This window comes from Amblyomma maculatum, chromosome 6 (assembly GCF_055883805.1).
Source record: "Amblyomma maculatum isolate TAMU_Amacu chromosome 6, ASM5588380v1, whole genome shotgun sequence".
NCBI classification, from domain to species: domain Eukaryota; kingdom Metazoa; phylum Arthropoda; class Arachnida; order Ixodida; family Ixodidae; genus Amblyomma; species Amblyomma maculatum.
The window spans coordinates 141,302,591-141,446,769 of NC_139349.1; the positions used below are offsets into that span (position 1 = coordinate 141,302,591).

General features: G+C 45.2%; 2 protein-coding genes and 1 long non-coding RNA gene across 4 annotated transcripts; 2 read left to right on the forward strand and 1 right to left on the reverse strand.

Annotated features, from left to right (window-relative positions):
* The first annotated feature begins 9,565 nt into the window (after positions 1 to 9,565).
* LOC146186905 (glutamate-gated chloride channel-like) lies at positions 9,566 to 111,632 on the forward strand. Its single transcript, XM_084607493.1, has 5 exons — positions 9,566 to 10,708; positions 84,523 to 84,605; positions 87,133 to 87,267; positions 90,582 to 91,003; positions 105,898 to 111,632. Exons 1-5 carry the CDS (start codon positions 10,620 to 10,622, stop codon positions 106,126 to 106,128), a joined length of 960 nt encoding a protein of 319 aa, XP_084463619.1. The 5' UTR covers positions 9,566 to 10,619; the 3' UTR covers positions 106,129 to 111,632.
* Positions 57,173 to 72,741, reverse strand: LOC146186906 (uncharacterized). 2 transcript variants are annotated; one of them, XR_014708179.1, is made up of 4 exons: positions 72,445 to 72,741; positions 63,592 to 63,736; positions 57,621 to 57,675; positions 57,173 to 57,357 (listed from the first exon to the last, which is right to left on the reverse strand). It is a non-coding gene; the product is annotated as an uncharacterized LOC146186906 (long non-coding RNA). The 2 variants fall into 2 exon arrangements; XR_014708178.1 differs by lacking the exon at positions 57,621 to 57,675.
* Positions 98,677 to 105,054, forward strand: LOC146186907 (uncharacterized). The gene is made up of 8 exons (XM_084607492.1): positions 98,677 to 98,885; positions 99,496 to 99,904; positions 99,970 to 100,054; positions 101,167 to 101,313; positions 102,909 to 103,130; positions 104,344 to 104,518; positions 104,617 to 104,690; positions 104,767 to 105,054. Exons 2-8 carry the CDS (start codon positions 99,660 to 99,662, stop codon positions 105,025 to 105,027), a joined length of 1,209 nt encoding a protein of 402 aa, XP_084463618.1. The 5' UTR covers positions 98,677 to 98,885; positions 99,496 to 99,659; the 3' UTR covers positions 105,028 to 105,054.
* Positions 111,633 to 144,179: the final 32,547 nt, after the last annotated feature.

Consider the following 144,179-nt stretch of genomic DNA (forward strand, 5'->3'; position numbering starts at 1 on the left):
GCTTAAACTGAGCATTAAAAAGGTAAAGATCATGGCGTCTTGCAAGTCCTGGAGTATCAAGGGACAAGAAGTGGAAGCTGTGACAGATTTTCTCTTCTTGGGCTCCACGATTACCCCGGAAGGTGGCTGCAGCCATGAAATTAGGAGACGCCTGCTCCTGGGAAAGAGAGTCACGGCTAGCCTTGACCGCCTAGTAAAGAGCAGAGACTGCCAACCAAGATCCGCATAACTCGTGCTATGGTCTTTCCAGTTGTGACGTATGGATGCGAGAGTTGTACTGTGAAGAAGGCTTACCGCCGAAGAATTGACGCGTTTGAATTGTGGTGCTGGCGGAGATCCTTGAGAGTTCCTTGGACTGCCAGATCAAATCAGTCGATATTGTCGACCATAAACCCTGACTGCTCATCGGAGGGTCAAATTCTAAAGTTAAAGCTCAGCTACTAAAGGTCGTCTGATGAGAAGAGAGGACAAAAATTTGATCTTGGGAAAGGTTGAGGGTCACCGGAGAAAGGGTAGGCAGCGAACGTGATGGTTAGATGGCATCCTCGAGGCGCTGCAGATGAAGTTATGTGATGTTAAGAAGATATTGAGAGACCGGAAAGCGTGGCGGGATATGGTCCATAGGGTCACGAAGAGTCGGACACGACTGAACGACTGAACTGAACTGATAACTGCTGTACTAAGAACTAAAATTTCAGTTGTTAGTCAGCGCCTGTGTCCGTCCATTCTGTGTTTCCGTGTTGTTCATTGCACTGTCATATAAGAATACCTAGGTTTGGTCAAGTTTTGGGACATGCCCTTCAAGACATCAACACGAACCATTGTCAAAATTATACGAGTTATCTGGCGTTGAGAGCTTGTGTTGTTGATTACTGTGTCATATCCTTTGTCCTACAGTAAGCCCGCTTAAAAATTATGCACACCGATTTGTATTTTAGGCCAGCGGACGAAGCTTAATTTCAGGTCTCATAATGAACCTTTTCCCAGTAGCGTCCTGTGATTGCACAAAGCCTCCTCAGCCGCCATTTTTGACCGCCATGCTTGCGAAAATTGTGTTTCCTGCGTGTGATTTTCGACGAAAGTCCCCTCGATCATCCAGGCAGTGGCCTGCTGCACAATAATGGACCTTTTCCCAGTGGCGCATTCCTCTTGTGACCTCCAGGCGAATTATGCTCGACGGGACGGATTACCGAGGTTCCCTCGCATATTTCCTGCAGACATTTGTTCACAATAGTTAGGTGGGCGTATTTTCGGAGAAGTAATTTAATGCAGGCATGGTATCGCCTAGGTTGTATAGAGACACGTGAGCTAACTGTGGACATACTGCCCTAGCTCATGTAACCCATGACAATAGAACAGTTGCAAAACCCTCAGGTCATTCCTGCATAACCTTACTGAACAAACTGTAAGGGGCAATAACCTCACATTTTCTCACACAATCTTGCACAATTCACATAAGAAATCACGTACAAGTCGCATATAATTGCACAAGTTCTCATAGTTTCTTGTACATTTTCATATATTATGTACAATATTTTATGATAATGATGAGCACCGTATGAGGCTCTATGCGATAAATGAGATTTTATGAGGTTATTGCCCCGTAGAATTTTTGATATTTCAGTAGGAAATGGCAGCATAGACATACTTTGGGGTAATTGTTGGGTGCAGTGCTGGTACATCGGGTAATTCCCGCACCCAACCCCCATTCGTCGCAGCATTCCGCGCACTGCACACAATGACTGTGCGGCCATTCGCCGCGTCAATAAAGCTAGGGACGTTCTTTCGTGGAAAAGCACGTACAGCGAACTCCTCAACCGAAATGACGGCCAAGGTGCTTCACAAATGCGCAATAGCGATACTTGAAAAAAGGTACATTTCATGCAGTGCTAGCATTATGTAGGCCATTTAAGATGCACACACTAATCGCTGCCTGCCCTTTCATCAAACGAGAAGGCGCAACTGAAGAGTACTTTTGCCATGGATAAACAAAATCAACTGCAGAGGGAAGGTATATCAGGGTGTGTCCGCAGATGGCTCAAGCGTCACTGCACATGCTAGTGGAAGTAACCCTGCACATAACTACACCGCTTGGAATATAAGCCCTCTAAAATACTGTCAGAGAACTTCTTCAGAAAATTCAGGAGCATCCTAGGTAACCTGCCTCGTCATACGTTATTCGCTTGGCGGCCAGAAGAGGAGTGGGGCGCTGGAAAAACGTTTCCCATGCAAGAGAAAGCGCTTGCTACTTCTGAAGCCGCGACACGTTTTCATTGCGCTCCCAATTTTCTACCGCGTCGTCGCAGTTTAGTCGCTTAGGTCTTTCCATTGCTTGCGTGTGAAATACCTTTAAATGTATGTACTCCGCCTCACGTCTCATGATCTTGTTTTTCTCTCACACAGGTTCGCTCGGAGCATGGATCCAACCACGACGATGACAGAAGACTGTTCAGTTATCCTGCCTTTTTCAAAATAAATAAAAAGTAAAGCTATCTTTCGACATTATGTACTAATATCAGTGTGCAAACTTCGCACTGAACGGCTACACGGCACGTCACAAATCTGCCTCTAGCACGAAGAAACCAAAATTACGGCAGCGAGGACATCTGTGACTGGCTCAACGTATAGTCGTAATACGTCTTTTCACCAAGCGGTTTTCTTATGTATGGGCGTATATATGTTAAGGCTGTCTACTGTTGCAGGTGGTGGTGGTGGAAAGCATTTATTACAACAGGAGAGGTTGCTTGGAGAGCCATCCTAGTGGCCCGCGGAAGCAGCATTACCACGCATATGCAAAACGAAGTTGCTTGCGTGCAGGATGTCTCCTATTGCAGTGAAAACGGCGTCGCTTTGTGACTAACTGCACAATCAGTCGAAGGTTGGTTTTCAAAGTTCTAGCGTACTATTGTGCGTCTAGAGTATATTCAGAAATGAAGGGTGCAAACATACCTCTTCGAAGAAATAAAATGTAACCTTAAAAGGGTGTAAAAATACGTTTATATGTAGATTTGTGATACTCTTCCGGGTGGTAACATCATCCCAAACGGAGCGTACAAAGATACGAATGTACAAAGATGCACTTACAGAGTGCTGTAATAAGCTCATTACGCTGGCTTAAATGCTGACCCAGTGAGGTTAAGTTTATGCCTTGGGATTTGGCATAAGCTTATTTCAACTGGGAGCATCCGTGCACCAGATGTTAGAGCATATTTTTACATCATTAATCTTTCTGAGAAAGGGTAAGGCTAGACCCTGTGAGGATAAGTTTATACCTTGAGATTAAGCATAAGCTTATTCCAACTGGGGGCATACATGCAGCACATTATACAGCATATTTTTGCACTTTATCTGCCTAATCATTAGTCTCTCTGAGAAAGGGTAACGGTAGACCCTGTGAGGATAAATTTATGCCTTAGGATTAAGCATAAGGTTATTCCAACTGGGGGCATACATGCACCAGAGTATAGAGCATATTTTTCCACTTTCATGGCCTAATCATTAGTCTCTCTAAGAAAGGGCAACGTTACTCACCAGAAGCATATACTTGCACTTCACCATATGGCATAACGTTAGCCTGATTGAGCCTAAACTTTACACCCCACGCACTTAAGCCCCCATTGATGGCGTAACTTTTCACACAAAAGGGCTCCCCAGTGCGTCAGTGGACTCACCCCCCTGAAGGGTTAAGATCACTCCTTGTGCATTCCTTGCAACTGGCTTGTAATGAAAAAATTGATGTGTTGCCTACACATATAAATTATATTGTCCGGGAGACCAATCAGTTTGCGCATTCGCCAAAAACACAACAGGTGTACAAAACTACCTACGCATCTATGAACGTTGGCCAGTTACCCAACAAACAAAACCTCGTCGGTGTTTGTTCTATGCGTTGCCTAAGCATAGCACCAGCAGTGAGGTCAGTCCTCAAACAATGGGGTTTTTTGAAAGCCCAAAGCTTTGACTCAGCTAAAACGGCAAAACGATGCTATAACGCAAAAGTATAAAGCGAAATGTTCAGTGGAATGTTCAGCGACGAGCAGAATTTGCTGCATATTAAATTTTTGAGCCTCAAGTATTGTTGACGATTTCAACCGAGTAAACAATCTCTTTCAATCAGAATATCCAGACCCTGTAAAACTTTATGCAGATGGAAGCTTGTTCGTTAAAGCACTTATGGCACGCATAGTTTTGCCGTCTTACTCAATACCGGAAAACCGTGTGGGACCGTCATGTAATGCATGTGAGAACTATTAGAGCGGTGTCGAACATTCCTTTCGGCATGTATCAAGAGCGTGCTAGAACGATTACCGGATAACATGAAGCTGTTTGAGGACATCCGGCTTACGTTTTCCGCCACACATTCGCCGAATTTATATTGCCAGCAAATGTACCTGCACTAGAATCTGAATGCCTGTTCCTGCAGCGTAACGTTGACAACATGTCTACAGAAGGAAGTGTCACGCAGTTTTGGACAAGCGTGTGGCACTTAAAAGAATTCTGCCGGAAATGCCGTGTTTCCATTGATTTCACAGATTTCTATCTCCCTGCTCGCACCGCCAGTATCTAATGCAGCCGTTGAACGTGTCCTCAGTCAAATGTCTGGCAAAAACAGAGCTCAGGAATAGAATGATAAACGAGACACTAGTTAGTGTCTTGCATGTCAAGTTTGGGCTGGCCAGGACATGCGGATGTTGCAAAGATTTCAAAACGACCAGAAGAGTTCCTCGCCCGTTTCAATTCTTATATTTTGTATGGCACAACGGTTGATGCATCGGCAAGCCCTTCATTGCGGGCCTCATGAAGTAGGATATAGAACTGCCATTCGGGCTCCGAAAGGTCGGGAACGTAAAACTGAAATAGTTTTCGTAATTATTATACACACTATCGTAATGTATAGGTTTAGTTTTCAGTGTATATCTGGTATTTCTGTATGTGCTCCTCGTTTTCTATTATGTTCATTCTTGTACAAGTATTCTTCCCCGTATTCAATGTTTGCATTGTATAAATGTTATGCGCATGGTGGAATATGTTATATATGTATAGTACACATGTATATAAGGCAAGCTAAAGTGGTCGTTCTATACATGTAACTCGACATTTTTCATACTTTTGATCTGTTTATTATTTTAGAACGTATATACAGTTGTGCGTGCATGTATACATAGTACAAAACAACCACATGCACCTCGTTTCGCCTCTATCATATTCTTGTCCATATGTTGCTTCTGAGTATATATGTTGCTACGCTTTCCAAGGAAAGGAAAGCGTAGCAGAGGGCGGCAGAAAGTTGGGTGGGTGGATGAGGTGAAGTAGTTAGCAGGGGTCAAGTGGATGCAGCTACCACAGTACCGGGTTAACTGGAGAAATACGGGAGAGGCCTTCGCCCTGCAGTGGGTATAGTCAGGCTGATGATGATGATGATGATATATGTTGTGTAAATAAGTATGTACATGTGTGTGTGTTTAGAAGTGTCCGTGCTGTTTACATGCGGAATGGTGCTAGTAAAACATTTATTGTGGGAATCAGGGTATATTACAAGGATTGAGGTTGTTCCTGACCTCCGCTGGTGTCTGTCAGGCTGTGCCTGGCAGCGACCGCTTCAGCCCAGTCAACCAGCCTCTTTTGCGGTGCTGGGTCCGAGCTGGACACCGCGATTTCTCAACCTTCTTGGTCCGTGAGGACCCAATGGGGCGGTGGCTTGATATCTTCGCATAAAAGCGTGATGTGATTGAAGGTGGCTCCAGGTGCGTCAGGGTACGGACACACTGGCGGGAGAACGCGCGCGGCGTGCCGCCAGCGGCAGGACGCCCGCGCGGCAGAGAGGCCACATCGGTTTCGCGCGGCGGTCGCCGCGGAGGTCACGTGACAGCGCTGATCTCGCCTTGTGTCCGACTGCGTGAGCTGATCTACGATTCTTTTTTTCGGCCAGCAGACCTCATTCCAGCTTCTTCTTGTCCCTCGTCATCTACCGCGACGATCGTTGTTTGCTCCGCAGCACACCGCTCGAGCATTCTAAACAAGTTTACTGTCCTGTTCACATTTTACCCTACGTGAATGTTCAGCGGGCACTCAACTCGCCTGCGAGATCGAACGCTTTGCCGGTGATCGCTCATCGGTTTATGTTCAAGTAAAAGGGGAATAACCGAGCAGTCTCAAGAAAGTGTTCCATTATTCTCTCACTCAGGCTACGTTTTCAACACGGAGGCACAAAAGGAGAATGCTCGCTTCGTCGTTGATGGCACGGAGCGCTTGATCGTGGTCTCGCAGCCTCAGCCGCGGGAAGTTAACTTCGGTAGTAGGCACGAGATGGCGACACTGACGCGCACGTCGCTGAGCCGGACGTCTCTGATTGGCTCTTCTGATTCGCGGCACGCGGCAAGCCGCCGAAAATGGCTTCTCGACCCATTTGGCGCGCGGCAGGTCTACCCGCCGCCGCGGCAGGTTTTGCGGCAAGCTGCTTGCCGCCGGCGGCATGCCGCGCGCGTCTTCCCGCTAGTGTGTCCCTACCCTCACACAGCATGCGGAGTCGTACCGGCCCGGGTGTGTCAAGGCCAACCAAGCTGGGGAGGGAAAGATTTTGGCTTGTAGCTGTCACCAGTTTATTTGATGGGGTTTTGAGAGAGAATTGTGAGGTGGGGGATATAAGAGTCGTTGTTCTCGGTAGTGAAATGTTATGTCATGATAGGTTAGAAGTCTGTCCCGGGTGCTTCCTCAGCCTTCGGTAGGCCACGCTCTGTTGACGTGTGCCCGAACAGTTGAGTGGGCGACATCGTTACCATGGTTGCCTGCATGGCCTAGTAGCCAGACGATGTGAATAGGTCGGGAAGCTGTGGAGCCAGAGGTTAAGATTTGACGGGCGACTGGGTGCATTTTGCCTCTTGCTCAATTTGGAATGGCCGGTTTAGAATCGCTGAAAATGAGTGTGGCAGTGGAAGAGGAGATGGTTAGCGCTATGGCTACCTGTTCGGCTTCTGTCGACATCTTTGCTTTAACCGGGGCAGAAACTGTGTGATTGAAGTTATAAGAAATCACACTGGTGACATATGCCGTGGGGTGACTGTATTCTGCCGCATCTACGTAGGCCGCTTTGGGGTCAGTCGCGTGGTGCGGAATAAAACCGTTTCATTTAACACCACTAAAAATATTCGTCTACTATGATTATCGAGCCAGCGCTCTTAACTTATTGCCGGGCCACCAGCGTCGCTCACATGTTACAAAAAAGAAAAAAAAAATACATAAGTAGCAGACAGCTCCACGGGCGGGAGAATCCGAGGAAGAGGGAGAGAATGGCGGAACGAATCAATTGAGATGAGAGCGATGTTGTTAGTAATAATATTTGCGCGTATTTTTAAACAATTATATTGGGCTATTTCTGGGTTACGAGATTTTTACATTTGGCTACAGTTGGGCTACGTTTAGAACACCTTTGGCGGTGAGTGCTCGCCCCCATCTGTTAACCCTGCTATTTTTCCGTCCATAAAGATGTATCCAGAGAACAGGCCACGCCACGGACCTGCGTCTGTGAACTGAGCACGCACGTTTGCGCCCGAGTAAAGCGTATCATCGAGCCCACATCAAAAGTGCACGTCGAGCATGTTTTGAAGAGACACAAGTAGAATAGGCAGTGGGTATAGTGACTTCCGATGGCGTTTTTGTAAGGCTCTTGAGCATCGCCCTACGGTGCGTGCCGCACTGCTGTCTCGTCGCGTTACGCACGATTATTTTCAGCGTCGTGTTCAGTGAAATATGTACAAGATCGTCATTATTTAAAGATATACTTGAGGCTTTTTCGGAAAGAGTAAAAAATTTTAAACAGTAGTCGGCCTTGTAACCAGTACTAACCTTGAATATCAAGTTCTGAAAGGGATTTGCAGAAAAGGAGAAGATGGTAGAGATAGAAGAAGAGCAGACCATGTTCTTCAAAGAGGAACCAAAGACCAGCGGGGTATACATAGACGAATATTGTCAGTGTATTCCTGGCAGAACTTTTTGTCATCTCTTTTGGTTACAGCATATTTGCTATGTGACTATTGCCTTACTGTCGTACCTATTCTGGCAATGCAGGTAGTTCCACTTTCTTAAGGCAGTGCTCGCTAAGCACCATGCAGTGCAATCCATCAGTGCCAGTATTTAACAGTGTGGACTGCTTGGGTTCCCAAGACACCAGCGTTGCACAAGAAGCGGAGTTTGCGTCTATTATTGTTCAGGCTAGCTATTCCTGCACCAGTGCTTTTTAAATTTTCAGTGCAGACCTCCTTCTTGCCAAATGCCTTAGGCAATAAAATGTGCTCATAAAAGTAACTGAAGTGTTTTCTTACGCTTAGTTACACTCGGGCAATATTTCCACTGATAGTATAGGTCAGATCACCAACTTGCAATGCATTTGTTACAGCCATCATTTACTTTGAATCTCTACATCACTTGCGACTGAAGCTTTTCTGCCGTCTTTGTCACAAACCCTTGGGAGAGCACTATTTTTGAATAGCATATTGAAATATTCTTATGCAAAATTATTTTAATAAGAATTTGTAAAAGGTGCCAGTATTGTGCAGCCATCCAGCTAACTAGTTAGAGCGAAGGCCGTGTTTTCTGTGCTCGTGTGCATCACAAAGGCGCTAACCTGCGAAAAGATCAAATTTAAGCTGATGCTCACCTAGCCCTTACCTAATCTTGACCTTTCCAAATGTTTGATCCACCCTAAGGCATAAGAGCACAGAAAATGTGGCCGTTGTGCACCCTAGTTAAATATTTGGACGGCTTTACATGTGTCCAACTTTTATCGTATCGCTGAATGGCCAGTATAGCCCGGATGAAACCTTGCTTGGCTGCAGGGGGCACCAAATAGTGCATGATTGCTTATTGTAATGAGCAGGGGATGGTTTAGCCAAAAAGCGATGAAAGTTTAGAGTATGTCTTGAAATGTTCTTGCAAAATGTTTTTAGGTGACTTTTAGCGTAACGTTAGCACAGCTGCAGGAAGGCTTCAGGCCTGCTACAGCTATATAAAAGCTATGACTAGACTTCTACAAGACTTTGCCTTGGTCTAGCCGAGATGTTTATTAGACGTCACCTAGTTCTTTTTGCGTTTCATGGGATTGACCAACTCTTTCAGCAGTGTGACTGCACCATATGGCGGAGTCACATTGCAAACAGAACAGACGACGCGCCTGCTACTTAACGTCACGAGTTTTTGGCCCACGTGACATTTCAATATTATCGCCGTGAAGAGAGCTTGTAACCTCACCTGACCTCAGCCTGCGGGGCCCTCATGACCGGCTCCCCGGCCTGCGTGCCGGGGGCGGGAGATGAAGGGCTCCATTTCGGTGGAAATAAAGCATTCATTCATTCTTCTGTTTCTTACGCCAAGTAAAAACCTGGCAACTACGAACCGAAAGTGAAACTGCTGCATAATATTAATAGGATTATAAATAATTTAATGCGATTTTGGGCTTCTAACACCGTGCTCTATGATTAAAGAATCACAACGCACTATTTACAACGAAAAAGAACAGCGCAAAAATGTGGTGTCCCTGCCCTTTTTAAGCGCGGAGGTGGCTCAAGGTCAAGCAACATGACAGGCCATGGGCTACGGTGAAGAATGGTTCTACCTAGCGTAGTATTGCTTTAGCAATAAAAATCTCAGCGGCATTTCACGCTTTAATACAACCAGTTAGGAAGACGCCGTACCTAGCAAACAAAGCTGTTCTTTACCGGAACGAATTTCTTTCGGCCAGTGTTGTGAAGCACAGTGCTTGAAGATTGCAAACAAAACACAGCGAGGTATATTCGCCTGCCGATCCTAAGAGAAATTTTGCATGAAAAAAAAAGTAAAACGCCGGATCCCGCGGGCAAGGGCAGAGAGACGCGCAGCAAAGCGCAAAACAGGCGATTGGATTGGAAAACGATTTCATCGCTCAAGCAGATCTAAGGTAGATGTACTAGATGGCCGCTAGTGTATGGCTGGCGGCTACCTCGTTAGCCCGCTCGAATGCCCGTAGCTGGATCTTCGGGTCTGAGCTGACCAGCACGGCTTCCCACCCCTCAAGACGAACCACCCTCGCTGCGAGGAGGTAGCGCAGTGGCGGCGAAGTTCCTGTCCAATGATGAAGGTGTTTTTATCAGTAGCCAATTAGCCACTTCGCTGTGTCCCTTGGCCACCGAGCGCGAGGAGCGGCTATCAGCTCCGTTCGCAACACGCTTTGCAACTTCGCCGCTTGTAGGAGTGCGCGCGCATCGAGGCACCCTAGCTTGTAGCGCCTGCGCGCGCTCGAGTGAGAGGAGCAAAATAAAAGACTAGCAGACGTAAAAAGATTGGGCTCCGTTTCGGGGTTGATGGGCGTCGACACTGCAGTGGCTGCAGCGTCTGTCGGTTAGTGTTAATACGAGCCCGACGTCTGGAACGTTTTTAAGAAGCTGACTAGGCTCATGGACGAAGAGGCCGAGTTGGGTAGTGCTGCCTTGCCGCTGCTGCTATCGTAACCAGCTGTGTTGTTTGTACTACCGTGATGCTTATTTCGTCCATAGGAGGGCTGTCGTTTGCGAGGAAGAACGCGGTGGGTGCTTTGAAGCAGAGTCGGCTATGCCTCGGCGAACGAACGCTACTGGAAAATTTGTGCTAACATGCTACGCCTAACTCCGGTGACTGACATTGCGGCCAGAGTTTGCATGTACTCGGTATTCAGGAGTATCTCAACACTCGCTGCAGAAAGGTGAGTGTTTGCCGCACCTTGCGAGTTCATTTTGCTCGGAGAGTTACTCTTCACACTGTAGTGTTGTGTGTGCTGTTATGGGGACTGGCTGGGAGGTAGTACGTTCCCTCATGCTGACTTTCGTGGTTCAGTGACGCGCCACATGGCGCGTTGGCAGGTTTCGGCGATATTATGTTCACGTTGTGTGAAATTGTACTAGAAGGGGGTAGTGGTCTTACTCTCAAGCAGAGCCCCTGCTAGCGGTGGCGCCGCAAATGACAACGAATTTTGTTTCTCCGAGTGGCCGCGTCGCGGCACTTAGTCAAGTTCACTGTAGCGCTTGGCCATGCCGACCGCGTTAAAACCTGTGCGCGCGTGCTGTCCTCGCGTTTTGTCTATGAAATTTTGCTTTTCATTAAAATGAAGACCCGCCGGGGTGGCGCAGTGGTTACGGCGCTCGACTACTGTTCCCAAGGACGCGGGATCGAATCCCGGCCTCGGCGGCCGCTTTTCGGTGGAGGCGAAAAGCAAAGCGCCCGTGTGCTGTGCGATGTCAGTGCACGTTAAAGAACCCCAGGTGGTCGAAATTTCCGGAGTCCTCCACTACGGCGTCTCTCATAGCCTGAGTTGCTTTGGGACGTTAAACCCCACAAACCAACCATTAAAATGAAGAAAAGGCGTTCGCAGCCAATAAGACGAAGACTTCACGCAAATTTGTTTAGCATGACTCAGTGTAGAAAAAACCAGTGTTACGTTCACGTCGAAGGTGTCCCAAATATATTTTTTGCAGTCCCGAGAAACGGAGAGTTACGGAAAGAATGGGATAATATACACCGCTTTCCTGGTTGCTAGAAATCTGCTCAGATAATAATATAGAAGTCGACGTTACCCTGACTCTCTCATCCTCCATGCAACCAGCTTGGCAGCAGAGACATCTTTGCCTGCACAAGCAGTTGTGTCTGACCACAGCATGTCGCTAGCAGTTAATGCTTGGTAATAGTTCATACTTCAGGTTATTTTGGGCGTCATGAGCGATGAAAATATGAAGCTCAGTTTGTAGGCACTCTTCACAATGCCATCACCAGGGGATATGACTTCCAACTCGCTTGGTTAACACATTTTCTTTAAAAAGGAAGGGGGAGACTGATTTACCCGTCGAGTCTGCTGTCGGCTTTGCCAGCAATCTTTAAAATGTGTTCAATAAATGCTTGAGTAACCATTAACTGCTTACTGCAACATCCAGTATGTGCTGACAGTTGTGAAAGCAAGATTAGGGCAAGAGGTTGGCTCGCTTGCGCGCGCGTACCAGTTTTTATGCCATGATGATCAGCTTTATATAATCTTTCCTCCTTGACGGTTTCGTGTAATCAAATAGCTCACGCTCACGCTTTACCGAGTTTTGTCTCTGCCATGACGACCGCATGCTTGCGGGGGGCGATTTGTAAGGTGTCCTTGAGCTATGCATTGTCACTGCATTTTAAAGAGCCAAAAGTGTCGAATATTTATTTCAACCCTTCCCATTATTACAACTACCTGAACATTGTCTGCGTCACTTTGTTAGTGACGCCATGCATTTGAATAGCTGCCTTTACCTGATAGCCACAGCTCGATAGAATCAACTGCGTCTCACTACATATCACTGCTTCTCGACAATGATTAGGACGCCGAATAGATGCCCTATTGCTTCGTTATAATTTTTGTGTGCTTGTATCGTGTACAGGAGCCTTCTGCGCGGCGTCTTTCGAAACGTCTGCTAGCGGCCGCAACCAGGCCACAAAATCTAAATGCCCTCGGTCACTGTTTGAGAAATGAGCTGAACCGGACACAAAGGGACATAAACCGATCAGTCAGCTTCCTCATATTAGCAAAATCTGAACTGAGGACTACCATGGCATGGAGGACCGATCACGAATTTCAAAGCAGACCAGCCTGCTTAATAAACCTTAAGACAGGTCATGAAGGATGTGCAGAGCCGTATGGGTTGATGGTAAAGGCTCGTCTCTTCTTGCTCGCATCTGCGCTTCGTTTGGTCTCCCTTTCGAATTCCTCGCTCCGAGCCGTCTTCGTGTTCTTCGGGAAGGCGTCAACTCCGAGGGAAATACATGATAAGGGCGGGGCTCTTGGAGTCACTGCGGATGAATAAACAGAGCATGACCTCCGCGCGCTTCCCCGCGTGATGTATACTCTCTGCAGGAATAGTTTGCGGATTTTCATTGTGTGGCAGTGACAAGAAAAATATTGGCAGGGGCTTAACTCAGCTAAGCCAGGATATACAAAGCAGTAGTAGTCGTGGATAAGACCGAATCATTTCTTTCTTGTTCTTGTAGCACCTTCTCCACCGCTTAGCAAGTCTCGCTATTCGGGAGTCGTTCGTTTAGCTCTCTCAGCTTCATCGTGCCGCTTCTTAGCGTCGTCGTCAACAGGTTGAGTAGATTCGGCTTGTAGGCAAGCATAGGCACTGAGGTATTGCCTCATCCATGGCAGTAGTTCGTAAATTTAAACAAAGGTGAAATACCACCGGAGATTGAAGATTACCTGGCTGCTCATGGCGTGCACCCGACGTCATCGCAAAGGCGCTCGCACTCGTCACCGACGAAGCCTATCTATCCTCTATCCTTCTCCTTTGGGCAATCCAGAGGCATTTCCCCTCGCCGGAAAAACTAAACACGGCTAGCTCTGGGAGTGAGGCCGCCGCTACAGCTCAGATTCAACAGCTTCCACTCGAAGATTTAACGCGACGGCCCGAGCAGCGATGATCCGACGAACTTACCGGCGTGCTCCGAACGCATGATTTCCGCTGAAATGTTTCTAACCGCCGGCAGCTGTGACGTCACCGCAGTTGTGGATACCGGCGCCAAATTTTCTGTCACCACCAGACCGCTAGCCATGCACTCCGTAAGATTCTGACGCCTTGGTCTTGCCGCATAGAGTTCCGCTGTTTTGCTTGCACTGCCACCTTTGCCGTATACCAACAGTGCTCGAAAGATTTTATTTTCGGCATGGATTTTCTTTCATAGTATGGGGCGGTTATACACAGTCGGAAGCTCATATATTGTCATTTTGAACACAGCAACCCGTTGATAGCAACACGAACTCCCGGAAAACAGTTTTGTGCATGTGTGACGACCCCATAACTATCCCTCCGCGCGCGAGCAAGTTCGTCACAGTCGAGTGTGATCACAGCACCGGCATGCGGGGTATTGCTGCAGCGAATATATCACTGCTTCTGACTCGCGAGCCGAAGTCCTATTTAGAAACGTCACATCTGAACCCCAAGATTTGAATACGAACCGACAGTCGCTTATTTTGAGGAACTTCGAGAGTGTACAGGCCAATGCGCTTTATCCAACACGTCGGACCTCGACTATGCGACATGTACAGCCATTGAGATCGATGCGAACCCGCACCTCTTATCCTGTCAGAAACGCTGCGTAGAGAATCTTATCAATTCCGTCCGTTATATTTTTGCATAAACCTCCAAGATCTGACAGACACCACCAAGGAAGCACCGAATTATAGTTGCCGATGACCAACGGCCACTAGATGTCAGCGTCCTTACCGAGTTTCTTAAAATTTCGAAAGAACGCGAAGCCATTTGCCGCCAAGTAACAAAAAATGCTCCACGACGACGTTTTTTAACTGTAGACAAGCCCTTGGGCTCTGGTGTCCTCGTTGCGAAGAACGATGGAACCTTAAAGTTCTGCGTGGAGAACAGACGCCTCAACGACGTTAAGAAAAAAGATGTGTACCCCTTGTCGCACATTGACGGCTCCCTCGACCGCCTTCGCAATGCCACTTTTTGTCACTTGACCTCCGCATTGGGTACTTAAATTGACGAGCGAGACCGCAAGAAGACCACCTTTATTACGCGAGACGGGTTTCATGAGTTTAAGGTGCTCCCGTTTAGTCTGTGCTCGGCCCCTGCCGCATTCCAACAGATGGTGGACACCGTGCTCTCTGGCCTGAAGTGTCAGTCATGTCTCGTCTATCTCGACTACACTGATTTTCTCGGACAGGTTCGGGGACCACATGAAACGTTCGCCCGCTGTTTTCAGCCGATCTGCCGGTTTCTCACTCACGCCCTAAAAATGCCACTTTGCGTTTATTGCGCTTACGTTTCTCGGCCACATTGTCAGCACTCGAGGCGTTAGTCCAGACCCGGAAAGACGACCGCTGTAGCTGCATTGCCCAAGCCAACGTATAAACGGAGCATGCGTCGATTTCACGGCCTCTGCGAGTACTATCGTAGGTTTGTTCATGATTTCTCCGAGATAGCTGAGCCTCTGACTTGCTTGACAAAAGACGCCGAGCCGTTCTTTGGGGCCACAACCAGAACTCAAGTCCCTTCTTGGTCACTTCGATGAAGCGGTGGATACGGAACTGCACACGGATGCCAGTAACGTTGGCCTTGTTGCGGTCCTTGTTCAGTGGCAGGGTAGTGCAGAACGCATCTTCGCTTACGCCAGTCGCACTTTGTTCCGTTCCGAAGTTTATTATTCAACCACGGAAAAGGAGTAGCCTCGCAGTTGTGTGGGTAGTCGTGAAATCGTGAGCGCCCATCCCTCACTGTGTTGGTAGGCAAACCTGAAAGATCTATCGGGGCGGCTTTCTCGATGGGGCCTTCGGATGCAGGATTTTAACATTACTATCGTGCAAAATTCGACCAGAAGAGAGAAAGCGGTGTAGTAATATTATCTTAAATACTAATTAGTTATTTGCAAAATAAAAATGTCTTAGGTGCGCGAGATTGCTGCATGCAAGTGTACTGTCTGGTCTACCCCAAATGTTTTATCTTTAACCCTATGCTAAAGTTAGCTTGGACACCCTTCAGAAGCAAGCGGCAGCAACTTGAGCAGCGCGCATGCGCAGTGAGGCACATAGCTGAGTGATGACGTCACGCACGGCGTTCCGCGGAAACCGGCGATATATACCGGTAAGAACGAAGTTTCGGAAGAAGCAGGTGTCCGAAGCAGAAGATGCAAAGAAGCATCAGAAAATGAATGGAGTGCGCGCCCGCTCCTTGCATCACACGTGAGAATAAGCGGGCGATGCACGCGGGTGAAGGTCAGACTGCGGTGAAACGCACTTCACAGAAAGAGACAAACATTTACTCGGAGCAGGCGGGAAATATTCAGCCATAGGTGGGCAGTCTCCTCAGCCCAGGAAATCGTGGACACGAGCCATCTCTCGAGTCCGGTTGACCAGACTACGCTGATCATCCAGGATGGGGTTCGACAGCCGAGTCTCCCACTGCTCTTCGGTTAAGTTAATGGTGGTTATAGTACCATTTGGTCTCTTGCATTCCCACGCCTTATGTTGTAAGGTGCTTGGTACGTTACAAAACGCACATTTATATTTGTAGGCGGTAGGCGAGATTCCGTGTAGTAAGGTGCCGTGGACGTGGTTGTTGGTTTCGATTTTTTGGAAGGTGACTGCTTCTTCTGTGGTAAGTTTCGTGTGGGGTGGGGAATATTTTCTTCGATCAAGTCTGTAATGCAGGATGTCAGTAAATTTCTTGGGTAAATCCTGCGTTCTCAGACATCCCTCTGGAAGTGGTGCCCGGGGTTAGCATATCCTCGGGCTGAGGCGTTGGCGGCCTCGTTTCCTTCCAAGTGGATGTGGCCCGGAATACATATAATGTAGGTGTCTGGCAGCTGGTGAGCTGTGGTGCACAGGAGGATTTGATGTGCCATGCCAGAAATGCTTTACTTGTGGTAGTTTCTGCATGCTGACTGTGAATCAGTGAGAATCATGACATGTTCTTTGCTCGCCGAGATTGCTGAGGCATTTGCGGCCTCTTCGGCTGCGTCAGTGTCATTTATTGGAATAGTTGCAGAGGTCTTTTTTGTAAATATGGAATCCATGACACTAATGGAGAGGGTTTGTCTTCCTGAGTATTTTACTGCATCAGTGTATCTCGTTTCTGAATTTGTTCCATGTGCTCTACCCAGGCCCGAATTCTTGCCTGGCGCCGGTCTTGTTGTATGTAAGATGCATATTTCGCGGGATGGGGGCTACGGTAAAGTATGAGCAGATTTCGACCGCGATGTGCTGCTTTGTGTTTTTTGGTTCCAAGTCTTCTCTGTATCCCACTTTGTTGATAGTTGCACGCCCAGTTTCTGTTAGTTTGAAGTGTTTCAATTGGTTTACTTTGTGGGCCTCGGCAATCTCCTCCCACGTGTTGTGAAGGCCGAGGTGGAGGAGGCGTTGCATAGAGGCACGTTCGGATATACCGATGGCGATTTTGATGGGTTTACGGATGAGTGTGAGTTTTTCCACTTCGGCGTTCTTTAGGTTTTATTATGGCGTTCTGTATGTTATGCGGCTTAAGATGAGAGCCTGGATGATGCGGACAGTATCTTGTTCTTTCATACCATGTCTTCTGCTGGCCACGCGGCGGACCAGGTGCTCCGGACCAAGTTTCCGGAGTGTTGCGGACCTTGCCCATCTTTCAGGCTGTTCAGGCCACGAATGCAGATAGAGTCGGCTTGAGGGATAGGGTTTTGTCAAAGATTTCCGGATCAGGAATGTCATCTTTTGGTGGTCTTCCTCGAGGTCTGGCTTTATTTAGGAAGCAGGAGTGGAGATTTCACTGGTGCGCAGATGAGTCTGCAAAGTATTTAGGTATTTGTTGGTGCAGTCGATGGGTTCCTGAAGGGCGTCTTGCTGCTGTGCTGGGCAGACGCTTGGAATCTAGGTTCTTATATCATCGGCATATAGAGCATGTCATATGCTGTTGATTTCATCTAGATCCTTCGGGTGTTTCATCATAGCAATATTAAACAAGGGCGATATAACAGAACCTTGCGGGGTACCTTTGTCTGCAACCAGGAATTTGTCCGTCTTGAGGTTCCCCTGGTTTATGGCGGCCGTACGATTCGTCAAGAATGTGTGAAAATAGTTATATAGGCTCGCTCTCCGCAACTGGTGTCCTGTGTGTTGCGAAGAATTACGGTGTATGAGATGTTGTCAACCGGTTCCTTTATATCCATTTCAAGAATGACGCTCTTACTGTATTTGTCAAGATGATCAATAACATGCTCTTTGAGCTGGAGTAGGATATCTTGTGCGGATAGGCGTCGTCAGAATCCATAGTGATTATTGGGGATGTACTCTTGATCTTCCAAAAGGTTTGTGAGGCGGTTCAGGACCATGTGCTCGTAGAGCTTCCCTGCGGATGAAGCCAGGTGTATAGGCTTGGAAATCATGAACATCTCAGTGTATTTCCGCGCTTCTGGTATGTCCCCCGTCCGGCAACTGTTGTTTATTTGCTCAAGAAGGTAGGTCGTTGCTTCTTGGTTAAGGTTGCGTTGGATTTTGTTGGTTATTCGGTCCTTGACTGGGGTGATATTCCTGGTGAGCTTCGCCAGGGAAGCCAGTAGTTCCGTCATCATAAAAGGCTGACCTAGAGCCTCATTTCGGCTCCCTTGGTACGTCAGGTGTATGATGTGGTGGGGACGTAACTTAAATTACTTTTTAATCTCATTCAGGATTTCTTGCTCCGTTCCATCGTGGGAATGTAATATTCTAGCCACGTTTTTGCGAGATTTAGACTTAGACTCTGTGGTGCCGATGAGAGATTTCAGAATGCTCGAAATTACGCGTACTCAGTTCCTCATAGTCGATCTCAAAAATGGATCCAATTTTGTCTGAGGTGTTCGTCATACTCTTCGGCCTGTTCGGTGATTTTGGCAATCCGCTTTCTTAGTGTTCTGTTTCCTTTCCGCTTTCTCTATCTTCTAAGGAGTCCTCGCCGGGCTTCCCAAAGATGTAGTAGATGAGAATCCACAGGCGGTGTCTCGGTCGTGAGCTGGATATCTTTCGCGACACGTTCGACCTTTTCAATTAAGGATTTGGTCCAGGCTTTGAGGTCGGCCGTGGATAAGGGTGCAGTGTCTCTTCTGAAAGCATCCCAAGTTGGTAAGGCGAGCTTTGCCTATGAGAAGCGGTCTCTTCTTATGGGTAATTTCAATCTGTATTATGTGGTGATCATTGCCGAGAGTCTCTTCGAGCCTGGTCCATGTAACTTGTGAGATGCCCCTGGTGAACGTCCAATCATAATGTGTCTCTGCAAACACTGTTGCAAATTCTAGTGGGCGTGTGGGGGTCATTCCACAGAGTTAGTTGGTGATGCTGCATCGTATACAGCGCACCCCGACACCCTTTTTGTTGGTTTTGATGTATCCCGAAGCAGTGTGGTGCATGGGAGCTGAAATCTCCTACCAAAATAAGCTTGTGCCTTTGTGTGAACCGGCCCACTTCCCGCATAAGGGCATCTAAGCCTGCCAGGGGATCTCTGGGATGACTGTACGGATTAAGGACGAACAGGCTTTGCTGCAGTCTTCCTGTTGGGGATTACTTCAACGAAGGTGTGCTCGATGAGGCTGCTCACGTGGTGCTGTTGTGCATTGAGTGGAATTCTGTACCAAAATAGCTGTACACCTTGTGCTATCAGGAGTATGTTTCATATTCTCTGGTACCGGGTGACTTGGGGTGGGTTTCCTGTAGAGATATTATGTCCAGTTTATCTTGCGCAGCGAGTTGAAGAAGGTTTTGTTTTCTTGGTCGGAAAGATCTGCCGTTACTGCCATAGTTTCAATTTTGATGCCGGTGTTCTCCCCCCACTGTTGTTGGGAGATATCTTGTTTACAATCGAAGGTGGCAGCCATCTGGTTTGCGCCAGATTTAGCCTTCGTGCGGGCCTTCTCCTGTTTACTGAGAATCTGTTCGTGGTGAGCCTGGGTAATGTGAGCATTTCATGACATAACAATTTGGTCATGCACTGCATGACCTGCTGCACCACCCGCAGCGTAATTTGCTGCGCAAGAGATGTGAGGGTTTCTTTATCCCTTCGTTGATAAGTTCCTGGAAAAATATTTGAGCATGTTAGTTCGTCACACAGAAAGCAAAAAAAAAAGACAAAGGACGAGGCGAGGACAGAACAAGCACTACTACCAAGCACTGCTTACTGCTGTTGCGAAGCATATATGTACACTTCAGTATAACAAGAGAAAGAATGGAAGAGAAACTGCTACATATTCACATGCCACCTATGCTAAGAAGTCCAGCTCGGTATCTGATACAGCCACAGATGGTTTGCTAACCCATGCATCCACTGATCGTGCTATTAGCGAAGTTTCCATAATCTCCACTGTCAGTTCGTCGCACTCCAAGCTGATCAAAATAGCTCTTTGGGCCAGTTGGTTCATACTAGCTCATAAAAAATATCACAAAAAACGGGACAAAGGTACACAAAACGACAGGACAGGCGCTGACTATCAACTGTTTATTCTCGAGGAAACCAAGCACAATATAAGCCAAAACGCAGACAATGTGACCATAGGGAGGAGGGGCGAAAGGAAACAAAGCACATTTAAATCATATAATGAGTTTACAGCGTGAACTTTATTTTTAAACCGCATCAGGATACCCTCCGCATCAATCTCTTTAGCCCGCGCGCCAGATACCAAATACAGAGATGGATAGCGTGGCATCCTTGCATGACACATGAAGGATGATCAAGATGGAACGGCTAATAACGGCGCGGCCTTAAGGGGGTTGTCAGAAACAGTAAAACGAAAAAGCGACTAATGAGAAGGTGAATGCCACAAAAAAAAAACACCGAAGCAAAAGCAGTCATGACCTAAAAAAAGATAACCATTATATAATTTTTGGTGAAGCCAACGATAATCAAGGCGAAATAGGGCGTCAAAAGTACTAAAAAAAACCTGTCTACGGTTCGGTAAATAAGAGGGTCAACAGGCAGAAATTTACAATGCGCACATTCAAAGAAACTTACAATTAAAAAAGGGGGTTTAGGTATAATCCAGGTAACTTATTTCTTTTCCGTGTAATGTAATCGATGGAGTGCTGACACAAGAGTCGCCCGCCTTAGCAATGAAATAAGTCTCGATCACCTCCCTTTCAGTTTTGTGTTTGCCGTCCCAAAGAGCCTTGTGCTCGCAAATATCGGCTCTCATTTGTGGCCAGACTGGTTGCAGTGATCTGAAATATTTCGCCCGCATCCGTTTTTTACATTGAAGAAGTGCTTTCTGGCCCTAATATTAAATCACCGTACCGCCTGCCCTATGTACAGTCTACCGCATGTGAGGGGTATTACCTCTGTACGGCAGTTGGTCTATCGTTCAGCATGCCTAGTAGCGCATGGCGCCTATCTAGGTCTGTTATTTATTGCACGTATCTTCGACAGCTTGCATGGGGCGGAAAGGACGACCCGCATATCTTACCTTCCAGCAATCGTTTTAACGTTGTGCCACACCTTGTGAAGGTAGGCGATTGCTGCCACGCCGTTCTCCTTTGTCCTTCGTTTTCTTACCCCCCTCTTTTAACCTTTGCAGCATGGTCTCGCAAAGATTAGAAACCAGAGAAGGCGAGTAACCAGCGTGATAAAGGTGTAGAAGAATTATAGTCAATTACGCAAGTTGATATTGGTTCATACTGGAAAGGTACAGCGCAAACAGACACACGACGAAAGGAAGAATACGGACAGACGTGCGCTGACTCGCAACAAAATTTTTATTGCAAAGAAACACGTCCTAAAACAATTCTTTCAAGTGATAACAAGAAGCCTATTGCAGTTGCGCGAAGCACATTGCAAGGGGTTCAAACATACAAGTCACAACCGCTGAATGATAAGTTTCTAAAAATAGCTATCGATCAATAGTTAGTCGGGCAGCGACGTGTTTTGAGCTATGCTCGACCAAACTTGCTATGTCCCTTTCGAAACGAGAATTTATTCCCAGCACTTTCGCATATCAGACTCACACCAGCAAGGTATGAATGTGCGACATAAGGTCTGAAGAAGTGCAGCGATTGCTGGTTCTTTATTACCGCATACGCTCGCAGGAGCACTTGCAATGCAAAATGAAAAATAATGCATAATGCAAAATAAACTTTCAATAATGTTCGCTTCATTCAAAGTTGAAAACGCTTTCTTGCTTTTAAATCTTAATCTTATTTAGTTGGGACACCGCATGTAATATCAAACTTTGCCTTTGTAACCTTGCATTAACATATGCTTATGTAGGGGCACATCCAACTCCTATATCATGGTACACAGGACCTCCTTACAATTCCGATAACTCCTAATATATATCCCACATGCGATATACAGAACTTAAGGGAGTCTCTAAAGCAGAAACAGGACATATATTCTTATGCTGTGCGTCCTCTTACTACTCTTGCATGATTCTTTGCGGGTCCTTTATGTCCCTAATTGGCTCCTACATACTCCCATATTATTTCATACAGGAGCTATCAATTAAAATCGCATAGCGGTTTTTTTCAATAGGCACTCTGAGGAGCTGTAAGGTATATTGTCACATAGTGGCGACAAGGTCGTAAGCATCAAAAAAGGAGACAGTCGTAATAGCACTGGAATTAAATTTTTATTGGGCAGACTTGCGCCCACAAAAGAACTAAGCAACTCGGCGGCGGCGATAAGAGGAAATGTGTTCGTCGGTCGTCGAACAAGCAATACCTGTCGCACCAGCCAACGCTCAATTTAAAGGCGGCTATGAAGCACCGAGATAAAGCCCCAAACGGTGACTAGCACAACGTGGAACATTGCAGAAACAAGCGAGTGGTCGAAATCTTCGAGAGGCATCTGGGCGCATCTTTCGCGACAAAGAAACTGATAAAGCTGCGTCTCACGACAACAAATATGAACAAACAAAAATACAGAATTGATACGTTTGCCAGAATCAGAATAAGATCACTTGCCAGCGATTGCTAAAAACAATAGAGCTTTGAATGTCTAGCGGCAATATTAATGGGGCTACGACAGGGTCGGTCGATGTATTGACGTTTCGTACTTTTGTGAATAATATGCAGGTCTGTGATTATGCGCGTAAAGATTTAGAGCCTAGCGTAGCACATATTTAAAAAAAAACGAGATAGAAAGCGGTATCGAGAAGCTCCTTTCACCGAGAGTGATCGCCATTTTGATGTGATGTTATAACTATTTTTCCACCAGATAAAGAGGCCCCCAATCCCCGCCCTCGGCACGCAGGCTTAAGGGACGGGAGCCGACACCTCCGCGATCAGAAGCAGGCAAATAGGTCTAGGCTCTTCGCGGCTTCTTACGCCAGGCGAATGGCTTGTTGCTGTGCAACAGGGACCTCACTCTGCAGCAGGGCTTCCCAGGCTTCTCTACAATTTCTATTTGTTTCAGCCCCTTGGAAGCTAGCACATTCCCAGATGATAAGGTCGAGGGTCCCTTTCTCCCCACAGTGCTTGCATTAAACGTTTCCTCTATCGTATATCTGTAAATAACATGCCCAGACCGGGTTTACAAAGTTCCCAGCTCGCAGGCGCCGCCATGCAACTGCTTCCCTACTGTTTAGACTTTTATCCGGTGGTGGCACCAGTCTCCTGCTTAACCCGTAATTTGGAAGAATCTCCATATAATTTTGTAGACGCACGTCCATGTTCCAGCAGTCGGGTGGCTCCACAGTTACCCGGAAGTAGAGAGCTCGGGCTAACTCGTGGGACGCTTCGTTGCCAGGAACGGACGTGTGTGCAGGGGTCCAAATCGGACGACTTTTTCCTATTTAGTCGTGTACTGGCCGGAATCCTTGCCTCCTCCGGCGAGACCCTACGCTTTCTAAATTTCCAAATAGCCGTTTTGCTATCGCTGATCATAAAATTAGCTTGCGTTCCTTGGCAAGCGAGCGCTATTCCAACTTTTTCAACCGTTTCCATGTTGCGGCTCCTAATGGTGGCGGCTAATACCGGAGCACCTCAGCCGTCGACCACCGAGGCGACCGCTGCCATCATTTTGACACTTGCCGCATGCACGTACGCAACCGACTTGCTGACCATCGAATCGAAGCGTCTGATTAGTGCTTCTGCTCTCTTCTCCCTTCTCTGTGTTGAATATGGGATGCATGTTACGAGGGAGGAGGGGGGGGGGGGGGAATGATTAGATTTTCTCGGTAGTCCTGTGGGATACTTGATTTTTCTCGTAGTCCCCTATCTGTCTCCTGGCCTACCGTTTCGGGTATGGTTCTGCCCGTGGTCGTTCGACTTAATCTTTCCGGCTGCGAAACTCTGACAGCCTCCGCTGTTTCGTCCAGGCTATTGTGCACTCCCATAGAAAGGAGCGTCTGTAGATGTGGTAATTGGTAAGCCCAGGGCCCTCTTTAGGCCCCGTAGAATGAGAGTTTAATCTCTTCTTCTCCTCCGACCTTATATTTAAGAATGGCGTGGCATACCTCACGTGACTTATTACGTAAGCTTGGGTTAGTTTAAGCAAGCTTCTTTCCTTCAGGCCTCGTCCTTTTAACGCGATCCTTCTAAATATATCAATGGCTTGCGTGGCGAATCCCTCTAGCTTTTTTATTATTCCATCATTATATCCATTCTCCTGATTGAATAGTCCAAATATTCTTATTTAATCTACTTTTGGAACTGGTTGCCCTTCTACTTTAATGTTAAATTCCCAGCAGCGCTTGTATCGGAGTGATTTTGGGTTATAGATGAATAATTCCGATTTTTGCGGCGAGCATCATAGACCCCTACTGGCAGCGTAGTCTACGACAGTGTCCGCCGCCTCCTGCAGGTGCTCCTGAATGCTCGCATGACTACCATGGAATATCCAGAGATTAATGTCATCCACATAAATACTGAAATGTAGCCCCTTTATGCTCCTCAGAGCTTCTGGGAGGCCCCTCATCGCCACATTGAAAACGAACGGGGAAAGAACCGAGCCCTGCAGCGTCCCTCTGCTTCCTACCTTCACTGTGGGGGACAGAAGGTGTTGAAACTCCATGCAGGCAGTTCTGTTTGACAAAAAGTGCTTGGTGTACTCTTATGTTCGGGCAGTTCAGTTCAGTTCAGTTCAGTTCAGTCGTTCAGTCGTGTCCGACTCTTCGTGACCCTATTGACCATGTCACGCCACGCTTTCCGGTCTCTCACTATCTTCCTAACATCACATAACTTCATCTGCAGTGCCTCGAGGATGCCATCTAACCATCGCGTTCGCTGCCTACCCCTTCTCCGGCAACCCTCAACCCTTCCCAACATCAAATCTTTCTCCAGCGACTCCTCTCTTCTCATCAGATGACCACAGTAGCTGAGCTTTAACTTTAGAATTTGACCCTCCAATGAGCAGTCAGGGTTTATGGTCGACAATATTGACTGATTTGATCTTCTGGCAGTCCAAGGAACTCTCAAGAGTCTTCGCCAGCACCACAATTCAACGCGTCAATTCTTCGGCGGTCAGCCTTTTTCACAGTCCAACTCTCGCATCCATACATCACAACTGGAAAGACCATAGCACGAGTTATACGGATCTTGGTTGGCAGACTAATGTCTCTGGTCTTTACTAGGCGGTCAAGGCTAACCATTGCTCTCTTTCCCAGAAGCAGGCGTCTCCTAATTTCATGGCTGCAGTCTCCTTCCGAGGTAATCTTGGAGCCCAAGAAGAGAAAATCTGTCACTGCTTCCACTTCTTGTCCCTTTATGCTCCAGGACTTGATAGGGCAAGACGCCATGATCTTTGTCTTTTTAATGTTCAGTTTAAGCCCAAACTTCTCACTCTCTTCTTGTACGCGCATCAGAAGTCTCTTGAGTTCCGCTTCACTTTCTGCAATTAAAGTGGTATCATCCGCATATCTAAGGTTGTTGATACGTTTTCCAGCAATCTTCACTCCAGCTGAAGACTCGTCCAGACCGGCCTTCCTCATGATGCACTCTGCATATAGGTTAAATAGGCAGGGCGACAGTATGCAGCCTTGCCTCACTCCTTTCTCAATCGGAAACCAATCAGTAAGACCATGCCCAGTTCTGACTGTGGCCTCTTGCCCTTCATACAGGTTCCTGAGGAGACAGATGAGGTGAATTGGAACTCCCAACTCTTGGAGAGCTTCCCACAATCTGCTGTGATCTACGCAGTCAAACGCTTTCGCATAATCAATAAAGCAGAAGTAGATGGGTTTCTGGAACTCTCTTGCTTTTTCCATGATCCAGCGAAGGTTGGCAACTTGGTCTCTAGTTCCTCTGCCCTTGCGAAACCCAATTTGCACGTCCGGAAGCTCCCGATCCACATACTGCTGCAGCCTACCTTGGAGGATTTTCAACATCACCTTGCTAGCATGCGAAATAAGTGCGATCGTGCGGTAGTTGGAACAATCCTTGGCACTGCCTTTCTTTGGAATGGGGATGTAAAGTGACCTCCTCCAATCCTGTGGCCACTGCAGGGTTGTCCAAATCTTCTGACATAATGTATGCAGAATGTTAACAGCGTCATGGTTGAGGTTTTGAAGCAACTCAGCTGGAATGCTATAAATTCCGCTAGCTTTGTTCTTAGCAAGGCTGGCTAAGGCCCATTCAACTTCACTCTTCAGGATGCCCGGCTCAAGATCAGTTATCACAACCGTCTTATGTTTGGTTTGTACATTCGAGTCCTTCTTGTACAGTTCTTCTGTGTATTCCTGCCACCTCTTCTTTATCTCTGCGGCTTCAGTGAGGTCCTTGCCTCGTTTGTCCTTTATCACGCCCATCTTAGCACAGAAGCTTCCTTTGATATCTTTGATTGTCTTATACAGAGCTCTTGTGTTCCTTAATTGGCTGTTGTCCTCAACTGCTTGGCACTGTATGTTCAAGAAGGCATTCTTATCTCTCCTTGCTATTTTCTGAAAATCCGCATTGAGAACCTTGTATCTTTCTTTTTCCCCCATAACTTTTGCCATCCTCCTTTCCTCAGCTATTTGCAAAGCCTCTTCAGATAACCAGTTTGCTTTCTTGCATTTCTTTTGCTTTGGAACTACCTTAGTAGCAACTTCTTGTATTATATCACGAACATCAGACACATCTCTTCGGGCTCTTTGCCTTCTAGATCTAATTCTTGAAATCGATTCCTCACTTCCACAGCATATTCTAATGAAACTTGATCCAGATTATACCTGAAAGGCCTTCTAGTTTTCTGCGTTTTCCTCAATCGAAGCTTAATCTTGGTAACAAGAAGCTGATGATCGGTGCCACAATCGGCCCCAGGCCTTGTTTTTACTGCTTGTATAGCGCTTCTCCATCTCTGCCGGCAAATAATATAATCGATCTGATTCCTGTACAGACCGTCCGGTGAAGTCCATGTGTACAGGCGCCTCTTGTGCTGTTGAAAATGAGTATTCGCTATGGTCAGGTTGTTTTCTTGACAAAACTCTACTAGCCTCTGCCCAGCTTCATTTGGCTCGCCAAGACCGAACTTGCCTGTAATTCCGGATATTTCTTCACTCCCTACCTTGGCATTCCAATCTCCTATGAGAAAAACGACGTCTGATGATGGGGTGCGGTCTAAAAGGCATTGTAGGTCCGCATAAAATCTCTCAACGTCAGCTTCTTCAGCAGTAGTGGTCGGTGCATAGACTTGGATAACTGTTATGTTGAAAGGATGACCTTGGATCCGAAGTGAAATCATTCGGTCGTTTTTGGGGTTGTACCCTAGCACTGCTTTGCCCATTCTTCTGTTTACTATGAGAGCGACCCCATTCCTTCTCTTGGATTCGTGCCCACAATAAAAGACATAATGGTCGCCGGAGTTAAATTCTCCCATTCCGGTCCACTTGAGCTCGCTGATACCCAAGATATCAATGTTCAATCTGTCCATTTCTCGCTTGGCGATATCCAGTTTACCTTGCGTTCTTCCACGGTCTCCAAGAAATCGGAGTATGTTCGGGCACCTACTCCGATTTCTTGGAGACCGTGGAAGAACGCTTTGTGTTTAACTTTATCAAAAGCCTTTGTCAAGTCGAGGCCGAGAATCACTTTGGCGTCTCCAGAACGTGAGTCGATTATGTCGTATGAGTCTGAGCATCACGTCCTGCGCGCTCAATCCTGGTCGCAAGCCGACCAAATCGTGCGGCCACCGGTCATTTTTTTCCATAAAGCGCGACAGTCGTGTCAGGAATACATGCTCTATCAATTTCCGCATGCATAAGGTTAGCAAAAAAGGTCTTAGATTTTCTAGTTTCGGGGGTTTGCCGACTTTTTTCGGGGGTTTGCCGACTTCCACTGCCGATGCAGGTGGCCTTAAGTCCACATTTCTTGCATATACTCAATAAGAACGCTGATGGAGTCATCATCCAGGTTTCTTACAATTTTATTATTTATCCCGTCAGGGCCCGGGGCCGATTTCGTTTTTAGTCCCAATATTTCTTTCCTGACCTCCGCCTCAGTGGTGGGTGCGTCCAGATCCTCCTTGTGAGCTCCGTCAACTGTGGGAGTGGGGCACTATGTGTATCGCCAATATATATGTTGATTAGTGCATCCATAAATTCTGAGTCTGTACCCTTAAACTCGTGCTTGGCTTTTGATAATCTAATTCCTGTACATGTAAAAGTTTTTGTCATAGAGATGTCGTTGGGTTTTAAAAAACAGAGTACTTGCCAGGTTTGTTTTTAAAATAAAAGTGAAATATATTCGCGGCAACGTGGGAAGTTGGGATTGCTTGGGGAGCCTCCCTGCATAACAAGGAAGGAAACGTATTCCTTCCGACGCTTCCATATTGGTGTCTATACTCTTTTAAAACTGTCGCACACTATTCCATCCATTACTTTTATTAGGGGCGACCCCGCAGCGCCATTCATTCGTGTTATACATTAATTACACAGTCGAAGTTCTAGGGCGCCTGTAAATATTTCAGTACTAGTAACCAAGATAAGTTGCTCATAAGGGCACCTTGACGCCGGCAAGAGGCCGCCGTAGCCAAGCACGGTAGAAATAAACTTCTCGCCCTCTAGCTTGTGTCAAACCCTGTTTAACTCTCATTCAAATTTTATATTTTTAATCCCCGTCACAACCCCACAACAATGCCATTACTATTATATTCATGAATAGTCTTCTACATTGTATTTTAAACGTCGTTTCTCGACGAGAGAGTTGTCATAATTCCATCCCCTTTCACCTAACACCAAAGACGACAAACATCACTTTGTCTCTCGTTGACCTTAGTCGCCCTCGCGCCATTAAACTTCCAATAAATAATATTGTTACGAGAAATATTCACAGTAACGTGCATAATAGGGCTTCAGGCGGGACACATGCACTATTTCAGAGGATGGCGCTCTGGACGAGGATTTCGGAGGCACAGATTCAACTTCATATGTGACGTCTGTCACGGGGCGCAGAACTCGGTAAGGGCCTGTGTAACGGGGCAAAAGTTTTTCACATAAGCCCACGCGACGGCACGGGAGCCACAGCAAGACGAGTGACCCAGGAGTGTAGTGGACATCACGGTGGCGACTGTCGTACCGAAACTTTTGAGTCTTGGGATGCAGAGAGCCTGGCGTGAGCTATCCGGCGGGCATCATGAGCGCGGGCTACGGCATCACTGGCGTAAGTACTGGTGGCGTCTGCCGCGGGTAGTGAGGTGTCGAAGGGCAGTAACGGATGTCGGCCAAATAACAGATAAAATGGGGAGTATCCAGCGGTAGAATGTGTAGATGAATTGTAGGCGAATGTCACAAAGGGTAGATGAACGTCCCAATCCCGGTGGTCGTCAGACACATACATGGACAGCATGTCTGTGAGGGTACGGTTTAAGCGTTCTGTGAGGCCGTTGGTCTGGGGGTGATAGGCTGTGGTGAATTTGTGGCGGACGGAGCACGAACGGAGAATTTCGTCAACCACTCGCGACAGAAAGCAACGGCCACGGTCAATTAGTAGTTCACGAGGTACACCATGATGTAGAATCACGTTTTCTAGGAGGAAGTCAGCGACGTCTGTGGCGCAGCTGGTCGGGATGGCTCTGGTAATAGCATACCGCGTGGCATAATCGGTGGCGACGGCGATTCATTTGTTCCCTGAGGCGGAAACTAGAAAGGGCCCAAGAAGATCAACACCTACACGGGAAAACGGGTCAGTGGGTATGGGGATCGGCTGCAAATGGCCCGAAGGCAAAATTGCGGGCTTCTTTCGACGCTGACACAATTCACATGCGGCAATGTATTGCTGGACGGAGCGGTAGAGCCCTGGCCAGTAGAAGCGTCGGCGCAGGCTGTCGTATGTGCGAGAGACACCCAGGTGGCCAGCCGTTGGAGCATCATGAAACTGGTCAAGGATGGTGGAACGCAGATGTTGAGGAACGACGAGCAAAAGGTCTGCGCCGTCTGGTCGCATATTGAGTCTGTATAGGGTGTTCTCGTGAAGTACATATAAGGCAAGAGATGGGTCAGGTCGGTCGCAGGACAGACGGAGGATAATGTAATGGAGCGAAGGATCTAAGTGTTGTTCGTCGGCAATGTTAGAAAAGGCCGACACGGACAAGACACATGCGTCATCGTCAGAGTCGGTAGGACTTGGGGAGTCGACGGGATGTCGAGACAAGCAGTCTGCATCTTGGTGAAGCCTGCCGGACTTGTACACGACGGAAAATGTATACTCTTGTAATCGAAGCGCCCAGCGCCCCAAACGGCCTGTAGGATCTTTGAGGGAGGAAAGCCAACACAAGGCATGATGGTCTGTTATAACAGTAAAATGCCGGCCAAACAAATAAGGGCGGAATTTTGTAATAGACCAAACAAGTGCCAGGCACTCTCGCTCTGTGATAGAGTAATTTTGTTCGGACGTAGATAAGAGGCGGCTGGCATACGCAATCACCCTTGTGCGGCCGTGTTGTCGCTGGGCAAGTATAGCTCCAATGCCATGGCCACTTGCGTCGGTGCGGAGTTCAGTATTGGCAGATGGGTTGAAATGGGCCAAGACGGGTGGAGTTGTTAGAGCAGCAATAAGTTCCGAGAAAGCTGCAACTTGTTCAGGTCCCCAGGAGAATGAAACGTCTTTCTTTAGGAGATTGGTGAGAGGACGAGCTAGCGCGGCGAAATTCGGGACGAATCGTCGGAAATACGAACATAGGCCAATAAAACTTCGAACATCGCTGGATGAACGTGGAGTGGGAAAATTTTTGACGGCACGAATCTTGTCGGGGTCAGGCTGAACGCCGGCAGCATTAACCAAGTGACCAAGGACTTTGATTTGTCGGTGACCAAAGCTGCACTTTTTGGAGTTTAGTTGCAGTCCCGCGCGGCGAAAAAGCGCTAGGATTGTAGAAAGGCGACGGAGATGGCTTTCAAATGTAGACAAAAAAACTATTACATCGTCAAGATAACACAAACAAGTGGTCCACTTGAAGCCTCGGAGCAAAGAGTCCATCATGCGTTCGAAGGTTGCTGGGGCATTGCAAAGGCCAAAAGGCATGACTTTGAATTGATAAAGGCCGTCAGGGATGATGAACGCTGTTTTTTCGCGGTCTCTCTCGTCGACAGAGATCTGCCAGTAGCCGGAACGAAGGTCGATGGACGAAAAGTAGCTGGCTCCGTGCAAAGTATCAAGAGCGTCGTCAACACGCGGAAGCGGATACACATCTTTTCTGGTTATCTTATTTAAATGACGATAGTCAACGCAGAATCTCCAACTGTTATCTTTCTTTTTGACCAACACAACCGGGGATGCCCAGGGGCTACTGGAAGGCTCAATTATGTCGTTCGCCAACATTTTGTCGACCTCTGTTTGAATGACGCGTCGCTCGGCAAGCGAAACACGATAGGGCCGCCTGTGAATAGGACTGGCGTCACCGGTGTCAATGCGGTGACTGACAACTGTGGTTTGACCCAATGAGCGGGTACCGAAGTCAAAAAGGTCACTGTAGGTGAGCAAAAGCTGTTTCAACTCTGCGGCGAATTCAGGCTGGAGATCAGCTGCAATCATGCTTTTAACAGGATCAGGGCGCGATGTAGTGGACGAGGACGAGGGAGGGGTTGTAGGGACGGCATTTGGATTATCTGTAGTCAGAGCTGAAACGGCACAATCGGTCATAGGCGACAGCTCTGCTAGTGAAATTCCCTCGGGCAGAACTTGAGTTGATAAGCTGAAGTTAAGGACCGGGAGAGTGGCACGGTTCTGGGAGATATGCACAATCAGATGAGGAAGGGTGACGTGCCGCTGCAAGATGACATCAGTAATGGGACACGCTAGATAGTCGCCATCTGGGACGGGTGGGAATGATGACATAGGGATGTAGACGGCAGCTTTAGGAGGAAGGCGGCAGAACTGTGCTGATCGAAGGCGGGGTGAGCAGGAGGGGTCTTCAGAGCAGAGCGGAAGGTCCAAGCGAAGTAGGCCAGTAGAGCAGTCAATGAGGGCAGAGTGGGCTGTTAAAAAGTCAATGCCAAGGATAACGTCGTGGGGGCATTCTTGGAGGACGGTGAACAACACTGGAGCATGACGACCACCAATGGTAACTCGCGCTGTGCACATGCCAACCACGGCAGCAGGGCTGTCATTGGCGACGCGAACTGTGGGCGAGGCGGCTGGAGTAAGAACTTTTTTGAGGAGACGGCGAAATGAGGACAGTTGGGCGCCGGTATCAATGAGAGCAGAAACGGGAACACCATCCACAAGGACGTCGATGCGATTATTTTGTAGGGCAGGGGTCAGCAGAGCTGCATTGGCTAGTTTTCCGGTGTGTGGCTGGAATAGGACGGGGACAAACGGCGGCGAGGAAGAGGAGAACGCGAGCGTCGGGTCTGCGGGGATGGTGAACGGTTGGCAGCACGAGCAGGGACACCGGGGTCAACAGTGGTCTGGTTGGGGCGAGGTGAGTTGTAGCGAGGGGCATAGTCTCCGCGGCTGTCGACGTAGGTGAATTGACGAGATGGCGTCTACCAACGGCTACGGCAGTGACGGGAAATGTGGCCAACGCGGGAGCAAGTAAAGCAGATGGGACGATTGTCATGGGTACGCCATTCATTCGGATTGCGGTACCGATATCGGGGTGAGAAACCGGCTGTGGGTGAGGCAGCTGCAATCACTGGAGGGGCAGGTCCTGGATCCACGGTGTCGGTGCGGCAGGTAGAAGGGAGACCCATATTGGCCACCTCTTGGCGAACAACAGCCTGAATGAGTGATATTGTAGCCAAGGAGTTGTCGGGGGTATGCGAGAGTGAAGCTGCAGGAGTCATTGCCTCGAGCTCTTGGCGGCTGATGCGGGTCAAAGTAGTGTCATTAGTTGACGGTCGAGGAGGCGGAAGATCGACGCAGGAAGAGCTGGCAGCCGTGTTCGGTAGCCGGTTGAAACGATGAGATATGCGCCTCTGTTTAGCTTGTTCGAAACGTCGGCACACTTGTAGTACAGTCCACGGTGGAACAATCCCTACATAGAAGGAGGTTGAAAGCATCATCGGCAATGCCTTTTACTATGTGGCCGACTTTATCCTCCTCAGGCATGGCGTGGTCGGCTTTGCGGCACAGGGATAGGACGTCCTGTATATAAGTGATGTAAGACTCTGTAGACGTTTGCGCGCGAGAAGCGAGCGCCTTTTTGGCGGCAAGGTGGCGTCCAATGGGCTTTCCGAAGAGGTCGTGGAGTTTCTGCTTACAGATATCACACGATGTGAGGTCCTCTTCATGTGTCTCAAACCACACCCGCGCTGTCCCAGTCAGGTAAAAGATGATATTAGCGAGCACAAGTGTGGGATCCCACCTGTTGTGCTTGCTGACTCGTTCGTACAGGGCCAGCCAGTCGTCGACATCAACGTCGTCGGTCCCACAGAAGGTTCCGAGGTCACGGGGATGGGCCATGACGACAGCAGGTGCGGCGGCAGCAGATGTAGCGGCGTCAGTAGTCATAGTGGTGGTAACGATGCGTCGGCCGCTGCGGAGATCCAGCTTGTGATGGGGATCGAAAGATTCACCTCCACCAAGAGATGTTACGAGAAATATTCACAGTACTGCAGCTGTCAACACCACTGAGGATGATCCGAGCACAGCACTCGCACAGCACAGCCCTCGTCTGCGTCTTCTTCTTCTGGGAGTCTGTCGCACTTCTTTTTCGTCAGCGCGGCCAGCGAATACCGCTCAGTAACAATATTAATAGCTGTCACTGTTTTGCAGGTCAAGTGCTTATCTCCCAACACGAGGTCATCATAAGTCAAATAGTGTCAATAAACGTGAATTCTTTGCCAAGAATAATACTGTTACGGACGACAAGGAAGAAGAAGCGGGCAGTGGCGCGGGCAGGAGCGCTCGCGCTAGGCCCGCCGCGAACATTCATTAAACGTCATCTCACTGTCATCGACCATCTCTCTGTCCTCTGTTCTCCTGTCTTCATCGGCTTGCCGCTTCGTAACAATACAATGCTACTACAAACGCATTATTGTGCAGCTTTTTTATCTGGTAGGCGTCAGCTAGCTGTCTACTCAAATTGCCTTGACGCCTGGATGGCGTCACCACCATGCTGTCAAGGAAAGGTGTACACCCTTCACAAGAACTGCATGCAATCCAAGGCTGACTTGATAGAGATCGGAAATGCCCCCATAAACGTTTATTGAGACACTTTCGCGCTCTGTCTAATGCAAACTCTCCACATGATAGTAGAATACTGCCCATTACGACTATGGCACATGCCACATATCCAGACTCATGTCGAATATTGCAGCCCGTATTAACATCTGCCTCCCCCTGTCATCGGCCCATGCATGTGCAGACTTGACCACCTTCCTGGGAACACAGAACACTGGCAAACCGTACCACGAGGCTACATTTTGTCAAACGATGAGTAATTGCACAGATGCAGTGTCACTGCAAACTTTTGCTTTTCTTTTGGTTCCGGAGCACATGCCTGACCTTTCATGGGACAGCGCGCTCTCGCTTTCCAACGTTAAGACGGAGAGTGGAAAGCTGGCGCTTGTCAACCTTGCTACCTTATCTTTAAAGCTATGCTCCGCGGTGGGGTATACTTGATTTTGAAAAGAGCGGCCTTTAAACACGCAGCCGCAATATCTCGTATTGGGCCACTGTGCTGATATGAATCTTTACCAGCTAACCCGGTTAGTCGTTCTAGCACACTTGTTGCTAAGAGAATCGTGTCAAAGCTTTGCTAGTGTACTAGATGCCCTTTTCAACCTCACCTCAACACCATGAGGCAAAACTTGGCGGCAGAGCCAAGGATAAGCTCAAATTGAGTTCCCCCCCTGCGGCACATGTAGGTAATGTGACCTTTCCTTGTGCGACTATGTTTAACAAGCATTGGTCCACTAAAATCACACCTGTGACTTCCTGAGGTCGAGTGTGGTACAGCTTTCATATGGAAGCGGTGCTGTAGGAACAGCAGCCGTTTTCAGCCGAACATGCGCACACGTCACACACTTCGACAGGACGCATTTAAGACACTGATGCGCTCGCTTCAATCGGAATCTTCTTCACAGCTGGGTTAGTGCGTCGCCCATCCCGCCATGGAGAACATTGCGATGTACGTGCAGCATGACAAGGTGCTTTGACGTGTGGTAAACAGGAAGCAACCCAGGCACTTCGCTGGCCGCCACTGCAGCATCATTAAGCCGGGTTTTGTCCTGCGCACACCGTCGCTTTCGCTGGAAGGGTGACGGTCGTACATCCTCGATGATGCTTAACCTTTTTTTCATTGGTGAGCTCTAATAGCTCCGCAGCAAAAACGTCGTTCCGAACTTCCTGGAACTAGACGAAGAGTTCGTCTAGTTCCAGGAAGTCCCTATATCCCTCATTAGATACTACACAAGCAGTACAGTCGAAACGGTTCCAAACTTGCAATTCTCGAACCTGGTCCTGGTAAACCGTACACAACGTTTGGTATCCGACTCGTCTGTGAGCTGCAGATTGAGAGAGTTGCTCGGCCGCATATTTGAGAATGCCCGGTACACAAGACAGTGAAGCTTTTGAATCCCGTGTGGTTTTACAGTGGCCGGTCTGGAGCGGTACTGGCGGTGCGAAAACGTGTGCCATTTTCATATGCGGGAGCATTTGATTGAAAAATAGCGATTATATCCGCAAACTTTTAAGAATAATACTTAAATATGCTTTCAAATATGGGTTTAAGGTATCGACATTATCCCATCAATTTCGGCTTTATCGGCAATCGCATAACGGAAACGCTGAACAAGCCCAATTTTTCAGCGACCCGTAAACTCACATACTATGTTCAGGGCTTCTGAGATAAAAAATGAATATGCAAATTAGCTTCATTTCGCGAAACCAACACTTTACGATTGGCCACCGCCTACGGTGTCTATAGAAAGACTGGAAACGCCTCAATGTAGCACTGTTCGGAAAGCAGACGACATGGGATTAATGTGCCCATGTGCCTCAATGGTCCACAGCTGCCAGAGGAGCAAGCTGGAAATTTAATTTTCAAAATTTATTTCCCACAGAAGGAGTTCCAATTTTAAGGTATTATAATAATACGCAATTGAATATAAACGAAATAATAAGGTTATATTCAAATATCAGCTGTCATGACATTTTAATTTTAGAAGACAATTTTCTCCAACAGCAGTAGGTCTAAACTTATTCAGCGCGAGGATGTCCTATAAGATATTAATCTGCTTCGTGACGACATGCACAACACTGACGGAGCTTCGAGAGTGACGCTGTGTTAGTTGTAGGGATGACCATATGATAATGATCATGCAAACATTTATTTCGGTTGCTTCCTAGGGGCCTCATGCTAGGGCGTCTGCAGCAGTGGCCGCAAGTCTGGCCTGTCTCCAAACTTGCGCCGATCATTCACGACCCGCCTGGTTGGCACGGCTCAAGAATGGGTACCGATTAGTGGGCCCCGCGCCTGGCAGGCGTTAGATGCACAGGTGCCACATCGGCGTTTTCTCCTGGTGCACAAACGCTCTGATAAACTGCACAAACGCTCACCTAAAACTCTCTATTGGAGAGTTTTAGGTGAGCGTTGAGCCCGGCTAAAACTCTCTATTAGACAGTTTTAGCCGGGCGGATCGCACATATTCTCGAGCGGAGTAGAGTCGCTTGCTCTGCTGCTCCACCTCTCGGTCACAATTCGAGTTAGGATGAAAAGAATACCAATTAGGCCAGCTAATAATGCACTGAAACGGATTAGTAAAGCATTTGTGCTGTTTCTATGCCTTGAAGCCTGTCTTGGGATTCCTTCAGCACGAGCCCAAATTGTTGACTTTCTTGGAGACGTCACGAAACACATCCGAGTTTTCTTCTAATTTGGATACTCGCAGTTTGATTTCTGGGATACCCAGCTGCATGTCTTTGATTTTGCCAAGAACTTCTTTTTTGGAACTTTTCACTGGACAATGTCATTTCTTTCTTATAACGTCTCACTTGAAGCTTATGCTTTTTCTCCTCCAAGTCCAACCTGCGCTACTCTAGAGCGAGACTCCGTGCTTCATTTTCAACGTTTTATTTTTCAATTTCTTGCGTTTTTCTGCTTAACCCATAGTCGTTTCTTTCTCGCATGGTGATCAGCTGAAGCCCGATGCGCTGTAACGCTCGGGTGCCTGCAAAAAAAGACAGGCAGCTTTATATCAACCTTAAATTCAATTGAGCTTCTCCACTGGAGCAAAATAGTCACAAATAGATGTTTGTACCAGACGCAGTCAGATGACATGTGACATTCGCTGGTTCAGCTATTAAGCATGCTAAGTTTCCTTCAGAGGAAACCACGGAACTAAATAATTTATTGGGCTTAAGCCGTAACCTGAAGCCCGGCCCGGGCGCATAATGACAGTAAAGTATCAGACAAATCAATCATATGACCAAACAGACCTCTATTATGTCAATCAAGAACTCTCGTCAAAGATCCCCAGTCGCACTAACGCATAGAGATGTTTAACTTAATATAAAGTGATGAGGCGTGTTCACTGGGTCACATTTTTGAGCAGCGATCTAGCCGACGCTCATAGATAACCTGAAATCGGCAATATTTCCTTGAAGCCATTGGAATAGCTTTTCCTAATGAACACAATTCAACTGATAGAGTGCGCAGCTGAACTCAGAGCCTTTCAATAGAGTGTAAAAAAAATGGAATCAACCTCACCTGCATCAACAAGGCGCCTTCAAACCATCTGTGGGTATAAGAGCCGCGTACATAGTTCTTGCGGTGAAGGCGCTTAAGTGTGTTGAAAAACGATTTTGGAAAATGCACGGCGGCCCGACGAGCGCGCAATTAAAGGTCAGTGGTTGCTGTGAGGTTTCAAATTTCTCTCCCGAGCGGTAACCGAAACCCGAACAGATGCGCAGCGCCTTATGTTTGGCGGTGGGTTTGCCGATGAAACAGCTCAGACCACAGTGCTTTGTTCTAAAGTAAGCGAAGCCAATTTCCACACCACAATATACGGCAGCCTGCATTCGCGTGCCACGCTTTAAAACACGTTCCGGCTTTTCTTTCCTGCTGCTGTATCATCGAGAAATGTATTTTTTTTTATCATTCATCGAGACCGGCCGCGCAGCACTGACGGTGATCGACTAGGTTTAAAAAGACTGCATAATCCTTCTCTCATTTCACGTCAACTGTATTTCTAAACACTGAGATTACACGTTGTAGTTGTGCAAAAATAAAACTCACATTTTAAGGTTCTTTACGTCCTGTCGCCAGCATCCGTTTAGTAAATTCGCACGGTCTTTTGCTCCGCGCAGCTTAAGTTAGCGGCCCATCACATGGTTCACGATGCGCACAACTTCGATCCTAACTCCAAACGGCCTCGTCGATTCCACCTCACGCAAAAGACACCTGAAACATCTCCGGGCCTTCTTAACTTTTAAACGCGCCTGAGCTGGGGTCGCCGTCGACAACGGAGCAGCACCGGTGGTTGTGTTGACGGCTGCCATCTTGATTACCCATACACGCTCGCGCGCTGCCGATTGCTCCGGTGGAGAGGGCTCCCCAGGGGGCGTAAGCTTCGCGTCGTAAAGACGTAGGGCGGCCCAGCGACGTGCGCATGCGCAGTGGCATCTGCGCTCGTCCGCTCTCCGCTGGCCGTCAAAACGCTCAACTAAAACTCTCTAAACTCTCTAATGGCGGTTAGTTAGGAGTTCGCTCAATTTCCTTCGCCATTCTGGCGCCAGGTGCACGCAAGAGGCGACCCAGCAATTTGCGAACACTGAGAGAACGCTTATTATAGACTGATCTATACATTTCCTACGGTTCGCTGCCAAGGTGAGCAGAGTTCAAACAACTATTTACCTGGAACCAGCAAGAGCAAATGCTGCATTTGTCGGTGTTCCTGCGCGACAGCCACTCGTCGTGGCACTCCTTGTGGATGAGCCCGACGGTGCATCGGCAGCTGCAGGGTGATATCAGGTCGCCATATTGGGAGCTGCTGAAGCAAATGCGGCACTCCTCAGACTCATCCTCGTTGTCAGAGTAATCTCTCGTGTTATCGGTGACATCTTCTGCAGCCTCAGAATGCGATGAACCCTCTTTGATCGGCCCTTCCGACCACGCCATGGCCGCATCGGTGCTTAGCACAGAGGCGCCTACCATCTGCTGGTCCAGTTCTCGTGCAGTCATCGCCGCTCTCCAGGCTCACAGTGGTCTTCCGGGAGCAAATGTGCCGAATACGGAGCTTACGGCAGCGAGGACTACAGCGAGCGGCGAAACTGAGGTATCCTGATGTAGACACTAACGGCACACTCTTCCACGCCCCAGTTTCTAGATTCTCCTCGCCCGCTTAGTGCGCGTGTTGCACACTAAGTTTCAGGCTTGTGCGCCGGCCATACACTTTGGCTGGCATTAATAAGCACGCCGGAGTTGCCGTGCAGTTATTGCAAGCAAGCGACTGGATGGTTTTAGTCATGCCATAATGAATGTATAAATAACGCCTTTATTTGATTGAAAGATGGCTTTCGACCGCTCTTTGGGTAATTAGGGGGTTAGGAGGGATGGGAGCATAGCTTCTTGCTTATTCACGGTTGTTCAAGCAGTTTCTCGTTCTTTGTCATACTATCGATCTGCACGCTGTAAGTCGACGTCTCGCATACTGCTCAACGCAGGCCGCTTTCGCTGCCATTGGTGACAATGGATTGTTCTTCTGCTCTGGTTGATAGCGTCTGATATGCTAGGGTGGACATGTCGTCGTGTCGAATGTGCTTAACTGAGTTTCTTCCTCGTGCAAAAGATGCGCATTGCTTTAGGTCTGATGTACACTGTTTCTGACAATGGGTGCATATGTTGTGTTTGAGTGTTTCGTTTCTGCTGGGAAACGACTTGTCAAGTATATGTAGTGCGTAGGTTGCGTTTGTTATTACTTTGTTGAGAAATGTCTCTTCTGGTCGAGTAAGCCCTTTCGTATTGTCAAACACCGGCGTTGGTATTGCTTCATATAATCTAAGCCTGCTATCATGATTTATTTTGGTGCCTACACAGTGCATCATAACTCTGGAAGGAGAGCCTTTAGTGAGCATTTTTTAGTAGGGATTCAATTCTACCAGTTGGGAACGGAGTTGGAGTGTGGGGCGTTGTACCTGTAAGCAAACCCACCCGCTGACGCGGCGGCCGCGCGCGGCTGTTTCCCACGTCCGTGCCAGTGTATCCCGATGTCCATATAATTTGAATTTCGTTCCCAACTTCCTGCATTCCCTTCAGCCTCTTTCTCATGTCGTTGGACACTGCATCTTCTGTAGTTGGTGCCATCACCTCAGCAATCACTGCGTATGAGTCTGTTAACATCCGATGTCCATTGAAATTATCTCGTGCGGCTGCAGCTGTCGTAATGGTATTTATGGCTCTCCATATGGCAAGCTGTAAAGAACGGGGGAAGCCCCGTTCTTTACAGCTTGCCATAAAGAAGAAATTGGGCCTAGGCAAAAACCAGATGTATGCGATAAGGGACAATGCGGGCAACGTCATCACTAATATGGAAAAGATAGTCAAAGTAGCCGAGGAGTTCTATACAGATCTCTACAGTAGCCAAAGTAGTCAGGACCTTAATGAGATTGGCGGTAAGGAAAAACAGTCAGACGTTCCACCAGTGACGAAGGACGAGGTCAAGAAAGCACTAGAAACTATGAAAAGGGGGAAATCAGCTGGAGAGGATCAGATAACTACAGATTTGCTGAAGGACGGGGGGGATATCGTGCTAGAAAACCTGGCCACCCTATATACGCAGTGCCTGGTGTAATCGACGGTACCGGAACCATGGAAGAATGCAAACATTATCCTCATTCACAAGAAAGGGGACTCTAAGGACCTTAAAAATTACAGACCAATCAGCTTACTGTCTGTTACGTATAAGGTATTTACTAAGGTAATCGCTAATAGAATCAGGACAACCTTAGACTGCAATCAAGCAAAGGATCAAGCAGGGTTTCGGAAACGGCACTCTACTATCGATCATATCCATACCATCAATCATGTGATAGAAAAATGCTCGGAATGTAACCAGCCCTTATACATAGCATTCATTGATTACGAAAAAGCATTTGACTCAGTTGAAACCTCTGCGGTGATGCAGGCATTGCGAAATCAGGGGGTAGACGAGCCATACGTGAAAGTGCTGGAAGATATATATAGCGGCTGCTCAGCAACCATAGTTCTTTAAAAGAAAGTAACAAAATTCCCATAAAGAAAGGTGTTAGGCAAGGAGACACAATCTCCCCAGTACTATTCACAGCTTGTTTAGAGGAAGTATTCAGAGACGTGGAATGGGAGCAGTTAGGGATAAGGGTAGATGGAGAATACCTCAGTAATCTGCGATTTGCTGATGACATTGCTTTGCTAAGCAACTCGGGGGATGAATTGCAAATAATGATTGATGACCTAGACAAGAAAAGTAGAAAGGTAGGCTTGAAAATTAATATGCAGAAGACTAAGGTAATGTTCAGCAGCCTCGGGAAGGAACAGCAGCTTACATTAGGGAGCGAAATACTGGAAGTAGTAGGCGAATATGTCTACTTAGGACAGGTAGTAACCGCAGATCCGGACCACGAAAAGGAAATAACAAGAAGAATACGATTAAGATGGAGCGCATTTGGCAAGCACTCGCAGATTATGACTAGCAGCTTACCGGTATCGCTCAAGAGGAAAGTATACAACAGTTGCATCTTGCCTGTACTCACCTATGGAGCTGTAACGTGGAGGCTAACCAAGAGAGTTCTACTTAAGTTGAGGACAACCCAGAGGGCTATGGAACGAAAAATGGTAGGGGTAACATTAAGAGATAGAAAGCGTGCAGAGTGGGTCAGAGAAATAACTCAAGTTACCGACATTCTAGTAGAAATTAAGAAGAAGAAATGGACATGGGCAGAACATGTAGTGCGAAGAGAGGATAACCGATGGTCGCTGAGGGTAACAAACTGGATTCCAAGGGAAGGAAAGCGCAGCAGGGGGCGGCAGAAAGTTAGGTGGGCGGATGAGATTAAGAAGTTCGCAGGGGTCAAGTGGATGCAGCTAGCAGAGAAGCGGGTTAAGTGGAGAAATATGGGAGAGGCCTTCGCCCTGCAGTGGGTATAATCAGGCTGATGATGATGATGATGATGATGATGATGATGATGATGATGATGATGATGATGATGATGATGATGATGATGATGATATGGCAAGCAACTCGGCGTGTAAAATATTTCCTCCAGGTAAGCGGCATGTCTGCTGTCCGTGGTGTTGGGGCGCTGGCACACAAATCCATGCCACACTCACCCTTTCATTTCTAATTACAGCGTGGGCATAGATGTCTGCTGTGTTCAGCGGTGTTGCGAGAGACGTTCTCTGTTCTAAAATGCGCCTAGCCACAGCGTTCCGCTTATTAATAGGTCGTTGTGGCCTTAGTCAGATTACCGTAGTACCCCACGGAAGTGGAGTGTCTATCCCCAGGGACCTCGTAGCAGTGTTGATTCGGTTGTCCCATGCCATGATCTGCTTCCCTTGCGTCGTGTTTGCTAGTCAGGATCGAACTCGTATTTCTGCTTCTCTGATAATGTCTCGTATTGGGGGTATGCTGACCAGCTTAAGCAGTTCATCTTCATTCCTCTTAGGAAGCCCAGTGGTGGTGCGAACATTAGCCCGGTGTAGCTTTTCGACGCCTTTCAGGTCGCATTCAGAAAACTCATACGCGGGTGCCTCGTACAGAATCCTGCAGACAACGACTGCCCTAGAGAGTGCTTGACATGATTTTTATCGGGCTCCACCGTACTTGTTTGAAATCCGGCGAATCATATTCAACACCGGACACCACTTACGCTGTAATTTACCTATCCATTTACGAGGACTGTCGCAACTAGAAATTTGTGCCCCCAAGATTTTTGTCTGCCCATTTTCAGACGTGATGTTGTGCTCTCCAGTTTGAGGTGTAATTTGTTTTTTGGCGTTGGTGCCATTCTTGTCTTCAATGTTTGAGTTACCTTTTCACTGTAATGTACCAATCTATTTACGTGGACTTTTGTAACTAGAAATCTGCGCTCCAAGATTTTGGTCTTCCCGTTTTCAGTCGTGCTGTTTTGTTATCACATATGCAGCGTAATCTTTTTTTTTTAGTTCGTGCAATTCTTGCCATCTACGCTTATGAGTCGTTTTTTTAGGCGACAGCTGTAGTCCCAATGCTTGTAAGCTGTAAGGCTGTTCATTTCGGTAATCCACTGCTTCTGTCCATATGGTGCATCAACTTCGTAGATGGTGAAGCGGGTCAAAATGTATCTCACGTGAGCATCTGCTACACGGGTCTTGGCCAAATTAAACAGCAATGCGCCAAGAATAGAGCCCTGGGGCATCCCCTTATCCAAGTAATAGGTTCTGGGGCTCCATCACGAAGCTTTTCCACGAAGCCTAATAGGTCTGCTTTGAAGGAAACTGCATATTGTCACCGTCAAACAGCCAGAAGGTTAGAAGGTGGGTTTATTCACAGTGACGCGGCACTAGAACGACGCAAGGCTGGAGGGAGCTTGAGACAGAGGAAGACGAAGAATGCCGGGGTCACTAGCGTGGTTAAGGCCAGCCAAAACGTCGGTAATCCAGTCTGGCCGCATGATGGCGCCACTAGAGTGATTATTAATGCGGCAATATCCAACTCTATGCTTTTTGGCTGGGATACCTTTTTGCTAATTCTTATAGGACTACCTTTTGTTTTACATTGTCTAATCCTTTCTGCATATCAACCGCGAGGATCCCAGGTAGCACAGTACCAGGCCCAATATTGGAAATGTGTTGGCAGAACACTCCTCAAGGGCGGCACATTGTTCCCAGTATGTTTCTGATATTGGTCATGCCATACTATAGGATGGTTACAACGGGCCAGGTATGCCTTTGCTTCCATACATCGGTACTATGTCTGGAAACCAGTGGTAAACATTGTCCATCTATGCTTGTGGCTCGCCGATATTTCGAATATGCTGGTATGAGCTCGGCAACATCGTCCATGAGATCGATCGGTCTTCCAACATTTCATATGCGTTCTTGTGCGTTGGCAAATATTGGTAGCGTTGAGTAGCGTTGAGAGATCCTTTGAAACGTCTTCACTACACCAGGATGGGCACACTGAGGGTCGGCATGGAAAGAGGTGAAAATTTCATGTCGTAAATGGCGGGGAATGACGAGAAGCCACCGTCGACCATCAGTCATATAATTGCGGCGGTAGAGAAGACCGTCTCGTAGGGCAAAGTGTGGTGCTTGACGGCGTAAAGCCCGAGAAGGCGCAGCAGCGTTAGGAGAAGCGGACACGATCTCGATAAGAGATGCGAGCCACGGGTCTTTTCGCTGCTCCGCAGGCATGTCAGCGATGGTTAGAGAGGAGAGGACGGGATCAGCCGCCGTAGAGCAAGCAGGTTCGTTGGAGACGGGAGAACGAGATAGTGCGTCGGCGTCCATGTGTTTACGGCCAGAGCGATATATAACGCGGATGTGAAATTCCTGTAGGCGGAGAGCCCATCGTGCGAGGCGGCCGGACGGGTCTTTAAGAGAGGACAGCCAACATAACGCGTGGTGGTCCGTGACGACGTCAAACTGGCGACCGTAAAGGTAGGGTCGGAATTTTGTTAATGCCCACACAATTGCCAAACACTCCTTTTCTGTAACTGAGTAGTTGCGTTCAGCTTTAGAGAGGATACGACTCGCGTACGCGACGACGTATTCGTGAAAACCGTTTTTCCGTTGTGCCAAGACAGCTCCGAGGCCAACGCCACTCGCATCAGTATGGACCTCGGTGGGTGCTGTCGGGTCGTAGTGGCGAAGGATTGGTGGCGAAGTCAAAAGACGGCGCAATGCGTTGAACGCTTCGTCGCACTCGACCGACCACGCAGTTAAGTCACTGTTTCCTCCGAGTAGTTTCGTAACCTGCCAGTAACCTGAACGTAAATCAAGAGATGAAAAGTACTCGGCACCTTGGAGGCAATCAAGAGCGTCGTCTATACGCGGAAGGGGGTAATTGTCCTTGTGGGTAATTTTGTTGAGGCGCCGGTAATCAATACAAAAGCGAAACGAGCCATCTTTCTTTTTCACTAGCACCACTGGTGACAACCAGGGGCTTTGTGATGGACGAATTACACCACGTTGTAGCATGTCCTCAACTTGTTCATTGATCACGCGACGCTCTGCCGCTGACACACGATAGGGGCGCTGTCGAAAAGGCGAGTTAGAGCCGGTCTGAATGTAATGCGCGACTGTTGAAGTGCGGCCGAGAGGTGTGTGGGCGGCGTCAAAAGCAAAGCGAAATGTCTGTAAAAGGGCCACGAGCTGAGTCCGGCAGGTGGAAGGAAGAGCGTCATCGATGGCGGTTCGGAAGAAGTCTGGCAACGAATCAGGCGTCGGATCGGACTGCAGAGCATCAATGTAGTTACTGCGGTAGGTCTCGGAGGCATCCAGGTCAGAGAGAAGTTGGGCTGGTTGAATGGAACCGGGAGATTCCCCACGTAGCAGAGTAATCGGGCGTGGGGACGGATTGTAGATGAGTAGCTTCGTGAAGCCGCCGTGAACATCGAGAACAGCAGATGGCAGCGGCAGGTGCTTGCGGTGGATGAAGGATGCAGACGGTGTAAATAAAACACTAACGTCTGACGCGGCAGGACACGAAAGAGGCACAAGGGCACAAGCCTCTGGTGCTACGTCGACATCTTCAGCGATGGTCAGCTTTTGAGGACACACTGAACGGTTGTCGTCGGGCAGTGCGTCGCACAGTGCAGAAAATTCTACTTCAGCTCGGGCGCAATCGATCACGGCGTTATTTTTAGACAAGAAGTCCCATCCGAGGATCACGTCGTGAGAACAAGATGACAAAACTACGAACTCGACACTGTACAAAATACCTTCAATGACGACACGCGCTGTACATGCTGCTAAAGGTGCAATTCTCTCTTCACTGGCAGTGCGGAGTGACAAACCGTTAAATGACGTCGTAACTTTTCGTAATCGTCGGCAGAGTTGCTCATGAATCACTGACACTGCAGCACCCGTATCGACCAGCGCATATACGGACAGACCATCGATAGAAATCATTATAATGTTCGTGGGTGGAATATGAGGCCTTGAGCTTTTCGCAGAGTACGCAGTTCTTGCCTCAGGAACCGCGGAGCTTAGTTTCCCTCGTCAGCAGGTGGTGGTCGCCGGCGCATTGGTGACAGTGACCAGCGACGCGGAGAAGGAGAACGATGCGTTGTATATGAACGCTGTTCTGGGGCATACGCAGGCGGAGAGTGGGCAGAACGAAGTAGCGGTGGCGAGTAATCAGAAGACGCAGGCTCGGCCATGCGACGACGACATCGGCGGGCCACATGTCCAGCGAAACCACAGTAGTAGCAAATAGGACGATTGTCCGAAATACGCCAAGGGTTGTAATAGCGCGCAGTGGGCGGATGATGCGGGGCCGTTTGAGAAAGCGGTGCAGGGCGTAGAACAGGCTGCATGGGTTGTGACGGCTCAGGCGGTGGCCGCGCAGCCACAGCCGCGTAGGTCAAAGGGGCTGGAACAGCAGGTTGACTATACCGGACTGGTGCTTCGACGTATGTCAAAGGAGCAACAGAAGGAGCTTCAGGAAGCGTGGGGAGTGCTTCCGCAACTTGTTGGCGGATGACTTGCTGCAGCTTTGGCACTAAAGGAATGGGAGCGTCAGGACGTTGGCGAACGAGGGATAGTTGACGGGCAACTTCTTCTCGAACGAACTGCTGTATTTGTGGCAGCAAGGTGGACTGGTCTGCTTCAGGTGTTAAAGCTGCAAGCGGCGCGGGGTTTGAGAGCGAAGAGCGAGTGATGTTACGGCGCTTGCGTAATTCATCAAAGTTGTGGCATGCGTTGATAACGTCGACGACGGTGGCTGGATTTTTAGCCAGAAGCATCTGGAACGCGTCATCATCAATGCCTTGCATAATGTGATCTATCTTGGTGCTCTCTGACATTGAAGCGTCCACGCGCTTGCAGAGGTCTACGACATCTTCAATATAGCTGGTAAAATTCTCACCAGGAAGCTGTGCACGGCCGCGCAGGCGTTGCTCAGCGCGCAATTTGCGCACTGCAGGCCGGCCGAAAATATCGACAAAACTAGCTTTGAAAGTAGACCACGATGTGATATCGGCCTCGTGGTTGCGGAACCATAGGTTTGCGACGTCCGTTAGGTAGAAAATGACGTTATTGAGTTTTTGGTTGTCGTCCCAGTGGTTGTGAATACTGACCCGCTCATATGAGGCCAGCCAGTCTTCCACGTCATGGTCGCCGGTTCCGCTGAAGATTGGAGGATCACGCTGGCGCAAAGCTCCAGCGCAGAACACCGCGGATGAGGGGCCGGTTGGACTGGGGGTAGTAGCGTCGGTCATTGCTTGTGTCGGGAGTGTGCGGCTGCGGAGCTCCAGGGCGGCAGGAAATGCTCACCTCCACCAAGTGAAAGGGGGGTTTTACTGTGCTTTAACAGGGATAATAGCCCTGTCGAAGTTTCACGGCGAACCACACAAGAACACAGCCAGTCTCAGTCTCCACAAGCGAGCACGAGCAGCGCAGCGGCACTTCGTCGTCCTTATCCTCGTCTTCGTGATATTCTCACCTATTTAATCCTCGTCTTCGTATATCCTCGTGTAGTTCACTACAAAACTAATAACATCCATCACAACATTCATCTTGTAGCTCATTGTCTGAACAGGTTACATTATTGCACATCATTTTTTCCTGGCATCATTTAGTTTTCCGAAACCGTGTCCGCAGTATTCACCTCAATATTTTAACGAGTGGCTATGACCTTTTGCTCATAAGCCAGAGAGTGCAGAATTAAGTTCTGGTCTTAGCTGCTGCATGTTGATGAAGGCAACACATGAATTGCCCGCGCACTGTGCAAAGCCAGTACAGTGTAGGCCCAGGTAGTCAGTTATTTAGTAGCTCTACACTACACTATTTCTCATTCTCTGTGTGCAGTTTTGGGTTTTGAGAAATACTGTACGGGATAAAATAATGACTAAATCTTAGCAGAAGTGTGGTTTCAGTTGTGGTCTCATACCTTAAATAAGAGACACAGTGAAAAACAGTTCAGCCTGTGTCGCTTTGTCTCAAGCTTTTGTATCCTTTATTTCAGGATATTGAACGCCAGTGTGACATCTGGAATTCTGAAGCTTTTGTTCCGGAAGCCAGTCACGAGGTGGAAGATTTGCCGCCAATGTGTGCGAGTCTTATTGATCCTGAACAGAAGAGTCTAGCTGAGTCGTCGGCTGTGACCGCATCAAGACCTGCACAAAAGAGGAAGGCCTATGATGAAGCAAAAGAGCAGAGAAAAGTTCTGCTGACGTCGACGGTGGAAACTTTGCAGAGAAGTCAGCAACGTCTCGCAGCTGCCGATGAGTGCGATGCATTTGGCAGCATGATTGCCCATGCTGTGCGGCAAATACCGGCAGGACCAGAACGCCAATTGGCAATGTTAAATGCCCGTCAGGCTATCGTTAAAGTAAGCCTATCGAAGCATACTACAGCAGTGGAGTGTCTTGATATAATTGACATGCAAGATTAAATGCATCTTTCTACTTACCTAGAGACAAGTCTCCATTGCCAGCTAACTTGGCCTTCATTGCAGAAGTAGTGCCTAAACTGTTCTTTGACTTCTCGAGCACTTCTGCTGGAGTTCCCACCAATCTTTGGCAGGGGCTGCATGGCACCACAAGGGCCTGCTTGATCTCGCCACGTTCCTTGACGGATATGACCTGCATGTGAGCAAGCAATATGCAGCAGCAGCAGCATGAAGCATGGGTTTTAGCTCATGAACATGACAATACCTTGTCATGGCTAAGGTCCTTCCACATCCATTTCTTTTGCAAGAGCTGACAGTGCATGACTTATTTCGAGGTATCCAGCTTAAAAATATCCTTACAATACCTCATAACTGAACCATGTACTTTCTTGTTTTAGCTGAAGATTACAAATCAGCATCCACCAGTAAAACAAATTGTGGCACTGCTGAAAACTAAAAAACCGGTTTCTGGTATGTTCGTGCTAACATATGACTTACTCTTGACATAAAGCTTTCCATTTCCCTTCCCTTCAGAGTACAGAGAGTGGCTAGCTAGCATTCAAAAAGCAAGAAGTCAGGGAAGGGGGGAAGAGGGGGGGGGGGGTTCCAGAGGTTCCACCCTGCTGGCTGGCGAAACACTTGCTAGCATCTCCAGTTATCAATAAGTCAGATTCTCCCCCATGCCTGTTTTCTGACCGCAAGGACTAGTTCCCAGACAATACTCCCGCATTCATTCTGCCATAGTAGTAGGAGAGCTGCTAGATGAATTCAGTAGGTACAAAAAGTTTGGCACATGAGAGTTACCACCAGCACACAGTGTGCGTTGTTATCTAGCCTTCTTTGTTTTGGAAACTGCATGTGACTGGCCAGTATATTAGCCCAAGTATTTTTACGTTTTCCTGCGTCATGCACTAATGCTGAGCGAGTACTCTCAAAATTTCATGCGTTCAATAGAAAGGCGCACGACAGTCTGTGTAGATATGCTTGTGTCTATTACAATAAGCTCTAATAGCAGTTACTCCAAAGTCAGCAAATTGTCTTTGTTATTTAAAGCTGCATGCTTTGAGAATTATTTTTCACCAATAATTGTCATGTTTTACAGTTTCGCACCACGCAACTAGTTTAAAACCAATAGTTTCAAGAAAGCATATAAATGTTAAAAAATATCCAACGAATTTTCGAAAAACTTCAGAAAGTATATGGCATACACATAATCGCTATTGAAAAGCACCGAACCCAGCTTATCCTATTATAAGGTGGTGTAGTGGCGCGTCGAAGAGAGATGTATTCTTCATTTTGAATGAAAGTGTACCCTCCTATCTTTATCCATGTTATATGATGGGCAGAAATGCACATTGTTCCTGTTGTATGAAAACTTCTACCAGGCAACATGGACAGAAAGGTTGTGCGGTTGTGGCTCATAACTATGGGCAGACCAGTCTGAAAAAAAATGAATAGTGAAGGGGAAAATGTTCAGGAAAAGGACAGCAATTTTGTGATTAAGATCCCTGGACCCTCCGGTGCATTATCCTCGTACCCAATGACTGAATTTCACCACTGCACTTGCAAAAAGATAAAGTGCTACCTGTGATGACATCTGGCCCTGTGCATGCTCCAGCAATCAGTACTACAAGCAGATGGCTGCGTTAAGTTAGGTCATCAGCGACCTGTATGTTTATGCAGCCTAGGAGTGCAAAACTTTAAGGCAGATATTTTAAAATGTTCACAGCACCAAAAAAAAAGTAAGGGTCAAAACATCGGTGTTGTTTCAAGACAGACAAACCAAGGTTTCTGCAAATATTACAAGGTAGAAGAAACTGGTATCTTGCCTGTAAAGACATCTTCAGCATCAAGGCTCTCAGGTGGCGTATACAGTTGCCTAGATGCCCTCCTCGACCGCAGGAAATTGTGCAAGGCTACAGTTGCTAGCACAAGCTTCATGGCCTTGATAGGCTTATGCCTCATTGGCGCGCGATATATCTGCCAGCAGCTGGCAAGAATGCCGGAGGCATTCTCGGAGGTACGTCTGGCACGAGATAGCCTTTAATGAATAGGTTCGAGCATGAGGACAAATGTAAAACAAACGAGCCCTCATAGCTGCTTTATGCGTTCATGACTGAACAGTAAATGCTCTCGTAAAGTGCATAACATTCCAGGGCAATGCTGAAAGCATGGTTTAACTGCACTATAAGACAGTCTGAATGAAAGAAAATGAGTTATAATGCAAACTAAATAAGTTGCAACACCACTCTGCCTAAACTGCATCGAAAAACTGGGAAATCAGCTACCTGAGGCTAAATTCAGTTAATGTGCAACCTTCTCCCTGGCCCTTATCATCCTCAGCTCAAGACACAAACACAGCTCCCACCACCAAAAAGCTTGTTGGCATGAAACTAATAGTTTTTTACACTAATTTCAGAAGTAACTGCAAAGGCTGAAAAAAAAACGAACAGTTGAAAACAGTGAAATATTTTTTATTAATATTACGTAGACCATACCTGTAGTTTAATATCCTTTTGTCTTGCTGCTGCCGACGAGCAGACATTATATATATATATATATATATATATATATATATATATATATATAATGTCAGGCATGCGCACAGAAGAGGAGAAGGAAGTGCAAAAAGAGGCTCTCCGGAATAGAGAAAGAAGAAGAGGAAGCTCACCATCTGTTACTTAGCACATAAATAAACCCTAACAGTGTTTATATAAATATATATATATATATATATATATATATATATATATATATATATATATATATATATATATATATATATATAATGTCTGCTCGTCGGCGGCTCGTACCGCGCCAGCGTCTGTTCTGTTTATGTAATTGGAACTCATATTTCCCGAGTGAGGTCCGGTGACGTGCTCCGTAGACGGTTGAGTGCTCGCTTATAAACAGTCATTTTCATCTCTGCCTTCATTTGCTTGAACACATCGCGACCGCACACAAGAAATGCAGCAAGCGATATGCTGAAATCATGTATTTGACTAAACTAAGAGTTTAGTTAAAAACACTGAAAAGGCAACAAACTTCGCCGCCCACACAGTCCCACCCATGAAGCTGTGCTGCTTTTGCTTTGTGTCCGATGCCAAAAAATGTACTTCAGGCGCCATGCACGCTCACCTGTTGCAAGGTACCGGAGAGTGATCGCGAGCCTCCTCTCCAGCCTGGATCGCTTCACGGAAAGGTGTATCCTGCTTCGTGATAAGCGGCGAAACTGCACTCAGCAGGGACGCAAACGTAACCGTGTCCATTCTTATCCAACGGCGGTAGTTTTCGCCATCTTCGAGGGCTAGCTCGCGCACAAGGTTCTCGTAAGCGCCCTCTTGCTTCCTGCGTTGTAGCCATGACGACACCCTGAAAGTCCGCGGCTTCTTTGCGGGTGGCTCGTCAAGTAGCTCTAGAACTACTAAAGCAGCGGTAGCAGCAGCCGTCGCCGATTCAATGGCTTCCATAATCGCGGAGAGCGGAGTCTGTGGCCGGTGCCGAGCAGCGCAATGACAACGTGAGAAAGAAAATCTCGGAACTAACACTGTAGTGCGCCCCGCTCGTGATATCCCGAGAATAGCGAGAACGAGAGGGCGTGAAGTCTGCGAGAGGTTTTCGAGGGTTATCTGGCTAGTGTGACATGGGAGTTTGCACACCGTCGGCCGACAGCCGTCTCGCGACCGACACGAAGAGGACGCCGACAATCGGCCGACTGTTTCCGTCGGCGCAGTGTGACATAGAGGCAGACATCAGGAAGATGCTCTGTTGGCAAACCAAATCGGCGTCGTGTCGCGCTAGACTATTCAAAACAGCCAATTCCGGTTCCTGAGTGTTTCTTCGCTGAGGTTACGTACATGCAAAGCTGGCACAACAAGACTTCTTTTCTATGTTGTAGAACAAGGCACCTCACTCTTGGGTATCGATGCCATCAAGGCTCGGTCTACAGATCGATGGGTCATTCCTTCAATGCCTTGAAACGACGCTAACATCCAATTCTCGAAGGGAACAGCGCTCTGACCATACAAAAGCCGTGCAGGACATTAACCTCCCAAAGGAATTAGTTGACGAGTTTGGATCTCTTTTCGATCCAGGCCTTGGCCTCGCAAAAGGTTTTGTGCACCACGTCAAAGCGCGATTCACAGTGCAGCCAATCCAATCAAAACTTCGGCGCCTTCCGCTCTCACTGCGACCATTTGTCTCGCTCGAAAGAGCTCCGCCGGCTGGAAAATATGGACGTGATAGAGTAGGTGGAGGCATCTGAATGGGTGTCACCCATTGTGGTCGTTAAAAAGAAAGAGGGAGGTATTCGCCTCTGTGTATACCTTCGACATGCAAACAAAGCTGCCGTAGCAGACAGCTTTCCCCTTCCTCATAAAGAAGAGCTATTGCATAGTTTAGTGAGTCTAGTGGGGGCAACACATTTTTTTAAGCTAGGCCTCGCAACCGCTTACCACCAGGTCATGCTTCATCTTTTGAGTCGTGATCTGACCACATTTTTAACTAACGAAGGCCTCTTGTTTTAAACGAGTGTGCTTCGGGCTGGCTTCCGCGCCCTCTGCATTTCAGCGTATGACGTCCAAAATCCTGCAGGGATGTAAGGGCGTGCTTTTCATTATTGATATTATAGTCTTCGGGCGGGGCAGCAAGGAGCACATAGTATATAACCTCGCTACAGTACTTAAACGCATTAAAGAGGCAGGACTCAAGTATAGCAGGAAATGTATGTTCGATACGCAGGAACCTTCATTTTTGAGTCACAGGGTCACAGCAAGTGGTATTGTTCCACTGGAGGAAACGATTGTTTCCATCAAGGATACCCCGGCACCCACCGATGCGGCCAGCCTTCTTGGACTGGTCGAATACTACTCTAGTTTTGTTCCCAACTTTGCCAATATGGTTGAACCGATGCGTGTTCTTCGAAAAGGGCAACCATTTGTTTGGTCTGGCGAGGTAGACTAGTTTTCGAAAGATCAAAGAGGCACTTGGCGTCCAGCACAGTCCTGCGGATGTTCGATGCATCCCTTCCCGTTATTGTTTCCACTGACGCTTCTGACTGTGGGCTAGGAGCAGTTCTCCAACAGGTGGATGGAGAGGAACTGCACACTGTCGCCTTTACTTCTCGAACGGTTTCATCCACAGAGAGGCGATATTCAGTAGGAGAACGCGAAGCACTTGCGCGTGTTTGGGCGTCTACTCAAGGGCCAGGAAAGCGTCCTTTGCGGATAGCACGGTGGGCGGAGCGCCTACTGCAGTACAACTATACAATAAAGTACCGGAAGGGCTCGCGAAATCGAGTAGCAGATGCGCTACGGAAAATAGCTCACCGCCTATCATGGACGGACCCGCTTCAAAAGCGCCATCCGGGACTTCAGCCGTGGCTGCTGATAAGCAGCCGCCTATGCCAATAGTGACCTGCTGTGAGCCGGAAGAGACTTCGCCTGCCGCCAGTGGGCTCTCTGAAGCACCGGGACCACAGCGTAAAGTACAGCCACCAAGGAACAGACGATCCCCAGACCGCTATGGATACTAAGTGCGGAAGGACTCGTTGTGCTGCAGTGAACATGAACCTGTCACTCTCTGCACGAGTGCTGAGTTCGAGTCTGAAAGATATTGACATTATTTCAAGTGTATCATCTTTTTTTGTTTTGTTTTCTATATAATTTTGTATTAAGTGCTAGGACAAGCACGTTGTCGCTACTGTAAATATGATTCGGCAATCGAGCACTAACGTACTGCCACTACTAAATTACTAACCCATGTAGCCATTTTTATAAAGAAGGGAATATGTTGTATATTTGGTTTCGGTTCGGATATGTGATCACAGGCCGCCAGAGGCACCAGTGTCGCTGTTTGTATATAAGTGACTGCAGGCTGAAATAAAGAGGATTTCTTGATTGCTTGGCAGTCTCTGTACATATGCGGCACACGCCGCTACAACAGCAATAGAGGAAAGCCCAGTGGAAGACTGGCATTATGAACAAGTAGAACTACTCATAAAGAGAAAACTTAAGGAGGTTAAATCAGAAAACCGTTGGAATGAAAACAGGAAGCCACGGAGCTGGTGGAATAGGGAGATCAGGGAAGCCATTGAAAAACGACGGGCAGCTTAAAGGGAACAACGAGAGGCAAAGAAAGCAAAGGTATCTCAGGAGGAAATAGACCAAAAATTGGAATCATATCGATAAAAGAAACTTGATGTACAGGCCTCATTAAAAGTAAAATAAAGCAGTTCACCTATTTTGGATGGATGACATACACGATGCCACTAGAGGCGGACCAAGAAAATTCTGTGACCATATAAGCTGGCTAGGTGAAAAGATCCAAAGAAAGTAGAACCGGGTTATAGATAAAGGGGGAAATTGTTTAATGGGAGACAACGCTGTTGCAACCAAATATGCAATACAAAAGCCACCTGTCCCTGATGCAACAATGCATTCTCCTAATTATGCTGGTGCATTAATGAAGCAGATGAGCACTACCAGACATCTGAAATGTCAAAAAGATCGTCTTGAAGTAATTGAGAGACACCTGAATGCAGGTGAACGAAGGATATCACACTGAATGTTTATTTATTTATTTGAAACACGATGTGCTGCAGTGGTTAATATCAGTGATGTTTCTGCCATGGCACTGTACGCTTTATGTTGCTCATTAAAAAGTCATCTGGCTGGATTGTTTCTTCAGTACACTCTATCTGTGAGGTGGCTATTGCGGTGAGCAGAGTCTTGCTGCCACGACACTGCACATCTGTCCTTAAAGTATAAGCACCACGCGCAGCAGTCCCAAATGAAATGGGGCGTCCACGTGTTGCCTGTTGCAAACCAAAACGTGTGGTCGTGGTCAATAGTATCTCCAACAGAATGTTGCAGTGGAGCTTGCATCTCGAGGCTGAGAAAAGTGTGCAGGGCACAAGCTGCGAATACAAGTACAACTCTGTCCGGTCTTGCTTCAGTAACTGTGTGCAGACCTCGAAAACGATTGGCCAAGATCCCAAAGGCGTTTTCTGCGACCCTCCAAGCTCTAGACTGCCTGTAAAACAGATTATACCATAAAGCAAAATGAAGGTTGACAACTTAAAAAAAAAGTCATGCACTCGCCGTAAAACAGCCTTGTGGGCTATTTGGTTCATTTTAATAAAATATAGGATTACCCGGCTATGACTGGGCAAGTGGAAGAAATGGAAAGAGTAATCACAACCACTGTATTCCACAGCAAGCACAGACAGTCATAGCTGTCCCACATTAGAGAACATTTGATGGCATTTCAATCCTTTCATTTCCTGAAACCCTGTGCAGGGGCTAGTACATACATATTTGATGATAACTGCTAGTATTACATGAACATAAAAGGAAGAAGCATTCCTATCCTATGTAATATTTGAGTAAGAATCAATGTGCTGCATATCTCTGGCCAAGGCCATACCCTTTTTCTCTATAAATCAAAATGCAGCAGATGAAATACGTGACAGCATTTTGCATTTCACAATAAATGGTTAAAGGCGCAAGAGGAGTCTATTCGGGCACTCATGCATGCTGCATCTTCATTGACAAAAGGAGCACAATCACAAATGAATGCAATAACTATGTTCACTCATACATTAATGGTCTCACACTGAAACTCATGGTAATCTATTAAGTGGTATGTTTATTTCTATAGTGTGTCCATAATGTGTACAGTACCTACTGATTTATTGTGGCTGTTAACATTGTGTCAGAGACTCCTGTTTTCCAGATATTTTGACAATTTGCGGCACTGCAAAAATGTCAAGGTTTCTATTTTAGCTATTTCAGTCTCCAGCTTGGAATACACATGCACTCTCAAAAATTCATAGCATGTACCTCGGAGCTTACCTGTAATTGAAGACTCTCTGATCAACTGACAGGAGGATGCATCCATACGGCTTCATAAGGTTGCCTATCGGAAAGGCATCATCATCCGCAAAGACAGGCGGCAGACATATGTCTGGTGTAGCTGCCACTTTGACCAATTCAGGAAAATTGGTCCTCTCGTCCTTCATAGTTAATTGCTGTGCTGTTTTCTGCCAAACTCCAGCATCACCTTGTGACCCTCGAGCTCCCACGTCAAGCTACATAAATTTGTAACCTGAATCCACCACAGCAAACAGGACTATACTAAACGACGTTTTACAGTTGAAATATATGGACCCCAGTTGTGGTGGCTTCTGAATGACATATTTGCCGTCCGTGGCACCTAGGCAGTTCGAGAATTGCCACTTGCTGTCTCTTGCTGTCCTCAGGATCATGTTTACTCAACTCAAAACAGCCAACATACTACAGCTCAGCTCATAATATGTATACAGCCATCCCAGTTGAAAAATACAACACAAATCTAGCCTGTTGTAAAATGGGACCCTGTTGTCTGTTGTACTATTTTGTGTTGTAAGTTGCAACCCTGTCGTCTGTAGTACTGTTGTCTGTTGTGTGTAGTACTGTTGTCTGTTGTTTGTAGTACTGTTGTTTGTCGTAAAATGGGACCGTTGTAGTACTGTTGTGTGTTCTATGTCGTAACATTGTGTCGTATAGTTATCTGTCGTACCTTGAGTATTGTGTCGCGGCATTGTTTTCACATCGTGCCTCCAGTGTTTTCCGTGGCATTGTACGTCCTAAATCTGTGGCATCTCGTCAATTAAAAAAATTGATATTTTGCTTTTATTCACATATGATGCTAGAGCAGTGCACATGTGCCTCTACAAGGCATCATGCTTGTATGTCCTAAATCTGAGGCATCTGTCGTCAATTAATAAATTGTGGTCTTGCTTTTATTCATATATGATCCTAGAGCAGTGCACATGTGCCTCTACAAAGCATCATGCTTAATTGTGAAATAAAAGCATGCCTTTATGTACGGAGTATAAGTAAGAACTGGGACATATATGCAGGGCTACTTATCCACTTTATTATTGTCAGCTGGACCTGCCGCAGACCACGACCACCTTTGAACCTGCATGGAAGCAAGGAACGCAAAACATAAGAATCAATTTAAAGCCCATAAAGAAGTATAACCTGCTTCCTGATTCTCAAAGCTAGTTAGCACTCATTTAGTCAGCATGCAGACAAAGCATACATCTTTTAATTGACATATGTTCCAAGGTCAAAGCTGCTAAATGCCTACATTGCTGAAAGAAAAGCAACAAGAAAAACAAGCAAGAGGAGAAAACATTGGAGTAATATTCAACTGAGTAGGTTGAGAATTAAGCCCCATACCTCAAGCGTAGTGCTCATAAAAGGCTCCTTCGTCTACCATAGACAGCAAGGTACTCTGCAATGTTACAATTATGACACAACCAATTACTGGATAAAATTCAAAGAATTGTTTGATTCCACCATGTTTGTTTCAAAAAGAGAATTTAATTTCTCCCAATTCTCATGCAGTACGTGTCAGCTACAGAATAACGAAATTTTTATTTTCACGGGGTGAAATAACTGTAGAGATATTCTAAGTGCATCCTTACAATAGACATTCCTAGTTATTCCGCCACGTCATCGAGTGGCCACGCAAAGCGCCCTGGGAAAGCGAAGCGTCACGCTCACGTCTCTCTGACTGCCATTTCTCGGGCTAAGTTTTCTCTGCTATCTTGGCATTCTTGCTACGCTGCTGCTTCCCGCTGTTTTCTTTTTTGTGTCCACCATTCCTTTGCATCGTGTTGCCCAGTTGAATGTTGCATTCTAAATCCATGGATCATCAGTCAACACGAAGTCTGGCATTCGCCCACTGAGGCTCTCCATAGTGGCACACACATGCGCAGCGCGGAAACCCTTCCCCTCTCCGCGTCGTGCATATCTGGAGCCCAGCGGTGGAACACCTTGGAAGGGCGTAGATGGATGCGATGGTAACGACGCGTTCGATGTGGCGGCGTGAACCACACACTGCAACCTTGGCTTTACATGACATAGTGAAGCTTTCACTTCAAAAGTCACGGAAAATTGCAGACTAGTAGCTAACTATCAAAGCAATCCGGTGCTTGCTGAATTTTGCAAGGAAGCACCACCAATGCACACGAGAAGACACATGACAACAGAAAGCAGCAGCACAACACGCCAACATTTGCCAGCAGCCGACGCGAGAGGCGATTGCTTCGTTCTTCCATTGTGCTTTGCGCAGATCCGCCAGAGCATGGCGCGGCACTGAAATTTGTGGAACTGTGTTATGACGGGCCATTTCTGACAAGTGCGATTGGCTTAGCAAGATGGAGGAATTTGTAAAAACATTATCCAACTCTCCCCATTGGAGGGATGCTACATTTACAAGTCACTGACTGCTGACGAGGCAAGTCTTGGCAGGTTTGAGAAAATCCATGGTTAAGCTTTACTATACACTTTTTGTTCATGGCAGAGATAATAAACCTGGCATTGTTTTCTGTTACTAGTTGCACTGCACTCATCTTAGTCTACAAAAAACATGAGCTTAGTTTATAAAAAACATGAGGCATGATATCAACTAAAATATAGAAATGAATGTGAGCCATGAAACTGAAAAGGTTTATTTTTCAAACTTCGGGGTCAGCGAAAATACAAAAAGCTAGAGAATATGCATTTCAGTTTTTTTCTTCTACTGTGGTTTGACCTCAATCACGGGATCTTATCTTGCTCTCAACACTCACAAAACTATGTTTTAATGTCTGCGAAACCATAGCTAGTGTTGTGCGATGGCAGCTCCGAAAGAGCTCAATTTAAAGCCGCGACTCCAATCAGACATGCCCAAAAAGTCCAGAAATGAGCGCAGTACAAAAAGAATGTTGATGCAAAAGCAAATATGCAGGCAAGTTACAGTAAAACCTCGTTACAAGAGACACTCAAGGGACCCGAAAAACGTGTTTTTGTAAGCAAGGTCTCTTGTAACCAAAAATTCTAAAGGCACTGTGTTGATCAGTTTACTGAACACATTAACAGGAAATTATTCAAGAAAGCTTAAAGAAGTTATTCATACTAGTATGTATTTTTGTGAGTACAGAGTGTATTCCTTCCCAAATTCTGGAGGTAAAGCACTTCCCTTTGCAAGCCTTCCTTTTGCTTTATTACCTTTGAGGCACTCTTACATGCTCGTCGTGCACCCTCAGATGATTCACAAAGATGTCTCTTATAACCGAGTGCCTCTCGTAACGAGATTAACCTGTATTAGCAAAGAAAACTTGAGCGAGCGCATCTTTGGCCTGTGATTTATGCTTTCTATAGAAAGCATAAATCATTGCCAGTCCCTATCATTTCTGTCATTGCCAGTCCCTATAGGGACTGGCAATGACAGCATATTAGATTATACATTTCATGCACAGTGCAGACATTATAGTATTTCAATGTTCTAGAATCTGTAAATGTTAATTTGGGCAGTCTTGGGCTCCAATGCGGTGTTATGGAATTCAAAATCTAAGGTTGCTGCATGTTTCCTGACCTGCCGCGCCCCCCCCCAAAAAAAAAGAAAAACAATTACCTCCTCCACCTCAAAATATATTCTCACAAACACAGAAGCCATAACTGATGACACCTCTGTCAGACGACGGGAAAGTGTCGATCGATGAGACAGCACAAAAACAACCCTGCTAACATGAATGGCCCAACTACAAAAAAACCTCCAAGAGCCGCACGAAAAACTAGATATATCCATTAGAAGCGTGCAGCGCTTGAAACTCAGCATGAAGTATTGCTCCAAAATCACAAGCCCCACCACGGCCCTTTTCGCAGTGCAACGCAATAGAAGTGCTGCCTCATTATAAATGGCCACATTGCTTTAGAGGGATGCTTCACCGCATGGACCGTGGCCTGTACAGTGAAGCATCCTCAAACCACAACGGTTCAGCATACTCGAAGCGCGGAAAAGCATGTCGATGCAAGAGAAAAATAACGGGTAGGCATTACGATGGCATAACGTCATCTCAAAATAAAATAAAAGGCCAGTGATGCATGCTGCAGTATATGAAACGTCGCAACTGGTCATATCACAACAGAAAGCTTTCCCTGCGTATGGCCAACTTTTGCAGCTAGTCGGGGCATTTGGGCGCAATGTTGCGCACATTTAACGAATTTCGCGCTTATGGCGCAGCAACACGCAGCTGTATCAATAAGGCACCGCAGCTGTTGCACCACTGCTGTTGTGCATCCACTGAGTAAAAGCGATGGGTGCCCTTCTGACACCACTAAATCAGAAATTGTCACAGAAGCCCAAGAAAATTGGTCCAGCATATTGCGATGCTGGCAATATGCATACAACAGTGGAGGCAAATGCAGATTCCAGAGAGAAAACAAGTGTGGCTACCGTATCACTACAAGGTTTAGTAGATACGAAGGAGCCAGCCCCAGAGGAGAAAGACGAGCACGTGAGTCCACAAGATGGCTCAGAAAACGGCGAGGCCTGTAGCAATAAGATACCAATGTCAAGACCCACTGTGTGTTTAGCAGAGGCAGAGCCTGCGGTGCTGTTCCCAACCATAGCTACCACCGCAAAGTTAAATGCAGCTTTAGCAGAGGCCGGCATTGCCAATGTCACAAACACACAGGTGTCATTGCTATCCATCGCAGGGGATTACAAAGATGAGAGAAATGTACCAGATGATGGCCAGGCCGGCCAGCAGGCACAAAAAAATTCTGCCAGTCGAATGTTGCAGTACCAGAGCAGGTGAGCCCTGAAGAATGCCCCAAGATCATTCGGAATGAGCGCCTCCAGCAATGAAAGTGAGATCTGCATTTCGACCACAGCAGGTGCCACGTTAACCCAAGGAGAAGTTGAGCAGCCAATGCAAGCGTCAGGAAGAGCGAACAGAGTGCAAGAAGCTTACGGAAATGTGAGTGGTACGTCAGCTATTTCCTTGCTGCCGGAGTTACCATCGATAAGTGGTGACGCACTCGAAAAGGTAGAAAATCTCTAGAGCCAGGATAGGGTAGCGGAAGAAGCAACAAATAGTCAAGAATGCCAATCGGCGATCCCAACCTGAACAACATGCCGCTGACACCAAATTTGGAGACGTACCGTAATATTTCTGCGTGCGCAGGGCTAAGGGCAGGCATTGTGTTGACCAGACTTGACACCAGCGCTACATTGAAAAGATAGAAGCAGAGGCCTAAAATGTGGTCAGCTCGGGACAGTCTGGTAAAGATAGTGAAGGTGTTCGACACAGGAAGCTAGCATTGGTTAACTAGTCTGACTCTGTACACACTACGCCTTCACCTTTGTGAGAAATATATCGTGCTGTGGCTCGAGCATGTGTGCGGGCAGTGTGCTAGACTGGGGGAATGGCACGTGGAAGCTGTGTGTAGGATTTCAGAATTCTAAAAACTGGCAATCAATTTACACTGATTCCCATTGCCAGATTTTATCCATTAGAGAGGGTATGTGACTGGTTGGACGTCTGTGAACTGTTTGGTTATGCAAGCGCTGGTGCACAGTTCCTGGAAAGATAGCATTAGCTCTAAAACAACAACTCTTAGTTCAGAACCCCTATGTTTGTTTTCCCTTTGCTACTCAAGACTGGCGAAGCACTTCGCTTGCCTCAAATCGAACACTCATTAACGCAGTCCCCTGCTGTCCAATCGCCCGGCAGCCATAAAACCTGTGAGCGGGGTCGGGTTATTGTGGCGCTACTAAACAGAAAGTTAGAGTACTGTGTTTTCCTTTTAGATATGGAAAATGATGCACTCATAAAGCGAAATCCGGAGCGTGGGCGCAGCACCCGAGAGTCACTGGCTGGAGCTAATTTGTGTGATATTTTACTCGCGCTGGCTCGCCCTGCGTGGTGGCTTCCACAGACGATGGCGAACTTGTGGGGGAACAGCGTGTTGCATGCAGTAAGCTGGGGCGTACCAGAGGGGTGGTGGAGCTGTGGGTGCATCTGTGCTACACCCCAAACACCAATGGCATGTCTGTCGCTCGTGGGTACATACTAACATCTTCAGACGAGTGGCGCTGTAGAGGGAGCACATTGGTTTGCTTGCCCTACGAAGGGATATTCGCAGCCGGCAAAGGGTATGCCTTTTGAGGCACGTTTTAAATTACGGTTCTTAACTTGTTGGGAAACTGCAGGCAGCATTCGCTTCTGCAGAGCCGAATTCAGTGTGCATGCGCTGCAACGCACTCTGAAGAAACACAAATGTTTTCAATGCTCTCCCCCGAGCACTCTGATGGCCAAAAGCATGCTCGTAGGAGTTGGCAGCTAATTCTTTTTCTGCAATGTATTCAGTTGTCTGTCAAAGCCTGGCAATAAAAATAAAAGAAAGCGACAAAGGGTGAACATAGACCTCACACCAAACAAGCAAACCGAGGTATTCATACCATTTCTCTAAGCCTGCCTCATGTTCTACGTAAACTCGTCACCAGCAGCGACTGTTGCCATATGCAGAAGTGCTTTCTGCCATTTTTCACAGCCACCTTTTTTATCCCGCCTGCGAAACGAGTTCCAATATGCTGTTAACATTGTGATTGCTTGGAAAAGTTTAGAAGACTCGACATGAAAAACTGAGCATTACACACTTCAGCACGCAGTTTTCGGGCAATAATTTCACCTTAACCTCGTTCCCATGTGTACTTGCACTGCTTCGAGTGGAGGACATAATCTCAAACAGACCTTGTCAAAGGAAATGCCGAGGGGGGTTCAGGAATCTGAATTGGCCCTGGGGTGGAGGAGCAGCTGTTTTCTCCACTCAGTGGAGTGGAGGTGGAATGTTGAGTCGAGGCGCATTTGTGAATGCAGGTATTAGTAACGTCAAGTGATGCAAAGTTACTTCATAAGGATCACTGCCTTTTGCCTTTGTTTACTGTAGCAGTGCCATGCAAATGACGACAATGGGCAACAAGTCGTGTGGGCAGAAGCCATACATTCAGTACTTCCCTATCACACTGAACTGCTGAGTAAGCATTCTGATAACCTGTTCCCACTGCCTCTCCTTATCAACATATCCATCAAGCCACGTCTGATGTTTTTACCACCGGAGCTGAGATACAGGCATGTGAAAGTACTGCTGTGATCGTTTTGGTGTGACTGGCCTAGTGTTCCTGAGCTGATGTCTGGACACAACTGGCCTCGTTAACACGTCATTTTGCTGAAAATGCTCAGGAGACTCGGCTATGAAAAATGCAGCACTTTAAAGACAAGGACAGCAGTCCGGAAGTGTGAACAGTCACATTTCTGAGAATGTCGGTTTAAAAATGATTGTTACAGTTCGAAATATTAGGAAGCAAAAAAACACTCACCTCTTCCTCTGGCTTTGAGCAATGCCTGCTGCTTTCAACCACTCCAGAGCTCTGAGCAGGTGCTTCTCTAGATGTTCGAAGCTGAATTCCTCCTGCATCCTTGGCCACCTCTGCTACACGAAATCCTCCAGATGACCGAAAATTGCTGAAAAATAGTAATACCAATGACTATAAAATAGTATGAAGAACTGAACAAGGGTAAATGGGGTACGCCTCAGTTCGCAGATGAGCCAACGTTTTGACAAGTGGGCTTGTCTTCATCTGGGCAAAGCGATAATCGCTAGCAGGGGTTTAAATATGCCTTTGCTTTCGACGAAGAAAAGTTGGGGAGGGGAAAGTGGGTGCGAAGAAAGTAGGCGTAAAGGAGTGGGGAGGAGAGGATAGGTGAGAAGAAAGTGGGTCATGAAATGAAAGCAAAAAAGAAAAAAAAAATCTTCAGTATGTATTTATCAGCCTAGAACCAAGGATTCTGTGGCCCGCAAAAGTAAAAGCAGCAGTACCAGGAAAAACTACAATACCGGGTAGGTGATTAGTCACCACTTAAGCGGGTTTGGGGCAGATATGCCTTACAAAGGGACAGGCTATGCAAAGGGCCCTGATAATGCATGTATCTAGGGGGACAATTCTTAAAAGGTAGGGGGAGGAAAGGGGGAGTACAAAGTCACAGGATAATAACCGCACAGTGAACCACAACTGACAAAAAAAAATCTTAAGTATGTATCTCAACCTGGAACCAGATTCTGTGGCCTGCAAATGAAGTAAAAGCGTCAGTACAAGGAAAAACCACAGTACAGGGTAGATGATTAGTCACCACAAATATTCCTGCTGGTTCCAATGTTCTAAATTTATGAATTAGATATGCATTGGAACCAGCAGGAATAAATATATCTAAGGGAACGTTAGAAACCCTTAGGTATATTCCCTCTGCATCATAACTATTCGGGAAAGCAATCCCACATAGTGTTAATTGTACAGTTTATTCACAACGCATGTACACTCTATTCCCTTCCACAATAGCATAACCTTACATGTTCCTCTAAACACATTTGCTCCTGATCACTTGTTGCTTGAGTTTGTCCTCAAACTTTTTTTATGATTAATTTTTTTTTCATGTCAGTTGAGGTTCCCTGTGCGGTAATTCTGTGATTTTCTCCCCCCCCCCTCCACCTTTGCAGAAAGATTTAAGAATTGTCCCCCTTAGATATATGCCTTATCAGGGCCCTTCCCAAAGCCTGTCCCTTTGTAAGGTGTATCTGCACCAAACCCGCCTAAGTGGTGACTAATCATCTACCCGGTACTCTGGTTTTTCCTAGTACTGCCGTTTTTACTTCTTTTGCAGGCCACAGGATCTCTGGTTCCAGGTTGAGATACATACTAAAAATTATTTTTTTTCTTTCACTTCATAACCCATAACCCACTTCTCACCCATCCTCTCCTCCCCACTTTTTCACACCTACTTTCATCGGACCCACTTTCCCCTCCCCAGCTTTTCTTCTTCGGAAGCAAAAGCGTATTTAAGCCCCTGTCAGTGATGATCGCTTTGCCCAGACGAAGACAAGTCCACTTGTCCAAACGTTGGCTCATCTGTGAACTGAGGCGTACCCTATTTACCCTTGTTTAGTTCTTCTTCATACCGTGCAAACCCTCTTCTTCCTCTCATTCTATCTATAAAATAGTAAAGCTGTCAAATTCATGCACTCAAAATAAAGCTCTGCTTTGCTCCTTTTATGGCTCAGTCATCATCAGCGAATTGTTTTGAGCACTTCTGTAAAAGAATACGAGATCCAAGCCATTTCCTGCTTTGCATCCCATAATGCAATTACATTACAGAAACAATGCACACAGCTTTACTACTTTAGATGTTCGCTTTGAAGGGCAACATGCAAACACAACTTCCTCTCATTTGAAACATTCAGCAGTACTTAAGATATAGCTTCATGCAAACTATGACGACTTGTGAAAAACTGCTAGTTATTCGTCTGAAGCATTCAAGGGCGCCAAAAAGCACAGCACATATGAGAGAAATTGTAACAGAGTGCGAATAACAAATTACTCTTTTTGCAAAAAAGTATGCATTATATGCTTTTTGCCACTGCATGTGCAAAGAACGCATCAATGCATCAAGTGTGGCATAACAGTGAACTTTTAAAATGTTGTGCTGAGCCTTTCACCATGGCAAATAAGTACTGCGGACACACAGGCTACCTTTCTTGCTAATATAGAAGGCTTCAATCAGTTTCTGCGATTCTGTATTTCTGCTCATAACAGTAGTACACATAACCACAGCATGCCTCATGGGACCTCACAGGACAAGATCCAATGTGCTGTGGTAAATTAGAGACCATTTTCTTTTGCTCAATATTTCACTGAAGTTCCCAGACTCCCTCATTTGCACAGTGCATAGTTTGTCTTGCACAAGAATGGCTGCTTGAGAGTGAAACTCATACACTACCATTTCTACATGTTTCGTGAATGACCATCCATTGTTGGTACCAAAACCTCTTTCGCCTTTTCCGATGTGACAGCAAAGACCACTGCTTCATTGGAAATAAAAAGAGAAGCGGACTGTCATGCATGCTCACAGCAATGTTCAAATTGTGGGACAGCTTAGGTAGATATTGCATAACTGCCAGTCTCGCCTTTTCTCAAGGATCCCGCGACGCAATGCTGGTGAGGGAAGCTGACGCAAGTATGCTGATAGCAATATTTGAACAGCAAGTCTAAGCAAAGCACTGAGTGCTTAATGAATCAGGTATGCTGATGTTTTGTTCCACATTAAAAAAGGGCCTCCTTCCAATTGATTTTCAAATAGATAAAATTTAGTGAAAGGAATGAGTGACTGTGAATCTGTGATCAGGAAGTCATGTGTCCCCAAGCTCCCTTCTAGTTTTGAAATTCAATCGGCTAGGCTGACTTCAGCTGGGGCCCATTGTTTGCTTTTGACAGGAGTTACAGAAGACACCCAGAAGTGACGGGCTGTAGAAGTTGGTGCAGATGAGTCTAGAGAAAAGGTGAGACCAGTAGTGACATACCCGCACATGCCATCCCACAACGTGAACAAGGTAGTGAGCAGGCATGACATTCTGCTAGTCTTTTTAGCCCCTCCAAAGCTTGGTTGTCTTTCCTCTGGCTTCATAAAAGGACAACTAAAAGAAAGAGGCTCTGGTAAAAAGCTTCGATGTCCATTCAAGAGATGCGCTGATTGGTTAGTATATGAGTTCCCCTCTCGTCAGCTCATTCTTATATAGTAAAAACTGGGTGCCATGTCACTGAGCAAATCAAGGGACATGAACAGATTGTTGAGCAACGTAAAGTGTAATGCAAATTACAAAACCATTTCTGATCTTGACTTCATGCTCTTTAATAGCATCAAGATAAATAGTCTGTCAGCAAAAGGTATCAAGCTATCTAAAGACGAGCAGGAAACAGTATTGAGTGACTGGGTTGCAATGGAGAGCTGAAATGATTTTCTTTTCGAGGACATGTTCTATGCCATACAATATTGTGCATATGTCAAGCACAACAATTTAAAAGCAGACAACATGTAAAAGCCCAGTCACAGCTTGCGAGTTGTAAAGGTATTGCAACAATGTGGGCCTAAAAGGAACAGCTGCTGGCCAATTGCATGCTGCTCGATTCCTTGGAGCTGCTAAGAAATAAGCAGCGCCTCGGATGTAATGAATGCTTGTTCCACATCTAGCTTCTCATTACCTAACAGTCAAGACCAACTGCCCTTTTAGAAGACAAAGCATAACAAAAGGAAGCACATAAAAGGAATGATGGGATATGCATTTGATATACAAACATGCTGCCCTATCACATTTTACTGTAATACTGGCAACTCTTGGACATGACGATGCCAAGAGTTGTGGGATGGTGACCAGTCAGTTACACTTATAATAACTCATAGGTACAGTTGCCAGTACGGCTATTTACAGCGCTCAACCGAGGCGCATTTGGCTGCACCGATGGCATCTAGTGGGAACAACTGGTTTCGAATAGCCTGCATCTGAGGATGTGCTGACATACTGATGGGAGTGCCTTCACGTCTGTGCTTAGTCTGTATACAGCTTTTACTACTTGCGACTGCTCACAAAGGTGCCGCAGAAACACAAAACAAAGTGTAGCGAGAACAGTCAGGCATGCATGTGCTGTATTAAATATTTGTGTGCAGCAACATTAATACACCGCATTCACTTTTGCTAACACTCGTCAAATGTATTATTATTCATAGTGCACAGAGCGTTTCCTTTTGGTAAAGAACAGCACAGAACTTGGTAACTCCCCAATATGGCTTAGCTTGATATTTAGATAACTGTCACCTACTGTGTCATAAACGTGATGACATTAATGGAAAAGATAAAACAGCTCAAGGAAGCTCTATCAGTGTGGGGATGCATGATAAATGCACGCTATCATAAAAGAATTATTTGCAGATGACATCCATGCAGCCCAAGGTACACTATCTGAGCACTATAGATTGCCATGCTGATGACTGCAAAATCAAGTTGCTCCCTGGTTGCAAATGATAGCCAATTGCATGCCTTTTTGCTGTGTAAGTGAGACCTAAATGTTCAGAAAATCCCCCCAGACGCTGGCCATTTTGTGCTCAGAGTAAAAGCAAATACTTCTTGAAAACCCGCATGTCATGACGTTATTCATGATTTGTATGTTTTAGAATATTTTCATCCGAACTGCTGTCCAGCAAACTGGCAGAACATATTAAAATACTCATTAAGCAGCACAAGAAGGGTTCTCTTTCAATCAATTCATCCGTTCTGCAAAATTTTTAAATTTCATAGTGATTTTGTGATGTAAACTGTCACGTATTGCTACTGTGAATTAAGCACGGCTGCTTCAATGTGCAAAAAAAATAAACCTCCGTAATTGCGTCTTTTCAAAACTGCCATGAACTGGTGATTGCATGGAAAGCCACCTCACAGCAGGGCTGTGAGAACTGCCGGTGCTGCTGCTGGCGAGGGCTCCTGCTTTGCCTGCATAATGACGTCGCGACAAAAAAAAAGAAAGAAGATTAGAAGTAGAGCTCTTTGACTATGTTCGAAAACTTCCTTTGAGCCTTTCAGCATACGGCTGACGAAGGGCTTTTCACACTGATTTTGTGATGTCAACGGTTACGTACTGCTACTGTGAATTATGCACGGCCGCTTTTTTTGCGTAAAAAAACAATCTCAGTAAGTACCTTTCAAACACACAGCGAACTGGTAATTGCATAGAAAGCGGCCTTGCAGCAGGACTGTGAGACCTGCCGATGTTGCTGTTGGCGAGGGTTACTGCTTGGCCTGCATAATGGTACTTTACGGCAAAAAAAAATAGAAGTAAAGCTCTTTGTATGACTACATTCGGAAATTTCCTTTGAGCCTTTCTGCATACGGCTGACAAACAATGAAGGGTTTTCACATTGCTTTTGCGATGTCAACAATGCAAACATGGGAGCCAATTGGCTGATCATACTGGGGAATACTGCGCTACTTGCTAGACAGGGACACTTTCATTTGTGTGTTGTCCTTCACCTGTCCCCCGTCTAGCAAGCAGTGCAGTATTCTCCAGTCTGTGATGTCAACGGTCACATATTGCTACTGTGAATTAAGCATGGCTGCTTTATTGTGTAAAAAAGAAATCTGAGTACATAAGTCTTTTCAAACCTGCTATGAACTGTTAATTGCATGGAAAGCGGCCTCGCAACAGGGCTGTGAGACTTGCCAATGTTGCTGCTGGCGAGGGCTCTTGCTTGGCCTGCGTAATGTGACTTCACAAAAAAAAAAAAAAAACAGCAGTAAAGCTTTTCGTGTGAATGTTCGGAAACTTCCTTTGAGCCTTTCTGCATATGGCTGACAAACAATGAAGGGCTTTTCACATTGATTTTGTAATGTCAACAATGAAAACACGGGGGCCAGTTGGTTGATCATACTGGGGAATACTGCGCTACTTGATAGACCGGGGACAGGTTCATTCATGTGTTGTCCTTCACCTGTCCGCCATCCAGCAAGTAGCGCTGTACTCCCCAGTTTGCGATGTCAACGGTCCCTTATTGCTACTGTGAATTAAGCACGGCTGCTTCTCTCCCCCCCCCCCCCTTTTTTCTAAAAAAAAAAAATCTGAGTACATATGTCTTTTCAAATCAGCTATGAACTGGTAATTGCATGGAAAGCGGCATCGCAGTAGGGCCATGAGACTCCTGCTTGGCCTGCATAATGTGACTTCGCAAAAAAAAATAGAAGTAAAGCTCTTTGTATGACTGTTTGGAAACTTCCTCTGAGCCTTTCTGCATATGGCTGACAAACAATGAATGGCTTTTCTCATTGATTTTGTAATGTCAACAATGAAAACACGGGGGCCAGTTGGTTGATCATACTGGAGAATACTGCGCTACTTGATAGACCGGGGACAGGTTCATTCGTGTGTGGTCCTTCACCTGTCCGCCATCCAGCAAGTAGCGCTGTATTCCCCAGTTTGTGATGTCAACGGTCCCTTATTGCTACTGTGAAATAAGCACGGCTGCTTCATTGTGTAAAAAAAAAGATATATGTCTTTTCAAACCCGCTATGAACTGGTAATTGCATGGAAAGCGGCCTCGCAGTAGTGTCATGAGACTCCTGCTTGGCCTCCATAATGTGACTTCGCAAAAAAAAAAATTAGAAGTAAAGCTCTTTGTATGACTACATTCGGAAATTTCCTTTGAGCCTTTCTGCACATGGCTCACAAAGAATGAAGGGTTTTCACATTGCTTTTGCGATGTCAACAATGCAAACATGGCAGCCAGTTGGTTGATCATACTGGGGAATACTGCACTCCTTGCTAGACAGGGACACTTTAATTTGTGTGTTGTCCTTCACCTGTCCCTCATCTAGCAAGTAGCGCTGTATTCCCCAGTTTGTGATGTCAACGGTCCCTTATTGCTACTGTGAAATAAGCACGGCTGCTTCTCTCCCCCCTCCATTCTGTAAAAACAAAAATAAAATCTGAGTACATATGTCTTTTCAAACCAGCTATGAACTGGTACTTGCATGGAAAGCGGCCTCGCAGTAGGGCCATGAGAGTCCTGCTTGGCCTGCATAATGTGACTTCGGAAAAAAAAAATTAGAAGTAAAGCTCTTTGTATGACTACATTGGAAATTTCCTTTGAGCCTTTCTGCACATGGCTGACAAAGAATGAAGGGTTTTCACATTGCTTTTGCGATGTCAACAATGCAAACATGGGAGCCAGTTGGTTGATCATACTGGGGAATACTGCACTACTTGATAGACCGGGGACAGGTTCATTCGTGTGTTGTCCTTCACCTGCCCGCCATCCAGCAAGTACCGCTGTATTCCCCAGTTTGTGAGGTCAACGGTCCCTTATTGCTACTGTGAAATAAGCACGGCTGCTTCATTGTGCAAAAAAAAAGATATATGTCTTTTCAAACCCGCTGTGAACTGGTAATTGCATGGAAAGCGGCCTCGCAGTAGGGCCATGAGAGTCCTGCTTGGCCTGCATAATGCGACTTTGCAAAAAAAAAAAAAAATATTAGCAGTAAAGCTCTTTGTATGACTGTTTGGAAACTTCCTTTGAGCCTTTCTGCATATGGCTGACAAACAATGAAGGGCTTTTCCCATTGATTTTGTAATGTCAACAATGAAAACATGGGGGCCAGTTGGTTGATCATACTGGGGAATACTGCGCTACTTGATAGACCGGGGTCAGGTTCATTCGTGTGTTGTCCTTCACCTGTCCCCCATCTAGCAAGTAGCGCTGTATTCCCCAGTTTGTGATGTCAACGGTCCTTTATTGCTACTGTGAATTAAGCACGGCTGCTTCTCTCCCCCCTCCATTGTGTAAAAACAAAAATAAAATCTGAGTACATATGTCTTTTCAAACCAGCTATGAACTGGTACTTGCATGGAAAGCGGCCTCGCAGTAGGGAATGAGAGTCCAGCTTGGCCTGCATAATGCGACTTTGCAAAAAAAAAATATTAGAAGTAAAGCTCTTTGTATGACTGTTCGGAAACTTCCTCTCAGCCTTTCTGCATATGGCTGACAAACAATGAAGGGCTTTTCACATTGATTTTGTAATGTCAACAATGAAAACACGGGGGCCAGTTGGTTGATCATACTGGGGAATACTGCGCTACTTGATAGACCGGGGACAGGTTCATTCGTGTGTTGTCCTTCACCTGTCCCCCATCTAGCAAGTAGCGCTGTATTCCCCAGTCTGTGATGTCAACGGTCCCTTATTGCTACTGTGAAATCAGCACGGCTGCTTCATTGTGTAAAAAAAAATCTGATAACATATGTCTTTTCAAACCCACTATGAACTGGTAAGCCCATGGAAAGCGGCCTCGCAGTAGGGCCATGAGACTCCTGCTTGGCCTGCATAATGTGACTTGGCGACAAAAAAAAAAATAGAAGTAAAGCTCTTTGTATGACTATGTTTGGAAACTTCCTTTGAGCCTCTCTGCATGTCGCTGACGAACATTGAAGGGCTTCCAAATCACAAGAAAACGCGACAAATTTTGAAATGCGAACAGTAGTTCCTCACGTTTTACGAGTCTACACTACAGTCGATGTTTCCGGCATTACCTTGAAACGCGCATATTACATGCGCAAGAGAAAACTAAGCTCCGTTTCCTTGAACTGCTAGTAGAAGCACTTTATTAAAAGGAACTGCAAACAGCGATGCAAAGGTTCTACGATCACTGGGTTGTGCAAGGCGCACCGAAGAAAATAACAAGGACCATCGCTGCGCTACGCAGTTAAATCTAAATGAGGTATCTAGCCACAGATGCTCGCGTACACAATAGTGCATCGCAAGCGTTGCAGCACAGGCAGAACAACTACTATAATGAATGCTTTACCTGCAAATGAAGAGTCGATGACTTCCCTCAAGTGCTTCTTTTCCGGTGCGGTTCAAACCCGGCAGAGGCTTGCAGCGTTGAACGCGAACGCATTTCCAGGTGCGGGGCTTCCGCGCTTCTCAAGCGTTTGACGTTTCCGCTATATCAACCAACAACTCCAACCGTATAGAACACTGCACGCTGGACGCACAAAGCAAAGCGCAGCAATCATCGACGAACGCAAACACCGGCTTTAGCGAAGTATTTCAACTTCAAAAACGAACAACTCGCATTACGACGCCGCCATGCCGCTGTTACTACGCGTCACGCATGGATCGTCTTAGCAAAGTGAGTGCAGCAGACTACGTTTCAGCGGCTCCACTCCGCCACCGACGAACAACACGGGGGCGCTAAAGTCGCCTAGCAGAATTCGTCAGCAAATGTAGGTTGTGACTGCCAATTTGCAGCATGCCAGACCATGAAAGTACAAAAAACTATTTCCGATTTTGTATCCAGCTCGTGACAAGCAATTTAGGTACAAAATTGTTACAAAGTAGACTTTACACAAAAGAAAGCTGCGCGCATCTGGTGGCGCTTCAGTCGAAAGTAGATGAACGCGGCAGTTTCACTAGTCGTACTAGGCCACTGCAACATTGTGTCTTGACGAAGTTAATGAAATGATGCGATATCCTTGCAAAGGGTAGTATTGTTTTCCATTAAACAAAATTTAAAATATTGTTAGCTATGACATAAAGCACAGTGTGCTAGGTAAAATTGTTGACTAAATTACATAAAAGCTATTTAGCTGCAATAACGAAACTGAAACCTTGGCTCCAACTGCCAAACACCTAAGGTGGTGCGAAGGTTGCAGTGCAGTTATCTAGCTGTATTCTGTAGTTTCTAGTGCTAAGACCGTTAAAAGGACCTCGTTATTTTCTTTCTTCCGGCCTTGTTCAGCATTGCGAGCGTCGTTGCTCGAGATTTGTGCTTTTTGATACTTGTGCAACGATGTGCAGCCTTCGTTATGAAGAAAATTGTGTCACAGAGGGGTCATTGCCGCTCGAAATCTTCCGTGCATGTGCTCTCTGAGTCGAAACAACCCATAAATCAGCGCCACGAGAGCGCCGCTGAGGCCCAGCGCCCCTAGACGTGGCATACTAATACTGCATGGTACGCTGTCTTGGGCTGCGCTGGTTATTGGGAAAAATAGGCCCTGGCAAAAATGAGAAAAAGATAGATCATAAAGTATCAAAAATAGGCGGAGAAAAGGGCACGCCAAGTCAGAATTCGAGTCCACTCTCTGACTATCTTGCCAGCCGTGGAGACAAAAGCAAATGGACGAAGAGCTATATTTTTTTTTTTTTATGGCCAGCAGCACACTTCACATTCGTGGGTTCATGTCTCGAAGTGGATAGTCTGAGGCAGCCGCTATGTTAAGATTACCACTGCTCGAACACTGAAGCTGGTTGCCGGCATTCTAGCTTGGACACTGATGTGGATCTCTAGGCGCCATGGAGAAAGGAATACTTCCTCCGTGCTAGGTGCTCAGAAGCATGGAGTTCCAATTAGTTTAGCCAGGCTGTTCTGGAGCTCCGGCGCGAAACCAAATTAAGATGGAATTCGTGACTATCAAAGCTTTAACCCTGTGCAGGTTCCAGAGACTACTTCGGTCTAAAAATTGGTGTGTTATGTGATCGAGAAGTGAGATAGTTTATATGTTGCCTTTGGAAGAGGGAAAGAGCTAAAAAACAGGCAGGATGTGCTGTAGTACAAGTGCTGTGTGCTTTCTTTTCTTGCACATTAGTTAATATCACATGCTTTCATTTGTTTCATCCTTTTTGCATTGCTTTCCTAGAATGCACAGTTATATTCATTGCTTTGTCTACCTTGTTTAAAGCCTAAGATTATGCAAGCAGTGCATATGACGGTGGTAATTATATCATGAAGACTTTGCCAAATTTTTATAATAGCCTTTCTGATTCATTTCACCTTCCCTGTCTTATCCATTTAATTGTTCACAGATGTGCTTTCTTAATATATTACTGTTTGGTTAATTTACATGTCCACAATATAAACTTTTGTACTGTATATTTAATAACTCATGATTTTGGTTTTTCCTTGTGCATTATTTTTATTAATTAACATGCATTGTTCAATATTTTCCGTAAGTGCATGCTGGCACAATTAAGTGCCCAGGATGTGTGACTATATAAGAAGTTCGCAGCTTTGCTGTTAGCCATGCAGTGGTCTCAGACTGCTGTTGTTGAGCTGGAAGCTGAACTATTAACCTCTTGTGTGGTAATTTACGAAACGAGGTGATTATGTGTACAAACAAGAACAGCCTAGATTGAATTCCACGTATAATATGAGAAGTTTTGTCCTCCATAACAGATGTTAGCCTTTGCTCTATGTACTGTTTTTTGCCTGTGCTTTTACTTTATTTTTCCGCTGTCTGATTTCTTTAGACTGTTTACCTCAGTTTACTTTAATTTATCAATTTGCCTTTTCTCATTCCTACCCAAGCGGTGGTAATTATGAGTGCCACACTTGGTGTTTAAGAAATTCAATGATGGTGGCAAGAGCCGCATCCACCTGCCAAATCTTTTAGCCTTTTGCTGCTTGGTGTTTGGTGCCATGCAAACTGCTCATTTAATGGCAATATGTGCTTTGCGCACAACATTGTATGACATTCACCAATAGAACTGCTTCGTGTTGCTGTATAATTTTGTTTTGGCAAGTTTTGTCCTATGTCATCTCATTCAGCTATGCAATAACCTTTGCCTTTAACGTTCCATGAATTGAGCCTATAAAAAAGGTACTCAACAATGAAGCGATTTGGGCACTACATCTTCAAAATAGACTCTCTGCTGAGTAGTATACTTTCCTACATATCTGCTTGTGTCTCTGAAGGCATCGCCTTCATTTGTAACAAATATTTTATTTACACATTACGAGGAATTTTGTTTAATAGTGCTGAAAGATGTGCATGTATGCAAAGAGCCACAACACCAATAGCTGGCTTGTGGTGAAAGAAACCATGACTTCGTACAAAAATATGTACAGTGAGTGTGGCGACTACCCTAGCTATTATGTACGTTCCTGATGTGCACCAATTATTATGGTTATCTAATATGTTATAGTGCAAAGGTGCACACTTTGCAGCATTTCGCATCTCTGTAATATGTGAGTGGTGTTGAAGAGCAAGTTGGTTTGATAATGTCAACTGCTAGTTGCCTGAAATGCTGCATAGATTCTCGGCACATTTTACACAGTCCTTGATAAATGCTGCATAATTTAATTCTCAACAAGTTTTTGTACTTTAGCTTTTCTGTTCCAAATACACAGCCTTTGTTCTTTCATGAAGTAATTGTTTGCTTTCTTTCTCACGAGCATCGCAGTTATAAAAGCTGCAGTCCTCACTGACACATTACCAGAAATAAAAAAATAAAATTCAATTCCGCTTTTTTACCATCTATGCCCTCCTTATAGATTTAGAAATTTCAACTCCAGGCAAACCACTGCTGTTGATAATTTTCTCAATTCGCTTGCTTTAGAGCATAACTAAATAAATGAAACTTGCGCCATTAATGCATGGCAGGTATGTGTTGCATGGATACCATTGCGCTTACTGACATGCAAAATCAGCAAGTGACAACTTCCAATTTGAATGCACGATACCTTAATATCAGTATAAAAAGCTATTTTGTTTTTAGTTAAATTTGAGGCTCTGATTATTTTCTGAAGGTGGCATGATGCATCGCTCAGTCAAAGTCATTGATTACAAAAGTAGAAGATTGGTAGTAATGTCGACAAAAAATGTGTATACCGTAATTATTTGCAGTGGTTGTCCAGCTTATGTTGAGCACAATTTGTCTCAAATAGTTTATGTTAAGTGTAATTGAAAGTGTCTAATTGTAGGTCTCACTGCTAGTTGGTTAAATGTGACTAAATTGAGTTTATTGCATTCTAAGTCAAATATCCCTGAATAGCTTATGTCAAGTATATTTGAATGAAACCAACTCTACACTGTAATTATAATTGTTATTGTTTATATATTGTGATTAGGTATGAACTAAATACATGAAATGATAAATTGTTCGTTAGCTTACATTATTCAGCTGCGTGTTTCATTATATATGGCTTACATTGGGTACCATTGTGCTTAGTTATTGCAGGTCAAAATTAATTTTCATAGTTAGATAGTAGTGTTTATTATTCGACATTACACTGCATCAAGTCATATATCTGGAGAGCTTATGTCGAGTGTATTTGCACTAGACTAATTGCAAGCCTTAATGAAGTGTCATTGGGTAAATGTGAATAAAAATGGAAGCTCAGGCCATGAAATCATCACGTATGAACGAGTAGCTTATCTCAATATTCACCGGAATTATTGCAGGCTCTATTTAAAAATAAATTTCATCCTATCAAATAGGAAGTCATATATCATATCATTTAATAGCTTATGTTGAGAGGGCTAATTGTAGGTCTTAATTATGATTTGTTAGCTATTTGGAAAATACATTTTGCTTGTACATCATCAAGTTATATATCATTAGATAACTTATGCCATGTATATTTGCACTGAAATATTTGCTTGGTCTATTAACAGTACAGGTAATTGGTTTAATTATAAGAATAAAAATTGAAAATCCTGCTGTATATATCAAATCATACATCTTTGGATAGCTTATATCGAATGCAAATGGACTACATTAATTGTTAGTATTAAATAGGAATCAATTAGCAAAGTGATGCAATTAACAATTCAACTTTAGCCTCTCAAGTCACATACCATATAAAATTTCTCGAGAAGTACATAATCCAAAATTAAACAATAAACTGGGCAAAAAACATGTACAAGTAAAATTTAGCATGTTCAACTTTGATCAGGTAAAAAAGCAACAAAGGTCACCAAGTACTACTTAAAGCTATGGATTCACCACAATAAGCTTGGAGACCTAATTACAGCCCCCTGGTAGTGTTTCTCCCATGTTCATTGAAATATACATATTTTAACCTTGCGAGATGAAATACATGTGCACGGCAAGAGCTCTCAAGTACCACACACACACACACACCTATAGAGATTGACCCACACATTTTGACATTTGAACTGATAGTTCTCAACTGCATGCAATAATGAAATGTGCTGTTTTCGGGCAAGATTCCATGTGTGCAAGGCCAAGGAAATCACGCGGTTATTTAAAGCTGCTTAATTCAGTGATTATGACAAAGAGACATTTATTTTTTAGGTTGATCATTCGGACATACAACAATCATCATTAATTATTCAATGACCAAATAGACATATGTATGTCCTTTTTCTGCTTTAAGTTGCCCCCCTCCAGAAAGAGTGCATTGAAGTACTGATGGACCCTTTTAAGGGGTGTAAGCAAGCAGCATTGCACCGATAAAAGGCTGCATCTATATGTCAAACCACACATATAGATGATGCGAGTCAGACACCGAAATTTACTTTATGAATATGCAATTCATAAGCAGTGCAGAACAGACCAGTTTGTTGTACAACTAAATTTGTAGTACAACAGAGTTGCGCTCTGTTTTACTGTGGTTTGTTGTACAACAGAGCAGTCTGTAGTACAACACGGCAGTCATTAGTACAACAGAGCAGTCTTGTGTTGTACAACAAAGCGCTCTCTTGTACAACATACTTTCCTGTAGTACAACAAAACAGCGTCGTGTCGTACAACAAAAAATTATGTCGTACAACAGAAATTTGTGTTGTACAACAGAAAATTCCTGTAGTATTTTTCGACTGGGATTGACTTAGCCATTGGCTCTTCGATGCTCTTGGCAGCTACAGAGTGGGTTGTTATTGACAATCTATATGGAAGCGACTATTTTCTCATCTCTGTAAAGTACACAGGCAATAAAAATGTAAATGCATCTAGTCCCAGGAAATTTAAAGAATATGCGGCCAACTGGGAGATGTTCAGGGAACACTCAGCTCTGCCCTGTTCATCAGTTACTGCCTTAGGCGTTGACGAATCTAACTCTTCATCACGCTGCACATTATAGATGCTGCAGAAAAACACATTCCACAAACATAAAGTGACCCACGAAACAAACGAAGGTCGTGGTGGAATGCAGAATGTAAGACTGCCCGTGAAACACAAAACAAGGCATGGTCGAAGTTACGCCGATACCCCACGGCTGAAAATCCTGATAGGATTTAAGCGCGCAAAGGCAAATGGCAAACGTGTTCGACGTATTTCCAAGCTGGAAAACTGGTCATCATTCCTTTCTTCTGTGAACTCTTATTCTGATGCTCACAAAGTATACAACAGAATAAGAGCACTCAAAGGCTATAGCACTCTCCCAACACCTCTTGTCAGCACTAGTGGTGACTCTCTTGAACACCAAGCAGACACACTAGGGCAACACTACGAAAACGTATTCAGCTCAGCGCACTATACCGAATCTTTTTTGCGGCACAAGGTAACTGAGGAGAGGAAGCCTATATGTGGTAAGAGACCGTGCACAGGAGGGTGCAATAGCCCTTTCACCATGCAGGAGCTGAAGATTGCACTTGGCACATGTGGGAACGCAGCACCAGGTCCTGACAGGATCACATATGGAATGCTCAAGCACCTGCATACGGACACGATTGAAACCCTACTTTGCCTGTATAATAAAATATTGGCCACAGGACGCTTTCCTAAAGCATGGAAGGAAGCGATCATTATCCCGATATTAAAACCCGGAAAAGAACCCACTCTTGCTGCCAGTTATCGGCCTATTGCTCTAACCAGCTGCTTATGCAAGGTTTTTGAAAAAATGGTAAATTGCCGCCTTCTACATTTCTTTGAATACAATGGTCTTCTTAATCCAAACCAAGCTGGTTTTAGAGCTGGGCGGTCAACAGCTGATCAGCTCATTGCATTCCAGTCTTATACAAGGGATGCTTTTGTACATAAACAACATTGTTTATGTGTCTTTTTCGATTTTGAAAAAGCATATGATACCACTTGGCGCTATGGTATCATCCGCGACCTCTCCTCTCTTGGCATCACAGGGAACATGTTGAATACAATACGAAGTTACTTGTCTGAACGATCCTTCAAAGTTCGTGTTGGCAATGCATACTCAAAGCAGTACATACAGGAAAATGGTGTCCCTCAAGGTGGTGTTCTCAGTTGCACACTTTTCATAGTCAAAATGAACTTTTTAAAAAGTGTGTTGCCAAAACCATTTCTTGCTCTGTATATGTTGATGACATCCAGATAAGCTTCAAATCTTGCAACTTGGCCATCTGTGAACGACAGATTCAGCTAGGTGTTAACAAATTGTCCAGGTGGGCTGATGACAATGGGTTTAAATTTAACTCTGAAAAAAGTGTTTGTGTACTTTTCTCTAAACAGCGTGGCATCAGACCCGACCCCAACATTACATTGAATGGTCAGAGCCAAGCCCTTAAAAAGGAACATAAATTTCTTGGCGTAGTTGTTGATGAAAAACTTCCCTTCATTGCCCACATAAAACAGTTGCGACTGAAGTGTCTCAATCAATGAATCTGCTAAAAATCCTCTCTCACCTTTCATGGGGCACAGACCGCGACTGCCTTCTGAGCCTTCTGACTAGTGTAGTTTTATCACGCATTGACTATGGCCAGATGGTCTATGGGTCCGCATCATCCTCTGCTCTGAAATTGCTTGATCCCGTGCACCATTTCGGCCTTCGCCTCGCTACGGGCGCTTTTTGATCTAGCCCAATTGCTAGCCTTTATGTCGAGGCGAACCAATGGCACCTGCAACGAAGGAGATAATTTACTTGCGTAACTTATGCTATGAAGGTACTATGCCAACTGAACCATCCATGTCGCCGGCTCCTGCTTGACAAAACTAGCACAGCACTTTTCTCAAGAAAACCATCTCTAACACCGCCATATCCAGTCAAAGTTGCCACGCATATTGAACAACTGGACGTTCCGATTAACAGCCATCATACAACTTCACCAAAAGACAAGTGCTCCTTGGGAAATGCATGCTGTTAATTGTGACCTGCCGATTCTTGAAGTGGGCAAACATGCATCCCCTATTGCCATAAAGCAGCACTTCATGTCACATCAGGAGAAGTACACTTGTGATGAATATTACACTGATGCTTCGAAGTCTGCTCAAGTCTCCTGTGCAGCACATGGACCACAGTTTTCACAGTCAAAAACCCTGAACAGACATACTAGTATATTTACCGCTGAATGCCATAGTATTCTTTTAGCTGTGAGACACATAGAAAATAACATACAGCCGTCGATCATCTACACAGACTCCCTCAGTGTTTTAACGTCCCTATCCTTTTGGAAATGGCATAACAAGAACCCAGTCCTGAACTCTCTTTGAAACTCCCTTATGTTTGCCCATAAACTAGAAATTAAAATTACACTGTGTTGGGTGCCAGGCCACCGCTGTATACCGGGTAACGAGGCAGCTGATAGGCTTGCTGCGTAAGCTGCCCTTCTAAATGACACAGACATTGATAAGATAACTTATCATGACCTCAAGCCAAACATAAAAAACATGATTCGCCAACAATGGCAAGAGGAATGGGACACAGCAACAGAAAATAAACTGCACAGAATAAAGCCAAGCATAGGCAGGTACACCACAAAAAAACAACACAGATTTAAAGAAGTAGCTCTGTATAGACTCAGAATTGGTCACACATACACAACGCATACATATCTTTTAACTAACTCTCCTGCACCGCACTGTTTGAGATGTGGTGATCGGCTCACTGTCATTCATGTTTTAATTATATGTGCACAACTGGAACCAGAAAGAAGACGTCATTTTCCCTCCTTGTACACTCTTCAAATACCTACACACCCATCTATTTTCATTGGTGACAATCCAATATTTCCTTTAAATCAGGTGCTCAAATTTTTATCAGAAGTAGGTATTTTACATGGAATTGTTTATCGACGTGGGTCTCAGCCCGTTCCCCCTTGAGAGGATGGATGAGATCTTTTAAAGCATATACATATACTTTCTTAAATTTTTTCCCAGCTCATTATTCATCGCAAATGAATTTTAGGCCCTATACACCACTGTTTTTACTGATATTACACAGCAAATGCATTTTTAGGCCCTATACACCACTGTTTTTTATCCCTTCATGAAGCATTACAACTATCACTTTATGCAAACTTGAGTACACCGTTAACCTTGAGTTTGGCGCTCTTTGGCCTGAGTCGCCCTTGCGCCAATAAAATCCAACATCATCATCATCATCATATGACTGTATTAGGTAGTGTAGGTTTGTAATGTGATAGATGACCTTTGTCCTGCAAAGGACCTTAAGAAATGCCAATTGAATATGTATTTTTACATCGTCAATTTACGACCACTGCTGTGCAAAGGCTTCTCCGATATCCCATCAGTGAACTATCTTATGCCATCTGTGCTTGCCTTCTCATAAACCTGTCTCATTGGCCGATCAGACTTTCTTAAATTAGTTAATACTCTATTTTGCAACTGCAAATAAAGGGCCCCAGTCGACCTGCTTCAAGCGATAAACTCGAAGTGCTTGTGGCCATTACACATTCTGGCATTCAATGTACTCAACGGCATGACAACAATTGTGAAAGCAGCGAGACGTGGTTTTTTGCACAAAGATAAAAATGTCAGTGGAAGCAGTCCTGGCCCATACACAAGCCCGTCAATAATGCAGCAAAGTAGCGATGTTACACAACCACGATTACAGATTGCAGAATGACAGATCATATCTATTTACGATTTTACCCTCATGCAAAACATTCATGTTGTGAGTAGAAAGGTAAAAATAAAATTGGCACAGTATATCGGCTGTATCTACGTAGAATTGTGAATCAATGGCACAGACTTCTATGGTGGTGTTATGCTGATGAAAACCCTATTATTTCTCCTTAGGTCCTCTAGCAATGTTGCGGGTGTCAATGCAGGCAACTTGCCTGCAGTAATCGTTCACAGCGACTCAATTGATAAAATCCTGCTGGGTTGTGAAGACGACCTTTTGATAGACTCCCCTGCACAGGAAGTGCTACTAAAAATTGTATCGGAACCGGCAAGTTGCTGCACGCAAGAAAACTATGCTTCGTTTTCCCAAACTTCTTCACCTCTGGCTGAATTGTCAAATATTTCACCATGCCCATCACTTCCATCTCCTCGCAACATTTCAGTAGCATTAGCAAAACCCGCTAGGCATCAGCCATATACCAGCCCTTCAAATGGAAACAGAAAAAACAAGCAAAAAAGAAAAAGTGACACATTTGATTCGGAAATAGAAAATATAAACAAAGAGCTACAGGAAAAATTAGGTCCAAACGAACACTTCTGCTTGTCCCTGGCCAAGGAAATCAATCAGATACCAGAAGGAATGCAGGGTTACTGCAAGATCCAAATAATGGATTTCATTATGCAATATAGGTCTGGCAAGGCGCCTACCAGTTTGGTGCAGTTGCAGCAGCCAGACGAGTTGTGATTTTATAGGTTTCAGTTAATACTTTTGAAGATTGCTAAACATAGAATTTCAAAATGGAAAAAATATTTGCAAGGAACACTTTGAGCATTGATGGATACAATTTACTGCACAACACTCCTAATCATAGCTAATTATTTGAAACTCACTATCTAATTGCTACACTCCTAATGGTAATGCCAATGAAGAGTTTGAAGTTGTGGACAAGACGATGGCATACCAGTTGTTGAAACAATAAACCAGTTTTCTGAAGCCCTGCAGTAGTAGGAATTCCAGTTTTTATTTTATCCTCATTAAACCGAAACTGGGCATATTACATGCGCAGGAAGCTTGGTCCAGATGCGACATCTGCTGATGATGCGAGGCAACAAGGAATATGAAGCGAATGTTATGCCCATAGCATCCTTGTATAATGAAGTGACAGTGCAAACACCACAAATGGCTGACCCCCCTCCGTGGGAATTCACGACTTTTACGACAAGACTACTCTGCTTCGATGTAAAGAAAAGCTGGCATCTCGACCTCTGCTTGATGTACTTTCAGCTATCTGCATTGCATATAAGGACGCATCAGTTATAGAAAATGGCGGTAGAACAGCAGCTACTAGCCCAAAGCATAGTGAACTAAAGGTACCTAATATGTTTCAGAATACCCGGACCCGCTTGTGATGGAACTCTATGCAATCCTCGATGCTATGGAGGCCGTAAATAATGTAACAGCCCACATCTATACACACTCCTTAGTCGCCATAAAACAATTGAAGAAAGTGACAGACACTATGTGCAACCCAGGAAATCCACACACGCAATAAAAATACTAATATACGCATCCAGATACATTGCATACAAGACGATGCTGAGAGCGCTCAGCAGAGAAAAGTTGACCACCTCACATACGAAGTTCCAAACACTAATTCGCCCCCACCAGGCTCCCTTTTGATGCCCGCTCCTCTGTTCCCATCTTAGCATCCTCTTTAAGGAAAGTACACTTGCCCACACTCCCCCGTGTACTTTCCCCTTCCCTCATATCGAGTTTGGAGGTGGTTTCCCTTAGAAGGATAAGAGCTGGGGCGGCCCTTACCCCATCGGTAACATGCCGATGGGAATCTCAAGAAGACATCGGACACACCACGTGCCCGAAGTATTCGATGTGGAATCGGCGAAATAAAATTATAATCGGCAGTTATAGCTCTGCACAAGTGACCATGTGTGCCATCTTTTGCTCGGACGGGGACAAGTTGCGGACGTCAGAATGACCAAAAGGTTAAGTCAGAATGATGTCATCATGTTAGAGGTGCCCGCATGAATTACAGGTGGAACGAAGTTCCCACCAGTAAATGACAGACCAAAATTTCATCATAGCAAAATGAATACGAATAACATCAGCTGAAATGCAGACGTCAAAAGTGAGTTGAAAATAAGATAGAAAAAAAGACGCCGTTTTATGAGGACCAGTATTTTCAGCATTCAGATCACTGGGAAAGTGTCGTTATGTTGGTCTTTCGCTACCATAGGTATACCATAATGCTATAAAACACCCCTCAAATACTTCCTTTTTAGAATTATTGCTAGCAGTAATTCGTGCACGTTGTGATAACTTTCAACTTCTTTATCTTTTCAGAATCTCGTTGGTGCTCTCGTGTCCAATGAACCTGAAATTTTATCCTTTGGATAAACAAATCTGCTCCATCGTCATGGTGAGCTGTAAGTACTTCGGCCCTCCTTCTCCTGCTGTAATCTTTAAAGAAATGTAAGAATCAGGCCTAAACTTCAAAGCACCAACGATCCTCTTGAGGTTCAAGGAATAGATGTGCGTCATCACTTTGACCAATGCCCAGCCGACAGCTACAGCAGCACAAGCGGCAGAGAACCTGTTATGAAGTCCTTCAAATGAGATAAAACTCACTTTTTTTACTGTTCCATCGCTGAAGGTTGACGTTGGCGCCTCTCATACTCAAAGGACGCTAAAGGATTGTCAGGAAAACTTTAAATTTGATGTTATGTCGCCTTTTTAATTGAGCAGAAAACAAGATCAGCTAAAGCGAGAACTAAGTGTAAAGTAAGAGCCTAAGAAGGACTCCTAAATCATCTAACAACCATGGCAAACATGATAAATATGTGTACGTACAAAAGTCACACCGAAAAGCGCACATGAAATAAACAGATGTCAGTACACACATCTTGCGTTCATATTACATCACAAAAAGCAGCTATTATCTTTAATAATAGGGTATTTATTGTGTACACACTCACAAGAAATAAGACACCGAGGTTTTCTCTTTGTTGCATTTCTCTATGTGGCGCTAAATTACTTGTTATCATGGCTGACAACCAACTAGGGCAGCAGTTACTGCCATAAAGCAGCTATTATCCGCTAAAAAAATTCGGGATTAGAAAAAGGCAGCCTATATTCATTGATGCAAACAGTTTCATCACCAGTATCCAACAATTACTTTCCCAATGAACTCTTCATAATTTTCTTTATTTCAGCAGATCACTAAAATGCTTATGGCTTTCTAATATTCCTTTCCGTAATTATTAGAATATGCATACAATATTCTCGGTTTTTTAGTTTATATTATCTTTCTCTCAGGTACTGAAGTGAGCACTCGATTAGAGATGTTGCATCCAGTATAGGTTGCTTCGCCGCAGTAGGTTTTTGGTTTGGTTTTGGTTAGTGGGTTTTAACGTCCCAAAGCGACTCAGGCTATGACAGGTGCCGTAGTGGAGGACTGGAAATTTCGACCACCTGGGGTTCCTTAACGTGCACTATAGCTTTCTAAAGCAGTAATGAAGTTTAAGCGTGTGACCATATTACTCATGATAGCGTCACATTAATGAATTTTGCTACTTTGTCTGTAAGGTATTCTCCGCACCGTACAGCAACTCCGCAGCCAGCCTGGCGAAAGTATGGCGCCTGCATCTTGCACGAAAGGAAATATCGTTAAAGAAAAAGGGGGGGGGGGGGGGGGGCTGGCTGGAAAGCCTGATCTCAATAATTTCCCTTTCTTTCTTGACGGTGTGATGCTTTTGTCATCCATACGTAGATTTATTTGTGAAAAGCACTCCTGTGCAGAAAGATTCGTGCTTTCTTTTATTTTCGCATAATGTGCACTACAGCTAGTTGAGAGGGTGCCAATGGCGTCAAATGGACCGTAGCAGCAGCGCGAACCTTCCAGGCGCATGTCTGCATGTCTATTGCATTCCTTTCGTGCTAATGTGCGGAAAGTTGCAATAAGAAACACTGCGCCGCCGCAAAGCTCCACGTGTTGCATGTATAAAGGTTTTTTGTTCTGTTTTGCCCGTCGCTCACGACTGGCCGAGATCATCTTCTGTCTTGACGTAGTAACATCTTTGGTCAGACGTGTTGACATGTTCTTTAGACTGCTGCGTAGAACGTATCTATCATGGACGAATTAGCACTTCTCTGTACCGGACATATACTACTCATTTGAGCATGCTGTAGTCTAACTCAACGTGTACGAAACGGTTGCGCTGGAGACAGATGCATCTTATTTGTACTCACCTATGGGGCTGAAACATGGAGGCCACCAAGAGAGTTCTACTTAAGTTGAGGACAACCCAGAGGGCTATGGAATGAAAAATGGTAGGGGTAACATTAAGAGATAGGAAGCGTGCAGAGTGGGTCAGAGAAATAACTCAAGTTACCGACATTCTAGTGGAAATTCTAGTGGTTTAGTGAACAAGCCCGAAGTAGAAATAGGTATCATAGTATAAGGTGGCTGTATTGTCATTCGGCAAGTGTGAAAGAAAATACAAGTTTGACAGTTTTTTATATTAGCTAGATTACGAAGTTAGGAAGAGTCATATGTGGCCTGTTTCTCAAGATAAAATCCACTGGTAAAAGAAAAAAGCGAATCCATGGTTGGGTGTGGGGATTATGCACCTAGTGCAGAAGATTGCGTGTTTGTTTTACGCCGTCACCAATGTAATTGCAAGAGACGGACTGCATAATGGCTCACGTTTGTTCTTGTACATGCGCATTATATGCAACTGCTATGGGCATTAATTCACCGGACGATCGGATGTTGCAGTGACGTCTGAATCCTTGTCGATACAATTGCAGCACACGTCCGTCGCTGCGCAACTCATTTCTTCAAAATCATCTTTGAGTCATATGGAATCGCATGCACAGGGAACAAAGAAGCCCGCATTGATTTCTCTAATTAACTGTCTATTTTTTTCCATCTATTTTCTACCTTTCGTGCAGACGGATATACAACTGAAGATCTGGTGTTCTTGTGGAAAGAGGGGGATCCTGTACAGGTTACGAAAAATCTACACTTGCCGCGTTTCACACTTGAGAGGTTTGAGACCGACTACTGCACCAGTCGGACCAACACCGGTAAGTTCATTTCCATAAATGAAGCGACGAACTTAGCACATCGATGATCTGACGTGAAACTGTGGTCGTGCAGCTTTGTATGCGACTGACCCCCGCAGTCGTACGTAAGCTTTCTATGCGGGAAAATGGCGTCAATATTCGGGGCCATAGAGTTCGCCTATTAATCACCATAAGCATCACCACGAACAAGTCATACTGCCCTCATTTACGCCAAATTTAAGACAGACACCTCGCTGATCTTCAACCAATTCTTTAGCCTAATTTTCCGGCCGATCTGCGGCCGTCCCGTTTTGTTACGTTAACTTTACTGACCGAATAGCCTCAAGGCATGTCGTAGGTGATTACTAGACTAACGATGTTTGGTTTGTTTTATGAGGTTTAACGTCCCAAATCAGCTCAGGCTATGAGAGATGCCGTAGTAGGGGGCTCTGGAAATTTCGCGCACTGACATGGCACAGCACACGGCGCCTTGATTTTCGTCTCCACTGAAAAGCGGCCGCCGCGGCCGGGATTCGATCCCGCGTCTTTTGATTGACATGCTCAATCCATCGAGGATGTGTTTTATAGCGTGTTTTAGTTAAGACGGAAAATATTTGTAAACGACGAACGTTCACTAGGAAATGTTACTGCGAAAGATCCAATCAAGATGTTCACAATATTTCAGAATCTATCAAAATCGTCCAAATCCTGTATGCGCCCTTATGACTTTTCAGGCAAAAATAAACATACAAGCTGGCTTGAAATTAGGAATTTCTCGTGGGAAGTGAATAGGGAAGCCATCGGCGCCGTAGATCGTACCGCCGCAGCGTGCAACACGCACTAGCGCTGTGCATTTCACGTCGTCGTCTCTTCCGGCTTCCATCTGTACAAAAATGCTTTCCGGCGTCCTATTTGGCGTCTTATTCGTATTAAGAGGGTTAAAACCTTACTCTTTTTGGGGTGTGCATTGTAGGAGGTATGATCATGTGTATGACTGCTGCAGTGGCGTATAATAAAACAGGAAAAGAAGGAAAAGACGTAGCGTTTTGCTCTTAAGGCTAAGCTTAAGCAATTTCCCAGTATTTGTTTTTTACATTTCCATCTGTTCAGGCCAAATACAGGGTAACCTCCTTTATTAGTATTCCGTTCATTTCCACTAGCCTCCTTCATAGCTCTTAGTATGCTGAGCTTTAACACTTTGCGGTACAAGTTGTTTCATAGCAGTAATGATTGGAAGTGCATCAAAAGTGGCACACAGAAAGAGGATGAGCGCATGTCCTCTCTTTCATCCTTTTTCATTGGGCCGTCTTTGAGCCGTTTCGCATCGTAGCCTGACCATCTGACTTTACAAGGAAAGCGTGATTGAGGGTGGAGTAATTTTTACGTCTTTGAAGGTGGCGAAAAGTCATTTTAATTGTGTTCGCGATAAGTCACTCTGAATGAGCGGCAGGTGTTGTCCATTAAAGATAAAAAGAAAAACGCATTTTAGGCCTGTCCGCCATACGAAAATAAGTAACGAAAGAGAAAAAAAGACTGCTACATTAGACTCAGCGGGTGTAACTTGTGATCCAAGGGTCATGGAAGGCTGAATTCATATCGCACCCTCCACCTCCAAAGTGAAGCCTGAGTTGGAAGAGCCATACAACTCGGCCATGTCATGTTGTCGCGGGGCGTCACACTACCCGTAGGAAAATCAGTGCCCAGTCCTGTCACCTGCCAACTTTCACCTTCCACTGCCATACTCGCGATTTCTCGCTCACACATCCGATGCCGACAATCCCTGCGTCGGGTTTACTGCAGAACGGGGCCTTCGACACGGTAAAGGCTTCTGCAGCCACTGGCTATGTGCAGTGGCAGCATTTTAATGCAAAGCACACGTTATTCTGAATAATCTCTATTTGTTGTTGGATAGCTCAGCACGTTTGTGTTCCGAACGCGGATTGAACTATGCGAATAGTGGTACCCTCTAAAGAATATCTTAATATGCGGTTGTCAGGAGTGCTAGGCCTTGCACCCTGACAGTGAGAGCCAAGACAGACACTTGCAAAACTGATTGCGCTTCCACCACTTCCTTACTATTTTTGTCCCTTTTTTCCTAACCTTACGTGCAGGACAGCCACCTGTGCGTCACCTTGTTAACTTCCTTGCCTTTCATTTATTCTGTATCCTCTCTATTTGTGTTGAGCTTAAAAAAATCCAATCTTTATGATTTTTCTTTCTACGGCACAAAGTAGTAATTTGAGGTAAGTGCACACACGTATATGTTTCTAGTGCAGTTGCGGTTTTCACACCGTCATTTCTTTTCGAAGCCTTGTGGTGATCAGAACAGGCGTATTGAACAGTGCCGGCAAGGAGGGGGTGCGCATCTATACCCCCTTGAAGAAGCAACAAACCATAATACATTCGGAAAGTGAGCTAATTACGATCAAATATTAAGGTATGGATAGTGCGACCCGCTACTACTGCGAAAAAAAAACGAGAGAAAATTTGCCGAAGATGTCAGAGCAATAGGATGGGAAATATGGTATTTAGTATTTTCTTAGGTAGCAGGTAAACTTATATTAAACGTTGGCGGAGATTGAAGCTCCGCACTTAAGGGTATAACGAGACAGCATTAATGGCTTACGTCAGCAGGTGACCCTGCGAATCTTTGTTCGCGTACGGTCGCCCTTCACCCACAATCTATTTGCAACTTTCTGAATCGCTACTGCGTTAAATATTGCTTCTCTACTTTCAAAAAGGATATTAACGTACACTCGTAAGTTAACAAATTATGTTAAAGGCCATGCGACATAGACACAAAGTCCTGCTAGAACAAATCCGCAACGAATGTGCCTGCGTGGCTTGCGGGAGGCGCGTCTGACTCTAGGACCAAGGTTCCGGATTAGATTCTCATCTGACACCGCCTGTAAATTATGTTCTGAGCGCTAATAATTTTTTCCGTTATTATTTTGCACCTGTGAGTGTCGCTTATAGCCTGAGTATCTTATGATGAACAAACCAAACAGTTGCACTTGTGACGTCAAGCGTTTAGAAAATTCGGGAGTTTCTGAACGCGCCGGCTGCTTCTGTGAACGGAAGCCTTCTTGCTTGTCACTTTAATGTACCTTGCGGCTCTCAGATCCAAAACAGACTGCGCTTCCTACGTCCGAGACTATTAACACGAAGAAATTAATTAGCTGGAAAAGAACGCCTAGATAGAATGCGCGCCACAAAATTTAAGCTTCTGCACTGCTTCTCACTCCAAGCAATGGGAACAATGGTTACAATGGTTGATGAAGAGGTCAGACCAACGGTGGTGGATGAACCGTCGCTCTACGCATTCTTCTTCGCAGGAGAGTACAGCTGCCTCCGCGTGGACCTGGTGTTCAAGCGCGAGTTCAGTTACTACCTGATCCAGATCTACATCCCATGCTGCATGCTGGTCATCGTGTCCTGGGTGTCCTTCTGGCTCGATCCCACCTCGACCCCTGCCCGAGTATCGCTCGGCGTCACCACGTTGCTCACCATGGCCACGCAGATATCGGGCATCAACGCCTCGCTGCCTCCCGTTTCCTACACCAAGGCCATTGACGTGTGGACCGGCGTCTGTCTGACCTTCGTCTTCGGCGCCCTCCTCGAGTTCGCCCTGTTCAACTACGCCTCGCGGTCAGATTCACACCGGCAGAACATGCAGAAGCAGAAGCAGAGGAAATGGGAGCTCGAGCCGCCCCTGGACTCGGACCACCTCGAGGACGGCGCCACCACTTTCGCCATGGTGAGCTCCGGTGGTGGAGAGGGCCTGATGGCGCGCACCTGGACGCCCCCGCCCCTGCCGCCCACCATGGCGGCGGCGGGGGGCTCGGCGCAAGCTGCCGTAAGCACCTCGCACCCTTCCGCGCGCTTTCTGTCCCTTTGTGCGCGGATAAGCCATTGCCGGAAAAAAACTTCGCTGACAGCAATGGCGTCCTGCCAGCGTCGTTTAATGTTTTGGACAAAAGCAGGCTGTATCTATGCCCGATCTCTTTTTTGGGGCTTCGATCGCTACAAGCTCCCAGACGTAAAAATCAAAATTCCATCAGTCAACTTCTTCCTAATTTGTGAGCCGCTCTGAATTAATAGGTCCCAATCTTCTACAGAGTAGAGGATGGTACAGCTGTGTAATGAATTCTGCAGTTGCTGGCAGGCCATCTGCGTTTGCAGACGTGTCTGTTTATTTGGACATTGTATGGTGTAAGAGCTTGTTCAGAAAGGAGTTCCATGTCTTTTTTCATTTTTGCAGTGTGAATACTAGAATGCTATCGCAAAACACAGCCCATCCGTGAGATCGAATGTAGAAAGTATCACGGTATACGTTCGGGCGTGCTGGCGTGTTATTGTGTAAATGCAGTGGTTTGAAGGCAAGGACCAGCACAGAGTGCGCTACAACACGTGCGCTAGCTTTCATGTCTCCAAACAGTGTTTAAAAATCCATACCTGCACTAAATAAAATTTAGTTTGAAGTTAGCACACGTGCTGTCCACTGCGCGTTTGTTCTTTTCTGAAAAGCGCTGCATTTCCTAAACAGTGAGCACCGTTTATGATTTCATTCGAAAGACGTGCTTTGTTTCCCTTGACTCTGTGTTTTTTCTCAGAAGACACACACACACACATCATTTTCAAAGAAAAGAATGTGGTTTTCTCACGTCAGTTGAAACTGCACTTGCCTCTCAGTTTAGCAAAGAAGGGAACATATGAAGAGAGGCTTAAGCAACGCCATTAAAGGGTGTGAAGTGGCAGCATTTTGGCCCCTGTCTGCCGCCTTAACTTGAGGATTCCCATCCCGTACATGTCCTCGCGTATTCACTAGGGCATTAACTCGTGCATGAATACGATAATCATTCTCAGACAGTCATAAGTTCCCTCAGTAATTGTAAGATAACCCGACGTAGATAAGGCGGCCTGCTTTGTCCAAGTCGCACGAGCGTGCCTGCTTCAGCTAGGAGTACAGTGTCTGAATCGCGGTAAAAGTGTCCCAGTGTGCTGGATTTTCGCCTACCTCGCCCATTTAAATGGAGAAATCCTAGGTGACAGCTCCTGCCGTACGGGCCATGTGATGAGGTCTCTAGACAGCACATATGCCCGCCAGACACTCAGTGCCCTCCCATTTCTCCTGCAACTTATTATCTCTGATAATTATGCCCGTTGAATTCTTTGTCACAACTCTAACTCCAGCGCCTCATTTTCGCGACAAGGATGTCATTAACTCTATTTAGTTAAACAATTAAAGGGACAATCCAGCTCCACTTGTAGTGGTTTAGGGGACAGCGCCATGTGGTCAACTAGTCTAATTACACATATGCTCACCAGCATGCAGTCCTTGGAGGCCATTTTAAGTGAATTCACGACCAATATATTCATATGACTCTCCTCCCACCTCAACCCCCTCTCATTCGCAAACCACGCGAGCGCGCCTTGTGTGGTGTGCCCTACACTGTATTCGCCTCGCAATCAAAATAGGTAGGTTCGAATCGTTGTCGAAACTTAATATTCTTGACAACTTTCTGTAAGCGAAGTTAAGTTCTGCAGAGAACCAAGTAATTTAAATCATGCGGTCACTTTTGACCCCATGAGGCCCAGTCGAGAACACAGACCCCTTCTCGAAATATTGACTCGGCATGCGAGCTGAGGTTCACCTCTACCCTTGTTGAGTGCTCTTTCACATTATGCTTTAAGGTGCACTCGATGGTTACAAGGACTGTTTAATGTGCGAAATTGGTGCACCAGGCTATAAACTGTGACGTGAAGACCTTGCCGACCAGTCAGGACTTTCCTACGGACACCCTGGGCGCCGAGTGCACAATGCTGAAAACATACTTTAATGTGGTAGCAACATCAGTTTTTTTTTATGCATTTCAAGTTTATAGTTATGCTTAAGACATTAGTACTCATGTATCTCCGCGATAATTTTGCCTAAGCTCAGTAAATATTTTATAATTGTACATTATTTGTCACAAAGTTTCAGTTTCAACTTGAAGTTGGCGAGCTAAGGTTGAGTGAAAATCCAGCATGCGATCACCTGAGGCTAAACAATTGCAATATTATACCTCTTTGTCCAGTCGCTGTCATTCCAGCTTCTTGGGCAGCTTACTGTAAGGGTTACGTGATGGAAAAGTACAAGCAAGTGAATATGTTGCAAATTTTATATACGCTACGTGATATAATGTGCTTGTGACGTCAAAACTTTCATTCGGCAATCTGAAACTAAAACTGAACTGTGTGGCAAAAGAAATGCAGTTAAAATTATTTACTGATCTTGGACGTATTTTGTGCGGTGATGCATGTTTACTAATCTCTTGCGCATAATTCTTAGGCAGAAATGCGAGAACAAAGCTTTAATCTCTCCAGTCCTATAAAGCTGTCGCTTTTGAAATCACTGATGAATACGCTACTACCTTACTACAGCTTATAGCAAGAAAAGCTCGTTGTGGCATGGACGTCACCCTGCTGTATACTTGCCCGTATTGAAAACTTTTTCTGCGGCCCTTAATTTCGAGGAGCCTGCTACCTAATCCAGTAATTAATTAACGCCAAACAATGCCGGCAGCAGAGCAGAGGTAAAGGAACATAAAGGTAAGATTTTGAAGAGCCTGTTGTATTTCGTTTTCTGTTTTATTTCACTACACTAAAATAAATAAAATAGACAAAATTGCAATTAATTTCCTTGGATAGCAAGCAAACAATCAACATTTATTCTGGAGCTTGAGTCCATCTTCATGACTGTTCGCAACACCTTCGCACAAATAGCGATGTGAAAGCTAATCTGATTGGTACTCGATGGAAGAAAAAGTAGCCCTGACCTCGAACTGCGACTCAATAACACTGCCTCACAGACTTGTTGCTGTAGGAATTTAGCTCAAAAGGCTGGCTACAGCAGATTCGATGGTAAGGCGTGAGCGAAATGATAAACAACTTGAAGTGAGATGGGTATTTGTCAAATGATCACGGCAACCCCACTAAATAGAGTGGATTTGTGATCAGGGAGTACTCATCACCATCCACCAAACCTCTATAGGTTTCAAAGAGAAGCTATAAAGCCTTCGCAATAACTTCGCATTCGAAATTTGGCTGCTTTACTTTATTGCCGTAAGACTGCGCTCGGGTGCAAGCTAATAATTTCCCCTAATAACGCTATAAGGTTAAAGTACCCGTTTTCAAGAAACTCTGACTATGTCGGTGTAAGCGAAAAATCATTAGCACGCCTTTGGTGTTTTTATAGGTGACGAGGCGGAGTAGTGACTGGTCGAGGAGATTGCAGGACGTCAGGAGACTACATAACACGGCCAACTTGGCACGAGCTGTCAACTCAGGTAGCTCTTTTGAAAACGGAGAGCGAGTTGACGACATAACATTCCGGGACCCCTAGATTCCGACTGAGACATGCTATTCCTAGGCTGCGCAAGGCTAGCTTTTGATCTAAGCCTTATGACTATAATGCTGCAACTTGCGAAGTCATGTAAATCAGTATGTATTTGAGAGTTAATGCAGATAAAATTGAGATTAGTGGTTAAAACTGTAGGCAGGCGAATGTAGGCGAAAGACAACCCACTAAAGGAGCCGCTGACGCTGTCGAATCATACACCTATAGCGGAGTTTGTGTCCCCGAAATATTTACACACTCTTAGAAAAAAAGGTAGTGAAAACGTAGTAACGGCTGCTGTTACAACGTTTTTTAACCCTTACTACATATGTACTATGTTCCTACGACTTTGTCACTACCTCAAAGAAAAAATAAGCAGTAACAAGGTAGTGAGGTCTGTTGTTACTACGTTCTTTGGTAGTTACTACACTTGCACTACCTCACTATTGCCCTGGTAGTAACCGTTACTACCTTGATATGGAAATGGATGATCGGAATATGCAGGTGTATGTATACTAACATTTCTGGTGACATTGCTACTCGGTGCCCCACTTTTTTATATAATGAAAAGGGCATCCTAAATGGCAACAAAACTGCCAGTGCTGTTTTTGTTTTCAATAATACATATATGCAGCACGTATGTGTCCGATTCTTTAGTTAAATTTCTTAATTGCACTTTTTCAACGACCTCTAACTACTGTGCCTGACTTGCACTCATTTTTCCTTCTGGTTTTACTGCACGATGCATCCATGTTCAATGCTTTACCCTTTTGTGGTGGGGTATTTTATTTTTCCTTGGATATACGATGCAATTTTTTAAATCCGTAAAGTGAGCAGTCATTGTCAGCGACATATGTGCTGTGTTCCAACCCTTACTACAGCCTCTCCATAGGCTAGAGCAGTTTGTCTAAATAAAATAAATAAATGGTAATAAAATACAAAAGTACTCTTTATTCTAGAGGCACAAAGGAAAGAAGTGTAAACAGTTTCAACCAAATAATTGTAGCCCGCCTGCAGATAATACTGCCAGTTCAATCTGTGATCATTATTTCTGGCCTCAGTACTAGCTCCTTCTCAAAATACAGGTCTAGAACTTGGGACAATTGCAGTTCTGCAGGCTGTATAACTCTCTCTTCTGTTGTTCGACAAACAGTATATGACCAGCGGTGTCGCTGAAACAACACAGTTCTAAGGACACTCACATGAATAAAGACTGACCCACAGTACATATACAGACCTATGATCTGTCCAAAAATAGGCAGCAGGTCTTTCTCCAAGACCACTACATCTAACACTTTGTATTTACAACTTGCAACAGTAACGGATGACACTCCCCACACAGGAACACCTTCAGGAAAGACTTCATGAGTGAATGGGGCTAAGTCCTCCTGTCTAAGAGGCTTGGCCTTCGTTGTCTGAATGCCCATGTTTAACTCATCTCCAGACAGCTCGAAGCTCTGAAGCAGCTGATGCCATTCTGCGATTGACTTCGAAATATTCTTGAAATTTCTGTTGCGACATGCTATCATTTTCACATATTGGTGTTTTGCTTCGTAACGCATGCACCAATATTGTTTCAATGGGCCCAACTGGTTGATCAGCCTTGGATAATGCACCAAAAAATGGAGCTTCGGGGTCATTTTTCCAGGATAAAGAGCTACAAAATTTGTCAGAAAAAACCTAATTTCTTCTTGAAGGAAAGCAATATGGTCATGTGGGATATCATCGGAAAATATTATGTCAACAATCCTCCTGAGTTGAAGATACACTTCCCAATGCTCATTGAGATCTGGAACAATGTCACCAAATATAAGTGAAAAGACACGAAACAGGCACCACTTCTGTGATGCAGTGCCTTTATAAGCAGCTTCCCTCTTCACAAAAGATATCTCGAGTCCTTCAGGTTTGTTTTTCCTGTCGTGTGGCCCAAACTCAAACAAAGTGACACGTTCCAGATCAGAGTAACTCATTACTTTCGAACTGATGAGGCCTTGTAAGATCTGTCTTAAAACATGAGTTATGGATCCTTCGAGCAAATCATGCATGATGTCAGGCGGCAGTTGTTGCGTCACATCAAAGTAATTGAGACCTGACAATGGCGACATACTTTTCACCCCATGAATTGCTGTACTTAGTGGTTGGTTTACAACTGCAAGTTCAACATGCTTTTTGTGCGCAGTTGCATCTCGTACCTGTACATCTTTTTCGTGGAAAATTTTGCCGAGTTCTGAGAATGCCACAGTGCAAAAACGGCACGGGTGCCCTCGATTGAAGCAGCAAGTGAAACCACCTAACCTGTTCATTGAGAGGTTATCCCCACAGAAGGCGACAAGAAAAGCTGTGACTCTCACAGCTGTTGCATGCAGCTGCACAGTGAAACCAGTTGTGCTTATAGCTGAGAGCTCAATGATAAGTGGTCCCAAAACTGCATCCATTCCATGCTTAAGAATAAGTTTGTATTTTGCAATAATTGCTATATGTATGGCACTAAGCTGGGACCTGTAACGTGCGTGAAGGTTCAATACACTGAAATACACAACAAGTAGCTTGTGCACGTTGCGCTTGGGTCCTATCGGGTTAACAATCTCAAGTTCATCTGTATAAAACACAAGAAACAGTGTGAACTGAGATCCTTCCTGTATAAGTGCCGACAGCTTTTGCTTGTACATGAAACCATCACAAAAGTTGTGCAATAGTGGAGATGATTCTCCATTTGATGCTTCCTCATTTAAATGACTGCGAAAGGATTCTGAAAGCATTAGGTTTTGCAGAACATTAGTGACAGGAATATACTGGAATGTTTCTCCAGCAGCCAAGACATGCTCCACAGGTTTTGTGTAAGGAAGGCATTTCTTGGCAAACTGCTCTCTCTTGTGTTTGCTCACCACATCTTCAAAAATCTCATCCAGAAAGTCACAAGCAAGCAATGTGTGCAAGTCTTTTCCGAGCGGCAAAGGATGAATGTCTTGCTGAATCTTGGTGGAAAAAAGGCGAAACATATCGCACAAAGTCACTTTCATATGGCAAATGACGCTTTCCATTGTAGAGTGTGGCAACTTGTGTACTTCTGCCATGCGGAAGAAAAGTAAACACAGGTGCTTCTTCATTCGCGCTTTGAAGTCGATAGCTCCACTGGCAGCTGAAAAACCAGTACAGGATGCGGCCTCTTGTTCTCCATCGGTATCGTCCATGAGGAGGCTAGAGCTTAGCAGTTCATTCCCACTTAAAACGTCGCCTTCCGCAATGGAAGCACTCGCCGAAGCGTCCAACCGTAGCTCACCACTACTGCTTTTTTTCCGTGACAGCGGCATCGCCAGGTGTGTCGAGGTCCATATAGCTTCTGTGGTCCCGATAAACGTGCCTCCGATACGACTCAAAGAGACGGTACGTCTTTGCGCAGCCTTCCACACCACACATCACAGAAAAATTGCTATCATAGCGGTGGTCCCCATGTGCCTGACAACTTTGCAAAACTTCACAGACGTAAAGGGACAACGCGGACACGTATGAATCATTTTGAAGCACGTATACTTGCGGGTGACGTATACGTCGCTGTCACACCATTAGGCCAGCCATTTGATGCACTCTGTCAACTGCAACAGCTGAGAGAGGCTTGGTGTAGATAAAAGCAAGCTGGAGCAGAGCAGTAGAGACCTCGGCAGCGCCGCTAGCTGAAGCCACTTACTGAACGGAGCCTCGAAACTAGCGAAAGTGACCTTGGCCTGTCAATACAGGCACAACAAACATAACTGCGCAACGCGTAATGTCTGAAAAGGTAGAGCAGTGACAGTATGTGACAGGAGTAAACATGGCCTCCGTGATGAGGCGCGCCGACGCGCTGCCGCCAATCTCGGAGGGCTCAAAAGTACAAAACAAAAAGCAACTTTCTTTACTTATTGGTAGGTGGCGCTTGCTACAGTACCAGAAAGGGATCGACTTCAACTGGTCTATCCATAGTACTGGCCATGGGTTCTTTATAACTTGTCCATACGTTGTGTAGTCTTACTTTTGCTACTTTTGCAAATGGCGTATGTTTTGCATCAATCGATAGAAGAGCCCTCCTTTAGAACAACCGAATTACTACATGTGCTGGCCCTTTATCCTGCTATAAGCAATGTCTTCGTCGCCGATCGAATGCCTGGTTACCTGGAAAGGCAGGAAACAGGTTCTTCTTGTCAATGGAGATCACAAGAAGTCCGATGTGATTGATGCTGCCATGCTGACGGAATCGTGGACATCGTTGCAGTGCGACCGAATAGAGGTATGCACATTTTTTATACGATAGATTTTAATCGCTTGCTGATTTCAGGGCCCGTACTTGTGCATATAATCGCGTTCTAGTTATGCGCTTCAGGCCAACGTAGTATCGTGGTTTGCTTATAGGCCTGTGCTGTGTCCAAAATTTGCGTTCAAGCTTAGGATAGACACCGGTGCCAGATGTATATATATCAGAGCCTGTATCTTAGCTGTGAGCAACAGGCGAGCATGCAATAGCGATGCCTGTCGCGCTGTTAACTGCAGCGCTAGTGTTGCTTCAGAAATTTTTTCCAAATGGATCATGACTCCGTTAAAAACGGTTTTTTTTTTACACTGCACTGCACGTGTGCGCGCCTCGCGGAGCTGGAGCGGACGTTCGCCTTCGCAGGGTTCAAGGTACGCGGCGCGCACACGGGCTGTGGAAGAGTAGTGTGTTTCCATGCATGCGCGCGTGGAGAGTTTGGAAGCCATCATAATGTGTAGGCCAATCTTATAAACAGATGGGAAACTAAGTAGTTTCAGCATGCTCGTAATGAAATAATTACTAAATCAATTGTATCCACATTCATTATTATGTTTTTGGCTTACAATTCATAAACACATTTTTGTTGTAGGTCTACAATTCCCGCTTTGAAACATATGTCGAGGTCCCGGAAGGACACAGATTTTGTGATGGCGACAAGATAAATCTGGTTGCCAGTGACAGCTGTGATGAAGAAAGCTTGCCACTCAAAACTGGGTTAGTAGGCCACCTTTAACCCTGTGCTGGAGCTATAACATGGGACATTACAGTCATGATACTTACGGTGCACTTAATTCCATCCTCTCTTTTTTCAGAACTAACGATGGACCATCAGTGGTGGCTTCATTTATCAGTGGTTTTCAGCAAATGCATTATGAACTGCCTCCAGTTCCAGTTGACATCAAGTTCGACATTGACAGAACAACATTAGGAGAAGTGTCAAGTCGCACAAAAAGCCGCATTGTGTCTTGGATTACATCCCATTTGCTGACAGTTGACCTGTAAGTACCACTTAGTAGTGTTGTATGCTCAAATCCTGCTCATGCAACCTCTCTTGCGCTCGCAGGTATCCTGGGAAATTCTACGAGCCTGCAGCTAGGGCTCTTGTTCTGAAATATCCAGTTCTCCGGGATACGATGGGAACAGGCTTTGTAAGTTCCCTACCTGCTTGCTAGTCTTTGTAAACAAATAGCTGGTAATATCTTCCTCAAAAACGCCTTCCGAGGTTACTCGTACTATCAAAGTATAAAAACGAGCCGTCTTTTGAAGCATAAAAGGAAAGTATCTGTAAAATGCTTTGCACTGAGTAGGTTACTTTTTTTTCTCAAGAAGAGAAAAAAAAAAGCATGCGATGAAGTGACTAGCCATGTATGCAACCCATGCTTGGGTTCATATTGCGACTGGTCGACCCATCAAAGATGAGACAGACGAAGTGTGTGTGCACTTGGCGACGTCCGGTGCACCCTGTGCTTGTGTCGCGTTATACCGGTGTTTTACGTGGTGTGTACGCCTCTTGCCGCGTAACATCTTGGTGGAGGTGCGGGGTCACAACAGCGTCTCTCGTAGCCTGAATCGCTTTGGAATGTGAAACCCCACAAACCAAACCTCATCACAGCTGCTTCTTTCCCTGTGTTTGCATCATATGTTTTACATACTGCCTGGCAAGCAAAATTTCACCTCCTATTTTCTTGACTGCTTACTTTTTTACTTAAGGTGGTATTTTTCCTTGAGGTAATATTTTTTTCTCGTGTGGAATTCACTGCTGCTTGTGGACCATTCTGGCATACATTGGGAATGTTCTGTGCACATGCATTGTCTCCTCTTCAATTATTTTACAAGGCATCAGTTAGCTGCAGTTTTTTGTGAACAAAATTTTCTTGAATATTGGTGGGATAGAACACAATACAGTAATTAGATGTGAATTCTCTTATGCCCTTGCAGGATGTTCATGAGGTCCGCACATGCACTATGGTTTGCAAACATCTTTGATAGGGAATTAAGCATGTTAATTTGCAGCTTTAATAATGTACTGAGCAGCAGGTGCGTCCACAGATTGCTCATGCATTTCGGCTCGGGCTCGAACAATGCAGTGCTGCTTTTAGCTCTTTTCCTGCAGTAAGAGCAAGTGGCTTGTGCGGAAGCATTTATGATGCCTATTGCCGTTTGAGTCTGTTTTCTTCAAGGAAAGTCTGTATATATTGTTGGCTGCTAGGCAGATGTTTAATTGATTTTGCATTTCCAATGTGATGGTTTTGATTTACAGGATTCTTGGAGGGTCGCATTTAAATACAAGATGTGCAATATTCGAAAATCCGTGGATAATAATCCTAAGGTTGAAGAAGCAAGAAAGAAGTTTTGTAGGAAGGGGAACTTTCAAGACAAATGTCATCCAAAGAAGCAGTGCCGCCTGGTAAGTGAAACCCCTGATTTACACCAGTATTACAAATATCTGGAAAAGTTTTGCATCTTTTCTAGCTGGGTTATCTGAAAAGAAATGTTGCAAGTTAAAGTGCCCTGTGAATGTCATTGCACACAAGTAGGCACAATTTATTATAGTAATTCAGCTTTGTTTTGAGGTGGTGGTAAATACTGACTTAAAGAACAAATAACAGCCAAAAAAAAAAAAAACCATGGTATTGCATTGGTGAAACAAGACATAGCCACAAAAGTAAATGGAAGGCAGGAAATCGGTGCAGACCCCTCCCTGGCCACGCATTTCATGAAACGAGAAAAAAACGGCGACTACAACACCTGACTCTAGAACTTGCAGTTACTTTAAAACTGTAGAACAGCTGAAATTTGGAGAAAGTTGGTGCTTTATGCTATGTAACCAACACACAGTGGCAAAAATAAAAAAAGCAGAGCAGTAGCTGTATGTTTAACTGCTGTATTAAAAAATAATTATAGTAAAATCTTATTAATTGGCCTTTTAATGCCAGCAATATATTAGAATTTTCCAAAGGTCTGATTGATCTATTGGCCTTAAAGAACTGCTGAAAACTATTTGCATCACAGCAATTTTATTTAATGAACACTGGGATTAGGGTTATGCATAACTTGAGATGAAAGTTAAGAGCAAACCCGATTTTTCTTGGAATTGTGAAGTGCCATGTTTTGTGAATACTGTTGGGATTGTCGAAGAATTGCTTCAAATTTGCAACTGTTACCATCGGCCTTTTGGCAGTGCGACACAGTAGCAGTGATGCCTCGTTACAAATGGCCCTGTTGCGTTTTGAGGATGCTTCACCGTTTAGATGGTGACACCTGCTATCGGCACCGTGCGGAAACCCAGCGGGTAGCACTCGCGGTGAAAAGGCAGTGCAGCGCCACGAGTGGGTGCTGGAGGATTTTTGCAGGAACAGGCGTGGCCGCCTGGGTAGGGCACGCACTTGAAAGAGGCAGCCATGGGAATGTAATTGGGGTCTGCGCAGGAAAATAGTGGCAATTTTGGCCAGCTTGAGTGATGTAGTGATGCATAAACAATGCGAGAGCCACACAGCACAAGACGGAGAGGCACGGACAAGTCCTGGCTGCCTGCTGGGCGTTTATTTCTCGGCTGGAAACACAAGAAACAAAAAATGACAGAAGGAGAAGCATGCCGTTGGGGAAGGCTGAGCAAAAAGCTTATATCAAGCAAAACAAAGGTAAAAGCAAAGAAACGTTGGGTCCTGCATCCCTTTTCAAAAGCTGTTAGGTTTGCCAGAGCAAAAGAGATAGCAAACTGTAGCCTACACAGTTAATTGCAATACCTAAAAACGCATGCAATGGTGGAATTATAAGGAATTTAGCATTGAATGGAAGGAAAGCACTTCATAAAGGTAAGTAATACAGCTGTAGAGCAAGGGCTGACAAAACAGACTGATATTCAGTTGTGTACAACCTTTGCACAGGTTGTAGATCATAAAAAAGATTTTGGAATCTTAGGTCTGCATTATCTAAAAATATGACAGGCATTACTTGTGATATTTTACTCAACTGTGTTATTTTTATCATTTCTTTTGCAAGTCAACTGGTGCTTTGGAAACCGGAGGCGAAGAAGATGATGGAGTCGTTGCTGCTCACATAGAATTTATTATTAAAGAAGTGAAACGAAGCACTCCTGACATCGCAAAATTGAAAGCTTCAATGAAGACCACCTTCTCATCACGAAGGAAATGGATTCAAGAAAGCAGCCCATCAACAGCGGTGTTGCTGGAAAGGTACCCAGCGCTGGCACTTCGTGAACTGGTAAGGTTTTAAGACGTGTAGCATCAGGCCGGTTTCCTGAAATGGTTTTTGATGATGGGTCGTACGCATGCCATCAGTCGGGCTTCACAGAGACATGCAGTATATAGTCGGCTGTTGTAAGAGGCTCAATAGGTTATGAGAAAAGACTCTATTTAGTTTAAACATTTGCAGTGTTTGCAAAATCAGGATGCAGAGATCCACTGCAGAAGGTAAAACAGAAAGATTGCATCTTTGATAACATAAACCGACATAAGCATGGGAGAAATATTGCTTGGTAGGAAACATTTCAACTGAAGAATTTGTCTTATCTGGGTGAGCACAGTCATCACTGGTAAGGGTATTTAGAACTTTTATCTGATGGGGAGGAACAGGTTAGGTTTGCTGGAGAAGGGTGAATATGGGTGATTGATAAAGAGTGTTAGGGCTAATTATTTATTTGGTAGACTAAATGGGCAGTTTTGTAATCGTAAAAACATTGAAATATAACTGCTGAAGCCACAGCGGGTCGTGAAGTAATCATTTCTTATGTTTCGGCTGAAATTGGAGCACTTCTGCATAATTGCGTTCCTCTCTGTCCCACTTTTGTATTCTATGTGCTACTAAAAATGTTTATGCAAGGTCATGATTGCAGTCGCATTCGGATGGAGGGCGTTCTTTGAGGGGCATCTGCTGCTTTATTTTTAGTTGTGTTTGCCTATGGATACTGCGTAATTTTCCAGCTGCAGTGGTTGGAAGAAATGCTTACGCACCAGTCAGCGTGCATGTCAGGCAAAGAGATACAGGCTCTGAATTTCGGTTCACAACGGGTTCAAAGATGCATTCCCAAAGGTGATTAGGAACAATTAGGGAATAACAGGGTGGAGACGAAGGACAAGGAAGAAGACAACACCTGCGCTGTTGTTTTATTAAACAATTAGGGATTGATGGTAACAACGTACATAGTGACGTTTATTATTGGCTTCACCCTTATTCCCTCAGAAAAAATTTCAGTGCATCACTGATGACATATTTAAACAGAAATCAGAATGATGCAACCTCTAAATTATGATGAAAGAAAGCAACTATGAAGCCTTTGGACTAACTTTCCAACTTTGCACCAACAGCACAACTGTCCAGTGCTTGGCTTGGACACTTGTGCACGAGCGACGGGATGTCTTTTTGTATTTTGCAAATAATGTGCTAAATTCCCCCTATCATTTTTGTTCATTTTCAGCTTCGCCAGGAGTTCATGAGTATTACACAAGTGGACTTTGAGTCAAAGTTGCTCAGCTTTATTAACACACATGGAGAGAGGTGTCTCCAACTCCTGAAAATGTCCCGTACCGCAAAAAGTGCCCTCGCCGAAGCTGAACGGGCGATTTCAGAGACAGAAGGCGACTTGAAGAAATGTGAGTGTTCAGAGCTTTGTCTTTTAGTTCCAATTTCTTTTCTTATTTTTATGTTTTTGTGATCTTCTGGGTGTTCTATGAATTTTCTTTGTGCACAGATTACTTCGCAGTTGCTGTCCTGCAGCTCCTCCCGCACTTAGTGAAGGAGCAGCCCAATTTTCTGAGAGGACCAGTAAGATTATACTGTTCATTTTAATTGTAGTTTGCTTGAAATTGTCTCGTTTCTTATTAATTCTATTTTATTACAGGACAGCTACCCCTCCCTTGTCATGAACAACAAGGCTCTAATTGCCACAGAAATATGCGCCACTTTTGAGTCCTACAAGGTGGAAGTGATTGACCTGATATCAGGGACAAGTGCCCTCATGGAACTTTATTGGATAATGAACATCCAGTATTCTAGCAGGAATAAGAACACATTTGCTCTGATGGAGCATTTCTGCGGCCTAAATTCGGCAGCACGGTCACCCCTCGTGATGCGGGCGATCAGCTTAATTGAGAAAGTTTGAGTCAACAAATAAAGTTAAACCTTTTGAGCTACACTTGTGTTGAATTTGTTTTTTGAAAGCCATATAGGCCAACTGCTTCATAGTGCTTCTAACATGCTATTGAAGTTAGTGGTTGCCTGGCCGTCAAACCAAAGCTAAGCTTACTACTAAGGTAGTAAACGAGGTTGTTGCTGTTACTACTTTAGGTAAGCTACCATTCTTACTACCCTATGGTAGTAAATGTTAAAAAAGGTAGTTGCTGTTGCTACCTGTCCACAGGTAGTTAATGTTACTACCTTTGCAGTTACTACGTACAGTCACTACCTAGGTAGTCATATATGTGACGGTTGTTGCTACCCCAAAATGTAGTAACCTCAACTACCTTTTTTTTTAGAGTGCATATCTGCTTACTTTGGAGCGCTTCCTCTGAGCATTTCACCAGCATTTACATTGCAGCAGCTCCAGCGCAACGAGACTAGAAGTATGCTGTTGTGTGCGTGATGATGCTCTTTTTTCTACTGCATAAGTAGTTCCGCACTCCGCTGGAAACTTCAGTTCGTTGCTTCGATATGTGGCAATGGTTTTTGAAGTTCATCATATTGTGCTTATGTTTGCCGGTGCCCTCTCCTGCAATTTAACTACTGGCGATAATTTTATTCTCAGGTCAAATTGGTCGAGGATACCAGGTGCCAGTGTCAAACGGGCCAGTAACGATAACGCAGTGCCTTTCCTTGATGTAGAGTAAGAAAGAGTATTTCACGATGCAATGTAAACAAACTGCAGATATGCACCGTCACGTGTACATTGGGTGCTTTCGATTCTGAGCGCAGCGTGTAAATGCGCGAGTGTTACAAGGTTTCTGAACACTCGCCCTCATTCGATGTTTCGCAGAAGCCCCTGGTTCACCACCACGGAGAGCTGCATGCCGAAAAGTTGCGGCAATGCGAAGTGCACATGAAGACACCCAAGACAAACCTCTGCAAGGCCTGGCTTTCCAAGTTTCCCACGCGATCCAAACGCATCGACGTCGTCTCGCGGATCTTCTTTCCGCTCATGTTCGCCCTCTTCAACCTCGTCTACTGGACAACCTACCTCTTCCGGGAAGACAAGGAAGACGAGTGACCGAACACGAACGCCACAGCTGCTGTCGGCGACATTTCGACACATCGTCACAAAATACGCACTCTTGCCTCGCGCACACTCTCGACGGGTTCCCCCGCGGGCCGGCCTGGCGTGGGGGCCCCGCCTCGACTATTTTCGTGCATGCTCGAATCGTCGTCGTCGATGCCGCCGGGGATCGTCGGATAGTTGCGGGACGCGGTTCCCCACGTGCTTCGCTTGGCGTCGCGTTCGCCTTGAACCGCCGCCTGCACAGCGGTCACCCGCTGCCCCTGCACAGCCCCTCAGCACCAGCGAGGAAGGGACCTTCTCTTCGGTCACTAGAGGCAACTATCGTTTCACACGAGACATCATACGCATGTGGAGGAGAGAAAAACAAAAAACAACAAGAAATAGCGATGTTATGTCTTACTGTACAATTGGTTGTTGCACTTGAAGTTGCTGTACTCGAGAAGAGTTTATACTTGGACTGCTTGTTTCAGGCACGGACCATCGGACTCGAGTGTGTGCTCTCGTGTGCAGTATTTCAATCGTTAAGCCGCGGCTGTGCTCCCTTTAAGGACCGTGTTGGTGTCCAAGTGTTAATTTGTTCGTCGCTTTACGCCCGCGAACAGAATTGATCGCTAAGAGCTCCGTAGCCCACCCTGAGAGGGCTAAACGACGACACTCTCCATCACATACGTAGTCATGCAGGAGCGTGCCAATGGCACTTCAGCCGCGAGAGCACGGTAGGGATAGCTCGAGGGACAATTCGGCCAGGTGCTCTGTAGCGCCTGGGGAGAAGGGTCACGCGTGCTCTAAACGAATGCTACTGCGATTCATACCATGTACGAACTTCTCCCAAAGTCGTAGAGATTGATCTAGGTAGTTCAGAGCGTATGTAGGGATGCGGAAATGTGTTCTTTGACGCTTCCATATCCATCCCTGTTCAGTGGGCTCTCTTCCCCGAATTCCCCCGAAGCAAGCTGACTGTCCTTATAGAGGGTCAAGTGTTTATACAGCGTGTTTTTAGAGAGAGCAGGACGCTTAAGTGCATTCTCAGTGTTCGAAGGTTTAATTGATTTTCGCAACGCTCTACGGTAGTGCCGTCCCACAAAAGATTAAAAAAAAATGTCGCCGCAAATGCGACGCACCGAGAACATAGCTTCTCTCTTCTTGCTTCGGGAACGTCCACTGAGATGTGATCAGCCTTTGTATTGAGTGGAGAAGTCATGTCTATTGGTGGGGCTTAAAGCGTGGAGCCAGAAGCAGCAGCAGAAGCGTCCAAGAACCGAGAGTAGACGCCGCGTGCACCCACGCACTAGTTGTGTCACTTGCGTGAATGACATGTAAGCACTCGTCCTGACGTGTATACATTAATATTCTCGTGTTTTCAAGGTGTTCGTTGTGGGGGAAAGGGGCTGTCCCCTTTCCCGGACTCTGGGCTTCAATAGCTCTCGCGACACTTCACTGTGTACCTCTGAGCAGTTCCTCAGTTCGGCTTCGACTCTCTCTCTCTCTCGCTTTTTATGTGTGCGCTGAGGAAATGTAGGCTGCTGCCCCGGGTCACAGGTCAACCTGACGGTGACCCGTGGCATTCACTCTTTTTTTTAACGTGGGCGCGCTCCGCCGAGTCTTCCACCGTGTGTGTGCGATGGCAGAAGAGACACCGCGAGGGTCCAGCATGAGGGGTGACGGAACTTCAGAGACTACTGTATTGCCATTGTACTCGCCGTGGAACACGGGTTTGGACGACAAGCTTTAGTAGGCAAGAACAGCTCGCCAGTTCCTCAGCACTGTGCTTCGCACTGAGAGCCTAACGCTAAGCGTACCCGTCCGAAGTAAAACTAGACACAGATGGAGCACGGATTGGCAGTTGGCTTGCAATGTTGAAGCGGTATGGAACGAAAGAGCGATATCATCACCATTTGCGTTACAGGCGACATCAATGTATATAAAGTGTTTCAGCTACCGCAGCTTTGTCCAGGTTCGATCTAACGGCACCAGCATTGTCACCCGTTCGCCTTCATATTGGCAGGGTTATACGGCCACTGTGGTCTATAGCCGTGGAGGAATTTTAATGGAATGGAAAAACCGTAACATGGGCGAGCTTTATTTAAATTCACCCTGCTTTTAAGCGGTAATCGTCTTCATCTGTGGCTGAAAACAAGCCGCAGCTGACGTTAGAAGAGGACAGGCGGCACTTTTACAAAGCCAACATATCGCGTCGAGTTCGACCAACGCATACGGTGGAAGCGAGTAACTGGGCGGCTATGGTTCTCGAGCGAGGCCGACGGTGGGCCATGGATAAGCCGGCGAAGGACTGTTGCTTCCAAGCCGTCGTCGGGGACGTCCTGCACGAGGCTACTCTATACCCACTTGAAAGTAGCTACGCCACGTACCGCATCCTATCCCATTCCCCCTTGAAAAGCCGCTTTCCATATCGCTTTGTTGTCTGTTGCACCATGTGTGGTGTTAGTTTGTGCACTTTGAGTTCAAAAGCGCCTCTCCGCGCCGGGCTTAGCCCAGACGTCGTCCTTCTTTCCACCGTTCAATATAGCTGTCGTAATTTCCACAAAAGCGTGAACGGGAAACATGGCAAGCCAGGCCTCTGAAAAGAAACAAAAAGGAATCGGGGCGGCGTTGCTATAAGTGCTTGGCCCGGTGCGGAACCCGCTTTGTCAGAACAGATCAAGAAGCGTGCATCTATGCATGTATATAGCATGCACGTGACTACACGGGTGTACACAACAGGCGTCTATACAAATGTTTGTGTGTACAGCTTGAGGCACAAAGCTGCGCTGTTCGTTCTCGTTTTGAGATAATAACTAAACAGCAGTATTTCATTCGTTGGAACATTCGCTCACAGGGCGATCAGTAAACACCTCAAATCCACGCCGGTTTGCTCTCTCAAGCTAACCATTACATGGGCGACATTGTCTTTAATAAGTGCAGTGCTACTTTTTATGCACTTAACGTACTGAGATTGTAGGAAATAGATGGAGTTCCCAGTCATTCGGAACTTTGGTACAGCGGATTACCACGGCTTGGCGTAGTGGCGCCTCATCTAACTGTTCTTTAATTGTAATTTGCAAGAAAGCCATAGAGTGGTTCAGTAAAATGGCGAAAATAAGAATTATTTACAATCTGGTGTACTACTTGAGCAAAGGAAACCTGCGAGAGGATATGCACTCCTCGGAACTTAAGGTTTATTTTCTAATCAAAGATGGAACGATGTTACTTTGTGCTTCATGCATCCGTGTATGTACGAGTTGATATAACTTTTTTCGGTGACATATATAACTGCCTGTGCTTTGTCTGGACGCAAACACGTGCATCACCGACACTTTAAAGACTGATGTTTTAGGAGAAGAGAGCGAAAAAAAATGAAAGTCTGTATTTCGTATTGCAGGGTCCACAGTCACTGTTGTATATAGATGAGTAGCCCGGTGTATGCTTACGTCAGTGCTTGTGTAAAGTGGGTTCGCTGTACATATGTTCCAAATGTTTATATAGTCAGTTGATGTTTTCTTACGTGAACCTGAGCTGTCTGTAAAAAAAAATGTGGTAGAAGTGGGCGTTTGTTGTTTGCCAAGAAGAAAGCGTGTGCTTGTTCCCATTCATTCCTTCCCTGAGAATGATAGCTGGGTTGAAGTTCGCAAAACGTTAACATGCGTGATTGAGAAACAATGTATTTCTCATTCGTGTATGGTGATCAATCAATACAAACTCTTCGCTCGGGATTTAGAGCAGGACATTGTCAAAGGTAGTAGGACATAACTTTGTAACTGGGGTGCCTGAATCTAACACTACACAGTTGCTGTACGTTCTGACATTTGTGCCGGTGGTTAAGTACCACATAGTATCAAAAGAAGTGCTTGTTACTAACCGCTTTTTTTTTCTCCTTGAACATTTTTCACGCGAATTGACAGTAGATGCTTGTACACGATGCGGCGAACCTTGAATTTGATGGGAAGCTGCAAAAGTCAACAGCAGACGATTTTTCGCCCCCTTGAAAGGGTGCGAACAAAAAGGAAGCAGATGCAGGTCTCATTTTTGCGAACAAAAAGACAGGAGATGCAGATTTTAGCTTTGACATGCTTTCGCGCGTTTGTGCGTTGACGCTTGTGTGATGAGGCACTGTACCAAAGGCTGTTCACATCTCAGTGTCAGTTCGTGCTGTGAGGGAGATCTGTTCACTGATACTGACCCCCAGTGTGTCAACGTGATACGTTCTTGATCTCGTTTTCTTTTATGCCACCTCCCCTCTCTGGTTTGAAAAACGTGGCTTTCTTGTTCACACCCACGCACCCCCCAGTGCTGAGTGTACTACGAGTCAGTGAAGTATCTCCCTTGTAGGTCATGCATGATTTGCCATCGAGTTTGATAGCGCCTCTGTGGATGAATCACACGACAGAACGCTGCTGCCCAGGCAGTGTTCCGCTTGTACAGTCTGAGTTTGTTCCGTTTCTAGAATGTCAGCACGCAGATATTCTATCGAGAAGACATGGCTACTGTTAATAATAAAAATGAACTAAAAGAACGATTTCGTTATGTATATTTCCCCGTATCCCTAATTCCAGCGATTGTAACTGCGAAGTTTGGATGACGAGGGATGCCGCCATGGATCGAAGTGGATCTGTGACAGTTTGAAGTATGTAGAGACATAATTTGTTAGGTGCAAGCAAAACACTGACGTATAACTAAAGAAAACGTACGCTTTACCGAGTGAACATGAATATTCAATGAAGGAAGTTTGCTGCTCATGATGTCTTTTGTCTTTCTTTGTTCTCCTGTTCGTGACAGCACTGCCTGCATATATATTCAATGAACCGAGCTTCAAAGTAATGACATGAAAACTACATCGACTTTATTATCAGCACAGCGGAAAACTCGAAGCCATTATTCTGAAAAATAACTTCTAAAGAAAAGAAACAAAAGGTCTTTAACAAGCATGCTACAAGTTTATTCTCTCGTTTATTAATGGCAAATCGACAAACAACATGCAAGCCTTTTTAATTGATCATGAGCACACAATACAACAGGATCATCTACTATGTACGATAAAAGCAACTTCCTCCATACAGCAGTACTACAAGGGTTTCCCTCCGGGAACAGTCGTTGGAAAGTAACTAAAGATTTGGTTGGCACGTTCAAAGCAAAGACAGCAGCACTATTCAGCGGGCGGCGAGTTGCTATATCAATATGCAGAAACCTTCTCAATCACGGTCAAACTATACGCAAGTATGTCAGTGTTACATGGCTCCTCTTAATTTAAGCACATAACCTACGGTTACAAGCTTTTCCATATCAAAATTACTTAACATCTCAACATGTTATAAAAAGGGGGTAACTGAGTGCAGGCTGCAGTCTCTCAGCTTAAATAACAGTGCATATATTGAAAGCAAGCTGCCGGCACCACTTTCCTTTTTGATAAAATAAACATCTGACGATGTGCTTTTAGATCAAGAAAATAGCTGGTTAGCATGAAAAATGTGTAATGACAGTCTATTTAGGTTTGAACTCTTAGATATGCTATTTATCTAAAAAAATATATATGGTTTTTTCCCGGATACAGTCGATACCAACCATAAAATTCAGCCACTGCTCTGTGGCTAACATTGCGCATGTGTGATGGGTAATAACATTGCCTTCAAACATGACTGCCGGTTACGTGAGGATGGTTCAAAAATAATTTATTGTGTGACGCTAGAGCCCAATCAGTTACAAGGTGAGCACATTATTTACATTTATATTCTTGGCTTACTTGAGAGCATCTTATTAACAAGACATGGGGTAAATGCTCCTGTGCAGACTATTTGCTGTATGTCACAAACCCCCGCCTTTACGGTCACAAGAGGTGCGGGATCCTCTTTACGATTACTCGTCGTTCCTCTATGAGGGTTGTGAACACATTTAAAAGTTAGGCCGGTCAACCCGTGAAGCACGTGTGTCGGTGTGTGATTGAGGAATAAGTACAAATAGGTCACTTTCTTTTACAAACAATTGAAGGTTTATAAATAGCAGACCAAAATTACACTGATAATAATAGAGTACAATGAAAGAGAATACAACGCCACGACAAGATATTGATAAAGACGAAGAAATAAATGATAAGAGAAAAAAAAAATAACCCGACAATGAACAAAACACTGTGATAAAAATATGAAGACTATAAAGATAATAAAGCAGGTATTTCAGATATTATAAGTATGAGCAAAAGTTACATAAGAACACAGCGTAAAATACTACTAAGTCAGGTCAAAAGTTAACAAAGCGAAAATAATGTTCGATTGAACAACAGTCCGAAGTTCTCACGTCTTTCTTGTTTGCTGAGGCGTCGAAGGCTGTGTTGCTCGGTAGCGGCGGCCGTACAGGTGCAGAGGACGATGCGTCGATCGCGGGCCCGAAGAACACAATACGCTTTCGGAGCACCGCGGAGTGGCCGGAAGTTTGAATCTTCCCAAACGCACTGGTGAGGGCGTTGTGCTGTCGGTTATTTTATACCCTCGGCCGACTACGCAGCAGCCGCGTCAAGGACAGGCGGCCACTGCCCCATCGGCTTGTCGAATCTTGTCCAGAGGAGCGACGGAGTCCCGTGAATTTCGCTCTATATTCCAGCCATAAGCTCCCGCATCTTCCGCTGTATAATAGGTGAGGCAGCTTGTGACACTGCCCCCCACTGAAGAATATTGCCTCGGAATATTCTAGAACTCCACAAGCGCCGAGAACGATGTTATTACGCCCCTATAGAGGGGTGCAGTAGATTGGGTCCGTTCAGTGCACTGAAGATCGTTCGTCACTCACTACCGTTCATGACGCGCACCATATACGCACTGATCTGAACCCGCACACACCACAACACTGTAGTTCTTCAGTCATGTCTTGCGCACATGTCACAAGTCACGGATCACTGATAACAATCAAGTGCACATATATACAGGCACATCGTGTACGATTTTCATTACACAATCAACACAATGCAGCTATGCAGTAGTGCAAGCTTAACAACTATTCCAGCCGGCTCATGTAATCTGCTCCCACGTTCTCGCTGCCTTTAATATACTCGACACGGAAGTTGTATTCCTGAAGCTTAATACTCCAGCGAAGAACGCGGCTGTTTGCAGATTTTGTTTCTTTTATGAATTTCAAAGGCTGGTGATCCGTCTGGACGAGAAACCTTCTCCCGTAGAGGCAGACTTGAAATTTCTCGATTCCCCAAACGAGCGCTAAAGCCTCTTTCTCAGTGGTTGAATAGGCTACCTCTCGAGGGAGCAACTTGCGGCTCGCATAGGAAACTGGGTGCAGGATTCCGTCATGCGATTGAAGCAGAACGGCTCCAACACCTCTATCAGAAGCATCTGTTCGCAGGACGAATTCCCGGTCAAAGTCTGGCAATTTCAGAATTGGTGCCTCAGCCAGTTTTTCCCGCAAGTTCTTGAAAGCCCGTTCTTGCTCGGGGCCCCAGCTCACGACTGAAGGTTGACCTTTCCGTGTTAGATCTGACAGAGGACAGGTTAGGTCAGCATAGTTTGGGATGAAATCACGGTAGTAACCCGTGAGTCCTAAGAAGGATCGGACCTGCTTCTTTGTTGTCGGCCGTGAAGCTTCTTGTATCTTCTGTAGGGTCTTGGTGAGGGGTGACAATTCTCCGGACGCAATTTGGTGGCCCAGGAATGCGACGGTTTCCATTCCGATCTCGCATTTCAGCGGTTTGATGGTGAGACCAGCCGCTTCAATTCGAGCAAAGACCTCGTACAATGTTTGGAGATGCTGTTCCCATGTCGCGCTGGCAATGAGAACATCGTCGAAGTAGTACGCCACGTCGGGAATATCGGCCAAGATGTTCCGCATCAGCTTCGTAAAAATGGCTGGCGCCGTCTTAACACCGAAGGGCATATATCGGAATTGAAAGCGCCCCGTGCCAACCGTGAAAGCAGTCATCGCCTTTGAATCGGGTGACAACGGTACTTGCCAATATCCCTTGGATAAGTCCAGCTTGGAAAAGAATTTCTTGCGGCCTACCGAGGCGATAAGGTCGTCCGCACGTGGTAAGGGCTCGGCGTCGTCTGCGATGACTTCGTTTAACTTCCGAAAGTCAATGCATAGCCGATGCGTCCCGTCGGGCTTGCGTACGGCGATCACAGGGGAATTGTAGGGCGACTCCGATGGCTCAATGATGTCTAATCGGAGTAAGTCGTCCACTTCTGATGCAATTGCCTGTCTCAAAGCGTACGGTAGCGGATATTGTTTTACATTTATCGGCCGGTCGCTCTGTAACTTCAGTTGGCACTTGATTAGCGTGGTCTTTCCCGGAAGGTCCGAAAATATACCTTCGTACTGTTGCAGAAGTTTCTTGGCTTCATTCTGCTGTACGTGGCTCAATCTCTCGGAAATGTGTACATCCCCGATAGACTGTGTCTGGGAGGGCTTAGGAAGCTCAATCTCTCCAGCGTCTGTGTCTTCTTCTGCCGATATTACTGCACCGACAGCTGCAACAATGGGGTCGTCTTTCCTTTGCTGGTATCTCTTCAGCATATTGATGTGGAATATTTTTGTGGCATGGCCCAAATCCACTTCATAGTCGACATCGCCCCTGCGGCTGATGACCGAAAAGGGACCCTTCCATTGCATGAGCAGCTTATTGTGTTCTGTGGGAAGAAGAATAAGAACCTTCTCTCCCGGTTTGAGTGAGCGTTTGCGGCTCTTGATGTTGTAGTAGCGGCTGTAACGCTCTCCTGCGCGCTCTAGCTCTTCGTGGGCAAGTTTAAAGGTATTTTCCAGTCTGTTCCGTAGAGCAAGCACATACTCGTACGTCGTTCGCAACTCGTTAGGGATGGTTGCATTCGTCCAAAGCTCTCTAAGTACAGCCAGGGGTCCACGCACATTTCGCCCATATAACAGTTCGAATGGGGAAAAGCCGAGGCTTTCTTGGGGCACTTCCCTGTATGCAAACAAAAGTGGAGCCAGGTAGCGATCCCAATCGGTTGGTCTCTCTTGACACATGCGCTTGAGCATTTGTTTAAGCGTGCCGTTAAACCGTTCGACTAGGCCGTTCGCTATCGGGTGGTAGGGAGAGGTATGCAGCTGTTTTACTGACAACAGACGGCTAACCTCCTTCATTACTTCGGACGTAAAATTCGTGCCCCTGTCACTGAGGACCTCTCTGGGCACTCCTACACGGGAAAACATTTCGACAAGTGCTTCGGCTACCCTTTCGGTCTCGACGCTAGGAAGTGCGACTGCATCAGGGTACCGAGTGGCATAGTCCACCATGGTCAGGATGTACCGATTGCCTTGAGCGGACTTCGGGTTGAGTGGACCAACGATGTCGATCGCCACCCTCTGAAACGGTGTCTCAATGACGGGCACTCGAACCAAAGGCGCTCGTGTGGTGTGACCCTTCGGAGTTGTGCGTTGGCACAGATCGCAAGAGGCAACGAACCGCTTAGCGTCAGCCTGCATTGCTGGCCAGAAGAATTCTGTCTGAAGCTTCAGTAGGGTTTTCTTCGCGCCTTGGTGGCCTCCCATCAACCCATCATGTGCCAGCTTGAGAATAGCTGATCTGTACTTTTGGGGCACAACAACTTGAGTGTACTCCCCGCCCGACTCGGCGACGTATTTCCTTTGAAGGACGCCGTTAGCAATGAAAAACTGGTGGCTACCCTTTCCTTTCTTCGCTTGCGGCGGGCCTACGCGATCGAAACACGAGCGTAGGGTCGCGTCATTCTCTTGCTCTTGAACCAACTCTTCGCGGCATACACTAGGGAGGCCTTGCAGGACTTTAAGCTTTTTCAGCGTTTTATCCCTGCACGCCTGCGCTCTAGTCACTACCGGACAAGCTTCAACGGCATCCGAAATGGGTGCGGGGCTCTCGGTGTCAGGCGCTAGCTCTTCAACTTTTACTGCAGTGGACTTCGTAGTCTCGCTTTCTGTTGTCTTGTGCCAGTTCGGATCGGGGTCGTCTGCTGGCCTAGCACCTTCCACATTTCCCAGCACCAAATCGTACAAGGGATTCTCCATACACTTAGCGAGAAGTCGTCCCTGAAAGTACGGGGTGTCGACATCGACCCAAGCTTCTGGGAGCATTAGGACTGAGCGGTCAAGTAGGTAAACTGGAGACTTCGTATCGGTGATATCTTCTTTCCGTACTAAGTCCTTTCTTACCACCACCGTGTTGCAGCCTGTGTCTCTCAGGACTCGGACTGTCTGGCCTCCGATCATGCCGGCTACGACAGGTAAGCATTCCCTGACGGCGCATTCTTTACTGGTGAACCCAGCGTTGATGACGGGGATCTTCCCTCCATCCTTAAGTTCGAGGTATCCGTTCTCAACACATACTGCAGCGGACTCCCGATTTTCTTCTCTCTGTTTCGGGGCCCCATTTGCCCAGCATCTCCAGCTTGGATGACCTGGTTTTCCGCATTTGTGGCATTTCTTGGGCGGTCCCGATCCGTCGGATGGGGCGGCCCGGCAATTTTCGGGGCGGTGTCCCGTGCGTGAACAAATACAACATTTCTTTTCATCGCTGCTCTTCGCATCCGATGATTGAAGCAAAGTTTCCCTTCTCTCGGTCGTCTTGGAGGCGGCGTTTTCTGCCTTATTCTTCGGGGTGCTTCGCTTTCCGAAGTTTGACCAGCCATGGGCCTCCATATACTTTTCTGCCCTTGCTACTGTTTCAGAGAAGGATGTGTCCTTCTTTTCTTTCAAAAACATTTGTAGCGGAGTGGCGCAGTTAGAAAGGAACTGTTCCTTTAGAATCAGGTCAAAGAGATCTGCGTACTCTTTCTTTGTGTCCGACAGCTCTATCCATCTGTCTAGGAAGTTCTGAAGACGCGTCACGAACTGTGAACACGTTTCCTCGTTCCGGGGACTAGCAGACCTGAATTTTTCTCTGAACCCTTCCTCTGTCATACGGAAGCGAATCATGAGTGCCTGCCGGAGCTTGTTGTAGTCCAAGCACTCGGACGCAGACATGCGACTAAAAACGCTGAGCGCTTCGCCGCTTAAACATAGACTAAGGGCTGTAGCCCACTGGTCGCGAGGCCAATTCTGACTCTCAGCGACGCGCTCGAAACGCATGAGGTAAGCGTCAAGGTCGTCCCTGCCCTCATTAAAAACCGGCATCAGCTTGTGCGGGCTTATGCGTTCGGGCCGAGCAGCTTGACTCTCCCCCGTTTCTGACCTTGACTCTCCGGTGCTGTTAGCGTCAGTTGCCGGATTATTAGGTAGGTCTCGTCGGAGCATCAGTAACTCCTTTTCTTTCTCCATCTCCGCCATCCGGAGTTTAGATTCTAGTTCTGCCTCCTCTTTCCGCCGCGTACGTTCCTCATTGCGTTCTTCTCTGCGACGAGCTCGCTCCTGATCTACCCATTTGAGCAGCTCTTGACCCTCAAAGCCAAAAGTTCGGCCATACTCAACAAGCCGTTCTAACTCTGCATCAGCCATGTTAGGTGGAAAGCGTTATGCAGTGCTAGGATACAACACTAAAAAAATTGCACCTACTCCTCTCTCCCTCACCGACACTTGGTTGACCAGTCCTGTTCGCGGACGCCAATTATGTCACAAACCCCCGCCTTTACGGTCACAAGAGGTGCGGGATCCTCTTTACGATTACTCGTCGTTCCTCTATGAGGGTTGTGAACACATTTAAAAGTTAGGCCGGTCAACCCGTGAAGCACGTGTGTCGGTGTGTGATTGAGGAATAAGTACAAATAGGTCACTTTCTTTTACAAACAATTGAAGGTTTATAAATAGCAGACCAAAATTACACTGATAATAATAGAGTACAATGAAAGAGAATACAACGCCACGACAAGATATTGATAAAGACGAAGAAATAAATGATAAGAGAAAAAAAAATAACCCGACAATGAACAAAACACTGTGATAAAAATATGAAGACTATAAAGATAATAAAGCAGGTATTTCAGATATTATAAGTATGAGCAAAAGTTACATAAGAACACAGCGTAAAATACTACTAAGTCAGGTCAAAAGTTAACAAAGCGAAAATAATGTTCGATTGAACAACAGTCCGAAGTTCTCACGTCTTTCTTGTTTGCTGAGGCGTCGAAGGCTGTGTTGCTCGGTAGCGGCGGCCGTACAGGTGCAGAGGACGATGCGTCGATCGCGGGCCCGAAGAACACAATACGCTTTCGGAGCACCGCGGAGTGGCCGGAAGTTTGAATCTTCCCAAACGCACTGGTGAGGGCGTTCTGCTGTCGGTTATTTTATACCCTCGGCCGACTACGCAGCAGCCCCGTCAAGGACAGGCGGTCACTGCCCCATCGGCTTGTCGAATCTTGTCCAGAGGAGCGACGGAGTCCCGTGAATTTCGCTCTATATTCCAGCCATAAGCTCCCGCATCTTCCGCTGTATAATAGGTGAGGCAGCTTGTGACACTGTACCTCTTGTTTCAGAGATAAACAGAAACGTAAGTGTGAGCATTCCTGTAAATAGCATAAAAAGTGGTGGAATCTTTTTCCCGTGAGAAGAAGCTTGAAACTTAAAAAATAAAACTTCTACCAAAAACTGAACTTCGTGACGACAAATTAATAATAATAAAAAAACACAACAAAGTAAGCTAAAATAGAAAAACAAAACAGCTTGAAAACGAGAATGGGTCAAGGAAGCATATTAGAAGTACATAGGTTGCAAATAAAAAAGAACCTCGATCTGAAATTACAAGATCTGCTTAAAGGCACTTCATTTAATCACAACATGTTAATTTAGGAGAGGAAAAAGAAGCCTCAAGCGGGCGTCTTAGATTTTTTAGACGCCCATCGTTTGTTGAACGTCCGTCGTCCTCGAAGACACGTGGAAAAAAACATGACTCTTTTCGATAATCTGTGCTGGGATTGCTTGTTAATTCTGACTCTGCGTTCCTTGGCGCTGGTCATCGCTAGTTGCTTGGAATTTGTTTTGTGTCGAAAAAAAAAGGAAAGCGTTATATGACGCCGTGCTTGTAATAATAGTAAAAAAAAAAAACAACAAATTTTATATGATGCTTTTGATGAATATTGCATCAGTTTGGTAACTGCTACGTTCTTCAGCTCATCTTGCCTGATGCCGGCGGAGGCGAAACGCGAGCCGACCATCGCTGTAGCATCGTATTCTCTGTGGCGCGCGAGCATACGCCGGGTCAGACAGGAAAGAATATACGTGCTTGCTCGCAAAAACTAAGTGCGAGTGATGTCATGCTGTAATAGGAGCGCACCCTCTAGGTTAGGTGATATCGTTATTGTTGGCATACATATCAAATCTTCCTTTAGAATGGCGGGTGCATTAAATCGGTATCCTCGGACAACATTGGAAAAATGGTGTATTTGTTCCATTTTCATTGTCATTCTGTTTTCAAGACTCAGAACTTGGAAACTTGTATATTTGAATGATAAAGCTGAGAATCTAAGAGCAAATAATGAGGCTTCTAAAAGCGCCTCATCTTATTAGAGATTCAGGTTCAGTAGGCAGCCTGTTTACTATTATGAATCAATTGGGCTTACATTATCAGTTTAAATAGGCGTAGCCTGACGTTCAGTGCATACATCGATCGTGCCTACACCTTTCTGAGGGGACAAGAGGAGCCAAATAGGCATGGAGCGGAGAAGCGAACCTGAACCAATCTGGACTTCACGTTTTCCTCTTTGCCATCTCGTCATTGTCATAGTGGTCATAGCGACGCCAGAGGGCTGGTTGGTAGTTCGAAGGCAAATAACTGTCCTGCGAGAGCTAACAATTACCGCCGAGCGATTTATAAGGCAAGCTTTTAAACTAGTAGGTTGCATTTTTGAATCCTAACTGCAATGAATAAAAACGACCACACACAGAAGAACCGGACAACACACGGACTACTGCACTCAATACGCCTCTAATGGTAAAATGGCCATGCTGAACGTAATTGTTGCTCGCGTCTGAGTGCAATGAAAGAGTATATTTGCGTAACAATTGGAACCACAAACATCTCTTTTTGCCGCGTAAAGTGATCTTACGTACGCAAACACTTGCGCATCGTAGACTGTGTCATTGTCTCTATTCCGCATGTGATATTCAGGACTTCTCGTGCGTTCTTGTTCTTACTGCTGCCGTGAAGTTTCGTGCTTTCGAATGACCCGCAATGGGCCACCAAAGTGTCTTGTGTGTTTCGTCTCTGTGTGATTTCTTTATTTGCTGCAGTTATGATACCAGAACAAAACGACCGACAAACCCTCCTTGAACACCATGATAGCGAATAAAAACCCTCTAGGTTTTATTTCGTTGCTAATGTTGATGAACCACAATGTTTTAGCACTGCAATAAGTTAAAACTAGACGAAATACATATGCAATAGACATGTACACCCTTGCGCAAACGTGGAGAGACTACGCATTTTGTTTAAACTGCACAAGGGCTTTGTCTGGTAGTGAACCGATTATTTTTTATTTGTGCATATATTCTTGACATCTTGCCCAAGTAAATTATCCAGGTGGATGTTTTTATACAGAAAAATAATAATTGGAGCCATTCGCGTGTTCTCTCCTACTTTCCGCAGGGGTGTACATAGCTATATAATCGATCATTTTTCCTGCATTGAACTTTATATGCTGCTTGATATCCAGTGGGACACTTCTCAATGAATCTGCGGCCATATCATCAGAACCTGTTGTGGAGCCCGCAGTTCTGTTCATTTTTGCTTGCGATAATTAAATGAACGTTTTATGCGAGTAAGGCTCCAAGGAATAGCTTCATAGAACACAGTCTAGTTTTCGGCTTGGACGGTCTACAAAGAGACTGCACAACAGGTTGCTCTCACTACAAAACATCTTCACCCAGGAATCACCCTGAAATAGGGTTCTGGTAGCAGACCGGGCGCCAATGAACATTACAGAAACTAGTAACGTGTGCATGGTTTTCTGTACCCTCGTACTGCGTTCCACAGTTTAAGAAAAACAATTCCAGAGGGCATTTTGGAGAATTAAAGTGCAATGAGGCGGAAGGCATTATAGCGCGGTGGATCGTAGCTTTCCGCTACGCCACCTCCATCTCCCTTTCTTCTTTCACTCCCATCTTCCTCTCTTCCTTTACGGCGCGGTACATATGTCCGCGGAGTATTGTGACAGATACTGAGCCTGCTCTTCCCTGTAAATCAATTTGAAAAGCCGCTGATGCCTGCTGTACTAACGCCGCCTATACATATGAGTCTCCTTCTGTTTGCTATATAGCGCGGAGTTCGAGCAAGCACCAAATCAATTGCCCCGCAAGGACACCTGGATCGGACGCCCGGCTTTTACCATTCGTGACGTCACATCCGGCGCTCTTTGTCGAAAACAACCAGCCTTCCATAGAACTCATCAAAGTTCACCGGGGTTCTATAATTTGTTTACAGAAAAGAAAAGGCGCAGTATCTGTCACTCGTGGATTCTAGCTATCATTTTCACGGTGTACACGGCCACTCGATGTAAGCGAACTATATCCATCGAGCACGGGGAAATATGATGAGCGTTTCACGATCCGGGGCTTGGCGTAGTTGGTTAAAGCGTTCGCCTGTGGATCCGATGTATGGAGTTTCGATTCGCGATGGATACAAGATTTATTTAAAAATTTTTGACTATTTCCATCATAGCAGGCAAGACCAGGTCATGATGTTCCAATTTCGCGATATTCCGCGCAGTGTCACGAAGAAGTGTTACACTTCTCGCAGACGGACGACAGTATGAGCCATTAAAGGCTTAAAAATGCTCATGTACATGCGACGATGGGTCCAAGGGGGCCACATGCACTAGAAACTACTGTGAACACGAGCTCAACTGCGCATGTCTGTGTGCTCCTCACGGGCGCCATTACGCGCTACGAGGAACTATCTTTACCTGCCTTTCCATTGCTGTGTCAGCGTTTCCTCTATTTTTTTCAATGCCACCCAGATAAGATAAGACTCCTTCGGCCGTTCAAAGTCTTCTCCTATGCTTCTTCACTGCTTGCCTTGTAAGCAAGCTTACGCGTCTCTTCCAAGTTTGTGTGGTAAAGTGCCAACTCAGTGGCACCACATTACAGAGAGCGACGAAACTCAGCTCCAAACGCTCCAGTCGTTGAAGTTCTCAGCCTCAGATATCAATTCTGGAGGCCGCTTCCTATGGGCAGCGCCACGTTTCCTATGGGCAGCGCCACGTAGCGGCAAATAATTCTAGTTTAGCGAGCAAAGTGCTCTAATGGTAAAAATACAGGAGGATCTGATTGGGCCTGAAAACGCAATATATCGTTCTAAGAAAGAGTCCTTACGTCCAGTTTCTACAGTCATGAGAATTTTGTAGCCTCTCGTGAACTCTTTCTAGCACTGGAAGCAGGCAGTCAGCAATAGTGTTCTGAAAGAAATAAGTGTCGCCTTCCCTATAAAACATCTTAGGGCACAAAAATGAAAAATACGTATTATGGGTAAAATGCTGAGCGTTTAAACCGAGGTACAAACCAAGCCACTACACTAAAAGAATCAAATGTGCCTTCACAGTGCTTCGTGGTATTAAGGCAGCAACCTCAATGTTATTTTACGACACAGCTTCCTTGACGCATACCGCGATATTTTGAGATTGAAGACAAAATACTCATAATCAAAATCAAACCAAAGCATGGAAAAAAGAAATACAAGATGTCGCACAAGCAAATACAGCAAGCGCTTGCGCTTCTTTTTCACCCATCGTTTCATCTTCCTTTTTCAACAATACGTTTGTATTGAACGTAGATCATCGATCCGTTCTGATTGATACCAACAAGGTCGTGAACGGAAGGGACGAAAAATGGCGCACGAAACGGGCACTGTAGAGAGAATAGGCAACTGAAATCGATGACATCTGACTACCTGTTCACATACTCAAATAAAAATACATATCAATGGTACCCGCATAAAATTTTCTTATGTACCATTTTCCCGCAATCTGCACATTGATGAATCACTAAACAGGTTAAAGCGACCGGCATTTTAATGGTTTCTTGGTTCCATCCTTAGAGTAAAACGTCGTATTAGGTATCGAACATTCGTACTTTGGTGTCTCTTCGAGAGCACTGAAATGGTGTTTGTATGGATAACGGAAGATATTTTCACCTCGGTTGGATACCGCAAGACCGCTCGCAATCCCGGGCTCGCCTACCACTTCGCCATTCACAGGTAGGTGACAGTACTGCCGAAATAGGCCGGGTGCGACCATGTGAGATTTGTTTGATTCGATGTGTACGAGCATCGGTAAATAATAACGAAAAGAACGAATACCAACGGGAAGACGAATCGGGAGGCGAAGTCCACCCATTCAGCGACCGACCGTCGCTTCTTGAGAAACTTCTGGATGGGTGACCAGTACGAAACCTTCGTTGAAGTTGACACGTTCTGGGAGTCCGGCTGTGAAGAATGAAACAAAAATAAATTTGACACACGACACTGAAATTCCCAATACATACGCAAAATGCACACAGCTGAGAATCTATTTAAGCAGCATTATGTGCATGATTTCGGAATGTAATATATGTGACTCGACTAAGTGGTGTGGATAAATATTTTAAAAACTACTAAATGCATAAATTCTTGAATCAGCTCTTAAGCTTGTCAGTCAGTCACTTTGCAAGGAGAAAATAGGCGCCGAGTTTCATAAAGCGCAAAGAAATGAACCGGAAAGTAAAAAGGTGTTTTCTTGCCTATGTCCATTTTGACCGCCTTTTATAGCAGAATACTGAAATCATACCAAACCGCATGGACAGTATTCGCGCAAGTGAAGAGAACGAACAAAACTTCAGAACAGTTTATTTCATTACCTTCACCTTTTTGTTTATGTTCCTCTACCTCTCTAATCATTTCATTTTTGTAAATATAAAAATACACATAATATCCCCCCCCCTTGCCGCACAATTCCTGGCTATACCCAATTGTGTGGATATGCTCATATGTTATCTGTCAAAAACAACTGCTTTGGAACGCTTACGTGACCGCCAGTGCTGAATTTCGGAGTCACGAATATTTAATAACAAGGAGCGGAAGGCACCTAGGAGAATACAGATCATCGTAGAAGTGAGTGTGGCCATATGGTCTCGCCAAAGAAGTCCTAGATCAATTTCCAGTCGCGATGCGGCGAGGTGCCCAGTGGCTTCGAGTGGAAGCACGCAAGCACAATGGAGTGTTTTTAAATGTGCTGAGAAGAGAGACGACGCACGCCTTAAAGCAATATCGGCAATGAGGAAGAAAACAATGAAATAATATAGAAATTCTGACGTCTTCGGAGACGTTCGGTGCACCTCTCCTTAAGCAAAACAAGAGAATAGCCCCCATTAATAGGCTTTCCTTCTGCTTTCACGCATCTACTGATATAGACAAGAGTCGAATGATTTTCTTCGGCACTCTCTCGTCAATTGATAGGCGTTAAAATTCGCCGATAAACCACTACTAGCTTTTTAATATAGGTCCTTGACTGCCACCAAAAATTAAGAGGGCGCTTCAGTTTCGATTCACGTGTCGACGCGATGGCGCGCGTTCATTTGTTTCATCTACTTTTTTTAGCTACCACGGAGTGCGACGCAAAGACCCAGCGCCTTTAGTATGACAGGATACCGCATAATGATGAGTTGGTTCCATTATTCTGATTTGATGGACTACGGCACAACCCTCATGGAATACCCATTCAATGGGGCCTTACAGATATTCGCAAATAAATAAATAAATAAATACAAGCAATGGCTGCTTCGCGACCGAACAAGCTACATACGTTTCGCCTAATGGGAACAACGTAAACATGTCCGCATGACATCTTTTGTTTTTATGACAAAAAAAATTACAAATTGACTGCGTAAAATTAGATTGCCCAAAGGCCTTCGATACCGTTTCATATACCCTTCTTAGGCACAAGTTGTCCTATCTTGACTTTTCGAACAACATACTTTGCTGGTTTCAAAATTATTGAAAGGGTCATTCTCAAAAAGTTTTGGTTAATAGTTCTCAGTCTTCAAACGTTACTGTAGTACCAGATATGAGCGAGGGTCAGTCCTATGTTATTCGTTTTCTGGTCTTCTTAAATGAGATTGCTGTGATGTAATTTAAATAATTCGAATATATGTTCATGGTTGTTTCTTAAACTGAGCAGTTCAATATGATTCCGATCAAATGAAACTTCAAAATGGCCTCAGCAGAATTCTGTCGTGGTGTCAAACATCGCTGAGTAATAAACATGTTGAAATGCAAGCATATCTGTTGCCCTCGGAACAAAGAACCGATAAATATGAAGTACTATATTATTAGCGAATCTATTTCGAAAGCAAACAGGGCAAAATACTTAGGTGCAATATTCAGCTGAAATTATCACATGAAACTAGAAGCAGTAGGCCCACCATTGCAACTGATTAGAAATTTCTTAAAAGACCGCAGCCAGCTAGTAAGTATTTCAGGCATTTATTCCGATGAAAAAACTACTATTATAGGCGTACCACAAGGCTCAATACTAGGCCCGCTTTTTTTTTCTTGTGTATATTAATGACCTGCCCAACCGCCTCACTTCTTAAAAATGCGTCTTATATGCCGATGATACTGCAATCTTCACTTCAGAGCAATTCGTATCGACAGTAGTAATCAGTAACCTTAACAAGGATCTTTCTCATATTTCAGACTGGTACGAAATTAATATGCTTCCGACTATTCCTTCAAACACTTTTTCCTTTTGTTCACATCAATCCAGACAACTATTGCATTCTCACCGTGTATTCGAATTGGCCAGCATATAATTACAGCAAGCGATTACTGCATCTACTTGGGCGTGAAGTTGGATTCATATTTAAAATTTCATCTGCATATTGCCCACGTCAAAACTAGACTAGCATATAGCATGCGCATTCTAATCAGAGCACGAGCCTTCTTTTCACATGCTACACTGATGTCTTTGTATTAAGCATTCATACATTCCCAGCTCTCCTATGCCATTGTAGCCTGGGGAAATATATAACACTCATTTCTCTACAAACGATTGAAATCCTGCAATTATAATAATTACTTACACCTTCAATCACTCTCAGTTCAGTTCAGTCGTTCAGTCGTGTCCGACTCTTCGTGACCCTATGGACCATATCACGCCACGCTTTTCAGTCTCTCACGATCTTCCTAACATCACATAACATAACATGACTCCAGCGCTAAGCATTTACTTCGTAACCATGGAATCTTGGCTATTGCTGAACTCGTTAAATACAAGGTATGCATATTCTTCTACAAGTTACTAAACGACGAGCTTCCAGTATCACTTAACCCACAACGTTTACTAATAAAGGATAACAAAACGCGATTTGCAAGAAACGAAAGTTTATTACTTTCTAAAGTACGAACAAATTATGGGAAACAAACTTTTCATTTTTCTGCTATGATGGTCTGGAACGCGTTACCGTCCATCATCAAATCCCTCAACAAAAACAAATTTGCATCCAAAGTTAAACATTTCTTTTTAGCAACAGAAAATAACTGATACTGAATAATCACTACGTTATCAGCTCTGCGTAATATATATATATATATATATATATATATATATATATATATATATATATATATATATATATATATATATATATATATATTTATATATATATATATATATATATATATATATATATATATATATATATATATATATATATATATATATATATATTTATCTGGTTTAAAATGTTTAAAGTCTGTACTTTCATGCCTTTTTATGCATATCTTTTATTACTGTTTGACTTGGTGTTTAACTTACTTGCTCAGTTCATTTTATGCCGCAAAATAATGGTATTTTTATTATCAATGTATTTATAATCTACGTTCATCTGTCATTCATAGGAGGTGCCGATACAGTCGCTGAATCTGGGACCTCCTTCTGTATGTATATGCTGGAATGTATTCAACGGTGGTAAAATAAAATTTAATTGAACCGATAATGTACCCAAAAAGATGACAAATCTAACTTTATAAAAGGAAACTTCAAACGCCCCACGAGATGTTGAACTGTCGTATAAAGCCAGCGTCCGCGTTTTCTTAGAATACGCATGCATTTTATGGAACCCACGCAATTTATCATGCAGAAATTGGAATCTCTTTAAAGCCGAGACGCACGTTTTGTCCCACATACCTATTCGTTTTATTAGGTTGGTTGGTTGGTTTGTGGAGTTTAACATCCCAAAGCAACTCAGGCTATGAGAGACGCCGTAGTGGAGGACTGCGGTAATTTCGACCACCTGGGGTTCTTTAACGTGCACTGACATCGCACAGCACACGGGCGCCTTGGTTTTAATAGGTGTCACTGGTAAGAAAGCTAGCTTGAGGTAAGCTCTTCTCTCCTAACAAAAAAAAATGTTTTTGCAATCAAGTTTTGAACGACAGGTATTTAGGAATCGTACTATACTGAATAAGAATACCTATCTTTGTCCTCCGACATACATGTCAAAGCGATGACATCACACTAATAAAGTTAAATAATTATCAGTCACTCAAATAGCACTTTTATCAGTCACTCAAATAGCAGTCCAAATAGCACTTTTTCCGATTAGTATACTTGAAAGCACGCAAACATACTGACGTTTCATTAAAGTTCTCTGTCAGTTTTTTACTACCTAATCTCGCTCCTTCGCGACAGCGCTGCCATCCGATTTTAGGGCGTCATTATAAATAGCTTTCGTTTACTACACTCTTCTCGATAAATGCAACAGAGCTCTCTCCAGCAGTGCGTTTTGAGAACGCAGCTTATGTACCTGTCCTGGTCTTGGACGTGCATTGCGACGTCGTGAGTTGCGTCATTCGGAAGTTGCCGGTGTGCAGGGTTTTGCTCAGCTGCACCGGATCCCCTTTCCTCCAGTCATAGACTATGTCATCCGTAGTGTATGCGTCTTCAAAAAAAAAAAAAAAAAAAGCAATACAAAGACTGCACAACACCGACTTCAAGCAGTTTGAAGGGCACAGAGTAGATGCGGTATATTTGGCTAAGCTGCGAACTATGCAATCTTGGAAGGAATATCGTGCTTTCCGCTAGACAAATATGCGTCAGTGTAGCTGCACACCAGCGTGTACAGCAGCGAACCACGTGACAACTATCCCGTATAACATTAACTACAATACATCCGAATATTCTACCACTGATGCAGTATAATTTCTCGAGATTCTTGCGCAGCGCGATCAAGTGTATTCTAAAGCCAAAAAATGAACCGAATAATATAGGCGTCCAGAGTTTTCGAGTGCCATTTTTATTTTTGTTTTCATTTAATTTTCAAAAATTAAGACGCCCTTGAAATATTTGACTCGACTGAAAGGATGAAAAAACCAGTTCCGCACAAACACGCGCGCAATGTAAGATAGTTTTGACCCTGCATATCTGCCGATAGTTGCTACTTACAGCTTGCCAAGGTCATGTGACACACCTGCGTGTCAAATGGAAAGTTTTCGTTCTGCATGTGGCACCAGAGCTTCATTGACGCCCTGCAATACACCTGAAAACCATTTAAAGTACGTCGCTGCGACTAAAGTAAGGAAACCGTACCCAGTGTGTCAAAAACATAATGAGGCTTTGCAAATAACAAGTGAACATGAGTCAACCTGAACACAAAGGCTAATAGCTGTGTAGCACGAGTGAAAAGTGAAAACTTTTGGTGTTTTTTTGCAAAGAGCGAAACAGGGAGTGTGCGCTTTAACGTACAGCATTCCTATGCTTTTCCGTTACCCCAGTGCATCAGGTCGTAACACAAGATATAAGCGGCGTTTGCATGGACCGGACAAAAGCGGGTTGAGTTGAGTCATAGGATCGAAAACAGGGCACAGGGTTCATATAAACGATGTCGGGTTGGGCCTAGAAGTCGAGGGGTCGAGTCGACTCAATCCGGAGCAGGTGGGGGGTAGACGGAGCTCGACCCCACTGCAGGAAGCATGTAAACGCGATAGAGTTGAGTCGGGGCAAAGTGGGAGAGGACAACAGTACAGAAAACGTTAAAGAGTCGCAGGGGAAACACCGGAATCGCGTGCCGCCTGCTATTTCTTCCCCTCGACGCAAGTTGCCGCCGTAATTGCCGCTCGTCCAGTCGCTCGTACGGGGCGAACTGCCGAACGGTTTCAGGAGTGGTAGGCGCCTAGATGATAGCATTTTCGTGGTAGCCCAATGCATTGAAATAGCGAGGACGGAAAACAGACCATTGTATTTACCCTTTCTGAACTTAAGCGGTGCATACGATAGCTTAAACAGCGAACTTCTGTGGAACATAGTCAAATCTGAAGGCATCGATAAAGGAGTAATTGAATTACTAAAGAAAATATACGGAGATAATGAAGTTGAGATTGTATGGGACGGGTTAAGAAGTACGTCTACTGTCGAGGTAATCAAAGGAATAAGGCAAGGATGTCCGCTATCCCCACTGTTGTTCAAGATTTATATTTAGTATATGGAAAGAGTCTGCAAGAAAGCAAGCTTTGTTTAAATCTCTCATATAAGCTAGGCTGAACGGACGTACAACGAACACTTCTAGGATCAATGTGCGCGGACGGCACTGTTCTATTAGCCTATAGCCAGGAAGATTTACAACTATTCGTTTATATATGTGAATATGAAATAGATGCAGTCGGCTTTACCTACTGCGCACTTAAGTCAGGTCTAATGGTATTCAACGATTTAAGTGATAAAAAGTCCACAATACAAGAGAGTGAGATGCCTAGACTGTTTGAATATAAGTACGTCTCGGTATGGATAAACCAAGGAGAGGTATACATGGAAAAAACATGAGCAACCCACCCCGGCGAAGGGGCGGAAGGATGCCACGATAATGACGCACAGGGCATTATGTGGGTACAACATATATGAAGTACGTAAAGGCATTTGGAAAGGAATAATTGTACCAGGGATGACCTTCTAAAAACGCGGTTTTGTGCTTAAGGGCAGAAGTCAAGTCGGGGTTAGAAATTAATCAAAGAACTGTGGGGAGGTTAGCACTTGGAGCCCACAGCAAAATTACAAACGGAGCAGTACAGGGAGACATGGGATAGGCGTCTTTTGAGGCAAGAGAGGCTCAGAGCAAACTATTTTATGAAAAACGCTTCAGGAAAATGGACGACAATAGATGGGCAGCTAAAGTATTTAAATACTTATACCGAAAGGATATTGATACACAGTGGCGGAAAGGACCGGAAAATTAACAAGTCAGTGTGTAGAAATGAAGGACGGAGAAATAGCATTAAACTACCGGTAAACAACAGAGGCTAAAAACTGGAGTGATTCAATGGAAAAGAAGTCGACCCTAGACACATAGACGATGTTAGTTTTGATGCTTGTGCGCAGCCATCTTAGTAAGGTAGAACGTTGAGCGAGTTGGTTATTAGACATGATTGAAAATATGCACTGCTCTGAAAAAGACGATGACTAAACAGTTAAAGAACTGGACAAGCTCGGATGTCCCAAACTTCGCTGTGAACAGACTTCTTGCGGTCTTTCGGTAAGGTGTATGTTGGCCAGACGTGATGATGTATAAATGTACGACTGAAGGAGCATTTGGCGTCCCCCAAGTCATCCGACAATTATTGACACGTGGCTGTGCATTGCAGGAATTGCATCGAAATAAAAAAATCCAAAAGGTAATAAAGCTAGACAAAGCTGCTACCGCTGTTTTCGCAAACTAGAAGTCTTTTCCATCACAGAGGCGAGAAGTTAAGGAGGCCTACTATATCATGAAACAAGGTGATAGGTGCATCAGTCAGCCTTCTGTCTCTGTTGCGGTGCGTAAATTTTTATACCTTGTAAAATTTAAAACGCAAGGGTTCTTTTTTTACAATCTGGCGTTTCTGCATCGATGCATCTGTTTCTATGTATTTATACCTCATCTGCGTGTTCAAATAAACTTAATTGTGAGTCTCCGCTTGTCCAGTTCGTTAAGTGTTTAGTCGCCTTTTTAGCGTAGTGCAGTCATCTTAGTGTAATGGTGGCGCCCCATATGAGCCAAACTGGGAAAGTCCGCTCCGGCGCCTTTTGATGCCATCTTGGGCTGTGCTGTTAATGCGGCGATGCGGCAGTGTAAAAGTGCTGTTTCGCGGTGGTCGTAAAAGCTATCCGACACCTTGGTGCTATTTTGTGTTTTGTTTGAGCCCGCTAGCAAACCGTATACCATCCGTTTGGCATGGCGGCAGCTATTGGAAGCCGCACTAGCGTCCGGGGTGACTGCTAAGGACTGCGCTCCGCTTCCGCCGGCCGAACTCGTTAGAGTGAGCTGTGAGAATGTGTCTGCTGTATCTTTCACGATACATTCATTTTCAATTATATTTTCTAACCGCAATGGTAACTGTACGCATAAACACAAAGCGAATGAACCGTGCTGGCAGCTACCGAACGCGGAATACAGATACTACGAGAGATGCTTTCCATTATTCGCCGCATAGATTTAACGTGAAGTGTGACCCATTTCGATATACAAGCTTCAACAATGTATACCTGCAAGTTAAACCACGGTTCAAGACCAGCACATAAAAGAAGTAGTGTCTAAAGTACCATCCGTCGACGTTTTTATGCAGCCTTAGTGTTCGTCCTGCAGCGCAACAACATCGTATACCCCCGTCCCGTACGTCGTAGCAGCATCGTTTGCACGACGTATTGTTAAGCAAAAGGTTGAAAAACTTGCACTCTCAGCTGGACCATGAACGAAGACGACAAATTCGCAGCACATACAGCAGTGCTTACGAAAGCGGCGCCGCCCGCTAACGCGGCGGACCACGGCACTCTCGTCAAGCTCTACTCCCTAGTCGTCACTAGGCCTAAATTGTTTCGCATCAAAGGCACATCCGACAGTGCTTTGTAATAGCTCAGCGCTAGAGTAAATAGCCTCTCGTGGAACTATCTTACTGCCGATCCCGTTGTATTAGTAAAATAAAGATGTAAATTTCAGTGACGCCATAGCAGCGGCGCCAGCATGCAGACGCTGAGCCGCGCGCCGCACCAGCGGCGATCTGTTGCATTGCAATTATCAATAACACGGTATAGGTCAGAAATCCGCAAGAAAGATTTATTTTTTGTGGTCGGCTTATTGTTTAAATGAAGGACAGATTTCAGCACGCTTTTCTTGCGCTGGCGTAAGAGGCCCACTGTATCGTTCGCGCGGAGGGCTTGCGGGAGGCACGTCCTGCTGGCGTGCGTGTTTACTACAGCGGAGGAAGTAAAATGGGCATCATATTCGTCAGTCCGTCATTAGTAATAAGTCTATCTGGTTTACGCAAAACATTCATAGGCGATATAAATCAGGATAGACAGGAAAGCGGTGAAGCAGAAGCACACTACAGCCGCACTCGGACTGTCGTTGCATGCTTTCTGCACACGCTCTCCGCAATCATGCAATTTCTTTGATTGTTCGTGCAGTCCACGATCACGCATTGGTGTCTCGATGACATTGCCACTAAAAGGGGTGCTAATAAAGGTATTTAAGTATCTCAAACGACAATATAACGATGTGCAAGGCTGTTCTGCTATGCATTAAGCGTGCGAATGCAGAGCCCACTCGGTACTGGCAACAATGGGCCGGCGCAATGAATCTGATTAAAGAGTATTTTCCTCCTCTCCTGCTCGCTCTCGGTAAAACGATCTATATAGAAAATGGAATTCTCTAATTAAGAAGGAAACCTTCTATGACAACTCAGGAGGCAGCAGCCTTCTTTTTGAGGCTACATCAGGATGCCTTAGAACCCGAAGCTACAGAAGGAAGTTTAATCAAGAAGATTAAACTTGCGCTATGTGCGGTAGACGCCCAGAAACAATTGGACATGTTATACTGAAGTGTGGCAGTATCCATTCAGATGTCGATGCGAACACAACCATTCTAGCCTAGGCCTCAGTGTTTAGAGGTGAAAAGCAAGTGTGTACGAATCGGCGATAGAGGTACACAAGATATTTTTGGAAGATTGGTGGATAAATAGCCGGGAGGGTACACATGAAAGCTAAATCTAAATTAATTGCGGATATGTAAAGATAGCCTGGGACTAAATGGAAAGTCGGAAAAGTTGAGAGATTAAGTTAAAGACATAAGAAAGGTGTAGCATGGTGATGACTATCACCACCCCGTTTCAAAGGGGACGCTCCTAACATACATACATACATACATACATACATACATACATACATACATACATACATACATACATACATACATACATACATACATACATACATACATACATACATATATACGTACGTACGTACGTACATACGTACATACATACATACATACATACATACATACATACATACATACATACATACATACATACATACATACATACATACATACATACATACATACATACATACATACATACATACATACATACATACATACATACATACATACATACATACATACATACATACATACATACATACATACATACATACATACATACTTCGATCCGTCCGTCCATTCATCCAGAGCCGGCTCTGCGCTCGTCGGGGTCGCGTTCATGTAAACTCGGTAGGCCCCTCAACTCTTCAACTCGACCCCCGCTGTAGGGTCCATGTAAACAATTAAGGCTACAATGTCCCACGATTTGAATGTCACTCCCATTCTCAAGGATCGAATCCAGGCCATCCAGGCCACGGCGGCTGCCTTGTGATAGAAGTGAAAAGCAAGGCGCCCGTGTTCTCTTCGATGTCAGTACTCGTCAGAACACCAAGGCGGCAAATATCCTGACCCCTCCACAGCGTAATCTCTCATAGCCTGAGTCGCTTCACGATGCTAAACCCCAAAACCAAATCAAGTTATCTTCGTTTGCGCCACACGTTTATATAATTTATTTCTCCTCCGTACGCGTCCCCTGAAAGAAGCAGGCCTGTAGCCCTAGTTCGAACGGAAAATCTTCGTTCAATGTGCCATATCCTGTCAGAACCGCGTGCCCACCTGATACTGTGCTGCACGGTTCCGTCCGGGTAGATGCGAACCATGACGTTCCGTTGCACGGTGTCGTGGATTCGTGCGGTCATCTCGTTGGAGAAGAACGTGTCCGGCTTCCACATGGACGAATCGTCGGAAAGGTTGACGAAGCGGCTGACCCCTTGGGAGTCGTCGAAGGCGAGCCGCTCATCGCGCCACTGGTGCCGCAACGTTAACTGCACGTCATAATCCTGCGCCAAACACCCATTACTGCAGAACAGTGATGCACCATTTACGGGAAATGTGTTGTACGATTCTTAATGAAGAGGAACAACACAATTAAATGTTAAGATCAGCATTAGATTAATAGAAAAGAGTCTCCTGTGTTTGGAGGAGAGCTCATCAAAAGGAAAATTATCTGTGCGGGTTATAGTTCAGCGAATATACGGCCGAGGAGATTCAACGAACAGTGAGGTGCGTCATTGGTTTTCCAGGAGTGGGCTTTATTGTAAATCAGATAAACAAAAAATTCGTAGTGCGTGAATCAGTTTTTAAGAACGTATGCAGTTAAAAAAAAGTGTCAACTCACTTGGAGTAACCTTTCAGGAACACATGTCGTACAATGATCGGGTAAAATTACCTGTCATCAAAATTAAGCCCGGCAGCGGGAATAATAAACTGATGTCGTCATTTGTTTCCAACTGCAGTAAAACGTACGATCTTTTCCCTTCCTATCTGCGTTATTGTCTTTTATTATAATTTAGTATCTGGCAAACCCACTGCAACAAATATACATAAAATTTCTGTCCTAGAGAAACAAGCTCTCGATGCAGTTGAAAATGTGTCATCCTTGGAACACACAGCAGATCGTTTTCATACACACAAAATCGTTAAGGCACGAGATATATAATAAGCACGAGGCAGGAGGAAAGCGTAGCAGGGGACGGCAGAAAGTTAGGTGGGCGGATGAGGTTAAGAAGTTCGCAGGGGTCAAGTGGATGCAGCTAGCACAGAACCGTGTGTATTGGAGAAATATAGGAGAGGTTTTCGCCTTGCAGTGAGTATAGCCAGCCTGATTATGATGATGACGACATATTTACGCATAAATTACTTTGGCCCTAAAAACGGGCTAATAAAGCTACCTTAGACTTATCTTTAGATTTAGCCCAACTAAAATAAAACTCATTAACTATTATTTTCGTAATCAATCACTTTGGCTGGTTCATCATTACGAACTAATTGTGATAAAATGGCCACTCAACATATGTTACCAACATACTTAATCACGACTGTCAATGCACGTTAAAGAACCCCAGGTGGTTCTTTAACCCCGGAGTACTCCACTAAGGCATCTCTCATAGCCTTAGTCGCTTTGGGACATTAAACCACACAAACCACAAACAACCACTACAAATTGATATCACACTACTTTCGCAAAAGGTATTTTGAAACTTTTAGACAGTGCCGTTTACGCAATGTATTGATGTATAATTATACCATGTGTGTCCCAGTCATCGAAGTTTCCGAAAGTGTATACCTTTTATTTATGTATTTCGCATGTTAATTTTCCTTTTGCTAAGCGCCAAACTGTGTATAAACATAAATATGGTATCATTCGCCAATGGTGTTGGGTGACTGGAGCTCAGTCAAGCTGAAACAAAGCAGCTCTTTATCCAGTCACCCTTTTTTGCTGTACATTGTATGCGAAAATAAACACTGATTAATTATTATTTATTTATTTATTGAGTGTTTCATGTTCGTGAAAGCAGTGCATTAACAGCAACCCCTTTCTTTTGCCCTTTCAATTTGCCCTGCATACGTCGGCGATGAAATTTACGTTGGCTCTGCGACGCGCAGCTTAAAAGTACGGTAAAAGTGCTCCTGAGCGTGTAACCACGCGTCCTTTGTTTCGTGCTTTCGGAACGAGCCGAACAGTGGCAGATCATGGATGCCTCTTTAACGTGGCAGCGATACCTGAAGCATGGTAGCTTAACCATCGCATGCTTCGCAAATCTGCTGCAGTCCATCGAAAGGAGGTATATTATGATCCTTAGCCACATAAAATGCGCAAATGCGCTCACTGGCTTTATCAAGTTCCTTTGTTTCATTTGCTTTCCGGTTTCATTTTAAGGATTCTTTTAAGGTTTGAGGGTTCATTTTAAGGCACCAGGTAAGCGGTGTTGCACTGTTTTGCTGCGACAGTGGCACCTTTTTCCTAAAATCGCGGATTCTCATCGCTTCTTCCCAACAAAGTTTTCGGGATATGTTTCAGTCCAACTTTAATATAGCCCGCCTTTCCTGTGCTGACCGAGTAGGTTCGTAGTTCCGCGGAACTTACTTATCCATCTGAGCTAAACTATTATAGGTAAAACGCTGAAGTTTAGGAAAGTCTTTTCGGAGAACAGTGCAGAAACGTTGGCAACAGGACACATGAAGAGAACATGTTGCGCATTGGGGACAAAATTGGGACAGAGCATGATGGAGCCTCGGTTTATATGCTCCTAGGTTCGAGTCGTACACAGGAGAGTCAGACAGCGCTGAGGCGGCGGTCTGCTCTAAGCGGATTGTAAGAGTACATGAACTAAACACTGATATGAGGCATTTTCATCTGCTTCTTTGCAGCTACAATTCCCTTAGTTGCGGCCGCCAGCTTGTTACCCGTAGCGATGTTTTGAGAAACAAGGATGCCCATTCTGTCCATGAGGTGCTGGAACTTTTTCAGCATAACGCTATGCAAACCGTAACTTGGTGACACCAGAAGGCAAGACTTGACTGCCTGCTGAGTAGACTAGCGGACACGATGAGCTAGCGGCCGTCACAGTAGCAGCCACAATGAAGCGCAGGCCTTCCTGGACACTTTACATTTGATACGGGATGTATGGACATGGTTTACACTAGTCCGCACTAGCGTATTTCTGCTCATTTAGGAGTTCGATGAATGATGCTCTTTTCCACGCATTTTTTGTGTTTAGGCTCTAGATCGTAATTTACTAAATGTATATCGCTTCTCTAAGGTATGCCACGATCATGTTCATTATGTGGCCTTAAATCACGCTTTTAATTAGCATATCAATCTTCGACAAGCACATTATCTGCATTTTTTCCAATTCTTTCCAAACAATTCTTTTGGCTCCAGCTACGAACGAGTACCGTGCAGTCTCATTATCTTAATTCACTAATTCATCCATGTGACACTTAAGCCAACTGTTGACCCTGCTTGCTTCCTCAGGCAGACATAATTCATATATACTGCAATTTATCCAACTAGCCTTGACCTCTCTAACTCTTGACCGGTCTGAGCGACAGGAGCGATGGGAAGCTTCTCTGTGCAGTTCAAGGCCAGAAGACTTTATTCTTTATCCAAAGATCTTTGCCCAAAGGCATTTAAGTAACATCAGTTACAACACTGGAAAAATAAGCTTTCGTTATCGCGGCGCACTTAGTTAAAGTATAAACAATCACGCTTTGTTACAATTCTCAGAAAAAAAAATCCATAATGGCTTGTTCTAGGGCGATATTCATGTGCTTTAAAGTGATGACCAATTCTTTCTGATATATAATGTAGTCATAAAAATTAAGGGTCATCATTAATTCCAGTATAGCTTTTATGCATCTGCAATAATATTTTAAGCACAACTTTCTTCGGTGTGAAGTGAGCACTTCCCGTTTCGGCGCACATTTCCTATTAGTGCGGCTCTGCCCTCGCTATTCCTGTCCTAGAAGAAGTCTTGAGGCTACATTTTGTACACTTTCCATGAGGACGATCAAGATGAGGGTCCAACCCACCACAATTACGCTCCGGGAGTGGTCGAACAAATAACACATAAGCAGTGCTTGTAGAGCAAGAGGGGGGGATTTCATATTGCTCTAAACGACATTTCGCAATACGCCTCCCCTTTCTCTCTTTCCACTTTCACTCCCACCTTCCTCCCTTTCCTTACGGCGTGACAAATACTGCGCCTTTTCCTTCCTGTACAGATGCTAGAACATTTACTTCCTGTGAACCAACCAACCAACCAACCAACCAATCTCCGGCAGCTTTTGCAACATTACTGGCGTGGGAATTCCACGAACAATATCTTGAAATTACCACACCCAAATGTTTGTACCTAAATTGCTGGATAAAAATATTAGTGTCAAAATAATGGGTGTCTACTTTTTTACTTTTTTTTACTTTTCGTGAAAATATCAGAGGGGAAAATATTTTTGTATTTAGTTGCATTTTTTGCTTCTCACACCATGTGACAATACCATTATGGTCTGTCTGTAAATGGAGAGACACCTGCTCATTTCTTATTGTAGCGTGAGGTACACTATCCGCACTCTCGTAGGCTTCGCATGGTTTTCGGGTGACCATACTGCGCATGCTCGATGACTGAGTGACGTCACAGCTCGCAGCTGGCGAGCCTCGTCGTCGCCGCCAACGCGACAAGTCTGCTAAGCAGGACGAGGCCTGGGCCCCTATTGAGTTTGCGTCGTTATCGAAGTATCGCTCGAGTTATCTGATTGGAGAAAACATTAGGACATGATGGTGCCACCTTTTTTCTGTTCCATAGGGGCAACACCCGGTTCTGGCGTTCCGACTAAACAGGTGACTTGAGATCACGTGAGATAGCGACAGTTCGATAACGACGCAAGCTCGGAATACGAGCCCTGGAGTCGGCATCGGAAGGAGTTGAAGAGGAAAGGAATCGCCTAGGAAACAGAAGAACAGAGCGCCGAACGACTGGCTAAACGCCGTGAATATAGCGCCGCGAGACGGGCACGTTTAACGCGAACTTCGACGCGTTCAACGGAACACTGGCTGTATTCGAAGCAACGCTCGGTGGTCCGCAGCTAAAGCTTTCGCTCTCCACGTACGGTTCAGCTGCGCTGAACATTTCAAATTTTTTTGGATTCTTGTCGAGCGCTCTCTGGAAGTCTTGCGAACTTGCCGTGGAGGAAAGTGTACAAAAGCAGGTAGATCGTTTGAAGGCAGGCTATCCCAGACATATCGTTATCGCGGTCTGAAGGCCTAAGCGGTGAAGGAAAGTTCCGTCACGCATGAAGGACGAACGGAGAACTGAAGGAAAAAATAAAATAAAAAAGGTAGACATGATTCCCTATTTGTAGGAGGTCTCTTGCGATTTAAGGAAGGGAGGGCTACGTTCTAGCGCAAAGGTGGTATTCCCGGCACCAGAAAGCTTTTTGTGTCTGTCCAAAAAGACCTACCCTACTCGAATGCGGAGACCTCGCTGCGGAATTGAACACAGATGTCCCTACGAGCCTTGCAGGAATGGATGCAGGGTAGAACGAGGGAAAGAAGATGGCTAGGCACCATGAAAGAGCACTGAAAAAGTAAAGGGGGAGCCTCAGTTCGCAAGCCGAGCCAACGTTTTGGGGAGCGGACTTGTCTTCTTCTGGTCGAAGACAATGCCAAAACGTTGACTCGGCTTGAGAACTGAGGCTCGCATCTACCTTTGTTCAGTGCTCTTGCAGAAATGGAGTTATTTCGAAAAATCCACTTCCCTCTAGATGATACTACATAGGCCCGAACGGGCCGGCGTTTGAATGTGTGTCTCAAAGAGCATAACAGTAAAGTGGGCAATATCGCCACAGACAGCCATATGGCAGCCCATAGTAAACAAATGTGACTAAAAGCCACCTTGTCATCCTATGTTCGATAGGATTGTCACTTTCCATCGGCACCGCAATGACCTGACTTGAGATATTAAGAACGCGCGTGAGATAGCGATGACAGGAGATAAATGCGTACGCAGGCCGTCTGTGCCATTTTCAAGAAAAGAGCTAGATTTCACCGCATGATGGCATGTAGCAATTTTGATAATTTTTTTTTACATCGTTCCTTCCTCAGCAGTATTAGATGCACACATATGATCTTTATCTAGTGTAAATACGCTGTCATGAAAGTTAACGCTTGTTCCTTCTCGTCGCCATTCTTCCTTCTTCCCACGCTATGCTTCTCTTGTTATTTTAAGGAAACCGTGTTGACTGTGCGCTGGGCCATGCGGGTCGTCGATGCTCATGGACTTTCGGGCACTTATAGCGACAACCCAGTTTTTGAAATCCTTAATGTTCCTTCCTCCTGCTCTTCCTCTCATTAACGAACGAGTGTTAGCCAATTGATTCCTTGTTTTCTGTACCCTCCCAAACACTCTTCCAACACTTATTTCCCTTCGTACAATCACCTAGAGCCGCATATCTACCATCAAATGTGAGCATTAAATTGATTTCCTATTTTAGAATAGGCTTTGCGAAGGTTGATGTGTTTTTTCTCCAAAAGGCCTTAGGTTAGGAAAGGCTTTACCGCTTTTCACTTGATGAAGACCTCAATATATTTCTACAAAACACCGCAAATCACTCCAAGTAGCTGTTTTCACACAGCATGCGCTGCGTCAAGAGCGCAAGTAGAGAGCGAAAAAAAGAAAATGAGTACTCTAAAGAGTCCGCAGTTCTATACAACACTGTAGCCATTTTTCTTTCTTTATGCTTATTTTCTCTAGCGCGAATATAAGAGCTTTATTTACAAAAGAACGCTCTTTGTGTTGAGCTGAGCGTCGTGAGGGAGCAGCGCATTAAGGCAATAACGCAATGTGAAAAACTAATCGAGACAACTGATGCGCAATGCCATACTTTGTTTTCAGGCTGATGGCAACAAGAACATCAGGGGTTTTATTTGCGAAACGATTCATTCTGGGTGTCAACATCTTCTCTTATAAACGGCAAAGGAACGGAGAAAGCCTAAAAGGGTTTTTGAAACCATATCCTACTACGCGGTGGTCCAAGCATGATATAAAACGCAGAGTAGTTAGCTTCATAGGAAAGCTGCCCTACAAGCGGCGTTCAGCAGAAAGAAATATTCGGATGCCCCATTCGGCTGGAAATTTTATTATAATATTAATTCATATAAACAACATATTTCACGCAAAATTTGTCCTTTGGGAATAAGGAAAGCACCCACGCCTCATTTTTCGCTTTATTGCTCCAGCTAGTACTAACAGGGTAATATATAGCGGCAGATTGTGACCTAATTGAGAACTCAGTCGTGGGCGGAGAGTGCAGGCCGTGATGGAAAACTCGGCGATGGGATTAAGGCTCTCTGCACCTGAGCACGTAGCCTCTCGAGCAAGCACCTACCGTGCACTCATCGTTAGTCTTCGCCAAAATGACCAAAGACTAGCAGCCATCTTACCATGGTGTCGTCTGACAAAGCCGTTATGAGTCTCAAGTAGACGTCGACGCTCACTTGAGAGGACCTGCAGAAAGAATAAAAACGCATTTGGAAAACGTGAACAAGACTTGTAGTGCTCTCTCACCAGACGCTAAGGCAGTTCCGAAAGGCATCCTGAAAGTTTCCGAAAACCTGATTTGTGCCCAAATGAGGGAAAGTGATTTCGCGCAGGGGATTTATTGGATGTACATTTCCAGTTCAATTTGTTGTATTGTCCACCGCATGCGAAATACACTTACAAACGCGGATGCATCCTTTCAGTCCCGAAAAATGCCGAATGTATGCATTGTGGCAAATATATATAATTATGTATCCTATTCCTCGGTGACAGCTTTTTCAGAGACCTATCAGCTGATATATAAGTCTCTACCACCATAGAATTGAACTCAGCACTGTCTAGCTAGCGAGTGTCAGTGGCTATGTACATCATAAATATGATCTTAAAAAATTGATTACGATGGAAATCAGCCGTTTGTATACTTATAGTGTAGAAAAAATGTCAACGCAAAACGTCGGAAATTTTTTTCCTCTAAATGCATTATTATTATTAGCACGTTACTTTACCGGCGCAATATCTTCTTTTTTCTATATTTAAAGGCTCAGCTTTACTTTTTACTAATGCGCTTCATTTCGTCCAGGCACGATTATTTATTTATTTTTTTCTCCCGAACGCCATCGACGTCGCACCGCTGGAAATGTCACTTCGTTGTAAAGGTGTTTGTTCACCTGATGTCGAGGCGTTGAGATGACCCGTAGGATGCAGGAAACGCTGGTACCGTGCGCGGTCACCAAGAATGTCGTAAATAGTCTTCACGTTCCGCTCGTTAACCTTGTACCTGCGTTGGCAGTGCCAATGTTCTTGCAGCAAACAGCAGCGTTTTTTATGGCGTACTCCGGTCAGTGACTCAGAGCAGTACGTTATTCTAATGTACCACTTAATAAAATATTAATCATCATTCATTAAACGGTCAGCGTCAGAATCCAAATCCTCCATTGAAACATGCTCTGCTGATTTATAGGAAGAGAAGTATTACTGCGGATCGGCAATCCGAATATGCCACTAAGCGTACAGGTCCAACTTCTGTTAGAAAACATAAAAAAAAAAAAACATTGTCATGTGAACTTCATCGTTTACAGGTGGAAAAATTTGTAATGAGTAGGTTCCTCGTCTTTGATAAAGAAGAACCTGTAATGGAAGCATTGAACATTTAGCTAGTTCATTTCAGATAACGCTCCCATTCAGTTTTAGTTTTCCTCTCTAGCTCCAGGGTGTCATTTGCATCTATAAAAAGATGTCGGAAGTAAAAGGTATCGCTTTCCGATGCAAGAAACTGCGTTGTGACTGCAGGAGACCGGTTTCACATAATAGCCGGGGTCATGCACTAATCACGGATTAAGAGGAGTTATGCTTGTAAGCCAAATGTTGGTGATCAAGTATTGAAATCACGGAAAACCACGAGCCAAACAACCTGCGAGATCTTCACAAACTAGCTCAAAGCCGTGGCTTTGCGAAGCGCCTGTTGAAAGAGGAAAACCTCCATAAATTTATTGCTATATTTCATCGGTTATATACACCAAGGTGGAAAGCAGTTTGAGACACTTGGAAACCGTTCGCGCCCAAATAATGTTTGAGCTGGGATGCACGGTGATAGGGATGCAATTTTTTCGAGACATTTCTTTAGAGCGCGTCACTTGTGTGCCCGTTCGACAGTCGAGACTCTGGTGCCGTTATAACGGATCGAAATAGGGTTCAACAAAAGTCATGAGCTCTGCTAGAGTGCACTAGAATTTTACTGAAATTTAAATCTTGCCAGTTCGCTTGTTGTCCTTTTTTTTCTCTTTGCCGCTTCTTCGTTGTTGATGTCACCGAGCGAAATAGAGTCGTGAGCCACCAGTCAAAAGAGAATTTATCAGAAGGAGAGAAAGAAGAGTCACAAGCTCTGCGCCGCTCGCTGACGGCATTTGTTTCTGTTCTTCTGAGAAATCTCTTTCTCTTATAGAGAAATATAGCTCTTTCAAACTGCCCATACATATACATGCAAGCGTCTCTCGAATTGTTTGTCTCAATAAATCGCAAAAGCGCTTAAAGATCTGCGCTACATATTTACAATAGGAAGCGTCGTTATGGGTCTTAGAATTCTTCTAATCGTGGCATTCAGCCAACTTAGTTTCTCACATTCTCGTAGTTTCGAGTAATCCTTGTTTGGAGAACTGTGATCATGTGCGGAAATTTTCAATCCTAAATTGGGCGCGAAAAGAAAATGAAAAATATGCAAACTTTTTCCAGGGACTATTAGCAAATGAAAGAAAATGAAGTGGGCATTTTTTGCGGCCGAAGGTCTTTCTTGGTAAACATTGCTTCTCGGCAAGGCTCAGTACCAGTTCCTCAAGCAGGCAATTAAGTAATACTGGTTGTTTTATTATATATACAAAAGGGGGGAAAATATCTTTGCCAACCCCGGCATCTGCTACCTGATATCGCAAGCTCCTGAACTGGGACGGCGGAATTAAAGGGATAGCGAGGAAAGGGTAGACGAAGTCAGAGATGTGAGCAATAGGAAGAAAGGAGGGTAGGCAAAAATAAAAAGAAATATATACACTATGGCGCAATATACAGTAGGTTGTTTGAGGCCCACCCGCAAATATCTCGTCACTGATCACTCGGCCCATCGGGCGGGCCTCTGCAATAGATCTGTGTCCATGTCACTGTTTGCGACTCGCGCACGCGGCACACTGTACAAAACACTGACGGCCGACTTAATAAAGTCACAATGACGCAGTTATTGGTTATCAAGGATACCGTTTTCACCGCAGCTTTTACAAATTATTTAGGCATCTCCAATGAGTGATTGACGAAATGCGGTGATTCTTTTCAAGATATGTAGACGTAGTAGTTATTAAGAGAAAAAAAAATATGCAGAAAAGTTTGACTACCTTTTTAGTATCATTTCAAAGCGATGCCTCGCAGGTTTTACGCTTGTGTCATAAAGCTGGA

What these genes read in the sequence shown, in the direction of transcription:
- LOC146186907 (XM_084607492.1), top strand. Translation starts at nt 99,660, where the DNA reads ATGGGACATTACAGTCATGATACTTACGGTGCACTTAATTCCATCCTC. An exon ending in CAAAGAAGCAGTGCCGCCTG is followed by an intron (nt 101,314 to 102,908) that starts GTAAGTGAAACC and finishes TTCTTTTGCAAG; the next exon opens with TCAACTGGTGCTTTGGAAAC. An exon ending in CCAATTTTCTGAGAGGACCA is followed by an intron (nt 104,691 to 104,766) that starts GTAAGATTATAC and finishes ATTTTATTACAG; the next exon opens with GACAGCTACCCCTCCCTTGT.
- LOC146186905 (XM_084607493.1), top strand. Translation starts at nt 10,620, where the DNA reads ATGCTACGCCTAACTCCGGTGACTGACATTGCGGCCAGAGTTTGCATG. An exon ending in CACCAGTCGGACCAACACCG is followed by an intron (nt 87,268 to 90,581) that starts GTAAGTTCATTT and finishes TCTTCTTCGCAG; the next exon opens with GAGAGTACAGCTGCCTCCGC. An exon ending in GCGCCACCACTTTCGCCATG is followed by an intron (nt 91,004 to 105,897) that starts GTGAGCTCCGGT and finishes GATGTTTCGCAG; the next exon opens with AAGCCCCTGGTTCACCACCA.